We start from the raw sequence: 123,218 nt of genomic DNA on the forward strand, positions 1-123,218 counted from the left end.
CTCTCTGTCCCAGTGTGATCCCAGTGTCATCCTCTATCCCTGTGTGATGTACAGCATTTAAAAGGTATCTGGATGGTACATGAATACAGAGTTATGGGCAAAGTGCTGGCAAAAGGGATTAGATTAATTTATGATATCTGGTCAGCATGGACGAGTTGGGCCGAAGGGCCTGTTTCCATGCTGTTCGTCTCAATGGCTCTATGATCCGCTGTGATCTTCTGTCCTTGTGTGATCCTCAGTGGTCTCTCTGTAGCCGGGGGGTGGAATCCGCTGTGATCCAGTCTGGGTGCTGCTGGCTCTCTCTCTCTCTCCCTCGGATCTGAAGTTACTTTCAGTTGCACTTTCGGAGTTGGGGCTGAGGAAGTGAGCTGCAGAGATGGCGCTGATGGAGGTGTGCCGTGTTCAGGACTGGAACCTGTACGATCTCCCTCTCAGACAGAGCATCCTTGCTCTAACCCAAGGCCGGGAGCTCGCTCTCGGTGCCGGGGACGGACAGTTGGCGGTGCCGCTCGGTCTGGATGTGAGTAATTGTAGGTTGGTGCCTGACTTCCGTCCCTGTCGGTTCCGGGGAGTTCAATGAGGACCCAGTTTCGGTCAAAAATTCCCCGGAGAAAACGATCAGAGAAACAGGGGACAAGCGGGGTAGGGCAGAGTGTGCCAGGCAGACGGGGGCACATTGCTGAGAGAGTGTGTAACATAGCTACAGAACCGGATAGCAGACAGACAGACACTCTGTGTGTGTGTGTGTGTGTGAGAGAGAGAGGGCAGTGTGTGTGTGTGTGAGAGAGAGAGAGAGAGAGGGCTGTGTGAGGGAGAGAGGGCAGTGTGTGTGTGTGTGAGAGAGAGAGGGCAGTGTGTGTGTGTGAGAGAGGGAGAGAGGGCTGTGTGAGGGAGAGAGGGCAGTGTGTGTGTAAGAGAGAGAGAGGGCAGTGTGTGTGTGAGAGAGAGAGAGGGCTGTGTGTGTATGAGAGAGAGAGAGCAGTGTGTGTGTGTGAGGGAGAGAGGGCAGTGTGTGTGTGTGTGAGAGAGAGAGGGCAGTGTGTGTGTGTGAGAGAGGGAGAGAGGGCTGTGTGAGGGAGAGAGGGCAGTGTGTGTGTAAGAGAGAGAGAGGGCAGTGTGTGTGTGAGAGAGAGAGAGGGCTGTGTGTGTGTGTGTGTGTGAGAGAGAGGGCAGTGTGTGTGTGAGAGAGAGGGCAGTGTGTGTGTGAGAGAGAGGGCAGTGTGTGTGAGAGGGCAGTGTGTGTGTGTGAGAGAGAGGGCAGTGTGTATGTCTGTGTGTGTGAGAGAGAGAGGGCAGTGTGTATGTCTGTGTGTGTGAGAGAGAGAGAGGGCAGTGTGTATGTCTGTGTGTGTGTGAGAGAGAGGGCAGTGTGTATGTCTGTGTGTGTGTGAGAGAGAGAGAGGGCAGTGTGTATGTCTGTGTGTGTGAGAGAGAGAGGGCAGTGTGTATGTCTGTGTGTGTGTGAGAGAGAGAGAGGGCAGTGTGTATGTCTGTGTGTGTGAGAGAGAGAGGGCAGTGTGTATGTCTGTGTGTGTGTGAGAGAGAGAGAGGGCAGTGTGTATGTCTGTGTGTGTGAGAGAGAGAGAGAGGGCAGTGTGTATGTCTGTGTGTGTGTGAGAGAGGGCAGTGTGTATGTCTGTGTGTGTGAGAGAGAGGGCAGTGTGTATGTCTGTGTGTGTGAGAGAGAGAGAGAGGGCAGTGTGTATGTCTGTGTGTGTGTGAGAGAGGGCAGTGTGTATGTCTGTGTGTGAGAGACAGAGAGAGAGAGAGAGAGAGGGACAGAAAAACAGGACACCAGTGTTGGAGAGAGGGAGAGTCACTAACCCTCGTGTCATGACTACCAATCGCGAGAGACTTCAAGTTGACAGTGACCTCCTCCCTCTCCAGAAACACCTGGCTGCAGTTATAAAGGCATACAGATGTTGAGTCGAAGGTCTCCCTCACAAGCTCTCAGGCTGTACCTGCTGGTGGGTTCCTTTGCCTGGCGCCTGACAGTCGCAGATTGAATTGTGAAATACTCCACACAGTCATGTCTGATTTACTCTGCCTGTTTCAGAGTTACTATGATAGTTCAGACCATGACTGCTGAGGTGCAATATTTTAACCCAAGTCTAACACTGAAGCACTTTAAAAGTGGTGACCTTTTGAATCAAAGGGACATTGCCAGGCTTTGTAGTTTTTCTCACTTCATTCAACTGCGTTGAACTTGGTTTCAAATCTCCAAGAGCTATTATGAACACCAATGTAACAGCTTTATGAGTTAAAATTTAACTCCACCCCCATAACACCCCTCTTCCCACCCCATATAAACAGCAAAAAAAAAATGGGAATGATGGGGCAGACTGAATGACTGGAAAGGCAGTTCAATGGTCCTTGTCTACAGGGCTCACTGAGATGGTCCTATTCACTTACCATACAGTCATAGAGATGTACAGCACGGAAACAGACCCTTCGGTCCAACCCGTCCATGCCAACCAGATATTCCAAACCCAATCTAGTCCTACCTGCCAGCACCTGGCCCATATCCCTCCAAACCCTTCCTATTCATATAACCATCCAAATGCCTCTTAAATGTTACAATTGTACCAGCCTCCACCACATCCTCTGGCAGCTCATTCCATACCCTTTGTGTGAAAACATTGCCCCTTTGGTCTCTTTTATATCTTTCCCCTCTCACCCTAAACCTATGCCCTCTAGTTCTGGACTCCCTCACCCCAGGAAAGAGACTTTGTCTATTTATCCTATCCATGCCCCTCATAATTTTTTTGTGGTGGAGAAATTGTGGGAGTCTATAATTAAGGATGGGGTAGCTGAACACCTCAATCTTCCTCCCTCTACAAGGATCTCAGTGAGTCCCTCTCTCACTGCACCCACCAGGTCATTGACCTGCAATCTTCTTCCCGACCTCTCCGCCCCCACCCCCTCTCCGGCCTATCACCCTCACCTTAACCTCCTTCCACCTCTCGCATTCCCAACGCCCCTCCTCCAAGTCCCTCCTTCCTACCTTTTATCTTAGCCTGCTTGGCACACCCTCCTCATTCCTGAAGAAGGGCTTTTGACCGAAACATTGATTCTCCTGCTCCTTGGATGCTGCCTGACCTGCTGTGCTTTTCCAGCAACACATTTTTCAGCTTTGATCTCCAGCATCTGCAGTCCTCACTTTCTCCTAGCCGAACACCTTGACAATTTTCAACTAATCAGGTGGGTTAGACTGACAAATCTCATTAACTTTTTTTGACCAGGTGATTAAGTTAGAAGACAGGGGAATGTTACTGGTAGAGTTCAATGCAAGCAAGTATGAGATTACCCATTTTGGGGGCTGAAAATAGATCAAGGTTCTTTCTAGATAGTATGAAGTAAATTAATGTTGTTTATATGGACTTTCAGAAAACATTTTTTAAATTCCACAGAAGAGACTGTCAACTAAGTTCAAAGCCCACAAACAGACGGGTAATTACTGAGATGGCTGGGAAATTAGTTGAGTGGCAGATAGTAGGGAAACTGAGTAGGTACTCAAATTGGCAGGATGTAACCAGTGGTATGCTATAGGCATCTGTGTTAGGGCCACATTTATTCACATTATTTATTAATGACTTGGATAATGGCATCGAATGTCAACTGTCCACATTTGCTGATGACACAAAGTTAGGTGACAAATGTAGACAATGTAAATGACAGCATAAAGTTTCAAGAGGATATCAAAGTGAAAGGGCAAAACTGTGGCAGGTAGACTTCAATGCAACCAAGTGTGAGGTTACCCATGCTGTGGGCTGAAAATAGATCAAAGTTCTTTCTAGATAATAGGAGGTTACATATAATGGATATCCAAAGAGATTTGGGTGTTCAGGTGCATCAGTCTTTAAAATGTTATAAACCGGTGTAAAAAATAATCAAGAAAGCTAATGGAACACTAGTTTTTATATTTACAGGACCAGCGTATAAGGATGCAGAAGTTATGCTGCAGTTATAGAAAGCCCTGGTTAAACCACAGTTAGATCTGTGCACCACTTCTTAGGAAGGAGATATAGGCTTTGGTGAGAGTACAACATATGTTTACAATAATGATGTCTGGACTCCAAGGGTTAGATTTGAGAAACTGTATATAATTACTCAAATTAGGCCTTTTAACTCCGGAATTTAGAAGGAGTGATCTGATTGAAGTCTTCAAGATATTGACAGGAGAAGACGGAGTAGATGAAGATAAATTATATCCAATATTAAGGGATTCTGGAACTATGGGCACAGTCTGAGAATTACGGCCAGACCATTCAGGAGAGATGGTAGGCAACGTTTCAACACACAAAGGGTGGTAGCGATTTGGAACTCTCTTCCATCAATGGCAGTGGATGCTGGATCAGTTGTTAATTTTAAATCTGAGACAGACAAAGTTCCATTAAGCAAATATATTAAGGGATATGGGGCAAAGGCAGATATAAGGAGTTAGGCCACACATCAGCCAAAATTTCATTGAGAGATCTACACCTGTTCTTAATTCTGACAACAGTCCTCCAGACCTCCTGATATCAAGCTCACAAGAATAAAAGAACAAAAAAAATCCATGTTGCCTTACAGTTAACTGTCAATCATTTTTAATTGTTGCATTCAATGTGCCAACCAATCAGCACTCTCCTCTCATGCAGTACAGTGCCCACATCCCATGCCAAATAAAAATATCCATCTTCTATGTTTACCTTTTTGCAGCCAGTGAGATTCCTTAAACCATACATTGACGGTGATGATGGGGTTGAGATTAAACTCCATCACGGTACAACCACCCTGGCTTTTAAGTTTCAACATGGAGTGATGGTTGCCGTGGATTCCCGAGCTTCAGCAGGCTCCTACATTGGTAAGTGATCAAACATTGCCACAGCTCTGTGGGAGCACTCTCCACATGGAGTTTAATCATCGTGCCTAGTCCTTTCTCCAGATTGCGAGTGAATCATCCAAATCTGAGGTTTACAAACTGATTGTTCCTGTCAGAGAGTCAGGGACCAATGATGTTGTAAGAATCTTACTTTCACCTTGAAGACTTTGACGCTCTCTATTTCACAAAGTAGGGGAACAAAGAAAGTTCCAAGGCCCAACACAACAATTTTCTTATATATTAATAAAATGTTGGGTTTGTAGGCTGGGCCAGCATTTATTGTCCTTGAGGAGGTGGTGGGTTACTGCAGTCCATTTGGTGCAGGTTGACCTACAATGCTGTTAAAAAGGGAACTCCAGATTTTGACTCAGCAACAGTGAAGGAAAGATGGTATATTTCCAAGTCAGGATGGTGACTGGCTTGGAAGGGAACTTGCAAGTGATGCCATTCCCATGTATCTGCTGTCCTTGTCCTTCCATATGGAAGTGGCCATGAGTTTGGAAGGTTCTGCTGAAGGATTTTTGGTTAATTTCTGCCGCTACTGCGTGTGGTGACAAAGGGGGTGAATGTTTGTGGATGTGGTAGCAATCAAGAGAGATGCTTTGTCCTGGATTGTGTCAAGTTCCTTCAGTATTGTTGGAGCTGCACCCATCCAGGCAAGTCGGGGGTATTCCAACACTGCTGACTTGTGCCTTGTAGATGGCAAAACAGGCTGTGGGAAGTCAGGAGGTGAGTCACTCCCCATAGGATTGCTAGCCTCTGACCTGCTCTTGTAACCATTGTATTTATGTGCCAAGTCCAGTTGAGTTTCTCGTCAATGGTAAACCTCAGGTTCACTCTTGGAGGAGATTGTCATTGCCAGGCTGGTGTATGAAAACAAAGCAGCCAACTCTTGGAAAGATAATCGATTTTAGGCAGACATCACTCAAACTTGGACGTTCAGGGCACAGTACCAAAACTTGAAGGTAGTATTCAGAAAGGGTGTAGCTGGGCCAGAAAGGATAATCTACTGGAAAGGATTGTTGAAGTGGGCTGAGCAAATGCAGAGCAAACTAAATTCAATCCAGAAAGTAGGAAGTGATAAATTTTGATGGGAAGCCAAAGCAGAGGTTGTACAGACAAATTGAATGTGAGTTTTGGGAACAGACTTAGTTAATGGACCTGCTTGTATATGGCTTGAAAGAAAGACTAGTTGAGCTTAGGAACATATATTTATAAATAGAAGCATAGAGTATAAACGCCTTGATATTATTCTGAACCGTACCCAAGCTTGGCTCTCTGTGTTAAGCAGGAGATGAAGGGTTTGATGAATGTACAGAAGAGATATACTTGAGATTAATCCAGTTGCATTACTGCACTGTGAAGGTGGAATTGCTCCCATCAGCAAAGTGAAGTTTGAGGAGCTTAGTGCTGGAAAATGAGACTGACTTACCATAGATTCAGAGTAGTCTTTTGTTGGTACAGACTCAATGGGCCAAAGGGCCTCTTCTGTGCTGGATGATTCAATGATTCAAGGTGGATAAAATCAGGAGGGACTTGGACTGAGCTCGTAGAGAGAAACTGATTGATAAGAGAGTTGAGAGCCAGCCTTAAGATGAATGGTAACAGAGCCAGAGGTAACATGAAGCAAAGTGTTCAACACAACCAGTGATCAGAGGCTGGAGTACCTGAGTCTCCAGCATCATCTGTGTTCGTTTCAGATTTACAGCATCCACTTCCAGCTTAACTTCATTAGTAAATTAGGAATTCATTTATTCTTTTGCTGTCGTTAAGAGATAAGATTGTTTACAACAAATAGAGCTGTTTTCTGTCAATAACGAAACAGTGTGAACTCTTTTTGTCCTGAATAGCTCAGGCATTTGGTCACCTTGCTGGTTTAATTGGATTGGTACACATTTGTGGAAAGCTTGTGGAATAGTGGGGCTTGATTATAAGCCAACAATCCCAATTGATAATCCATAAACAAATACACAGACATTTGTATATGTGCACATCTCAGGGCATACACATTCAACCACAGACAGCTATCCACACACACACACACACAATCATAAAGTATGCACACAGACAGGGACACACACACACATAGATGCACAGATGTAAATGCACACATAGCTGTATACTCATATACATGTTCAGACCAAGACAGGTAGATAGCACACAAAGTTACAGAGGTAAGATCATCTGAGGCACAAAGAGTATGATTGAAGTATCTCTATGCTCTTTTATTTAGACACCCAGACGTTCAAGAAGGTGATTGAGATAAACCCCTACCTGCTGGGCACAATGTCGGGCAGTGCTGCAGACTGTGTCTTCTGGGAGAGAATGTTGGCCAAACAGTGCAGGTAATCATCCAGTTCAGAAAAGGCTCTTTGGCCCATTGAGTCTGTCCCAATAAATAACTCCCTGAGTCTACTTGTCCTACATGAGAACATGCTGAGCTGTTCAGTGAATGGGAGATATCACAAAGCAAAATACATGGGATAGGATCATTAGTTTAAACCATTTACAGAACTAGACCCCGATTAAATACTCCAGTACACAAATAATGCCAGATGAATGTCATTCAAACATGTCATCACTTTGTCTCACTGTAATTCTCTGTTTTGCAGGATTTACAAATTACGGAACAAGAAACGTATCTCAGTGTCTGCTGCATCCAAACTGTTGGCTAACATGGTGTCTGAGTATAAAGGCATGGGGCTCTCGATGGGAACCATGATCTGTGGCTGGGATGAGAAGGTGAGTCGCAGCAGGGGGGAAGGGAGGGGAGGATGAAGGATTGAGAAGCTGGAGGCGAAGGGTCAGGAGTGAGGGTTGGGGAATATGAGGGAAGAGATGAAGATCGTGGATGAGGGGATGTGGGAATATTGATGTAGATGGTGATCTGGGATTGAAAGGTTGAAGGTAACTTCCAAGCAGTTCCTGATCAGATGAAGAATTGGTTATTGATCCACGTGTCAGACTATTGGTCCTGTTATTTACAATTTATAATTGTGAAGCAAGTCCAGCAGCTGCTGTGAAACATTAATTAAACAATCTGTCTTTGATTTGAGAGTCAGATGGATATTGAAACAAAACTATGGTAATGTGGTAAAGAGTGCAATGACATAGATGTTGAATCTCTCTGTTAATTGAAAACAGACACTCAGAAAAGCTCACCTCGCCTCTTAATCTGTTAAAAGAGTGAAGGACTGAAAGAGAACTCTTAATTTCCACTATTTAAAGAAAAATAACAATTTATTGTCTTAACAGAACACTATTAACAAACTCAACACTTTTTCCCCTAACTGAACACAATCCTATTGACATGCTGCTCCAATAACACAATTATTAAACATTACATTAATTTAATCTCAATTCCACAAAGTCTCTGTCTTCTCTGCTATCTGCTATCTTCCATCGACTGATCTCACTGCGTCTGCTTCTTTCTTTTTACCATGAATATGTTTTACAGAAAAAGGTACCTTTTTATAGAGGTCTTCAAATTCCTTTGGCAGTAAGTTGTTAGTTGGGCAGTTACCTCTCCAACTCTTTGGCAGTTGCTCTGACTATTTTTCAAAATGCCTGTGTTTTTATATCCCCAACATTGTCCCTTCTCATTGGTCCAATATTGTCGAAACAATAAATTCAAACTCAGTTGGAATTTATTATCCTTGGCACAATTTAAGGTAATTGGTGTAAATTTGAATTGTTGTCAAAACAGCAACCAAGACTCGGGTATCCAATTAACAGCCATTTGTTACATGCATTTTGGAACAGCTTGTCTTCCAGCCGTTCTGTTCCAGCAGCTGTGCCTGCAATTTAAGTTTATTTCAGTATTCAGAAAACACTCTCTATTTTAAAATGAGCGTACTTGCTTTTGACTTTGTAACAAGAGTATGAGAGTGGGAATAAAGGATAGAATTGGTATTGACATAATAGCCTGAATGGCTTCTTCCTGCACTGTATCTTTGTATGATTCCATCAGAAACACACCTCAAGTCTCACCTCAGCTTCAACATCAAATGCATTGAATGTCAGGGGAATAAGTTCAATTAATTATAGGATAGAAAATGAATACGATGTGGATTATTCCTGTGTGAGGTAGATTCACTAAGCATGCTTGTGAATCTCACACATAGAACAATTTGACGGGACAAAGAGTAATGTGTTGCTCTGGGTGTGTGAGCTGGGGGCTGCCGAGTTGTTCAGTGGGACTTGATAGAGGTTAGCAAGTGACAACACAGCACAGAGCTGAGTACCATCTAATTCAGTGTCCAACTAAGGACAACGTGACCAATTGAGCCAATGGATCAGACTGAGGCCATTCTGCCCACTCTACCTTTGGTTCCACTTTTAAAGATTATCTATTACTCCCACTTGCCTGTTCCAGGATAAAACAGGACAAGAATCCCATTCACCACTTCCACCATTCACCAATCCTCAACACAGTGCTCAATAGTAGCCACTTGTACATTGGATATGGGCACAGAAACAGGCCATTTGGCCCACAAGGTTCATACTGGTGTTCATGCATCTTTCGTGCCTCCTCCCACCTTCCCTGATCTAAATCCATCATCAGTTCCAAACCAGTATTCCCTTCATCCTCAGCTTCCTCACTCCTGTTTCCTTATAAACTATCGATAAGGACACCCTTCATCCACTCCCTCTGGGAGTGAGTTCCACAATCTCCCCATTCCCAGGGGAAGAAATATATTCCTGATTGGATTTCTTGGTGACTGTCTCATACCAACGTTCTCACGTTATCTTCCTCCTCAGGAGAAAGAATGTGGAGCAAACTATCATCATCATTTCAAAGACCTCAGAGTAGGCCACTGGTTCAGCCATCTCTCTGTGAGGGAGAAGGGACCCGATCAGTCAGTCCTTTCCTGGTCTGTACACTCCACGTTTCTGGTCTCATCCTTATAAATACCACAGGGACAGGGATTGGCATTGTCACAACCAAGGCCAGAGGAGGGTACGGAGCTCACACCATGGTTGTCAGTGGCTAAGCAGCAACTTGAATATAGCCTGACAGTTTTATCATTCTGTATTCCTTCTCTAGGGCCCAGGTCTTTACTATGTGGGTGATAACGGGATGAGACTCTCTGGCAGCATGTTCTCCACGGGCTCAGGCAGCAGTTACGCATACGGTGTTATGGACAGCGGATATCGATATGACCTGTCGGTGAAGGAGGCCTATGATTTGGCGCAGCGTGCCATCTATCATGCCACCCACCGCGATGCGTACTCTGGAGGCACAGTTAACAGTGAGTGCAATCATCCGGCACTAAATGTGTGGCCGATTACTGTATAACGTGGATCGATGGGAGGTTATTCGCTTTGGTAACAAAAACCTCTGAGGCTCCATGAGGCTCGGATCAGCCCGCATTTGGAATATTTGGTGCAGTTTTGGGCCCCATATCTCAGGAAGGATGTACTGGCCCTGGAGCATGTTCAGAGGAGGTTCATGATAAGGGTCCCAGGACTGAAAAGCTTAACATATGAGGAAGATTTGAAGACTTAGGGCCTATATTCTATGGAGTTGAGAAGGTTGAGGGGATATCTAATTGAAACATACAGAATACTGAATGGCCTGGACAGAGTGGATGTTGGGAAGATATTTCCATTAGTAGGAGAGACTAGGACCTGAGGGCACAGCCTTCAAGTAAAGGAAAGACCTCTTAGAACGGAGATAGAGAGAAACTTCTTCAGCCAGAGAGTGGGGAATCTATGGGATTCATTGCCACAAGAAGACTGTGGAGGCCAGGTCATTGAGTAGATTTAAGACAGAGATGGATCGATTCATGAGTATCAAGGGGATCAGGAGTTATGGGGAGAAAGCAGGAGAATGGCATTGAGAAACATATCAGCCATGACTGAATGGTGGAGCAGACTCAATGGGCTGGATGGCCTAATTTCTGCTCTTATATCTTATAGTCTTAGGGTCTTAAAAGGTGAAAGTGGACTGAGTTGGATGATCAACCGTGATATATAATGAATGTTGGAGCAGGCTGAAAGTGCTGATTGGCCTCCTACTGCTTTTCTTTTTTCAATATCTTTGTACATGGAGCTCCCAAACTACCTCTCACATTGCCAACTGGAAGGAGCTTCATTGCTGCAATTAGGCAGGAGAATAGACACCAGCCTTGGTCCAGAAGGTCAGGGGGCTGAGCAGTGTGCTAACAGGGTACCACAGGCAACAGCTCAAACAGCACGATAAGGACTACAATAAGAGTATGGCAATGCAAAGATATCAACTCTCAAAGTATGGGGAAAAAGTTTTAAAAGTTATGCACAGATTAAATGACTGGGCAGGAAGATGATGCTGGAGCATCATTTAGGGAGTGGCTTTGATCAGAAGAATATACAATCCGAATATGTTTTACAAGGTGAGTAACATGTAAGGTTCAATGTTGAATGAACTTTGGAGAGTTATTCGGTGTAACAGCTAATGTTTAATGTCCAGTGAAAGCAAACGTGAGGTAGACAGAGAGAAAGGACAAAAATTCAGGTTGGGGATAGTAATGATTGTGGAACACATTGTGGAGTTAGAAGGAGGGGTTATCTTTAACAGGGGTGCAGCAGACTCCATTTGGTTCCCACTAGTGCTGGTATTCTATAGGCTGAACAATAGTGAGAGAGAGAGATCAGGAGGTAAGTCTCAACATAAATCGCACAGCTGATTAAAACATACACAGCAGCTTTTTACATATGTACAGACCGTAAGTTTCTGTTTGTCACTGTTTCCTGCAAGTGAAGTAGAAGGAGCGAAATGTGTTTCTTTTGTGCGGTGCAAGGTTAATATTGTGTCTGTTTTGTTTCACAGTGTATCACATGCGGGAAAATGGCTGGGTCAAAGTGTCTCAGGAAGATGTTGGTGTTCTGCACCACAGGTACACTGCAGAGACCCCGTGAGCTGCTCAAGACTCATTTGAAATCAAATCTCAGTCAAGACCAGCAACTAAAGCGACCATTGGACCAGTAGGCTGTGTGAATGGTTTACAGTTGACTGTTCACTGAAGTAAACTTAAACTTCAGTTTACTGAATAAATAAATACAATCTTACTCCAAACCAATTTGAGTGTACAATTTTTATTGTTGCTTGTCTCATCTGCACATTATTCAGACTGAATGAGTTTAAATCATGGGGGGAGCAGCAGAGTAGTTCCTCAGTGCTCCAGCCAACAGTCATCCCTCAACCAGTATCACATAAACTGCAGTTACCAGAGTAGTATTATCGCCTTGTTGTTTGTGGGAGCTTGCTGTGCACATCTTGGAAGCTGTGCTTCCTGCTGGACAATAAGACCTACACTTCAAAATGTCCTACAGTGGCTGTGAAGAGACTGAAGTGGCTGTGAAAAACACTATGCAAATGCAAGGCTTTCTTTCAAATTAATTTTTCAATCAAATACAGTATTAGGTTTAAGATTCCTGTGATGTCTAAATGAACCATAAATTTAAGGGGAAGTAGTGACACAATGCCACTGTTATCAAACTATTAACCCACAGACCCACTCTAATGTTCAGTGATATGAGTTGAATTCTGCCAGGGAAGGTGCTGACATTTAAATAAAGCTAACCTAATAGTGACTAATTAACCCACCCAGAGTGAGGGAAATCTGCCATCCTTACCTGGTCTGGCCCACACATGATTCCAGACCTACAGCAATGTGCTTGACTCTTAACTTCCCTTCAAACTTGTTGACCAAGACAGATACTCCAAGGGCAATTAGGGATAGGCAATAAATACTGGCCCAGCCAGCAACACTCATGTCCCCAAAAGCATATAAAAAGAGATATGTGTATTCCACTTACTTGAAGATTTCTGGTGTTAATTTACAGCTGAACTGGTGAGGCAGCAGTGGTTAGCCAGAGACCCGGGTTCAATTCCCGACTCAGGCGACTGACTGTGTGGAGTTTGCACATTCTCCCCGTGTCTGCGTGGGTTTCCTCCGGGTGCTCCGGTTTCCTCCCACAGTCCAAAGATGTGCAGGTCAGGTGAATTGGCCATGCTAAATTGCCCGTAGTGTTAGGTAAGGGGTAAATGTAGGGGTATGGGTGGGTTGCGCTTCGGCGGGTCGGTGTGGACTTGTTGGGCCGAAGGGCCTGTTTCCACACTGAAAGTAATCTAATCTAATCTAATCTAAAAACTGTCACATACACTGCAGAGTAACCCACTATGTGTCGGGACTGCTGCAGTGTAGAGACTGTGAACATTTTATAACGTCCAGTGACTTGATTCATTTGCAAATGAAGTTCTGGAAAAGAAATTGATCTAAATGTAATAATAATTTTTGCTAAGACTAGCCACTTAGAAACCTTTAAGTTTAAATTGTAACAATATTCGGGGGGGGGGGGGGAAACAGGTGGTTACCATTGACCAAAAACTCAACAGACTCACCACATAAACACAGTGGCTACAAACACAGGTCACAAGCAGTAAGTAACTCACTTCCTGACTCCCCAAAGCCTGCCCACCATGTGCAAGGCACAAGTGGAACACCCGCCACTTGCCTGGATGGGTGCAGCTCCAACAACACTCAACAAGCTCAACACCATCCAGGTCAAAGCAGCCTGCTTGATTGAGACCGCATCTGCAAACATCCACTCCCTTAACCACAGATGCTCAGTAGCAGCAGTGTGTACAATCTCCAAGATTAGATTAGATTACTTACAGTGTGGAAACAGGCCCTTCGGCCCAACAAGTCCACACCGACCCTCTGAAAAGCAACCCACCCAGACCCATTCCCCTACGTTTACCCCTTCACCTAACACTACAGGCAATTTAGCATGGCCAATTCACCTGACCTGCATATTTTTGTGACTGAGGGAGGAAACCAGAGCATCCGGAGGAAACCCACACAGATACGGGGAGAATGTGCAAACTCCACACAGACAGTTAGAAATTACAAATTACCAAAGATTCTCAGACAACACTTTACAAACCATTTCCATCTAGAAGGACAAGGGCAGATTATACCATCACCTGCAAGTTCCCCTCCACTCACCATCCTGATATGGAAATATATCGCAGTTCTGAGTTTGATAGTTTAAACAGAGGCTTATTCCAGTATCTTAGGTTAGTGAAAATATCAATAAACATCAGTTAAGAGGATGAGAGGTCTTTCTGTTGTCCAATATTGAGTTATCTCTTAATCAATATTGCAAAAATTGATATCTAACAGGCTGGTCGGTTCCTGACATTACCCTTCAGCACCAATTCACTCAATGTTACATTTTTTCGATTGTCCTGAGGGGGTGAAGAGCGCTATCAGAATGTAAGTCAGTCTTTCTCAGGTGCCACTCACTGACATAGTAAATCAGGCTGATAACAGAGTACCAGAAAGGAGCCTGTGGGTAGGGGGAGCTATTCCGGTTGGGGTGGGAATGTGGAGAAAGGGCAGAGAGACGGAGAAATGAGGAGGGAAAGTAAAAGCAGTTTGACAACGGGGAATTCCAGGGAATGTTTCTCAGCGAGAGGCTGTGTGGAAAATCCCCAAGGAGTTACCAGGGAGTGGGGGCAAGTCAGGCACAGAGGTAGAAAGACAGAGTGTGAAACTGTGGGTAGAGAGAGGGAGAGAGGGAAACATCAGCATTAATCTCCTCGCTCGGTCAGGGAGAGACACTGCAGATCCCAGTGTCAGAGCCCGGTGATATTGACACTCAGCATCTCTCTCTCACACACACCAGCAGGCACAGCGATCAGACCTTTCTTTTCCCGACAGCGTCCAGTTTGCACAAAATAAGGGGTGGAGCGTTTTCATACAGGACAGTTCAACTCTCTCTCTTCCCTCCCTCAATCTGTCTGTTGCCCTTCTCTCTTTCCCTCTCACTCTGGGCAATCTGGGCTCTGTTGTTTCCCCCTCTCCTCTCCATTCACCCTTTCCCTGAGCCTCAATCTTTGCACCCCATCCCCAGTTCCACCCGGATCGGGTCAGGGTGAATCCACTTGTGCAGAATTTAGAATTGAGGGGTCACTGGTTAAAACTCGGGCGGGAGGGGAGACACCCCATTTAAAACAGAGATGGAGAGAAATCTGAAACAAAAGCAGAAATTGCAGACAATACTCAGTAGATCTGGCAGCATCCATGACTTGCCCAATTTCCCCAGTAATCTGTTTGTCTCTGTTTCAGATCTGCACCATCCTGCAGTTGGCCATTGATCCTGGGGAGAGATCTGTTCTCTCACAGGGTCATGAGTCTTTACAACTCTACCCCTGCAAAGGCAAAAGAAATAGAATCTTTCAACCTTGTTTCAGACAAATGTGAGTGGATTCTTGTGAGGGAATTGTTGAAATGCTCTCTCTCTCTCTCTCTCCATTACCCCCTCACTCTGGGATTTCTGCAAAAATGCGAACCCCTTTCCCGGAAGGAGAGGAACCCGTTCTGACTCATATAGACCAAACGGAGTAAAGAGTTTGTTCATGACGTTACCTGTTGCTGGGTAGCGTCTGTGAATTCAGGTTTGGTTCCAGTCGCCGAGCAGAGGGTCAGCTTCTGCAGCCCCCAGTGGACATGCAGGGAACTCCACGCTGGAGAATGAGGAGAGGACAGAAAGGGCGGAGGACTGAGGTCAATATCCTCTCAGGAAATGTCACTACTGCTGGTGGTCGTGAGATGTGTGTAGGGCTCAGAGGCAGGGAGAGAGAAAGCACAGGGACAGAGAGACTCTAAAAGCAGTGCAGGAGCAGAAAGTTGTGGGACAAATGTCACCCTCAGTCAAATAGTTAAAAATGAACTATCCTTTATTATTATAAACACGTAGGCAAAAGATTCAAACTCCTAAGGTTACCTCAGAATACAGTAGGATCTGGACCAGGTGGCCCAATGGGCTGAGAAGTGGCAGATGGAGTTTAATTCAGATTAATGCAAGATGCTGCATTTTGGGAAAGCAAATCTTAGCAGGACTTATAACTTAATGGTAAGGTCCTAGGGAATGTTGCTGAACAAAGAGACCTTGGAGCATAGGTTCATAGCTCCTTGAAAGTGGAGTCGCAGGTAGATAGGATAGTGAAGGCGGCGTTTGGTATGCTTTCCTTTATTGGTCAGAGTATTGAGTACAGGAGTTGGGAGGTCATGTTGCGGCTGTACAGGACATTGGTTAGGCCACTGTTGGAATATTGTGTGCAGTTCTGGTCTCCTTCCTATCGGAAAGATGTTGTGAAACTTGAAAGGGTTCAGAAAAGATTTCCAAGGATGTTGCCAGGGTTGGAGGATTTGAGCTATAGAGAGAGGTCAATAGGCTAGGGCAGTTTTCCTTGGTATGTTGGAGGCAGAGGAGTGACCTTATAGAGGTTTATAAAATCATGAGAGGCATGATTAGGATAAATAGACAAAGTCTTTTCCCTGGGCTGGGGGAGTCCAGAATTAGAGGGCATAGGTTTATGGTGAGAAGGGAAAGATATAAAAGAGACCTAAGGGGCAACTTTTTGAATTGTGGAGCAGGCTGATGGGGCTGAATGACCTACTCCTGTTCATACTTCTTATAGTCTTATTTCGATCTTAAGTTTGCAGTGTGCAAATTAGCTTTCACAACAGTGACTGGCTGACTAAAATACTTTTTGGCTTTGAGACAACGGTGGTCATTAAAACCACTAATTAAATTCAAATCTATTTTATGCTTTGAAATGAACTGCACTGCAAACTGTAGTCTAATATGCCTCAATGTCCAATATTGAGCTGTCCTCTTTACTTGTTAAGTTTAAAATTATCGCCAACTGGGAAAGTTTGGACAACATAAAATCTAAAAATTCTGGTTCCATAGTATATTTGTACATTTACATGTTAACTATATAATTATGTGAGTGTCTTATAACAGTTTGTCATCTTTCTCCTTCCTACTCCAGTGCTGGTATCCTCTTCATAGAATCCCTACAGTGTGGAGACAGGCTTTTTAGCCACACTGACCCTCCGAGGAGTAACCCACCCAGACTCATTCCCCTACCCTATATGTACCCCTGACCAATGCACCTAACCTACACATCCCTGAACACTATGAACAACACAGCATGGCCAATTCACCTAACTTGCAAATCTTTTGTGACTGTGGGAGGAAAGCAGAGCACCCAGAGGAAACCCACACAGATACAGGGAGAATGTACAATCTCCACATAGCCAGTCGCCCAAGGCTAGAATTGAACCCAGGTCCCTGGTGAGGTGGCAGTGCTAACCACTGAGCCACCGTGCCACCCTATACTGACACATTGGCTTTCATTGCTATTTGTCCTTGAACTTACACACATGCAAAAGAAGAAATGGAGGGATCATATTCAGCTGGTGGTACTGAATTAAGTAGAGGAGAAGCCAATAGTGTAATCACTCATTTCACTGAAATACCAAGATATGTTTGCTGTGACTTGAGTTTGTATATGGTGCAGAGTTGGTTTGACCATTCATCACTAGATCTGAGCACCATTCTCGTCTGTCAAAGCTGCAAGTTTTTTTTTGTGTGTTCAGGCAATAGTGGCTTGGCCAGCATTTATTGACCTGGAAACCAAATGCAGCTTAAAGTTGATCCTAAGATCCCCATAGGCTGTTTTTGTTTTCTTAGCAGGCATCACTTTAAACCACATGCCACTCTGGCCTCCAACAAATGCAGGTAGGTCATGATTTATTTCCCATTAATTTTGAGTTAACAGTTCGGGTGCCTCTTCTTTTCTTTGACACGAACTGTCAAAAATATCTGGTTTGTCTCCTGTCTCGCCCATCAGACTCTGATTATATGTCCCTTCTTGACATTTTTTATGTTGGATCATTTCAACTGTCCCCTCTTCTAGAACTGTCTCCTCCCTATCAAATGTGCCCTACTTTCTTGACCTTCAAACACTCACTTCTTAACCCTTCTATCCTTTAAGGAAAATGATCACTGTTTGTTTTCAAATCCACGAATACGTTGACATCTCCTCAATTCATGCTCATATTTCTTTCAATCTGTGTTTGAATTTCTCTGTTTGGATTTCCCAGATTTTTGTAATACTCCTATCTCGTCTGCAGCACTGACATGGTTGACCATAGATCTTACTCCAGTGATCCTTATTAGCTGTCCAACTGAATGAGCATGTCTTTGCTTGGTTACATTATTTCATGTCTCTTCATAACCAAAGAGACTTTTGTAATTACTTCCATTACTGCCAGCACAATCTTGCCTGATAACTTCCCTCCTCTTACTAATCATCTACAAGTTGTCCCTCAGCAGCATTATCTGAAGACATGATGTCAAGTTCCACAAAGTATTTTTAAGTACCATAGAACTCTGTGGGAAGCTAGGGAAGCGATTGCTGGGCCTCTTGCTGAGATATTTGTTTCATTGATAGTCACAGGTGAGGTGCCGGAAGACTGGAGGTTGGCTAATGTGTTACCACTATTTAAGCAGGGTTTAGATTAGATTAGATTAGATTACAGTGTGGAAACAGGCCCTTCGGCCCAACAAGTCCACACCGACCCGCCGAAGCGCAACCCACCCAGACCCATTCCCCTACATTTACCTCTTCACCTAACACTACTGGCAATTTAGCATGGTCAATTCACCTGACCTGCACATCTTTGGACTGTGGGAGGAAACCGGAGTACCCGGAGGAAACCCACGCAGACACAGGGAGAATGTGCAAACTCCACACAGTCAGTCGCCTGAGGTGGGAATTGAACCCGGGTCTCTGGTGCTGTGAGGCAGCAGTGCTAACCACTGTGCCACCGTGCCACTGTGCCACCAGGGTGGTAAGGACAAGCCAGGGAACTATAGACTGGTGAGCCTGATGTCAGTGATGGGCAAGTTGTTGGAGGGAATCCTGAGGGATAGGATTTACATGTATTTGGAAAAGGAAGGACTGATTAGGGATAGTCAACATGGCTTTGTGCGTGGGAAATTACGTCTCACGAATTTGATTTGAGTTTTTTGAAGAAGTAACAAAGAGGACTGATGAGGGCAGAATGGTGGGCATAATCTATATGGACTTCAGTAAGGCATTCAATAAGGTTCCCCATGGGAGACTGGTTGGCAAGGTTAGATCTCATGGAATATAGGGAGAACTAGCCATTTAGATACACAACTAGCTCAAAGGTAGAAGACAGAGGGTGGTGGTATAGGGTTGTTTTTCAGACTGGAGGCCTGTGACCAGGGGAGTGCACAAGGATCGGTGTTTGTCCCTCTATGTTTTGTCATTTACATAAATGATTTGGATGCGAGCATAAGCGGTACAGTTAGTAAGTTTGCAGATGACTCCAAAATTGGAGGTGTAGTGGACAGCGAAGAGGGTTACCTCAGATTACAACAGGATCTTGACCAGATGGGCCAATGGGCTGAGAAGTAGCAGATGGAGTTTAATTCAGATAAATGTGAGGTGCTGCATTTTGGGAAAGCAAATCTTCGCAGGACTTATACGCTTAATGGTAAAGTCCTGGGGAGTGTTGCTGAACAAAGAGACCTTGGAGTGCAAGTTCATAGCTCCTTGAAAGTGGAGTCGCAGGTAGCTAGGATAGTGAAGAAGGCATTTGGTATGCTTTCCTTTATTGGTCAGAGCTTTGAATATAGGAGGTCATGTTGTGGCAGTACAGGATGTTGGTGAGGTCACTGTTGGAATATTGCGTGCAATTCTGGTCTCCTTCCTATCGGAAAGATGTTGTGAAACTTATAAATCTTTTCTGAAACCTTTCAAGGAAGGTTGAAGGATTTGGAGGATTTGAGCTATAGGGAGAGGCCGAACAGGCTGGGGCTATTTTCTCTGGAGCGTCGGAGGCTGAGGGGTGACCTCATAGAGGTTTACAAAATTATGAGGGGCATGGATAGGGTAAATAGGCAAAGTCTTTTCCCTGGGGTCGGGGAGTCCAGAACTAGAGGGCATAGGTTTCGGGTGAGAGGGGATAGATATAAAAGAGACCTAAGGGGCAACTTTTTCACGCAGAGGCTGATGCATGTATGGAATGAGTTGCCAGAGGATGTGGTGGAGGCTGGTACAATTGTAACATTTAAGAGGCACTTGGATGGGTATATGAATAGGAAGCGTTTGGAGGGATATGGGCCGGGTGCTGGCAAATGGGACTAGATTGGGTTGGGATATCTGGTCGGCATGGACAAGTTGGACCGAAGGGTCTGTTTCCATTCTGTACATCTCTATGCCTCTAACTAAGAAGCTTCCTAAGAACATAAGAAATAGGAACAAGAGGGGACCATTTTGCCTCACTCACACCTATTCCCAAACCTCAAAATTGCATAAATTAGTCTCCTTTTTCAGTATTTTAAGTGATCTAGCCTCCACAACTCTCTGGAGTAGATAATCACAGACATTCATGACCCACTGGGAGAAGAAATTCATTTGTATTTCAGTTTAAAATGGGTGGCCCCTATTCTGTATTGATGTTCCCAGGTTTGAGATTCCCCCACTGGTGAAAACAGTATCGCATCATCATCTCCCTTCCCCAACCTCCTCAGCATCATCGTTTCAAGAAGAGCACTCCTCACTCTTCTCACTTGTTCATGTGTTCTTGAGAAGTCAGTCCCTTCATTCCAGTCACCAGACTCTTTTGAACTGTCTCCAATGCCAGTCTATCCTTTTGGCAAACAAAATTCAGGGACGAAAACTGTACGCAGTACTCCAGGTGCAGTACAGGTAACCCATTTTTACCCTCTCATTGTCCTCATGATCATCGCTCTCGCTTTTCTGCCAAGGCTTTTCCCTCTCTCCCCCTTTGGGTTCAGTCTCTACCTGTCTCTAACACCTCCCCATTCCCCCCGCCCCCAATCACTGTCATCACCATCTATCCCACCTATTCCAATTTACTATCACTTCCGAAGAAAGGTCATCCCAGTTCAAAATGTTAATTGTTTCTCCCTTCAAGGATCAGCTGAGTTTTTCGAGCTTCTTGGTGTTTTTATTTCACATTTCCAACATCCGCAGTTATTGGTTTGATTTTAGTGCTTTAATTGAATCTGTTTGAACCTAATTACAAACCCTCTCACTGCTCTGTGCGACAGTGTGATATCAAAAGCTCAGTTCAATATATACAAAAGCTAAATACAAAACTGCTATCGGGTTAGACAGTGAAATGAAATAGTGTGCTTTTCATGGAGGGGTGATTTGGATTGCAGCTCCAAGCCCTCCATTCCAGAGTCTGGTTAAAACTCAGTCACGCTCTGCTCCCCGTTATGTGACAGTCTCTGTAGCAGGTGGAAATAGCAGCCTTTTCTCTCCATTAATTCCTCGTGCTTTCCCTCCTCCACCACCATCCCTCTCTCAATCACAATGATCTTGTCAGCCTTCTCCACAGTCTTCAGACGGTGGGCAATGACCAGGATGGTTTGTCCCGTGTCCTTCGTTAACGCCTGCTGGATCTGGGAGGGGAGTGAGAGAGAGAGAAAATGTGTGTTAAAGCAGGAGCTGAGTCAATGTGACCTCATTTCATCAATGGCCTGGTGATCTGGGATTCTTGTAAGTGTAAATCTCACAGTGCTGCCCATGTCCCCATCACTGTGTCCTCTATCAGACCACAGAAAACCACCACCATGTCAGTCAGAAATCTAACCAAATCCACACCCTTCCCTTCCAGGGAGAGAGTGGAGGGAGACCTGCCCTCGAGCACCTCCCTGGAGCTGTTTGGCTAAGTGGGAAAATCAAGTCAATAACAGGAAAGTCACAAGTTGATTGGTTGTTGAGCAGTTGCTGTTGGGGACTGTGTTTCAACTCCAATAATTTGTAAAATGCTAATATGTAAATTAGTGCAGGAAAAGTGAGAATGTAAAAGCGTGGGAGAAGGAGGTGATTTGAGAATATGGCAGTTCATTATTAATAGTATGAGTTGAAGGCTAACAAAAGTTAAAGGAAGGAAAAGGGACTAAAGTTGAAGGGAATAAATTGATTTAAGAGTTTCAGGTTAATGCACAGTGGAACAGCTCAGCCAAGTGGAATGCTTATCATGTGACATGTGGGCGTCTGGGGTCACTCCTTCTGACACAGACACATCTGTGTGTAAAAAGTGTCGCTGGATGAATGTCTGCCTGGAAAAATGGTGCAGGAGAGAGGCTGTAGATTCCTGGAACACCAGGACTGCCGCTGGGAAAATCTGCACCTCCCTAAACGGACAGTTCCACCTGGGACTGAGTTTGTGGTGGGCACTTTGTTAATATCACTGTGAGGGTTTTAAACTGAACTTGACATGGGTGTAGGAACCAAGAGAGAAGGGTAGAGAAGACCAGGGTGCCTGAAATTCTAGCTAGCACTGAATAGAGAACAACAAGGTATTTGGTGGATTCAGTATAAGGTGAATGCACGTTGGTAAATGCATCACAGAAGGAATAAGCTTCGGGAGTGACAGTTGCAGATTGCAAAGTGGAATTATAACATTGTGATGGTTATGGAGAAGAAGGGTAAAACTGGGTGCTCAAAATCCTGGAGTATAATGTATTCATGAAACTACAAAAAGCAAAATGGAGAATTATTTTAGATAAGGAGAGCATTACAGTTATAGAGTCATAGAGATATACAGCACAGAACCAGACCCTTCAGTCCAACACGTCCATGCCAACCAGATATCCCAATCCAATCTAGTCCCATTTTCCAGCACTTGGCCCATATCCCTCTAAACCCTTCCAATTCATATACCCATCCAGATGCCTTTTCAATGCTGTAATTTCAATGCTCTGGCAGCTCATTCCATACACGTACCACCCTCTGCGTGAAGAAGTTGCCCCTTAGGTCTCTTTTATATCTTTCCCTTCTCACCCTTAACCATGCCCTCTAGATTAGATTAGATTAGGTTAGATTACTTACAGTGTGGAAACAGGCCCTTCGGCCCAACAAGTCCACACCGCCCCGCCGAAGCGCAACCCACCTATACCCCTACATTTACCCCTTACCTAACACTACGGGCAATTTAGCATGGCCAATTCACCTGACCTGCACATCTTTGTGACTGTGGGAGGAAACCGGAGCACCCGGAGGAAACCCACGCAGACATGGGGAGAACGTGCAAACTCCACACAGTCAGTCGCCTGAGGCAGGAATCGAACCCGGGTCTCTGGCGTTGTGAGGCAGCAGTGCTAACCACTGTGCCACCGTGCCGCCCAATACTGGACTCCCCCACCCCAGGAAAAGGCCTTGTCTATTTAACCTATACAAATCTGCAGGGAAATGATAGAGGTATAAATATCACTGAACAGTTAATGTTAACTAGCTGTCTACAGACTGGGATAGTGTGGTGTAAATGTTAAGGAGGGGATAGTCTTCCTAGACTGTATCCAGGAGAGATTCCAGCAGCAATGTGTGTCCAGTCTAACAAGGAAGGAGGCTCTGCAAGAGCAGGCTTCTGGAAGTGAGGCTGGCCAAGTGAAGGAGAAGGAATTAAGGATCAGTGATCATTGTATCAAACGGTTCAAGCCAACGGTGGGAAATGTCATGGGTCACTCCAGAGTAAGAAGAATCAACTGACAGAGAGAGGATTTTAAAGGGACAGGAGCAGAGCTGGACTGATCAAATGGAACAAAAGGTTGGTGGGGAAAAACAGCAGCTGAACAATGGGAAGGGGATGGTCCAGGTACAGTCAAGGTATATTCCCTCCAAAAGGAAAGGTGGGACCATCAAATCGGGAGCTCCCTGGATGGCCAGGAGATAGACACTGCGATAAAGTAGAGAAAGTCTGCTTTTGGCAGGTGTCAGACAGATAATACAACTGAGAGTGAGGAGGAATATTGGAGGTTTGGGTGAGAAAATAAGTGAAACAAAGAGAAATTATGGGAGAAGGCTGGCAGCTAACATAAAGGGACAATGCCAAAGTCTCCAATACGGACATGAACAGTAAGAGCTGGTAAACAGGGGAGAGGGCTGATTAGGCATCAAAAAGGGGATATACACATGAAGGTAAGAGGCAACTCAGAGGGGTTCAAGGGATACTTTGCATCTGTCTTTACCTACAATGTAGGTGCTGCCTGTGTCACAAGAGCACATGTCAGGCCATTCAACCCATTGAGTGTGCTCTGCTATTCAATGAGATCATGATTGATTTGATCATCCTCAATATCACGTTCCCGCCTTTTCCCCATCATCCATGATTCCATCACTGTGGAAAAATCGGTCTGTCTCAGCCTTGAGACCATGGGGACAGAGGAGTTAGAAGGCTTTTAAATTGGTATGGAGGTGGTACAGGATAAGCTGTTGTTCTTAAACCAATAAAGCACCAGGACTAGTAGAGATATAGAGGAGGTGAAAGTGGAAAATGCTGAGTTACAGACCACAATCTTTCAATCCTCCCAGGAGTTGGAGTGTTCAAGAATTGCCAGAGGGCTGGACAATTGCGAAATGTACAGCCTTGTTCAAAAAGGTTGTACAGAAAGGCCAAAATATTGCAGACTAGCCAGGATACCATCGGCAAGAAAACTTTGAGGAAAAAAAAACTATTTGAAAGATTACGAGTACTCACCTGGAAAAATATCAACTGATTTGGAAAAAGCATCATGAATTTATTGAGTGAAAACGTATCCAACAAATTTGGAATTCTTTGAAGAGGTAACAGAATGGTTTGATGAGGGTCATGCTGTCGATGTGGTTTGTAGGGATTCCCAGAGGTGTTTGATACAGTGCTATACAACACACATTTCAGGAAGCTTCTCTCAAATGGTATAAAAGGGACAGTAGTTATAATGTACACTTGTTTCAACTTCAGCTGGAGTATTGTGGACAGTTGTGGGCATCACAGAGGAAATTTGTCAGTGTATTTGAGTGCAAAGCTGAAAAAGAATAGGTCCAGGAATGAGATGCTTCAGTTTTCAGGAGAGATTGGAGAAGATGTGATTGACCTCCCAGGAAAAGAGAACACTAAGAGGAGATGAAACAGAAGATTTCAAAATCCTGAGGTCTCTAAACAGAATGGACAAGAAAGTGGGTTGAGAACCAAAGGGCACAGTTTTAAAGTGTTTTGCAGATGAAGTGAGTGCAATGTGAGGGAACGTTTCCACACAGTGAGTAGTTAGCAGATGGAACAGACTGCAGGAAATACAGTGGAGGTAGATTCAGGTGAGATATTCAAAAGGGCATTGAATGATTATATGAATAGATACAATGTACAGGGAAAAGGCTGGAGATCGGACCAAAGTTCATATTCTTAGAATCATTGCAGGCAAAATGGGCTGAATGGACTCCTTCTGAACTATAACAATTCCGTCATTGCGTTAAATCTGTTACACCTGCACAGTGGCTCAGTGGTTAACACCACTGACTCACAGTGCCAGTGACCCAGGTTCGATAACAATCTCGGGCAATAGTCTGTGTGGAGATTCCACATTCTCCCCGTGTCTGCGAGGGTTTCCTCCGTGTGCTCCAGCTTCCTCCCACAGTCCAATAACGTGCCACGCTACATTGCCCATAGGGATGTGTAGGTTAAGTGCATTAGTCATGGGAAATATAGAGTAATTGGGTAGGGGAATGGGTGTGGGATACTCTTTGGAGGGTTGGTGTGAACTGTTGGGCCAAAGGGTCTGTTTACACACTAGGAATTCTATGTCTATGTCAATCTACACCCTAACCCTACAATCCTATCTATCTACACCCTAACACAGTGTAATAAAGCTCTGTTACACCAGTAATAACCCCTATCAATCTACACCCTAACACAGTGTAATAAAGCTCTGTTATCCCAGTAATAACCCCTATCAATCTACACCCTAACACAGTGTAATAACGCTCTGTTACCCCAGTAATAACCCCTATCAATCTACACCCTAACACAGTGTAATAAAGCTCTGTTACCCCAGTAATAACCCCTATCAATCTACACCCTAACACAGTGTAATAAAGCTCTGTTACCCCAGTAATAACCCCTATCAATCTACACCCTAACACAGTGTAATAACGCTCTGTTACACCAGTAATAAACCCTATCAATCTACACCCTAACACAGTGTAATAACGCTCTGTAATAAGATTTTCTGTGAAACCTGAGGCTGCTAACTCACCGTGTGCTCACTCTCCACATCGAGGGAGCTGGTTGCTTCGTCGAGGATGAGGATTTGAGGTTGCCGGATGAGAGCGCGAGCAATGGCTATTCTCTGTTTCTCTCCACCAGAAAGCTGTCCTCCTGCCTCTCCAACATCTGAACGGGTGAGTGGAAAATTTCAGTAATGCTCACATCGTATTGATCCCTTTCCCCTTCTCCATACAGTGGGGGCAGCTCAGTGACCTGAGCAGCTCCTCATGTGGCTTCTCTCGGAGATGGAGGTGAGCTCCCCACTGGTGTAGCCCTCCACAGAGATCAGTGGGAGCAACTCCCAAACACTCAAAGCCCAGTCAGTCAGTCACCCTCGATAACACAGTCCCTCACTGTCACATTCAATTACAGTCGCTCACCCTCGAGAATGGAGACTCTCAATATCACACTCAGTGACACTCACCCTCAGTAACAGAGTCCCTCACTGTCACACTCAATTACAGTCCCTGACTGTCCCTCCTGATCATCCTGCCCTCACTCCCAGTCTGGCTGGGTGTCGAGTATGGTTTCTGATGATACCTGTGCTGTAGCCATGCTCCAGTCCCTCGATGAATTCATGGGCATTGGCCTTCTGAGCTGCTGCAGTGACCGATGACATCGGAACGTTGTGGAGGCCATAGCAGATATTGTCCCTGACAGAGAGTGCAAACAGCACAGGCTCCTGTCCCACGACACCCAACTGAGGAGCAAAAACACAAGAGTTTTGTTCAGTATCACCAGGAGAGAGACAGACTCCAGTGTGGTTGTAGAATGCTGTCGGTGTGAGAGGACCAGGCAGGATAGTGAGACCTGTACTCAGTGCTCACCAACAGACTGAGAGTGGGCAATGAAGGAACATCATTCAACACAGCTCAAAGCATCACACATCTCGAGAAGGACGTATTGAGTGTAGTCAATATGGTACACACCGATATTGTGTGTATTTTGGGATGGACAGATGGAAATTGATGTGCATATCCCCCACTGAGGCAGTTGGTAAAGTGATAGACTTACCTTTATTAACTGAGGTACTGGCTTTAAGTGCAGGGAGGTGATGCTGGAACTGTATAAAACATTGGGGAGGTCACAGCAAGAGTATTGTGTGCAGTTCTGGAATCCTCATTCTAACACTGGAGACTTACCAGCAAGTTGCCTGGGCTGCAGAGTTTCAGTACCGAGAGAGAGATGGGACATACTGGGGTTGTTTTCTTAAAGCAGAGGGGATTTGACTGAGATTTACACAATTTTCAGGAGCATAGATAGGATAGAGAGGAAGAAATGTTCTCTCCATAGAGGGATCAATGATCAGGAACACAGATTTAAGGTGCGGGCTGGAAGGTTTCGAGGGCACTTTGAGGGGAAACCTTTTTACTTTGAGGGAGCCTGGAACTCACTGCCTGTCAGGCTGGGTAAAGGAAGAAATCCTCGTCCCATTAAACAAGGAGTTAGATGGGCACTCGTGATGCCAAATCATACAAGGCTGTGGACCAATGGGCTTAAAAATGTGTTGCTGAAAAAGCGCAGCTGGTCAGGCAGCATCAAAGGAGCAGGAGAATCGACGTTTTGGGCATAAGCCCTTCCTCAGGACCAATGGGATCAGAATAGTTTGGTGGCTGTCCTTGACCAGTGCAGACATTATGGGCTGAAGAACCTTTCCCTCTGTTGGAGAGCTCTATTACAGTAAATGGAGGCGAACATTGGAGGGTAAATGCTCGCTGGGTTAACTCCCCTGATTTCCTTCAGAAAGATGCCCTGGGTATTCACACAGCCACCACAGCAACCAGATGATTTACACCTCGCCTGAATGACTACCAACCAATGACTATCAGCCAATGATTCACTGAGGGAACAGCCCAGGAGGGTGGGTCTACAGGCTTTAGGCTGCAGTGAGAAAACCTGAAGTTCTTCCCATTATATCAGGGATAATCTGACAGAGGGAGGTGAGAGGGAGGGTGGTCAGTCCACAGTCAGCGACGGTCTTGCTCAAAGAGATGGGGATAAACTACATTGGTCACTCGGGTTGGTCAATGATCAGAAGGTGATGGGCAATGGGCATATTTCAATCCAAATGTAGATGCAAAAGGTTGCTCAGGACGGAAGTTAGTTCAAATATAAAGACTGAGGTTGGAGATTTTTGTTTGTCAGTCGTGCCAAGGGCAATGGAACCAAATTGGGTAGATTTAGAGAAGATGTGGATCAGATGAGATCTATTTTGTGATGAACAGGCTGAAAGACTTCCTCCTGAAGGACAGAAAGCTGGGAACTGAGATGGAGGGGATGGCACTTGCAGAGAGTATGTGAGTATAAGATGATGGAATGAATGCCAGACCCTGAGGTATTATCCGTAATAATGTCCCCTGTTTGTTAGTGGGACTGCTGCTCAGCTGCTCCTTATTCTGTTCATAACTTATACATTACATTCAATCAGTGACCCTGTGTGTATCAATCACAATCAGTGTACCTGGGGATGTATAACCCTTTTTCAACATCTCTGTCTTTTTGACACTATCTCCCTGCCTCTGGATGTATATGACATGACCCCCCCCCACCCCATCCCCCAGGGACAAGGGGTATATTCCCTGCTACTCCTCACCTTGTTGTGGTAATATTTATGTTCATATTCCTCAATGGGTCTGCCATCCAACAGGATCTGTCCGGACTGAGGTTGATAAAACCTCTCGAGCAGGTTCACACACGTCGTCTTGCCCCCCCCCCGGAGGCTCCCACCAGGGCCGTCATCTCACCACACTTCAGCTCAAAGGAGACGTTCTGTAAAGAAACAGGACAGGGAGAAGGAGCAGGTCAGCACAGTGCAAGACAGGACACACACATCCTGGTCTGTCACTGGGAGAGAACAGGTTTACTTGGATCATGGGGTCAGAAACCAGATTATTAATGAACTATTAATTCCAATGAGTTTTTTTTTTAAAACAAGAGGGCATACAGGCAAAAGATGGCTGTAGATGCAAATTCACTGGCTATCTGATAGATATTTGTATGAACCCATGGATCATCATACCTATCACGTATCACAGAAATGTCAAAAGGGAGACTTGAGAAGAGTTAGCAAGTGGCTAGCTCCTCATCCCAGCTCAGGAGAAAGTCATCTCCTGCCCAAATGTTTGAGATTTACCCTTCCAGGAATAAACAAATATACACCAAATGCAGGCATAATCTGATGTTCATTAGTCCATCAGTGTGCTCAAGTGTATGCTGTGAAAGTCACAGCTTGAGGTCTGCCGTTAGACATAAAACTGAGAGAAAGTGAGGACTGCAGATGCTGGAGAATCAAAGTCGAAAAGTGTGGCGCTGGAAAAGTACAGCTGGTTGGGTGGCATCCAAGGAGCAGGAGAATCGATGTCGAATCTCCTTCTCCTCAGATGCTGCTCGACCTACTGTGCTTTTGTAGTGCCATACATTTTGATATTAGACATAAAAGACATGTCATAACTCTGAACGCTGAAAGCTAATCACTGCTGAAAGGAAACAGGACAGTTAAGTTGCTAAGAGAAGAATTTCAAAATTGACTGCTCACCTACCAATGTTGGCCGTACTGTATCACCCAATGTAATGGCTGTTACACTCACTGTCCACTCTTCAACAGCCCACAGACTGATCCATATATCTCCTCACTTTGTTGCTAATTTGTGTGCCTGTATATTACATTTCTACATTTTCTTGGGTTTCAAGAACTAATAAATGCCTAGTCAAATTGGCTTAAGTTTGTTTGAAAGTGGGAGGAAGGCATTCTACAGGGAACCTTTTTAATAAACATTGTTGCGAACAGTTAAGAGGATAGGTGAATAAAGAAGGGGAGCCAGTTCATCCAAATTCCTTGGATGGTGCAGGATATCACAGAGGACATAGCTTTAAATTGAGGAGTGATAGATTTAGGACAGATATTAGGGGTAGTCCCTTTAGTCAGAGAGTAGTAGGGGTGTGGAATGGCCTGCCTGCAACAGTAGTAGACTCGCTGACGTTAAGAGCATTTAAATGGGCATTGGACACACATATGGATAATAATGGAACGGTGTAGGTTAGATGGACATCAGATTAAATTCACAGGCCAGCGCATTATCGAGGGCCAAAGGGCCTGTACTGCGCTGTAATGTTCTATAACTTCTATGACTGTATAGGTTAGCACATAGGTGCAGTAAGTAATGAAGCAGGTACATGGAATACAGGGATTTATTACTGAGGAGTGTAAAAACAGGGAAGTCTTGTTACAACTGCATAAGATACTGGTGAGGCCATACCTGGAGTATGGTGTACAGAACAAATAAAATTACAGCACAGGAACAGGCCCTTCGGTACTTCAGGCCTGTGCTGATCCAGATCCTCTACCTAAACCTGTCACCTATTTTCTAAGGTTCTGTATCTCTCTGCTCCATTCTCATTCATGTATCTGTCTAGATACATCTTAAATGATGCTATCGTGCCCACCTCTACCACCTCCACTGGCAACACAGTCCAGGCACCCACCACCCTCTGCATGAAGACCTTTCCACACACATTTCTTCTAAACATTTCCCCTCTCACTTGAACTCTTGACCCCTTGTAATTGAGACCCCACTCTGGGAAAATCTTCTTGCTATCCACCCTGCCTCTACCTCTCATGATTTTGTAGACCTCAACCTCCATCTTTCTAATGAAAATAATCCTAATTTGCTCAACCTCTCTTTGTAGCTAGTGCCGTCCATCCTGGTGAACCTCCTCTGCACCCTCTCCAAAGCATTCACATCCTTCTGGTATTGCGGCGACCAGAACTGTACACAGTATCCCAAATGTGGCCAAACCAAAGTCCTATACAACTGTAATATGACCTGCCAACTCTTGTACTAGGGGAAAGTGAGGACTGCAGATGCTGGAGATCAGAGCTGAAAATGTGTTGCTGGAAAAGCGGAGCAGGTCAGGCAGCATCCAAGGAGCAGGAGAATCGACGTTTCGGGCATGAGCCCTTCTTCAGGAAGGTCAACTCTTGTACTCAATACCCCGTCTGATGAAGGAAAGCATTCCATATGCGTTCTTGACCACTGTATCGACCTGCGTTTCCACCTTCAGGAAACAATGGACCTGAACACCCAATACAGTTTTGATCCCTGTATTTACGAGAGGATTGACTGGGTTTGGAAACAGTTAAAAAAAAAATTCATGAGGTGATTCTTGACTTATGTAGAATGGTTAATCAGGTTCGGCCATTATTCATTAGCGTTCAGAAGAATGAGAGTGATTTTATTGAAATGATGATTCTGGGGAGATGGTGAGAAGATGTTTCCACTAGTGGGAGAACCTCAGATTAGGGGTCATAGATACAGAATAAGAGACCATCATTCAAAGCTAATATGCAAAAGGAATTTCTTCTCCCGAGGGGCAGTGAATGTCTGGATTTCTCTACCCCGGAGAATTATACAGGTTAGATCACTCGAAGTAATTTAAGAGGTTTAGATGTTTGGATAGATTAATAGATATCAGAGGCAGCAAAACAGAGATGAGATGAGTCCAGGGACAGACTGACCACCATTTTATAGAAAGAATGGGCTGGTATGAGGGGCTGAATGGCCTCTTTTTGCTGATTGGTTTGTGCAATTGTGAACAATTGTTGATGTCAGACATAATCAAGTTTCTTTTCAGACTGGAGGCCTGTGACCAGTTGTGTGCCACAAGGATCGGTGCTGGGTCCACTGCTTTTTGTCATTTATATAAATGATTTGGATGTGAACATAGGAGGTATAGTTAGTAAGTTTGCAAATGACACCAAAATTTGAAGTGTGGTGAAAAGCAAAGAAGGTTACCTCTGAGTAATACAGATCAGATGGGCCAATAGGCCAAGGAGTGGCATATGGAATTTAATTTAGTTTAAATGTGAAGTGCCGTATTTTGGAAGGGCAAATCAGGGCAGGACTTATACACTTCATGGTAAGGTCCTGGGGAGTGTTGCTGAACAAAGATCTTGGAGTGCAGGTTCATAGCTCCTTGAAAATGAAGTCGCAGGGTGGATAGGATAGTGAAGGCGGCGTTTGGTATGCTTTCCTTTATTGGTCGGAGTATTGAGTACAGGAGTTGGGAGGTCATGTTGTGGCTGTACAGGACATTGGTTAGGCCACTGTTGGAATATTGCGTTCAATTCTGGTCTCCTTCCTATCGGAAAGATATTGTGAAATTTCAAAAGGTTCAGAAAAGATTTACAAGCATGTTGCCAGGGTTGGAGGATTTGAGCTACAGGGAGAGGCTGAACAGGCTGGGGCTGTTTTCCCTGGAGCGTCGGAGGCTGAGGGGTGACTTTACAAGGTTTTATAAAATCATGAGGGGCATGGATCAGCTAAACAGACAAGGTCTTTTCCCTGGGGTGGGGGAGTCAAGAACTAGAGGGCACAGGTTTAGGGTGAGAGGGGAAAGATATAAAAGTGACCAAAGTGGCAACTGTTTCACACAGAGGGTGATACGTGTGTGGAATGAGCTGCCAGAGGAAGTGGTGGAGGCTGGTACAACTGCAACATGTAAAAGGAATCTGGATGGGAAAATGAATAGGAAGGGTTTAGAGGGATATGGGCCAGATGCTAGCAAATGGGACGAGATTAATTTAGGATAGCTGGTCGGCGTGGATGTGTTGGACTGAAGAGTGTGTTTCCCTGCTGTACATTTCCATGAATTGGGACCAGAAGTGTATAGACAGCAGTCCAGAAATAAAGTAGTAACCAGATCAGATTTACATTAAGTTCGAAAGAAATAAATAGAGCACTTTTGATGGATGGGTGCGGGCCTTAAAAATGGACAAGACATATGAGACTCTAAAAGAGAACATCCTGGGTGAGACGTTTGCTACAGCTCATCAGGAGGGTTTAAACTAGTTTGGCGGGGGGAGGGAATGGGGGGGGTGTGTATACATCCCTGAACACGATGGGCAATTTAGCATGGCCAATTCACCATGGCCAATTCACCTAACCTGCACATCTTTGGACTGTGGGAGGAAACCGGAGCAAACCCATGTAGACACGGGGAGAATGCACAAACTCCACACAGACAGTCCCTGGCACTGCGAGGCAACAGTGCTAACCACTCAGCCACCGTGCCACCCTTTAGGAAGGTACTGAACAGCCAGATACAGTGTGCAGAGAGTTTTTGAGGTGGGATAGGCACTTGATAGGGCAAAGGTGCAGTCAGTCTGATGGGTTGAAGAGGGTCTATTTTAATGCAAGTAGTATCAAGAATAAGGGTGACTAACTCAGAGCATGGCTCAGTACTTGGAACTATGATATTGTGGCTATTCCAGAGACTTGGCTATCGCAAGGGCAGGAATGGTTGATAGATGTTCCAAGGTTTGGATGTTCCAGGGTTTAGATGTTTCAAAAGGAATAGGGCAGGTGGTGAAAGAGGTGGGGGAGTGGCATTGTTAATCAGGGATAATATCACAGCTACAGAAAGGGTTTGTCTACTGAGACAGTTTGAGTGGAAGTCAGAAACAGGAAAGGAGCAGTCACTTTATTGGGAGTTTACTACAAACCCCCAACAGTAACAGAGACACGGAGGAGCAGAATGGGAGGCAGACTTTGGAAAGGTGCAGAAGTAACAGAGTTGTTGTCATGGCTGACTTTAACTTCCCAAATATTGACCGGAACCTCCTTAGTGCAAATAGTTTGGATGGAGCCGTTTTTGTCAGGTGTGTCCAGGAAGGATTCCTAACGTAATATGTGGATAGGCCGACTGGAAAGGGGACCATATTGGATACTGGACTTGGTGCTTGGCAATGAACCAGGCGAGGTGTCAGATGTCTCAGTGAGAGAGCATTTTGGTAATAGTGATCACATGTCCCTGACCTTTACTGTACTCATGGTGAGGGACAGGAGCAGAGGGTATGGGAAAGTATTTAATTGGGGGAGGGGGAATTATAATGCTATTAGGCAGGAACTGGGGCATCTAAATTGGGATCAGACATTCTCAGGGAAATGCACAACAGAAATGTGGAGGTTGTTTAGGAAGCACTTGCTGACGCTGCTGGACAGGTTTGCCCCACTGAGGCAAAGAAAGGATGGAAGGGTGAAGGAATCTTGGGTGACAAGAGATGTGGAAGAGAGCAAGAAGGGGGCATGAAAAAGCCTTGGTGGGTAGGATGAAGGAAAACCCGAAGGCATTCTACACTTAGGTGAGGAACAAGAGGATGGCCAGAGTGAGGGCAGGGCCGATCAGGGATAGTGGAGGGGAATTGTACCTGGAGTCGGAGGAGGTAGGGGAGGTCCTTAATGAATACTTTGCTTCAGTATTCACTACTGAGAGGGACCTTGATGTTTCTGAGGACAGCATGATCAGGCAGATACGCTAGAACAGGTTGATGTTAGGAAGGAGGATGTACTGAAAATTTAGAAAAACCAAAGGATAGATACATTCACAGGGCCAGAAGGGATATACCCTAGGAAACTACAGGAAGCAAGGGGAGAGATTGCTGCACCTTTGGCAATGATTTTTGTGTCTTCATTATTGCCTTGTTGAAGAAAGGAAATAGGATAATCCTAGGAATTGTAAAGCAGTTAGTTTTACGTCTGTGGTGGGCAAATTATTGGAGATAATTCTGAGAGACAGGATTTATGATTACTTGGAAAGCCATAGTTTGATTAGTGATAGTCAGCATGGCTTTGTGAGGGACAGGTCATGCCTCACGAACTTTACTGAATTCTTTGAGGATGTGACAAAACACATTGATGAAGGTAGAGCAGTGGATGTGGTGTACATGGATTTTAGCAAGGCATTTGATAAGGTTCCCCATGGTAGGGTCATTCAGAAAGGAAGGAGGCATGGGATACAGGGAAACCTGTCTGTCTGGATACAGAATTAGCTGGCCCATGGAAGACAGAGGGTGGTGGTAGAGGGAAAGTATTCAGCCTGGAGCTCTGTGACCAGTGGGGTTCTGCAGGGGTTGGTTCTGGGACCTCTACTCTTTGTGATTTTTATAAATGACCTGGATGAGGAACTGGAAGGGTGAGTTTGCAAGCTTGCCAACGACATGAAGGTTAGTGGAGGTTGTAGGTTGCAAAGGGACATTGACAATATGCAGAACTGGGCTGAGAAGTGGCAGCTGAAATTCAACCTAGAAAAGTGTGAAGTGATTCACTTTGGAAGGTCAGAATACAGGGTTAAAGACAGGAGTCTCGAAGTGTGTAGGAACAGAGGGATTCTGGGACCATGTCAATAGACAATAGGTGCAGGGGTAGGCCATTCTGCCCTTCGAGCCAGCACCACCATTCATTATGATCGTGGCTGATCATCCTCAAATCAGTATCCTGTTTCTGCCTTATCCCCATAACCCTTGATTCCACTATCCTTAAGAGCTCTATCCAACTCTTTCTTGAAAGTATCCAGAGACTGGGCCTCCACTGCCTTCTGGGGCAGAGCATTCCGCACACCCACCACTCTCTGAGTGAAGACGTTTCTCCTCAACTCTGTCCTAAATGAGCTACCCCTTATTTTTAAACTGTGTCCTCTGGTTCGGGACTCACCCATCAGTGGAAACATGCTTCCTGCCTCCAGAGTGTCCAATCCTTTAATAATCTTATACGTCTCAATCAGATCCCCTCTCAGTCTTCTAAACTCAAGGGTATACAATTCCAGTCGCTCCAATCTTTCAACATATGATAGCCCTACAATAGATCCCTCAAAGTTGCCACCCATGTTGATAGGTTTGTTAAGAAGGCGAATGGTCTGTTGGCTTTCATTAGCAGGGGGATTGAGTTTAAGAGCTGTGAGGTTATGCTGTAGCTCTATAAAGCATTGATTAGACCACACTTGGAATATTGTGTTCAGCTCTGGTCACCTCATTATAGGAAAGATGTGGAAGCTTTAGAGAGGGTGCAGAGGGGATTTACCAGGATGCTGCCTGGTCTGGAGGGCATGTCTTATGCAGAAAGATTGAGGGAGCTGAGGCTTTTCTCAGTGGAGCGAAAAATGATGAGCAGTGACTCGATAGAGGTGTACAAGATGTGGAGAGGCATAGATAGAGTGGATAGTCGGACACATATTCCCAGGGTGGAAATGGCTATCATGAGGGGGCATAATTTGAAGGTGATTGGAGGAAGGTTTAGGGGAGATGTCAGAGGTAGTTTCTTTACACAGAGAGTGGTGGGTGCGTGGAATGCACTGCCAGTGGTGGTAGTAGAGTCAGGTACACTAGGGACATTTAAACAACTCATGGATAGGGACATGGAAGGTAGTACAATGAAGGGTATAGAGTTTAGTCTGATCTTGGAGTAGAATAAAAGACCAGCACAACATTAAGGGCTGAAGGACCTGTACTGTGCTATACTGTTGTATGTCTCTACGACTCCAAACAGCGTGCGCAGATGAAGTGTTTGCATGTTTCCAATAGAGAGAGAGGGCGGTCTCCCTCTCTGAGGGAGCAGGTTCTGTGTATCTCTCTTTCTCTCTGCTAAAAGAATCTGGAGCTTGGAGAAAGCCACAATGTGGGGAAATGTGAGGTTATGCTCTTTGGCAGAAACAGAGGAGCTGAATAGTACTTAATTGGAGAAAGACTGCAGAAAGCTGCAGCACAGTGGGATTTAAGTGTCCTCTTGCATCAAGGACGAGTAACCAAGTTCAGAGGATAATAGGACAATGTTGGTCTTTATTTCAAAGAGATCAGAATACAATAATATAAAAGAGGTTGTTTCCCCTTGCAGGGGAACTGAAGAGCTGAGAGTATTATCGCAGAATTATAAACCACACAACTCAGAGAGAAGGAGGAATTTTCTTTCTAAGAGGGTAGTGAATCTGTTGAATTCTTTGCTGCAGAGGGCTGTCGCAGATGGGTCATTAAATACGTTCAAGGCTGAGATAGACAGATTGTTAATCAGGAGGGGCGTCAAGGGCTTGGGTGGGGGGGGGGAAAGAAAATGGAGTTGTGAATTATTAGATCAGTCATGCTCACAACGAATAGCAGAGCAGACTCAATCGACTGAATGAATTTCAGCTCCTACATCTTATGGTCTTAATCTGTTCAGTTTCTGATTTAGGATGTCTCTGAAATCTACTGAAACATAACCTTCAGTACCTGATTGAAGATCTCACTGAGATCTACTCCAATATTACATTACCATATGTATCGGTAATAGTAACAGAATCAGTGCAAGCATAATGGGGAGAATGGCCTGCTCCTGTCACATAACAATTCTGTAATTCTGATCTCACTGATATCCACTCGAACACTGTTTTTAGTATCTGATTCAGATCTCAGATGTACTACATTATTACCTTCAGTACCTGATGGAGGATCACACTGGGATCCACTGTAACATTACAATGCCTGATCTCGGAGAATAGAGGAGATGATTCGATTATAATCTTACCTTTAAGGCCTGAACGTCGGGTCTGGTTGGATAAGAGAAGGACACATTCTGGAATTCTACATGTCCTTTCAGAGTCTCCTTTACCAGCTTCCCGTCCGTGGGAACACTGGACTTCCGATCCAGGTACTCAAACACTTTGTTGGCTGCTCCCACTGAGTGGGTCATCTCCGAGTACATGTGAACCAGGGTCTGTTCAAATAGACAGAGAACAGCTTTACCTTGACAATGTCCATGCTCGTCCTCACCAAGACAGACCAAACACAGCAGCGCATGTACCGACAACACCCAGACACACAGCAATGGCTGAAAATGACACATGAAGCTGAGGCTGTAAGTTAAAAGAGGAGGTTAGTCGTCTTTCTGTCAGAGATCTTTATCTAGTGGTACCTAACAAGGATATTAATAAGAGCTGGGCCTGCAGGGGATCCCATGGTCTCATGGTCTATATAGGTGTAGTCATTGAAACGGAGTTGTAAATTTCATGAATTCAACACTTACAGATTCAGACACCCGAACCCTATAACATTGGTACATCTGCATAGAAGCATAGAATCCCTACAGTGGGGAAACAGGCCATTTGGCCCAACAAGTCCACACCAACCCTCTGAAGAGTAACCCACCCAGACCCATTCCTCTACTCTATTATTCTACATTTACCCCTGACTAATGCACCTAACCTACACATCCCTGAACACGATAGGCAATTTCGCATGGCCAATTCACCCTACCTGCACATCTTTGGATTGTGGGAGGAAACCGGGAGAATGTGCAAACTCCACACAGACAGTTGCTAGAGGCTGGAAACGAACCCAGGTCCCTGGCACTGTGAGGCAGCATTACTAACCACTGAGCCCATCTAGATTACCATGTGAAATAACCCCACAGAAGCTGGTATCTTATGACCAGTTGGTAGCTGGTATCCTGTTACTGACATATGGAGAGTCCTTGACAGTGACCCAGCTCCCTCAGAGTGAATAGGATGCCTGTCACTCCCATCCTTATTTTTTTTAAATTAAACAATACAGTTTAGAAAACAGTTAATGTTAAACAGCTGTATACAAAGAAACAATAATTTTACAAGGGAGAGGAGCAGCAAAGCCAGGCCCCAAACCCTACCATTCAACCAGTTTAGAGGGAAGTGAGGACAAACCTCAAATCCCAGTTTCAATCAAAACTCCTACTCATTTTTTGAATTTATTTCCCCCAGCACCCATGGTGTGTGTGTGTGTGACACAGTGAGAGACACAAGGTGCACGAATCTTTATTCAATTTCCACCACCAGGAAGAAAAGAAACACCCAAGTGGCCAGTGACAAACAGTGCCCTTCACATCAAAGGACAGTGCTGTGTGATCAAACAGTGAAACACTCCTATTCTTATCTGTCAGCCAGGGCTCCATGATTGGACCTGATTAACAGCCCTAATCAGGGAATTTGTATTCTATGAGGTCTACCTGGCTGACCTTATTACAATCACCACACCAGGAATTAGTGACATTGCATCTTGCAGTGGATGCTGGTAAATAAGCTGGCAATGTCAATGCTATTGCTTCCAATACAGAATTTATTGTGTCGTCTTATTGAACTCGAAGGAATCCTTCACTAAGTATGTGGAGAACTTATTTAGAACTGGTGCAACATTTAGAAGTATACGAAATTCAAGCAGGAGTATGCCACTCAGCCCTTTGAGTCTGCTGGCCCATTCAATATATAATCACAGCTGATCATCCAACTCAGTACCCACTTTATCCACATACCATTTGATCACTTTAGGCTGAAGAACTATGTCAAACTGTATCTTGAAACATTCAATGTTTTGACCTCAACTAATTTCTGTGGAAGAGAATTCCATAAGCTCCCCACTCTCTGGGTGAAGACATTTCTCCTCATCTCAGTCCAAAATGGCCGACCCCATATCCTTAATGTAAGAATCCTGGTTCTGGACTCCATGGTCATCGAGAGCATCCCTCCTGCTTTTACCCGGTCTGGTCCTGTCAGAATGTTGTAGGTTTCTATGAGATCTCTCCCTTAATCTTCTAAACTGCAGTGCATATAGTCCTAACCAATCCAGTCTCTCCGAATACAATGGTCCAGCCATCTCAAGAATCAGTCTGGAAAATCTTTGTTCCATTGCCTCCATAGCCAGAGCATCCTTCTTCAGATAAGGAGAGCAAAACTGCTCACAATACTCCAGGTGTGGTCTCACCAAGACTCTCTACATTTGCATCAAGACATCCCTGCTCCTGTACTCGGATCCTCTCGCTATGAAGGACAACACACTATTCACCTTCTTCTGCAGCTGCATGCTTACTTTCAGTGACTGGTGTACAAGGCCACCCAGGTTTCATTGCACATTCCCCCTTCTGAATCGATCACTGTCCAGACAATGACATGTCTTCCTATTCTTGCTACTAAAGTGGATAACCTCATACTTATCCATGTTATGCTTCATCTGCCACGTCTTTGTTTACTACCACAACTTGTCCAAATCACACTGAAACATCTCTGCACCCTCCTCACAGCTCACCTTCCCACCCAGCTTTTTCTTATCTGCAAATCGGAGATATTACATTGAGTTTCCTCATCTAAATCAAACATGAATATATGTTTGTGAATGGCTGGTCCAAGCACTGATCCCTGTGGTACTCCAGCAGAAAGAACGTGTTTAGAAAGATTTATCACATATTAAGCAGAACTTTAATTGTGCTGCCAGTTCAGTTTAAATAAGTTTCTCATGGGAGTGTGTTGCAAACAAAGTTTATGGTCTGTAGAGGCACTAGTATACACACCACGTAAACCCAGAGATATGGCATTTCCTGGGATCCCTTCAGGTCCAGCACGTGCTAACATCTTTATAGCTTTCCATAAGAAGCTCTTCTTTGACAGAAAGATCACTGACCTTCTGGCCCTTGGACATTTCGGTGACACATTTAGATATGGAGCTGAAAATGAACCTTCCAGCTCAGTGAGCAAACCTATATCCAGAACCTCAACCTGAGCTACAAATCTTCTCAAAACTCGCTAACATTTAGATATTTCAGTTCACAGTCTGAAAAGCTCCTTTAGGTAACTTCATAATCTCCATCTTGCACCCACATTTACCATGAGCTTGCCTTCCTCAATATATTAGTTGAGAATTCTGACAATGGATCCTTAATTCTTATTGAGTTCTGGTCAGTATCACACTGGATTCCTACAGTCCCACATTACAAGGTCTTATTGGTAATTACATGAGTAAGGCTCGAGCCATTTGCTTACGATGTGATGTTACTGCTGGGATGGGAGATGTGTAAATGGTCCTGCATGATAACAGGCACCCTAAGCAAATCACCACTAGCCGTGAAACCTCACGAAAGGAGCCTCTGTCCACCACTTCTGGCCCCGAGCATAATACCAAACATTTCGGGCACTGATTATGTGGGCAAAATGAATTTGTACACGCACTGAACATTTTTTTTTCAAAAGAAAAGGGACTATGGAGACAGCCAAACTCGCTGCATCCCCAAGAGAACAGCCTGACCAATCAGAATCCACTTGCCTCGAATGAAGAGTGACAGTTAACTGCTCTTGCTGCATCTCCGGGTAAAGAATGGATAACCAATCAGCACCCTCCTCTTGTGCTATTTCAACTGGTGTCTCTTTGTTTCAGTCTGTTTCATTTGACGAATGCAAGATGAAAACCTTCAACTTTTGGTCTCCTTTTAACGATGTTTAAATTCTGTACTTATTTATTTAACAAAAAGAGAAAATAAAACTCACAACACACACAAAGACTTGTGCCAACCAAGTTGTGGCTAATGAAGATGTCCAGAAAGGGAGAATCTAGCCATCACCCCTTGACATTCAATGTTGTTATTATCCCTGAATTCCGCCCCATCAATATCTTAGGCGTCACCATCAACCAAAAACTCAACGGGACTCACCACATAAACCCAGTGCTACAGGGGCAGATCAGAAGGGAATCCTGCAGCTAGTAACTCATCTCCCGATTCTCCAAAGGCATTCTACCAGCCACAAGTCAGGAGTGTGATAGAATACTCCTGTCTTGCCTGGATGGGTACAAAGAGTGGAATACACAGGAACTGGCTGAAAAGGCACAGTAAAGGCAATGGACTGCTTGGGTGGGCCGAAGGGCCTGTTCCTGTGGTGTACAGTTCTATGTCCTACTGTGCACAGTACTGGCCTCCTTATTAGATAGGAATCCAAAGAGATGAGGTACAAATGTAAAGGGATTGGAATGTACGATAGGTGGATTGGATAAGAATGTGGGGAACTCAATTGGGAATATATAAGGACTGGATCGGAATCGAGAGGTTAGACGGGAATGTACAGGGATGGGAATAGGGAGAGATTGGGTGGGAATGTACAGGGACTGGCAAGGAATTGAGAGATCAGATAGGAATGTCCAGGGGTGGAATGGTAGCTTGAAGTGATGTGATTAGAAAGAGCTGAGATACGGCCACAGTGAAATTCATTTTCTTCCAGTTCACATTGAAGCTGAGTGTGTAATCAGTGGATGGGCTAGCTATGGATTGCTGGCCATGCTGAAATGCTTGGAGTCGGAGAGAAGGTAAAAGCTAAATAAACTGTACAGAGAACTCTACATTCCTCAAACTCAGACCAGCAGGGAACTGAGAGTCTTCAAAGGGTCCCACTTACCCGGACGTAAGATCCGAAGTCCCCCTGGTAAAAGATGAATGCGACAAGATCCCCACTGCTCATCTGCCCATTCCGGATCAGGTGCTGTCCAGCGTACAACATGATCAGTTGCATCGCGAGTTGTATGTGCTGCAGAAACACAGCAAGGGGAAGGAATGAGACCACAGGCAGAGTGAGAGATGCAATAAATACCACCCCCAGACCCAGAGAGAGAAAAGTGGAGAGACGGCACTATCCCTCTGTACTCCAGTGAGAGGCAGAGACAGGGAAGAACCTCACTGTCTATGTGCGGCACTGGAAACGATGTGCTTTCCCTGAGATTACTGACCTTGTTCAGTCACACCCTGACTGTCTGCAGCAGTCACTGTGTACACAGTGAGGGAAGGGTCAGATTGTTGTGTCCACTTACCCTACGGAACAGGAAATACACCGCTGTAACAAAATCCCGTTTATTCTTGAGTTGGTTTGTTGCCTGGAGCTTCTCCTCAAACAATTCGGATTCCTCGTTCTCGGTGGCAAAACTCCGGACTGTCCTGATCCCAGGAACAACCTCTCCGGCCACTTGGTTTGACTTGGCGATGGAATCCTGTATCTCCTGGACCAGTTTCTGTGTGTAACACAAAGCACAGCATTCTGTCACAATCCCACTCCCGGGAGTCGGACGATTCTTCATACCTGTGTAAATCACGATTTCATCAGAATCACGTGGGAAGGTTTGGTTGGGGTACAGAGTGGTACAAGTAGTTAAGAAAAGGGGGGGCTTGGATTTTGTGAATAGTTTTTGTTTAGTGTTCACTATTAGAGTTCAAAAAACAAATTGTTATATTTGCTTTAAACAGTGGAATTTAGGAGTTCTCTGTCACTTAGATTTCAACAGATTACGATGCAAGGCGAGCTTTTTTGGGTGTTTGGTTTTAATTAACAGAGGGGTTCAGCCTCCACGTTGTAACAATTGGCAATGATAAATTGCGCATAGTGTCCAGAGATGTTTAGGTTAAGGTGTGTTAGCCATGGGAAATGCAGAGTTACAGATAGGGTAGGGGAATGGGTCTGGGTAAGATGCTCTTCGGAGAGTTGGCGTGGACTTGTTGGGCCAAATGGCTTGTATCCACACTATGGGCTTATGTTCTACTCACTGGAGTTTCGAAAAATGAGATGCGATCTCATTGAAATATCTATGATTCTTAATGGGCTTGAAAGATTGAATGCTGAGAGATGTTTCCCTTCATGGGAGAGTCTACGACCAGAGGGAAAAGTGGCACCAATTTAAGACTGAGAAGAGGAAAACTTTCTTCTCTAAAAGTGTTGAGTGTGTTTGGAACTCCTCGCAGAGAGAATGGTGGGGGCAGAGTTATAGAGTCCTATAGCACGGAGACAGGCCATTTGGCTCAAACTGGTCCATGCTGACCAAAATACCACCCACACCAATCCCATTTCCATATCTCTCTAACCCTTTCCTATCCCTCTATTTGTCCAAATGCCTTTTAAATGTTGTTAATGTATCCGCTTCAACCACTTCCACTGGCAGCTCATTCCATATGCCTTTTATTGTTTTCCCTCTAACCTTAAACTGATGACCTCTCGTCCTCGATTCCTCAACTCTGGGAAAAAGACAGATTGCATTCACCCTATCCATGCCTCTCATGATCTTATACACCTCTATAAGATATCCACTCAGACTCCTACACTCTAAAGAAAAAAGTCCTAGCTTGTCCAACCTCTCCTTATAACTCAGATCCTGTTCTGGTATACAGGATAGACTGAGATAGATTCACGATCAGTCAGCGAATCAAGGGTTATGGGGAAGGGCAGGATAATGAACGTGAAAAATGCCAAATCAGTCATGATCCTATTGAATGGCTGAGCAGCTGAATGATCTACTCTTGTTCCTATTCTTTATGGGCTCACATTATGGGCAGAATGGCCTCTTTTACTCCCCACACATAGTCTATGATTCAAAAGGCCACGAGAAAGTGAGAAAAGTAATTAAGTACCAGACTCTTTTTTTTTAAAGAGGGAAGAATTTGAAAAATGTTTTGTCAAATTTGAATGCAGTCTTCCTTAGTTGTACTAGGCATGGAATACTCTGAACAATTCCAGTCTCTGTGTTGTGGAAGAGGATTCAGAGGCACTGGAAAGGGTTCAAAAAAGATTGACCAGGTCAGTACCAGGACTAAGGTGTTAACACCTGATGAGAATGGGGCTCCTTACTCAACAAAGAAACGGGGTAGAGACGATCAGATAGAGACCTTCTCTCTGTCTGACCATCTCTAAGAGTGAATATCGTGAAGATGTTTTCCCTTGAGACCAGAACAAGGGCTGATAAATACGAGATCATCAGTAGTTTAGTTTCGCTGTCAGAATGTAGAATTAGTTCAGCCCAAGTTGCTCTTAGCGAGATGTTTGATGGACTTTAAGGGAGACTATAATAGTTGGATACAAGGATACACAGAAAAGAAGCAGGAGGGACCATTGAGCCCATCAAAGCTACTTCTCCATCAATATGATCATGATTGAGTTACATCAGTGCTACTGCCTTGCACATCCCTGTATCCTGTAGTGTCTTTAATCTGTACAAACCCATCAATCTCTGTCTTGAACCTTCTCAGTGACTGGGCCTCCATGGCTCTGCGATACATACCATCTGAGGGAAGTCCTTTCTCTCTCATTCTAAAATGGCCTGCTGAGATTGTGTTCCCTAGGTCTTTACCAGACCCACTCTCCTCCCACCCCCTGAGAAAATATCCGCCCTGCGTTTTCCCTGTCAATCTCTTGAAGAACCTTCTCATTTCAATGAAATCACCTCTCATTCTGAATTTCAGAGAGTAAAGACCCTGACCAAGTAGACTTCAGCAGACAACCAGTCTGGTGAACCTTTGTTAAACTCTCTCTGTAATATGTATCTCCTTCCTTAAGAAAGGAGAGCAAAACTGCACACTAGATCTGGTCTCACCAAGGCTCTCGATGATTACACCAAGATATCTTTTTTCCTGTAACTAAATCCCTGGCTGTAAAGGGGACCATCCTACATACCTTCTGAATTGCTTGCTGCAGCTTTTCATTAACTTTCAGTTAATTTCAAAGGGACTTGGGTGTGTGTCATTGCTCAGTGTCTCGCGAACAATGACACACACCCAAGTCCCTTTCAAATTCAACATGTCCCAGCTTCTCACCATTCGAGCATACTCCTTACAATTTCCACAGGGAAAACCTCACATGGATTCCTACAGTGTTCCATCAGTCATTTTTTTGCCCACTCGCCCAGCCTCTCCAAAACTCTTTGAAGTATCCTTGAAGCCTCCGTATAACTCACACTTCCACATCGCTTTGTGTCAACTTCAAAAGGTGGAAGCTTTACTTCACCGCCCCACATCGAACATAGAACATAGAACATAGAAGAATACAGCGCAGTACAGGCCCTTCGGTCCTCGATGTTGCGCCGATCCAAGCCCACCTAACCTACACTAGCCCACTATCCTCCATATGGATTAGTGGTGCTGGAAGAGCACAGCAATTCAGGCAGCATCCGAGGACAGGCAAAATCGACGTTTCGGGCAAAAGCCCTTCATCAGGAATAAAGGCAGAGAGCCTGAAGCGTGGAGAGATAACCTAGAGGAGGGTGGGGGTGGGGAGAGAGTGTCATAGAGTACAATAGGTCAGTGGGGAAGGAGATGAAGGTGATAGGTCAGGGAGGAGAGGGTGGAGTGGATAGGTGGAAAAGGAGCTGGGCAGGTCGGACAAGTCCGGACAGGTCAGGGGATCGAGTTGCTGGAGGTTAGAAGCTAGGATGAGGTGGGGGAAGGGGAAATGAGGAAGCTGTTGAAATCCACATTGATGCCCTGGGGTTGAAGTGTTCCGAGGCGGAAGATGAGGCGTTCTTCCTCCAGGCGTCTGGTGGTGAGGGAGCGGCGGTGGAGGAGGCCCAGCACCTCCATATCCTCGGCAGAGTGGGAGGGGGAGTTGAAATGTTGAGCCACTGGGCGATTTGGTTGATTGGTGCGGGTGTCTCGGAGATGTTCCCTAAAGCGCTCTGCTAGGAGGCGCCCAGTCTCCCCAATGTAGAGGAGACCGCATCGGGAGCAACGGATACAATAGATGATATTAGTGGATGTGCAGGTAAAACTTTGATGGATGTGGAAAGCTCCTTTGGGGCCTTGGATAGAGGTGAGGGAGGAGGTGTGGGCGCAGGTTTTACAGTTCCTGCGGTGGCAGGGGAAAGTGCCAGGATGGGAGGGTGGGTCGTAGGGGGGCGTGGACCTGACCAGGTAGTCACAGAGGGAACGGTCTTTGCGGAAGGCGGAGAGGGGTGGGGAGGGAAATATATCCCTGGTGGTGGGGTCTGTTTGGAGGTGGCGGAAATGTCGGCGGGTGATTTGGGTACAACACTTGCGCCCACACCTCCTCCCTCACTTCTCTCCAAGGCCCCAAAGGAAACTTCCATATCCGCCACAGATTCACCTGCACCTCCACCCACATCATCTACTGCATCCGCTGCAGCCGGTGTGGCCTCCTCTATATTGGGGAGACAGGCCGCCTACTTGCGGAGCGATTCAGAGAGCACCTCTGGGCCACCCGGACGAACCAACCCAACCACCCTGTAGCACAGCATTTCAACTCCCCCTCCCACTCCACCGAGGATATGCAGGTCATTGGACTCATCCACCGCCAAACCACAACAACGCGACGGTCGGAGGAGGAGCGTCTTATCTTCCGACTGGGAACCCTCCAACCACAGGGGATGAACTTGGACTTCACCAGTTTCTTCATCTCCCCTCCCCCCACCTTGTCTCAGCCGGATCCCTCCAGCCCGGCACCGCCTTCCTGACCTGCAGTCTTCTTCTTGACCTCTCCGCCTCCATCCTACTCCGACCTATCACCCTCACCTTGACCTCTTTCCACCTATCACATTTCCAACGCCCCTCCTCCAAGTCCCTCCTCCCTACCTTTTATCTTCTCCTGCTGAACACTCTCTGCTCATTCCTGAAGAAGGGCCTGTGCCCGAAACGTCGAATCTCCTGTTCCCTGGATGCTGCCTGACCTGCTATGCTGTTCCAGCAATAAAGTTTCAACTTTGATCTCCAGCATCTGCAGACCTCACTTTCTCCTTCACCCGTTAAAGTACAGCATTGAAAACAAGCCTCAGGCTGAAGTGACTGAGTGAATCAGCTCGGAGTCAGTACAAACATCAGTGCAAATCAAAGCTTAAATCAGCAGGTTTGCTAAATGGAATGAACACAAATTTAAAATCAAGATTCCCTCACCCTTTTACTATCAAATAGAAATATTAGTGTAGTGCTACCACCTCCATGGAAACCTCCCCTCCCCTTCCCAATTCTTCATCAATTTCTCTCGCTGACTTGTCAACTGAACTCCCAGGAATGTCTGTGGGACATGAGAGTCCACTGCAATGGACAAATAAAGGAGGTGGTTACAGAGCGAGTCCCCAGGTTAGAGAGAGAGAAAACCCAGCATTGCCTCCCAAAGACAACAAACACCAGCAGACATTGCTACTGATGAGCAAACCCTTCAGACCCTCCACTACCTCATAAACCATACATTCAGACAGCACAGAAAAGGCCCTCTGGTCCACTGAGTCTGCACTGACATAACTACCATATAAGGTGTGCTGATCCCAATTTCCTGCACTTGTCCCACATCCATGAATGTTTGATATTTCAAGCGCTTGTCCAAATTTTTGTTTAAAGGTTGGAAGGTTTCCAGTCTCACTACCTTCCCACACAATGCATTTCTGATTCCCACCATCAACGGAATGAAAACGTTTTTTTCCCCCAAATCCAACCAAAGAGGAACAGCTGCTCTCTATTCGCCTTGTCCATACCTCTCATAAACTTACATACCTCAATCATGTCCCATAGAACATAGGACATTACAGCGCAGTATACGCCCTTCGGCCCTCGACGTTGTGCTAACCTGTGGAACTAATCTGAAGCCCATCTATCCTACACTATTCCATTTTCATCCATGTCTTTAAATGCCCTTAAAGTTGAGTCAACTACTGTTGCATGCCCCTTTGAATAAAGAACATCTGTCCTATATCTAGCACCCCTAAATTTAAAACTATGTCCCCTCATGCTCGCCATCACCATCCAAGGAAAAAAGCTCTCACTGTCCACCCTATCTAACCCTCTGATTATCTTATATGTCTCAATTAAGTCACCGCTCAACATTTTTCTAACAAGAACAGCCTCACATTCCTCAGCCTTTCCTCATAAGACCTTCCCTCCATACCAAGCAACATCCTGGTAAATCTCCCCTGAACCCTTTCCAAAGCTTTCACATCCTTCCTATAATGCAGTGACCAGGACTGTTATGTAATACTGCAAGAGCAGTCGCATCAGAGTTTTGTACAGCTGCAGCATGACCTCATGGCTCCCAAACTCAATCCCTCGACCAATAAAAGCCAACACCTTAACAACCTTATCAACCTGGCTGGCAACTTTCAAGGATCTATGTACCTGGACACTGAGTTCCCTCTGAATAAAAGCAAATTACTGCGGACACTGGAATCTGAAACCAAAAGACAAAATGCTGGAAAATCTCAGCAGATCTGGCAGCATCTGTAAGGAGAGAAAAGAGCTGACATTTCGAGTCTAACTGACCCTTTGTCAAAGTTCCCTCTGCTCATCTACACTACCAAGAATCCTACCATTAGTCCTGTACTCTGCATTCCTGTTACTCCTTTCAAAAGTGAATCACTTTTCTGTATTAAACTCTATTTGTCCCTTTAATTCACTACTTTGTAAATTATTCCCACATTTTTTTTTTTAAATTTTGGGATGTGGGTGGTATTGGCTGGGCAAACATTTCACGCCTGATCCTAGTTGCCTTTGAGAAGCTGCCTTCTTGAACCACTGCAGTCTGTGTGCCAAGTTCCTTTGCCATTTGCCTTAAATCTGTGCCCCTCTATTTCTCAGTCCCTTCATCGATATTAATCCATGGGATTGCCCATTTCTCACTGTGCTCAGCAAGTCTGTTAGTTACTGTTTCCTGCAAGTGAAATGGAAGGAATGAAATATATTACTTTCACGCAAGATGAGGGAACCATTGTGTCTGTTTTGTTTCACAGTGTATCACATGCAGGAAAATGGTTGGATCAAAGATGTTGGTGTTCTGCACCATAGGTACACTGCAGAGACCCCATGAACTGCTCAAGGCTCATTTGAAATCAAATCTCAGTCAAGACCAACAACTGTCAAAAACCAAATCATTAGCCTGGGTGAATGGTTCATAGCTGACTGTTTGCTAAAGTGTCATCATTAGATTATGTTACCTACAGTGAGGAAACAGGCCATTTGGCCCAACAAATCCACACCAACCCTCTGAAGAGTAACCCACCCAGCCTCATTCCCCTACCCTATATTTACCCCTGATTAATGCACCTTACACTGTGGGCAATTTAGCATGGCCAAGTCACCTGACCTGCACATCTTTTTTGGATTGTCGGAGGAAACTAGAACACCCAGAGGAAACCTGCACAATCACGGGGAGAATGTGCAAATTCCACACAGTCACCCAAGGTGGGAATCAAACCCAGGTCCCTAGTGCTGTGAGGCAGCAGTGCTAACCACTGAGCCACCCTGCTGCCTCTTAAGTCATAATTGTGACCTTAAACTAAGCAGCATCATCAAGACAATTTCTTTACAAACAGAATAATGTGTACACTTACACCTTTTATTGTTTAAAATGCTAAAGTGTGGATGTTGACCGTCTCATCTGCACATTACTCGGACTGAATGGGTTTAAATCATAAGGGGAGCAGCAGAGTAGTTCCTCAGTGCTCCGGCCAACAGTCATCCCTCAACCAGTATCACATAAACTGCAGTTACCAGGGTAGTATTATCACCTTGCTGTTTGTGGGAGCTTGCTGTGCACATCTTGGAAGCTGTGTTTCCTACTTGACAACAAATGTGAGGTTATCCACTTTGGATCTGAGACAGATAGCAATATTTTCTAAATAACGAGAAAGCAAGAGCAGACTGATTGTAAGGATCTCAAAAGGAAGGTAATGTCTTCAGCTGCTTCATCAATAACTTTCCCTCCGTCAGAAGGTCAGATGTGGGAATGTTCTCCGATGATTGGTGCTGAACATTGCACATTCACAACTCCTCAGATACTGAAGCAGCTTGTGTCCATATTCAGCAACACCTGAATATTATGTAGATATGGCCTGATAAATGATAAATAACAATCTCACCACGTAAATACTAAGCAATGACCATATCTGACAAAAGAGAATCGAACCATATCGCTTGAAATTCAATGGTATTACCATCACTGAGTCCCTCACTATCAATATCCTGAGGACTACCATTGACCAGAAACTGAACTCGACAAGCCATCTGAAGAAAATGGACAGAGCAAATCACCTCCTGACTCCCTAAAGCCCATCCATAAGTCAGGAATGTGATGAAATTCTTGCCACTTGTCTGGATGGTGGATCTCCAACACCTTGACACCATCTGGAACACCACTTGACTGGCACCATAACCACTCTCTCCATCACCAACACTCAGTAGCAGCAGTATGTACCATCTACAAGATACAGAAACTCACCAAATATCATTAGATAGCACCTTCCAAACCCACAACCACTTACATCTCAAAGGATAAGGGCAGCAGATCTGTGGGAACACCTCCATCTGCAAGCCACTCACCATCCTGTCTTGGAAATATATCACTGTTCTGAGTTTGACAAGTTAAACCAAGGATTCCCCCAATATCTCATATGAGTGAAAATATCACAAACCATCAGTTAAGAAGAGTAAGGGGTCTCTCTGTTGCCCTATCCAATTTTGATTTATCTCCAAATCAACATTGCAAAAATAAATATACAACAGGCTGGTCTGTTCCTGACATTAAAACGTTACACTTGTTGTCTCAACGTTATATCTTTCAGTTGTGCTGAGGTGGTGAAGGGCACTATAGGAATACAAGTGTGTCTTTCTCAGCTGCCACCGTCTGACATTGTGAACCAGGCTGAGGACAGAGACCCACAAAGGAGCCTTTTCCAATGTAATGTCCCCAGCAACAGCAGTCTGCGGGTGGAGTGAACCCTCCGGGCTCTGGTGGACCGCGAATGTGCAAAAACGGTGAAGGGAAAGTAAAACCAGTTCAACACGGGGGAATTCCAGGCTGTCAGAAAAATCCCTATTGGGGTGGTGGAATGTGGTACAAGGGAGTGTGGGCAGAGCAGACACAGAGAGAGAGAGAGAGAGACACTGAGTCAAACGCGATCAAAATATCAGCATTAACCTCCTCAATGTCAGGGAGAGACACTCACTGCAGGTGCCAGCGTCAGAGTTCGCCTTACTGACACCCAGCAACCCTCTCTCTCTCTCACACACACACACACACAGTGATCAGACCCAAGAGATAGAAGACCCCACTCACTGACAGACAAAAACTGGGGGGAGGTTTACTGTTCATATCACAGCTCTCTCAGTCCGTCTGAGTGGGATTGATGTTTTTTGTAACTCATGCCCGAATAGCTTTCTCTCTAGGTTCTAATAGGGTACAATTTCTAAAACGTGAATTCATTTTAATAGAGTCACTCTTCCGATGTCCCTTTACATGTATGCACCTATTATTCTATTCTCTCTCTCGTTCTGTTTGTTTCTTTCTGCTTGTGATATAACTTAAGGCAGAATATCATTATACTCAAGTTTTCTTGAATTTCTCTTCCCCTACTAAATAAATAGGGGGTCACCAATTGCCGACTTAGCCGAACTCATGTTTACCAACGTGTTCACATGTTGGGGGGGGGGGGGGGGGTGACATTGAACATTTCCTGTCCTTAAGAATGAATATTTAATTAAGTGCTGTATTATGTTCCACTGGCGAACAGACTCAATAACGGAAGTCATTTGTAATACAGGGCCCCACGAAAAGGGAGGTTCAGACTAATTACGGAGAGCACAACAGCAACTAAAACTGACCAAAGCTACAGAAACTTTCAATTTTTTTTGTGTGTGTGAGACACACAGGCACTTTTAACTTCTCTCTTGCCTTGTTACAACTTTAGCAATACTTCTTACATTGTTAAACATCTTGAGGTGGCCTGAGATGGCATTGGGCGCTATAGGAATGCAAGTCTCTCTTTCTCAGCTACCATTCTCTGACTTTGTAAACCAGGCCGAGGATAGAGTCCCAGAAAGGAGCCTGTCCCAATCTCACCTACCCGGCAACAGCTGGAGCAGGGTCAGAGAACAGCCTGTGGGGGGGGGGGGGGGAGCTATTCCGGCTGTGTTGGGGTGTGAATGTGGAGAAAGGGCAGAGAGACGGAGAAGTGAGGAGGGAAAGTGAAAGCAGTTTAACAATTCCCTGGGGAATTCCAGGGAATGTTTCTCAGCGGGAGGCTGTGTGGAAAATCCCCAAGGGTGGGGACAGGGCATGGAATCACATAGAATGGGGGGGGGGGGGGGGGCTAAATTATTACAGCATCGAAAATGAGGTGGGCAATGGCAAGAGATTTGCAAACAAATAAAGATTCAAAAGATAAAACGCTTGACGTCAAGAAAAATAGCCCAATTTCTCGGCTTATGGTTTTAATAATGAGGTGAGGACATCATTAGTGAGTGGTGAGGGTCTTATTTACACGCATAACCAGCCCAGCTCACCTCAATTAAATACATTTTGCAGTTCTCCCTGATCCACGTGAGAAAGTATACGCCACAATTCCTGACTTGAAAGTGTGAATGGCTGTCTGTTGGCTGCAGGTTCATCCGGATCTTCCCTGGGTAACCCTGTTTAGGGCATCATTCCCCAACATCTCGGCGTAGGCAGAGACTGCCGGCACCCTCCGTTCATGGGGATCGGCATGTGTAAAGGACCAGTCATACCACACCAACAAGGCGCAACTCAGACTCACCTTTAATACAGTTCAGCACTTCAATGCTGCACTTTGGGGTCACAGTTTACGAATGTGGGATCGGCCAGTTAGGACAGATGAGAAGAAATATCTTACCCAGAGTGCGGAGAGCCCATTAAATTCCCTGTCACAGAAAGCATTTGAGGACCAAAATATTGTTATGGAGCTGACCAATCCCCTGCAAAATATATTAAGAAGACAGTCTACACCCTAACTTTTTCTTATTTTAAAGCTTAATGTAAGGTGTGTGTTCTAAAAGCAATACGATTGGTCAAACTACCAGGGGCTTGAAACAAATCATGCTTTATTCATCCACTATAATTCAAATACAGATGAAATGAAAATAAAATAATTGGCTTACCTGAAACTCTACCAAAATGGTTAACACAATATATATTAACCACTATTAATTAACTTCCAATATGGTGCAGCCTTGGCAAACAATTCAGTACTATAGATTTTTCTCACATGTAATTGGAACAGCAGGAAGAGGGTGCCCAGCTTTTAGCTGTAATTGAGAGAGGAATAAGGGCTTCCACATGCAACTGCAAGACCCCAGCTACTGCTACCGAAGGCTACAAGTTAAAAAAAAGTCCTGGTTCAGAGCCTGACCCCACCCAGCCAGGTTGCTTGTATTGTTCCAGCTTTCAAAGTAACCCAAGGCCTCACAAGCTGTTTACAGGTTTTAGAGCAGACTGTTCTGTGCCTCTCTCTCAACCTTTCATTAACAAAGGACAAATATACCTCTTAAAGCCATACTCTCTTCACAATTCAATGTTTTCAAGAAGGAGTTAGACATAGCTCTTAGGGTTAAACAGATCAAAGGATACGAGGGAGGAAGCAGGAACAGGGGACTGAGTTCGATGATCAGCCACGACCATATTAGAATTAGAATTAGAATCCCTACAGTGTGGAAACATGCCCTTTGGCCCAACAAGTCCACACCGACCCTCTGAAGAGTAACCCACCCAGACCCATTCCCCCCTATATTTACCCCTGATGAATGCACCCAGCCTACACATCCCTGAACACTATGGGCAATTTAGCATGGCCAATTCACCCTAACCAGCACATCTTTGGATTGTGGGAGGAAACTGGAGCACCCGGAGGAAACCCACACAGACACAAGGAGAATGTGCAATCGTCACACAGAAAGTCGCCCAAGGCTGGAATATAACCCGGGTCTTTGGTGCCGTGAGGCAGCAGTGCTAATCACTGAGTACCGTGCCACCCAATTGAATGGGGCAGGAGGCTCTGTTTCCACGTAACACTTCAATGCTGCTGCCAGGCCAATCTGATCCCACCTCGTGTAACAGAACAGGGTGCAATTCCAAGCTCTTAGTTTGCTCCCTTAGCACTCACTCACTTTTGGCTTCTCTGGATGTTTACATGTCCTGCTTGCCTTTTAGTGGAAACAGAAAGTCAGCAGTCTGTCATAGTTGAGAGCAGTAATCATTCAAGGATGCAGATATCTTGCTGTATCGGACAGCTATGTCATTGATACACTTTAGCATATGCCTAGAGCACAGATGGCAAACATATTGAATGTGCACCAACCAAATACCCATGTCTCAAACTCTAAAGGGGAATACTGTTTAGGGGGAGTCAAGGGGAACTATGGCCAGTCAGAGGCGAGTGCCCTTGTTCAATCAAAGAATTTGTCTGATCTCAGTCTATGGTCAATTGGGTGTTCAGAGCAGTCATGACCTGTGAGCTCAAGGATTCTCTCCTCAGACAGACTGAGAATCCAACCCCTTCCCCAACCCTCACTCCCGAAAACACCATCTTATGGTTTCACCCTTTGAGAGCTGTTTTCTTCAGCAATGTGGCGAAGGGAGAGATTGAGTGGGACGAAAATGGTTGACACAGCTCTAAGTGTTGCTGCAGGAGCAGAAAAGAGGGTGAGGAGGTATCCTGAGTGAGGGTGAAGGAATGACAGTGTGCAGGAAAGGTTAGTTCGTTCAGATGGGAGAAATATATTATGTGAAAGGGCGGGACCCCTCTGACTAGGAGAGATGATTAAAAAATATTCTTAGGCTGATTATTAATGTCTATGTTATTGATATTCATATGCTATTTGTTATTGATTTAATGTTTATGTTATTGATCATTTTATTGATATTTATATTTTGATCATAGAACATCTACAGTGTGGAGGCATGGTATTCAGCCCATTAAGTCCACACCAACCCTCTGAATAGCATCCCTCAAACCTGGAACCTGGGTTCCTGGTGCTGTGAGGCAGCAGTGCTCACTACTGAGCCATTCTGTTGTCCCAAAGAAGCCAAAAGTGAGTGATATACTTTTTGGAAACAGATTTTTTATCTTTAAAAGATGCTTCAGGAGTCAGACAGCATGGAAACATTCCCTTCGGTCCTACCAGTCCATGCCGAGTATAATCACAAACTAAACTAGTCCCACCTGCCTGCTCCTGGTCCATATCCCTCCAAACCGTTCCTATTCATGTACTTATCCAAATGTATTTTAAACGTTGTAACTATACCCACATCTACCACTTCCTCAGGAAGTTCATTCCACACACGAACCACTCCGTAGAGGCTGGAATTGCACCCTGTTCGGTAACATGAGGTGGGAGAGAAAGTGAGGGCTGCAGATGCTGGAGATCAGAGCTGAAAATGTGTTGCTGGAAAAGCGCAGCAGGTCAGGCAGCATCCAAGGAACAGGAGAATCGACGTTTCGGGCATTCCTGAAGAATGGCTTATGCCCAAAACGTCGATTCTCCTGTTCCTTGGATGCTGCCTGACCTGCTGCGCTTTTCCAGCAACACATTTTCAACATGAGGTGGGAGCAGAGTGGCCTGGTAGCAGCATTGAAGTGTGACATAGAAACGGAGAAAATAGAGCAGGAATAGGCCTTTCAGCCTCTTAGCCTCCTATCCATTTAATATGATAATGGCTGATTATCTGACTCAGTCCTCTGTTCCTTTCTCCCCCATAACCTTTGATTGGTTTAATCCTAAGAATTATGATTAGATTACTTACAGTGTGGAAACAGGCCCTTCAGCCCAACAAGTCCACACCGCCCTGCCGAAGCGCAACCCACCCATACCCCTACATTTACCCCTTACCTAACACTACGGGCAATTTAGCATGGCCAATTCACCTGACCTGCACATCTTTGGACTGTGGGAGGAAACCAGAGCACCCGGAGGAAACCCACGCAGACACAGGCAGACACAGGGAGAACGTGCAAACTCCACACAGTCAGTCGCCTGAGGCGGGAATTGAACCCAGGTCTCTGGCGCTGTGAGGCAGCAGTGCTAACCACTGTGCCACCGTGCCGCCCACCCATCTATTTCCTTCTTGAAAACATTCAATTGTAACAACAGTATGTCTTTCAGAGGTATAGTTTGTCCTGTTTTCTTTGATATTAATTTATTATTGATATTTGTTATTGATATTAATTTGATTATATTTGTTATTATTGACATTAATATGCTTTTATGTTATTGATATTAATTTGATATGTGCTATTGATATTAATTTGATTTTATTTCTGTCAATGATCTTTATTTGATAATTTTGTTCTTTTCATTTGATGATAATTGTTATTGATATTAATGGTGTTGATATTTATTTATTGATGAGGATGATCACCTTGCCAATAACTTCCCTACACCTCTACTTCTCACCTTTACACAATTGGCAAACCTTAAAGAGACCATTGTTTGCAGCAAACTGCCCAGCCTTCAGGACACCATCGACCACAACACCACACAACCCTGTCATAGCAACCACTGCAAGATGTGTCAGAGTGTAGACACCACCATTACACGTGGGGACACCACTCACCTTGTACGCAACAGGTACTCATGTGACTCAGCCAACTTGTCTATCTCATACGGAGCAGGCAAGGATGCCCCGAGGCATGGCGCATTGTCGAGACTGAGCAGAGGCTATGACAACAGATAAATGGACACCGTGCAACAATCCCCTCCCAGCTGGGGAACACCAGTGTTCAGGGACATTCAGCCTCGGATCTTTGGATGACCATTTCCAAGGCAGACTTCTGGATATACAACAATGCAGAGTAGCCGAGCAGAGGCTGACAGCCAAGTTCATGAGGATGGCCCCAACCTGGACCTTGGGTTCATGTCACGCTACATGTGACCCCACTGCACTATACTCTCTCACACACAAGCACACATACTTACATACTCACATACTAGCGCAGAACCTCTCTCATGTACATGCTCTCTCTCATACCCACACACATACATCCCCAACACTCACACACAAGTACACACCCTCTCACAGACTTACACTCCATCACACTCACATACACACACTTTACCAAGCATGCACAAACGCAAACACACACTCTGTCATGTGCACTCACATTCACACACACACTCACACTCTCTCTCTCATGCACGTGCACACACATTTCAGTCTATGGTTTGAATTTGCATTTGCAGAATTATATTTGCAGATACATTCTATTTTGCTCAAAAAGCACACAATCTGCAGGCAGGCAATCCATGTAATATTTTACAAATTCTTACTTTGGAAATAGAATCGGTCTAACTTAATATTGGGAAGACAGACTCTAACCTCACACCTTCAATGCATTTTCTGAGCTGAGATGTCACCTTTCTTTATAAAACCTTAAGTTATCTTGAGAGTGTGATTTAAAAGAAGTTCTGGGATTTACATAGTAATGAACTGAAACTTGCAACCCATTCTAAAAGGTGAAAGACTTAATAGCAATCTAGATTTGTTCAATTTATCATTTCGGTTGCATGACACTATGATTTTTAGCTATACATTGTGTCTTATGATCCTGCCCCACTAGCTACCTGATGAAGAAGGGGTGGCACAGTGATTAGCACTGCTGCCTCATAGTGCCAAGGACCTGGGACCCGTGTCTGTGTGGGTTTCCTCAGGGTGCTCTGGTTTCCTCCCACAATCCAAAGATGTGCAGGTTAGGTTAATTGGCCATGGGAAATTGCCCGTGGTGTTCAGGGATGTGTAGGAGAGATGCAATAACCATGGGAAAAAAGTAGAGTTATATTGTAGGGGGTATGGGTCTGGATGGGTTGGTCTTTGGAGGTTCGGTGTGGACTTGTTGGGAGTGAAGGGCCTGTTTCCCCACTGTGGGGATTCTGTTCTGGTTAGCACTTTGAAATAAACCTGTTGGGCTATAACCTGGTATTTATATGAGTTTTAACGTTGTCCACCCTAGTCCAACACCAGCACCTCCACATCATTGATATTTAAGTCATTGATCTTTATTTGGTGGTTTGTTATTGATATAAACATGATTTTATTTATGTTACTGATCTTTATTTGATGATATTTGTTATTGATATTAATGGTTTGATTTATATTACTGATCTTTATTTGATGATATTTGTTATTAATATTAATGGTTTGATTTATGTTACTGATGTATGAATTTTAACTTTCTCCTTCCCAGTCTAACACCAGCATCTCCACATTATTGATATTAATTTGATATTTATTATTGATATTGATTTGTTAATGATCTTTATTTGATATTTGTTATTGATATTAATGGTTTGATTTATGTTACTGATCTTTATTTGATGATATTTGTTATTGATATTAATGGATTGATTTATGTTACTGATCTTTATTTGATATTTGTTATTGATATTAATGGTTTGATTTATGTTACTGATCTTTATTTGATGATATTTGTTATTGATATTAATGGTTTGATTTATGTTACTGATCTTTATTTGATATTTGTTATTGATATTAATGGTTTGATTTATGTTACTGATCTTTATTTGATGATATTTGTTATTGATATTAATGGTTTGATTTATGTTACTGATCTTTATTTGATGATATTTGTTATTGATATTAATGGATTGATTTATGTTACTGATCTTTATTTGATATTTGTTATTGATATTAATGGTTTGATTTATGTTACTGATCTTTATTTGATGATATTTGTTATTGATATTAATGGTTTGATTTATGTTACTGATCTTTATTTGATATTTGTTATTGATATTAATGGTTTGATTTATGTTACTGATCTTTATTCGATATTTGTTATTGATATTAATGGTTTGATTTATGTTACTGATCTTTATTCGATATTTGTTATTGATATTAATGGTTTGATTTATGTTACTGATCTTTATTTGATGATATTTGTTATTGATATTAATGGTTTGATTTATGTTACTGATCTTTATTTGATGATGATTTTATTCCGGGGCGGCTCCCTCCCTCTCTCTGTCTCTGGGAGTGAAAGTGAAACTTTTGGGGGACACTGTTGTGTCTGTGTCTGCAGCTGCTGCCCATGGAGTCCCCGGGAGCAGCGCTCTCTCCCCCGGCCCCGGCCCCAGCCCCGGGCCCGGGCCCGGGCCGGCCCCTGCCCCAGCGCCTGCTCCTGTCCGCCCTGCCCCCTCTCCTGCAGCTGGGGCTCTCGCTGCTGGCGGGGCCGGGGCCGGGGCCGACCCTCTCGGCCCTGGCTCTCTGCCTGGCCCTGAGCCGGAGCCTGGGCGGCCTGCACCGCCCGCTGCTGCTGTACACCGCCTGCTGCGGCCTCTCCCCGGCTCTGTACCGCCTCCTGCTGCCGGCCCGGGCCCGGGCCCTGGGGCTGGGGCTGGGGCTGGGGCTGAGCCTGGGCCTGGCGCCCCGCTCCCTGGCCGCCCTCCTCCTCCCTCACGCCGCCTCGGGCCTGGCCCTCGCCCTCCTGGAGGCGGCGGCGGCGGCGCTGCTCCGGGCCCGGGCCCGCGGCTCCCTCCCGGGGACACAGCGCAGTATCAGGCGCCGCCTCCTCGCCCTGTCCCGGCCCGACCTGGTCCCCCTGAGCGGGGCGTTCACCTTCCTCACCCTGGCCGTGATCGGTGAGTCCGCCCCGGGGGGAGTGACCGGGGGAGGGGACTGGGGGAGTGACCCCGGGGGGAGGGGGGAGTGACCCCGGGGGGAGGGGGGAGTGACCCCGGGGGGAGGGGGGAGTGACCCGGGGTCGGGGCTGGGGGAGTGACGGGGGAGGGGACTGGGGGAGTGACCCCGGGGGGAGGGGGGAGTGACCCCGGGGGCTGGGGGAGTGACCCCGGGGGCTGGGGGTGTGACCCCGGGGGGAGGGGGGAGTGACCCCGGGGAGAGGGGGGAGTGACCCCGGGGGAGGGAGGAGTGACCCGGGGTCGGGGCTGGGGGAGTGACGGGGGAGGGGGCTAGGGGAGTAACCCTGGGGGGAGGGGGCGGGGAAGAGTGACCCCGGGCTGGGGGAGGGGGATCTGGGGGTTTGTGACCCGGGGTGGGGGCTGGGGGAGATGGCGGGGAGGGGGCAGCTGGGGATCTGGGGGTTTGTGACCCGGGGTGCGGTGGAGTGGAGGGGGACACTGGGGTTAGGGGAGGGGAGTGACAGGGATGGGGGGACACGGGGAGAGGGGAAGTTGTGGATTGACAGAGGGAGGAGGAGTGGGAGAAATGAGGGTGATCCAGGATGGGGATAGGGTAAGGGGTCCAGCACTGTGGATCGTGCAGGGATCTGGATTGAGAGTAGTGAGGGGACCCATATTGAGGGGACAGGGAGATGATCTGAATTGAGGGGACGGAGTTTATGCAGCATGCATTGACAACAGGAGTGAGCTGATCTAGAGTTGGGGGTGGGGGTGGTGTGAGGAGGGATCCAGATTGAGGGGTGAGTGCAAGTTTTGGAAGCTTTAAGTTACTTTTACATAAGGATAAAAGTAGGCTTGGGTGAAAATAATAAACGGGGGGGGAGGTTATCTTCCACTATATTAGGCAGAATCCCAGGTCGTGCAGATTGAGATCACTGTTTGAGGGTAAATCCACATCGGGCATGTAGGAATCGTGTAAAGGCCAGTTGACTAGAGTTCAGGACTAGCATGTTCCTGTGAAAGTGAAGGATAACAATGACAAGATTGAGGAAACTTGGATGACCAGAGAAATTGAGAGCTTAGTCAAAAAGAAAAAGGAGAAACATGTAAGGTTTAGGAAACTGATGACAGACAGAGCCCTCGAAGAATACAAAGATAGCAAGAAAGAGCTCAAGCAATGAATTGGGAGGGCTAAAAGAGGCCATGAAATGCCTTTGGCAAACAGGGTTAAGGGAGCACGACAATAGCGAGGGAAAGTGTAGGACCACTCATGGTCAAAGGAAAGTGGGTGAGGTCCTTAACAAATATTTTCATTGGTATTCACAAGGGAGAAGGATGTGGTGGATGGTGAGTCTCAGTCGGGTATTCTGGGGCGTGTCGATACAAGAGGTGTTGGGTGTTTTGAAAAGCGTTAAGGTCGACAAATTCACAGGGCTTGATGGAATCAATCCAAGAATGCTGAGTGAGGTAGCTGAGGAAATTGCTGGGACCTTGTACGAATTCTTATCCTCTCGCCACATTACCAAAAGGATGTGGATGCTTTGGAAAGGGTGCAGAGCAGATTTACGAAGATGTTGCCTGGTATGGAAGGTGCTAGCTATGAAGAGAGGTTGAGTAGGTTAGGTTTATTTTCATTAAGAAAAAGGAGATTATGGGGGGACCTGATTGAGGTTTACAAAACCATGAAGGGTATAGACAGGGTGGATGGAGACAAGCTTTTTCCCACGGTGAAGGATTCAATAACGAGAGGTCACGCTTTCAAGGTGAGAGGTGAAAAGTTTAAGGGGGATACACGTAGAAAGTACTTTACACGGAGGGTGGTAGATGCCTGGAGCATGTTGCCAGCAGAGGTAGTAGAGGCAGGCACGGTAGATTCATTTAAGGTGCGTCTGAGCAGTAGGTGGGGAGCAAAGAGATACAAATGCTTAGGAATTGGGAGATAGGTTTGGACAGTGGATTTGAATCAATACAGGCTTAGAGAGTCGAAGGGCCTGTTCCAGGGCTGTAAATCTTTTTCTTCTTTAGTCAAAGGAGAGGACCAAGAGGACTGGAGAATATCCAATATTGTTCCTTTGTTTGAGGAGGATAAAATGAATAAAAAGATTGATGAGGGCAGAGTGGTAGACTTTGTTTACTTGGACATAAGTCAAGCCTTTGACAAGGTTCCACATGGTAGACTAATGAGTAAAGTTAAATGACATGGGATTCAGGGTGAGCTTGCCAATTGGAGACAGATCTGGAGGTCTGTGACCAGTGACATTCCATAGGAATAGGTGCTGGGTCCACTTTTGTTTGTCATTTATTTAAATGATTTAGATGAGAGTATAGAAAGCATGGTTAGTAAGTTTGCAGGTGACACCAAGATGGTGTAGTGGACAGAGAGGAGGCTGCCTGAGATTATAGACATGATTCGGAGATGCCGGTGTTGGGCTGGGGTGTACAAAGTTAAAAATCACACAACACCAGGTTATAGTCCAACAGGTTTAATTGGAAGCACACTAGCTTTCGGAGCGACGCTCCTTCATCAGGTGACAATCACCAATTAAACCTGTTGGACTATAACCTGGTGTTGTGTGATTTTTAACTTTGAGATTATAGAGATCTCGATAAATTGGTTAGTGGGCTGAGGAGTGGCAGATGGAGTTTAATTTGGATAAACGTGAGTTACTGCATTTTGGTAAAACACACAGGGGCAGGGCTTATACAGTTAGAATTAGGGCCTTGGATAGTGTTAGGAAAAAGTGAGGACTGCAGATGCTAGAGATCAGTGTCAACATTAGAGTAGTGCTGGAAAAGCACAGCACGTCAGGCACATCCGAGGAGCAGGAAAATCGACGTTTCGGGCAAAAGCCCTTATTGTAGAACACAGAGACCAAAGAGTTCAAGTACATAATTCTTTGAAGTTTGTGTCACATGTGGATAGGTATGAAGACATTAGCACGCTTGCCTTCGCTTGCCTTCATTGCTCAGACATTTCAGTTTAAGAGATGGGATGTTATGTTGAGTTTATACAGGACATTGGCGAGGCCTGTTCTGCAGTACTCTGTCCATTTCTGGTCTCCCTGATACAGGAAGCACAGTATTAAGTTAGAATGGATTCGGAAGAGATTTTCCAGGATGTTGTGGAAGATTTGAGTTAATAAAGGTCAGGCTGGGTAGTCTGGGACCTTTTTACTGGAGCATAGGATGTTGAGAGGTGATCTTTTAGAGCTTTATAAAATAATGAGGGGTATCGATAATGTGAATGGCAGGTGTCTTTTTTTCGTAGGGTAGGGGATTTCAAGGTTAAAATAGACATGAGGGACAATTCTTTTCCACAGAGAATGGTTTGAATGTCGAATGAACTTCTAGAGGAAGTGATGGATGCAGGTACACCTACAACATTTTTAAAAAAAATTTAGATTGGTGCATGAATAAGAAATGTTTGGAGGGATAGAGGCCAAGCATATGTAGGTGGGACTATTTTAGTTTCAGATTATGGTTGGCATGGACTGCTTGGACCAAAGGGTCTGTTTCTATGCTGTTCACTGATGTCTCGATACTATTCTTACGTGGAGGGAGGGAGTCGTGGAGACGGGTGGAGGAATCTGATCCCCGTGATTGAGGGAGGGGGATGAAGGATGGAGGAGGAAATGCCAAACAGGAAGGAGGGGTGAATTTGGAGTGACAAGAGTGAATTGGGAGGCCATTGAGTAGGATCTGGTGGGAGTGTTATCCAGGAACCTGACGAAAGGGGGTCGGCTGCTGAGTGAGAGGGGGTTTGGAACAAAGGTGGTGGGACTTGCCCTGTGTAAGGAGACTCAGGAGTGGATCCCAGAGTAAAAAAAGTGTTTCGGGAACCAGAGTGAGTGGGGTACATGGGATCAGTATTTCACATTATCTCTGTATCACCTTAACCCCCTCGCTCTTCCTCACTATCTCTCTGACCCATCCCTCTCTCTCTTCCTCACTATCTCCCTGACCCATCCCTCTCTCTCTTCCTCACTATCTCTCTGACCCATCCCTCTCTCTCTTCCTCACTATCTCTCTGACCCATAACCCCCTCTCTCTTCCCCACTATGTCTCTGACCCATCCCCTTCTCTCTTCCCCACTATCTCTCTGACCCATCCCCCTCTCTCTTCCCCACTATCTCTCTGACCCATCCCCCTCTCTCTTCCTCACTATCTCTCTGACCCATCCCCCTCTCTCTTCCTCACTAGCTCTCTGACCCATCCCCCTCTCTCTTCCTCATTATCTCTCTGACCCATCCCCCTCTCTCTTCCTCAGTATCTCTCTGACCCGTTACCCCCTCTCACTTCCCCACTATCTGTCTGACCCATTACCCCCTCTCTCTTCCCCACTATCTCTCTGACCCATTACCCCCTCTCTCTTCCCCACTATCTCTCTTCCCCACTATCTCTCTGTCCCATTACCCCCTCTCTCTTCCCCACTATCTCTCTGATCCATTACCCCCTTTCTCTTCCTCAGTATCTCTCTGACCCGCCCACATCCCCACTGTTTCTGACCTGCCCCTCTCTGTCTTTCCCTCTATCCCTCTGACGCAGCCCCCCACTTTGTCTGTATTCCTCTGACCAGTCACCCGCTGTCTCACTCCATCTCTCTAAGCCGTCCCCCTGCACCCTCACCCATCCCCTGATTCATGTTGTATCGATGTGTATTTGATTTCAGGTGAGGTCTTCATGCCTTACTATGCAGGGAAGGTGATTGATTTACTGAAATCTGACTTTGACCATCGAGCATTCCTCATCGCCATATTCTACATGTTCATCAGCTCCATGGGAAGGTAAGCCGTCAGTGATGGAGGTGGCTGCTCATCACTGACACCCCACCAGAGAGAGAGAGAGTGTCCCTGTATCGATAGGATGGGATAAGGTCAAGTCTGAATGGGGATTCTGGAACGTGCTGGTATCAGGGGTGTGCGTTAGATTGGAGTTAGGAAAGGATTACTGTGTGGTGATTGGTTAGTGCAAAAGGATTTGGAGCATGAACATGGGTGTCTGTATTACTAGTCCAATGATATTGGCAGGAGAGCATTGCTTCCACTTCACAGAATCCTTTCCAGGTTAGATCGAGGCCATTTGACCCATTGTGTCCGTATTGACACCTCAAATGAAAAAACGTGTCTTGTGGGATTGCCTTGCCTCCCCGCCTGTACTCTGAACGTCATTCTTCTCAGATAATAGTGTAATTCGTGTGTGAATGTCTGGATTAAACCAGCCTCTCGGACCCTAACCACTCATTGCATGAGAAAGCTTTCCTTTCATATCACCTTTGCGTCTTTTCGCAATTACTTGAAATCTGTGACCTTGCGTTCACAATGCTTTCACAATTGGGAACAGTTTTCTCTCCATTCACACTGACCAGGCCCCTCATGATTTTTAAGAACCTTTATCATATCTCCTCTCGGCCTTCTTTGCTCTGAAGAAAATAGCCCTGACCTGTATTATCTATTTTCATAACAGAAGTTCCTCATCCCTGGAACCATTTTTGTGAATGTTTTCTGTAATCTCCAACACGGTCACATTCTTACCAGAACAGGGCACCCTACTCCAACTGAGGTGGGACTTACACAAGTTTAACAGCGGCCTACTGACAGTTAAATATGAAAGACATTGCTGTCAAACTCAGTCCCCACCAGGAATCCACACAAATACTTTCCAACACTGCTCACTGGATCAGAAAGAGGTGATTCACAGACCTACTTCGCGTAGCTCAGACAATAAACCAGAAGCCAGTCCCAAGTCGTCGTCTTAGTTTTTGAATTGCAGTGAACTTTCAGAGGAATGGGTCAAGCGTGTTCACGTATCTTGCTGTAGTTATGTAAGGCCTTGGTGGGGCCTCTCCTGCAGTATTATGTGTCGTTTCAGTATCCTTATCTGAGGAAGAATGTTCCGGCAATGGAGGGAGTGAAACAAAGGTTAATTAGACTGAGATGGCAGGGCTGACGTATGAATCGAGACTGGATCAGTTAGAAGTATATTTACTGGAGTTGAGAAAAATGAGCAGGAATCTTCTCAAAATCTTTAAAAACATTTAACAGAACTGGACGAGGGTGAAAGCAACAGAACTGGAGAGGGTGTTTCTGATGACCGGGCAGTCCAGAACCAGACGTCACAGTCTAAGGATACAGGGTGGGCCATTTTGGACTTCGATGAAGAGAAATGTCTTCACCCAGAGAGTGGTGAGCTTGTGGAATTCTCTGCCACAGAAAGCAGATGAGGTCAAAACTTTTCAGAGAATTACATACAGTTCTTAAAGCTAAAGGGATCAAAGGTATTGGCAGAAACCAAGGACGAAGAGGGAAGCAGGCTTGAAGGGCAGAATAACCCACTACATTATCTACAGAAGAGCTTATCTGATCATTCCTCTCCACCTTTTCTGGTGCAGCTTCACTGGTACCTGATACCCTGTTACATAAATTAGCAAAGCGATTGTATGACATATTGACAGAGTTAACCACGCTGCTGAGTGTGTTGGTGCATGGCAAATGCAGGTAAACTTTCACTTTTTCATCTGTAACAATCATTAGATTCATGCAGAATCGATTTACAAGAATGGTTCCAGTGATGAGACACTTCTCTTGTAACGATAGATTGAAGAAGTTGGGACTGCTCTCTATGGAGAGGAGAAGGCTGAGGGGAGATTTGGTAGAGGTTTCCAAAACATGAGTGGGCTGGACTGGATGCAGATGTTTCTGCTCATAAACTTAAAAGGACCGAGAGGGCATAGATTTGTATCAATGTGCCAACAAAGCGAGGGTGATTTGAGGAAAAGTGTTTTCACACAGCGAGTAGTTAAGATATAGAACGCACTGCCTGGAAACACAGTGGAGGCAGGTTCAATTGAGCCATTAAGAGTGGCATTGGGTGGTTAGTTGGAAAGAAATGGTGTGCAGGGATATGTGGTAAAGGCAGGACATTAACAGTAGGTAGTACAACAGAGGAGTGCACAATGGGCTGAATGGTCTCCTGCAAAGATTATATGATTTTGTGACATACAAATTAGATGTTGAAGGCCAGCGAAATCTTTGACCAAAGCTAGCCAACTGGAAATGCAACACAACACCAACAAGTTGATTTCATTTTCAATTCGCCATTGCGCAGGCACAGTGAATGAAACCACATTTTTTTTCCCCCCCGTTTATACATCCCACCATGGCTGCTCCTGAGGGGGAGCTGCTCAGTGCATGTTGGGTGAAAAGGTCAATGCAGCCCATGGAGTATGCCACTGCAGGACTAGGACAACAGGAATCAGCAGCACCAGGCACTTACCTCCTTCTGTGGAGGTTCCGATCATTTCTGGACTCGGTGAAATAGTCCAAGTGTCAGATCTAACCCCCTGATTAGCTTATATGTCTCTATTAAGTCACCTCTTAACCTTCTTCTCTGTAACAAAAACAGCCTCAAGTCCATCAAGCTTTCCTCATAAGACCTTCCCTCCATACCAGGCAACATCCTGGTAAATCTCCTCTGCACCCTTTCCAAAGCTTCCACGTCCTTCCTACGATGCAGTGACCAGAACTGTATGCAATACTTTAGGTGCGGCTGCACCAGAGTTTTGTACAGCTGCAGCATGACCTCGTGGCTCTGAAACTCAATCCCTCTACCAACAAAAGCTAACACACCGTGTGCCTTCTTCACAACCCTATCAACCTGGGTGGCAACTTTCAGGGATCTATTTACATGGACATCAAGATCCCTCTGCTCATCTACACTACCAAGAATCTTACCATTCACCCAGTACTCATTAATCCTGTTACTCCTTCCAAAGTGACTTTGGCAGAGAGAATAAAAAGAAATTTAATACCTAAATGATGATAGGTTGCAGAGCTCTGCGATGCAGCAGGATCTGGGTGCACTAGTAAATGAATGGTGAAAGGTTAATACGTAGGTACAGTATGTCATTAGGCAAAGTAATAGAATGTTAATATTTATTGCAAAAGGAATTGAATATTAGGCAGGTCATGTTTCAGTTACACAGGGTGCTGGTGAGAACCACGTCTGCAGCATTGTGGATGGGATTGGTTACCCCACTGAAGGAAAGATGTAAAGGAGTTGGAGATTGTTCAGTTAATGTTTACTGGACTAATATGTGGAATGGGCGAGTTGTCTTGTGTGGAAATGTCAGAAAGACTAGGCCTGTATCCACTGGAGTAAGAAGTGACTTGATTGAAACAAATTTGGTCCTGAAGGGTCTTAAGTTGATATAGGTATGTTTTCTCTTGTGGGAGAACCTCGAACTAGGGGTCACTGTTTAAAAATAAGCCCCGATTCATTTTAAAACTAAAAGAGTCAAGGCAAAGTTTTTGTCTCAAAGGATTGTGAGTGTTTGCGACTTTTGATCTGAAAAGCTGGTGGAAGCTGATTTATAGAGACATACAGTATGAAAACAGACCTTTGGCCCAACTTGTCCTTATTGATCAGGTTTGATAAACTGAACTAGACCCATTTCCTTGTATATTTTTAAGGCATAGGTGGGCAAGTTAAACAAAGGGGTGAAAGGTAAATTGGGAGAGGTGGAGGTAGGAACATGGGTTTGAAGTTAGAATCAGATCAGTCATGATGTTACTGGGCTGGAGGGACTGAATGGTCGATTCCTGCACTCTGTTCATATTGAACAAACTGTGCCTGTGTTCAGATGGGAACCTCTAATTCAGCAGTTCCACATCTCCCACAGAGAGAGAGAGAGAGGGAGGGACTGCAGAGTCCAGTACACACACTCCCACTCCATTAACCTCCAGTCCTTTCTGACTGAAGGAATTGTTCTTTTCCAGCTCCATTTCAGCCGGTCTCCGGGGAGGCCTCTTCATGTTCACAATGTACAGACTGAACAAACGGGTTCGAAAACTGCTCTTCTCTTCCCTGGTACAGCAGGAAATCGGCTTCTTTGAAATAACTCGGTCTGGTAAGGACAGCACTAAACAGCTGTATTTCCTCCAGCTACTGTTACAAGATACCTAGGCATAGATTCTTCGGTACAAGTTCTTAGGGAAAGAAAAGCGAGAAAAATAATGAAATTAAAAAGTCCAGCGTTACATATTGTGAGAATACATTAGAAAATAGAGAACCTAAAAAGTTCAGAACAACAGTACTTCCAACCCAGTCCACCCTGGCACCTAGACTCCAGACTGCATTGGGCTTCACCTTGAGGCTCACAAGGGTGGGAAACCACTCTGGAATCACCGAGGCAGGAAGTCCATGTTGAGGCTATGCCAGGCCGAGAGACCACCAGGTGCTGTCAAGAGACTGCCCGGCTGAGCTGGGAAATCACCATACCAGGCTGGTATGACAGTGCGTTCATTACAAACAATCATATGACTGTAATGAATTGGCTCTAAATGGTGGTTAGTATCGCTCCTGTTTTGCTGTTGTATTGTGATAACTGTCCTTATTTAATAGACATTAGTTTGTCTGTTCTGTTTATTCCACAGGTGATATCACCTCACGCCTCTCCACTGACACTGCCCTCATGAGTCGCTCCATTGCAGCCAATGTGAATATCTTCCTGCGAAGCTTGGTGAAGACAGTTGGCATCCTCTTCTTCATGGTCTCCCTCTCATGGCAGCTCACCTTGCTGATATTTATAGAGTCTCCTCTCACCATAGTCCTTCAGAAGCTGTATAATAAGTATCACATGGTGAGTACGCAGCCAGCAGTACAACAGACTGTAGTGAACCACTTTGTTATTAAAAATGTGGAGAGACAGTGTAAAACAAAGTCTAAAGGGGGTAGAGTAGGACAGAAACTTAGATATGCAAGTCAATTAAATGTAGCAGGACAGGCAGGGAGAGCTGTTAATAAAGCAACCACTATTTCCGACTTCATTCATAAAGGCACAGAGTACAAGAGCAGGATATTAATGATGAACTTATACAAGACACTGATTAGGCCAAAGCTGGGATAGTATGTACAAATCCGCACACCATGTTATAGGAAAGATGTTAACATGTTGGAGAGAGTCCAGAAGAGGTAAATGAGAGTAGTTCCAGAATTGAGACGTTTCAGCTATAAGGATAGAGTGATGAAGTCGGGACTGTTCTCCATGGAGAGAAGGTGGCTAAGCAGAGATGACAGAAGTTTTCAAAAGCCCATGAGGGGTCTGAACAGAGTTGGTAGGGAGAAACTGTTCACATTTGTCAACAGACCTGGATCCAGTGGATGCAGTTTTAATGTGATTTGCAAATGAAATAAATGTGAGGCAAGAGAAAAACATTTTCATCTAGTGAATGGTTAGGGTCTGGAATGTCCAGCCTGGAAATGCGGTGGAGGTAGGTTCAACTGAGGCATTCAGGAGGGCATTGGAGGGGTATTTAGGTAGAGACAACGTGCCTGTTACAGAGAAAAGGCGGGAGATTGGCACTAAGTCAAAACGCTCCAAGAGCCAGTGTAGATCTGATGGACTGAGTGATCTCTACCTGGACCGTAAACGTTTTCTGATTCTCATTACATTGTCCTCCCATGGAGATTGATATAATGAATAAATCTTAATCAATTGTCTCCACTTTTACTCAGTACCTGGAACTTAAGGTCTAAGTACTCCCTTTTAACTTTTTTTTTAAGAAACCATATTGAGTATATTTTCTTTCTCAAACTGTGTCACTTCATGTTTTCCTCCATCGAGTTTCATCTGAAACGTCTCTGCTGATATCACTCTGAGTATACGTGTGTCAGTATAAAGGTGAGGAAATTCTTCACTGCCTCCAGAATGCTAGAATCAGAAAGTCATCCTTGATCCTGACAGAGTGCCTCCAAAGGGAGAGGTTGTCTATGTATGTGTCCAACCCTGACATCACTGATAGTTCCCTGCAGTTGCCAAACGCTATTTGCATGACCTGATGAAGGGCTTTTGCTTGAAACGTTGATTTTCCTTCTCCTCGGACGCTACCTGACCTGCTGTGCTTTTCCAGCACCACACTCTCGACTCTAATCTTCAGCATCTGCAGTCCCCACTTTCTCCTGGACTATTTACATGACGGTCCATTGCAGTATTCTGTCCCTGAGACCAGACTGAGCTGGAGGAACCTGAACCCTTTGTCTCACCAGCTTGCTGTTCGTGCTGCTTGACTTTGAATTGGATTTCTCTCATACAATCCCAGAGCGGCATCTTATTGTAAATCCGTATTTACAGCAGCCATTGCAACTCTTTGTCAGTCCCTCTGTAGGGCTGGCCAGGAGTGAGTATGTTCAAGATAAAAGTAGGTAGAGTTCAAAATCTGAAACATGACAATTATGGGGATAGTGCAGCAAAACGGTATCAAGGTCAAAAATCAATCATATTGAATGGTACAGCAGGCATAATGGGCTGAATGGCCTACTCGGCTTCTATTTCCTGTGTTTCTGTAAACAGGTCATTCAGTCCAACAGATCTGTGTTGGTATTTATGTTCCACACATACTTCCTCTCACCCCTATATTCTACAACGCTGTCAATATGACGACATCAATGATTTTGATTTGGGGAGTCGATATATATATTTCCGACTTTGACGTTGCCACAGAACAGTGTAGTAGTGTGAGTTATAAGGAGGATGCAAGGATGCTTCAAAAGGGGTTTGGGGAGGCTGAGTGACTGGGCATAACCCCAGCAAATGGAATACGGTGAAGAAATCCCTGTGAGATTTTCCACTTTAATGGGAAGAATGGAAATTGTAAAATGTATTAGATAGAACATGGAACAGTGCAACACGGTACAGGCCCTTTAGCCCGCGATGTTGTGCTGCCATATTATCCTACCTCTAAGATCAGACTAACCTACATACCCTTCATTTAACCTACCTCTGACACCTCCCCTAAACCTTCCTCCAACATTGTGCCCCCTTGTGATACACATTCTGGGAATAAGTCTCTGGCTATCCACTCTATCTATGCTTTTCATCGTCTGTGTCACCTTTTATCATATTGAGAGGCTAGGACGTATTGAATTTCCAAGGGACTTAAGTGTGTGGCATTGTTCACCACACAGTGAAAGTTAATAGACAGTTACACAAGCAACTCAGAAGGCATGTGGAATTTTCTCCTCTGCAGCCAGGGGATTTGATTACAGGAGTAAAGCTATCTTAGTACAATTATCTAGAGCCTCGTTGAGAACAGACCTTGAATATTGTGCAATTTTGCTGTCCTTATTTGAGGAAGGAGATACACACTATAGACTTTAACACAGGTTTATCCAGACTGATTCCTGGGAGGGAGGGATTGTCTGCTGAAGACAGGTTATTTGGTCTGGGTCTTTATTCTCTGGAGTTCAGAATGAGAGGTGATCTCATTGAAACAAAGTTCTTTAAGGGATTGACAGGGAAAATACAGGATAGATATTTTTCCAGAGGTGGGAGGGGAGTAGGTGTAGTGGAGACCTAGGGAATGCAATCTATTTCGGAATGAGATGAGGAAAAAATGCTTCACTCAGACTGTTATAAATCTTTGGAATTCTGCATCGCAGAGGATGATGGAGGCTCAGTCACTGAGTATGCTTAAGAGAGAGATTGTTGGATTTCTACAGATGAAAGACACCACGGGATACAGGGGTAGTGCACGAGATTAGCACTGAATATATCAATCATGATCACACTGAATGCTGCAGCAGCTTTGATGAGCTGTATGGCCCCTTTACTAAGGTTGAATCGCAGACTATGTGTGGGGGAGAAAAGGAGGCCACTTTGCCCATTGTGTAAGACCATAAGGAATAGGAACAGGAATAGGCCATTCAGCCCCTCAAGCCTGCTCAGCCATTCAGTAGGCTCATGACTGGTCTGACATTCCCGATGTCCACTTCCTTGCCTCTTCCCAATAGTCCTGGTTTCCTCGACTGATCAAGAATCTCTCTCAGCTTTAAATGGACACCAGGACTGTGCCCCCACAGCTTTCTGCAGGAAGCACTTCCAAAGCCTCTCAATACGTTCAGAGAAGAAACTCCTCCTCATCTCAGTCTTAAATTGGTGACCTTTATATTCTGAGACTTCTCCCTCCGGCGTTAGAGGGGAAACATCCTCTCAAACCTAGAATCCTATATTTTCGGTGAGATCACCTCTTATTCTTCTAAACTCCAGTGAGTAGAGTTCCAACCTGTTTAGCCTTTGCGGATGAGACAATCCCTCCGTATGAGGGATCATCCTCGTAAACTGCCTCCAAGAAAATGAATCTTCCCTTAAATAATGGGACCATAACTGCTCATGGTACAGTGCTCCAGATGTGGTTTCACCAGCACCTTGTATAGTTGCAGTAAGACTTCCCTATTCTCACACTCCAACCCTTTCGAAATAAGGGCCAACATTTCATTAACCTTCCTGATTGCCTGCTGCACCTCTGCGCTAGCTTTCTGAGTTTGTGTGCAAGTTCCCCAAGTCCCTTTGTGTTGCAGCTTTCTGCAGCTTTTTGCTCATTTGAACAACACTCTGTTCCTTTGTTCTCCTTTCTGAAATGCCCAACTTTGCACTTTCCCATGTTATATTCCATATGCCAACTTGTTGCCCACTTACTTAATGTATCATTATCTGTCTCACCATCTGCCTTTCCAATTATTTTTATGTCATCTGCAAATTTGGCTTCACTTCCTTCCTTCAAGTCATTTTGATGTAAACAGTGTAGTCCCAGCACTGATCCCTGTGGAACCACTGGTCACCAACTTGAAAAAGATCTCCTTATCCCCAATCAATATTTTTTGCCCATGAGCCAATTCTCTGTACACACCAATACTGCATCCATGACAACTTAGGACTTAGTCTTTTGTGAGGTACCTGTCAAACACCTTCTAGAAGTTGAAATTCAACACATCTATCTACCTATCCACATCTCCTCTACCCACTCTGGTTGAGACTTGTTCAAAATATTCTAATTAGTCAGAGACTATTTCCATTTCAGGAATGCTTGACTTCATTATGATTTTCCAAATGTGTTGCTGTTATTTCCTTAATAATTGATTCCAATATTTTCCCAACAATATATGTTAGACCAACCAGCTACATGGTTTTTGCCTTCCCTCCCTTTTTGAAAAGTGGTGTCATATTGGCAGATTTCCAATCCTTCTCCAGGTTTTTGGAAAATTACAACCAGTGCGTCTGCTATCTCTGTAGCTGCCTCTTTTGGGGACCCCACAATGCAAGCTGTCGGGGCCAAGAGTCTTAGCAAATTATGAGTTTATCTAATACTGCTTCCAGAATAGTACTTAAATTCCAAACACCCCAGTTTGTTTCCTTGCAGGTTACAGTACTGAAGGTGCATACAGCATTCCCTGCCCATCCAATCTTTCCTCATAGCAGCACTTTTCCAATCCTGGCAAATCTCCCCTGTTCGCTTGTTGGTGGAGTCACATCCTTGCTGTAATGAGGTAACCAAGTCTTCAAATGTATGTTGCTGCAGTGTGATTGATAGTTCCAGGACCCACTTTCTACCCCAACCAAACCTTCACCTGCGGTTCCGGTGGAATAGATCAGCGCTTTACACAGTCAAGAAGAATCGTTGCAGATTCCCAGGAGTGGGATTGTGTCTGACTGCTTTGTTTTGCGTTACACACAGACACTGGTCCGAGAGGTGCAGGATTCCATCGCCAAGTCAAACCAACTGGCCGGCGAGATTGTTTCCGGGATCAGGACAGTCCGGAGTTTTGCCACCGAGGATGAGGAATCTGAACTGTTCGAGGAAAAGCTCCAGGCAACACATCAGCTCAAGAACAAACGGGATATTGTCAGAGCGGTGTACCTGGTGTGCCACAGGGTAAGTGGATACGACAGTCTGCCCCCTCCACCCCCCCCCCCCCCCCCAACCCCCACCCCAACTGTGTACATAGTGACTGCTTCAGCACTCGGTCTGTCCAAAGCATGAGCAGAAAGAGCCACCATTTCAGATGTCAACAGTTTCAGACGGGAGCAGCAATCTGAGGGAAAGTACCCCTCCCCCCCAGGGTGCATGTCCACCGTGAGATTCTCCCTTATCTGTCTCTGTGTGTGTCTCTCTCTGTCTTTTCTCTCTTTGTTCAGGTGTGTATTACTATGTCTGTCACTCTGCCTGTGGTCTCATTCCTTCCCCTTGCTGTGTTTCTGCAGCACATACAACTCGCGATGCAGCTGATCATGTTGTACGCTGGACAGCATCTGATCCGGAGCGGGCAGATGAGCAGTGGGGATCTTGTCGCTTTCATCCTGTACCAGGGCGAATTCGGAACTTACGTCGGGGTAAGACTCTCAGTTCTCTGCTGGTCTGAGTGTGGTTTGATGGTGGCTGCCTTTGAGGGATGCAGAGTTTACCATACGGTTTAGTTAGCTTTTGCCTTCTCTCTGGCTCCAATCATTTTGACACGGCCAGAAATCTGCAGCTAGCCCATTTGCTGTTCACATACTCAGCTTCAATATGAGCTGAAAAAGAATGAAATTCACTGGATTTCTGTGGTGGTATCTAAGCTCTTTCGAATCCCATTACTTCAAACTCCCATTCCATCCCTGTACATTCCCATTCGATCTTTGGATTCCTTTCCAATTCCTGTACATTCCCATCCAGTCTCTCCCTATTCCTATCGCGTTATATTTCCATTGGATCTGTCAATTCCCATACATTTCCAGTTGAGTTCCCCACATTCCTATCCAAACTGCCTACAGTGCTTTCCCATCCCCTTACATTTCCACCCCATCCCTTTAGATTCCAGTCTCATACCTATGCAGTCCATTGCCTTCATTGTGATCTTCTCATTCAGTCCCTGCACATTCCCCTCTTTGTACCCACTCCATGGAAGTGGGGAGTATTCCAATGCAGTCCTGAATGGTGCCTTGCAGATGATGGACAGGCTTTGGGGAGTCAGGAGGTGAGTTACTCACTGCAGTCTTCCCAGCCTGTGATCTGTTTATTTGGTGAGTCCAGTTGAGTTTCTGGTCAATGGTAACCCCCAGAGTGTTGATAGTGGGAGAATTCTGTGATAGTCACACCACTGAATGTCAATGGGCTGCGGTTAGATTTCTTCCTTTCTGGATATCTTCATCAGCCACCACTTGCTTGGCACAATTGTTAACTTGCGTGTGCGACTATTGTGTTTTTGTCTTTTTGGTGTGTGTGTGTTAAATAAATGCTTGGTAATTCAGAACTTAAACATTGATTAAAAAGAGATCAAGCTTTTCATCTTGCATTCATCACAATGAGGAAGAGACATTGGCTCATACAGTATGAGAAGAAGGTGCTGATTGGTTGTCCATCGTTGACGTGGCGATGAAGGGAGAGCAGCTAACTGTCAATCTTCATTCTCAGGCTCGGCAGGTGGATGCTGATTGGTCAGGCTGTTGCCATGGCGACACAGTGGGTTTGACTGTCCCGATCACCTTCTTTCTTTTGGAGAAGGTGCAATTCATGTAGAAATACCTTTCCTATACAAAACAGGGCCCTGAGTGTTTATGCTTTAAAGCAAACGTATAATATGGGCCAAAGGCAGGCATATTGCGTTAGACCGCAGATCATCCATGAATGTATCATTGAATGGTAGGACAAGCTCAAGGGGCTGAATGGCCTCCTCCTGTTCCTATGAATGTAGCTTTCAGCATGTGCCAGTGTGTCACTCTGGGGCCCAACTGATTATCTTAAACTGGCTTGCGGTGAGTCTCTGAGCACAGTCTGGATTATTTAATTAATCATGTCCAATAGCAGAGTGCACATCCAATGGTGGCTATCCTTTCAGAGGTTTGCAGCCTTGGGCTGGTTAAGCAGGATCAGATGCTGCCCACAGCGAACGGTAATCGGGCTACATTGTTCGATATGGTCCCCCCAGTCATTGATAGATACAGCCTGCAAACCTGGAATCGCTCGATCACTGATATTCGGATACCACCTTACTGATTTGTGTTTCAGGCAAAACATTAATAGCAACATTCTGTTAGTGGACAGAACCTACTCATGGATTTATTGCTGAGTGAGGCAACTAGCTTCACCGATTGTTTGGATTTTCTGGGACTCCATTTTGTTCCAGGGTATTCTGAGCTAAACTGGGCACCATTCAGCCAGAGGTAGTGGACAGAGGCTCCTTTTCATGAGTTTTCACTGTACACAGCACGTGGTGATTGGTTAGGGTACCTGTTATCGTACAGTTCCACTGACACCTCTCCCATCTCAGCAGCAACCTCTCACAGTGAGCAAATGGCTCCGGCCCAATTCATGTGGTTCCCAATAAGACCAAACTTGTAGCATGCAACTGTAGGAATCCCAGTGTGGATATTGACCAGAAAGTGTGGGTCTTTGCTAGGTAAGGGTTATTGTATTAGTTGAGAATTCTGACATGGAGAAGGGTGAGCTCATTTGCTTGTTCCGTTTCAATGGTCAATGTGGGTGAAAGATGGAGTTTATTAAGCTTGCAGGCTGAAATATTCTGAATATGTCACCTACATATCAGAAATATGAAAAGGCTTAAAGGTCTTTCTCTCAAAGGAGATCTTCTTATGGAAATTAGTAATGATGTTAGCATGAGCTGGACCTGTCTGGTGTGTATACGTGAGCCTCTATTGACAACCACTCCATAAACTAAAAATCACACAACACCAGGTTATAGTCCAACAGGTTTAATTGGAAGCACACTAGCTTTCGGAGCGACGCTCCTTCATCAGGTGATACTGGAGGGCTCGATCCTAACACAGAATTTATAGCAAAAATCTACAGTGTGATGTAACTGAAATTATACATTGAAAAATTGATTGTCTGTTAAGCCTTTCACCTGTTAGAATACAGTGAAAGTTTCCAAATCATGACTCCATAAACTAAACTTGTTGGAAACACAGCCACACCAGAAGCTTATTTAAGCTGAACTGTTAGCATAATTAACCTTCTGCTCAATAAACCTCGTTTCTGTCTGCTCGAGTACCACAGGAGTCAGTGCTTGGACCCCAACTATTCACTGCTAATTTTGATGAAGAAACTCAATGGAATATCTCCAGATTTGCAGCTGACTAAAAGCTAGGTGGAAGGGTGAGCTGTGATGAGGATGCAGTGTAATCTGGACAAGTTGAGTCAGTGAGCAAATACATCGCAGATGAAGTATAACGTGGACAAATATGACATTATTTACTTTAGTATCAAGAGCAGGAAGACGTATTATTGTCTGAACAGTGATCGTATAAGAAAGGGGCAGATGCAATAGGACCTGGTATCCCTCCTGTTCACCAGTCACTGAAAGTCTGCAGACACGTGCAGGTGCAGTAGGCGATGAAGAAACTGAATAGGATGCTTTCACTGTGAGAGAATTCGAGTCCAGGAGCAGGGTGGTCTTGCAATAATATTACAGGAACTTGGAAAAACCACACCCGGAGTATTGTGTGCACTTTTGGTCTCCTTAGCTGAGGAAGGATGTTCCGGCTATGGAGGGAATGGAACAAAGGTTTTCCAGACTGATTCCTGGGATGGCAGGAGCGAGGTATGAAGATAGACTGCATCAGTTCGGACTGCATTCGCTGGAATTTAGAGGAATGAGAGGGGAGTCTCATAGAAACCTATAACCAGTCTAACCAGACTAGACAGGGGAAAAGCCAAAAGGATATTCCTGATAAGCAGGGAGCCTGGAATCAGGGGTCATGGTTTAAAGATATGGGGTAGGCCATTTTTAGGACTGACATGAGGAGAAATGTCTTCAGCCAGTCATCAGCCTGTGGAATTCTGTATCATGGAAGGTAGTTGAGGCCAAAACATGGACTGTTTTCAAGATGGAGTCAGATATAGTTCTTGGGCTAATGAGATCCAGTGTATGGTGGGAAAACGGGTACAGAATTAGATAATCAGCCACGATCATACTGCATGAGGGAGCAGGTTCAAAGGGCTGAACCTCCGACTACTGCTCCTAGTTTCTACATTTCTAAATGTTGCATCCAGTTCTAGATAAGTTTTCCACAAACACAGGGAACGACTCCTTCAAGTTTGCACAGACCACATACGAGTTCCAAATTGGCAGCAATCGCATATCCCCGTTCTCTCTTTTGACATTACGATCTTACGTCCTGACAGATCACTCTGAATCACCAGTGGACCGTTAGACAATGTCACTATTTTGTGGTGTAGTGATAGTAACAAGGTCAGCCAAGTGGATCACATAGATCGAGTTCCCTTATTGGACCAGCTTAACAGCCCCAATCAGGGAGCCCTGGCTGACAGTTAGAAATAGAAGCGTCGGAGTTCCTGTTCACTCTGAGGGAGCTGGAACATTGTCCAAGACTTTGCACATGTAAATAAAGGGGAACTGGATACCAGCTTCTCTGAAGTTACTTCACGTGGCAGTCTAGGTGTACCACTTCTTTCGAGCTCGGGTGTCTGAATCGTCAAGCATTGAATTCGTGAAGTTAACAGTTTTGTTTCAATGAGTGCACCCAAGTAGGCAGCATTACCCAGCTCTTGTTGGTCACCATGAGAAACAGCTCTCCAATTGAAAGGCTGTTGCCCTTTCAGCTTCATGTCTCCTTTTCAGCCATTGCTGTGTGTCTGTGTGTTGTTGGTACATGCGCTGCTGTGTTTGGTCTGTCTTGGTGAGGACGAGCATGGACATTGTCAAGGTAAAGCTGTTCTCTGTCTATTTGAACAGACCCTGGTTCACATGTACTCGGAGATGACTCACTCAGTGGGAGCAGCCGAGAAAGTGTTTGAGTATATGGATCGGAAGTCCGGTGTTCCCACGGACGGGAAGCTGGTAAAGGAGACTCTGAAAGGACATGTAGAATTCCAGAATGTGTCCTTCTCTTACCCAACCAGACCCGACGTTCAAGCCTTAAAGGTAAGATTATAATCAAATCATCTCCTCTATTCTCCGAGATCAGGCATTGTAATGTTACAGTGGATCCCAGAGTGATTCTGAATTAGGCATTGAAGGTAATTTTGCAGGAGATCTCACTGAGATCTGAATCAGATACTAAGACAATGATGTCAGTGAGAGCAGAATCATTTTGGGACAGAAGGACAGATTTGCTCCATCGTTATGGGACAGATTTGTTCCATTGTGCCTGTACTGATTCTGTAACTATAATGTATACTATTGGAGTAGGCCTCAGTTACATCTTAGATCAGGTATGGAGCATACTATTGCAATGGATTACAGTGAGATCTTAGATCACGGACTGAAGACCATAAGACAAAGGAGCAGAAATTAGGCCATTCAGCCCAGTAAGCCTGCTCCACCATTCAGTCATGGCTGATAGGTTTCTCAACCCCATTCTCCTGCTTTCTCATCAAAACCCTTGATCCCTTTGATTCTCAAGAACATATCTATCTCTGTCTTAAATACATCCAATGACCTGGCCTCCACAGCCTTCTGTGGCAATGAATTCCATAGACTCACCACTCTCTGGCTGAAGAAGTTTCTCCTTATCTCCGTTCTAAAAGGTCTTTCCTTTTCTCTAAGGTAGTGCTCTCAGGGCTTAGTCTCTCCTATCAATGGGAACACTTTCTCTATCCAAGCCATTCAATATTCTGTATGTTTCAATTAGATATCCCCTCATCCTTCTGAACTCCATTGAATATAGGCCCTAAGTCCTCAAATGTTCCTCATCTGATGTTCACTCCTGGGACCCTTCTGATGAATCTCCTCTGAACACGTTCCAGGGCCAGTACATCCTTCCTGAGATATGGGGCCCAAAACTGTGCACGATACGCCAAATATGGTCTGACCAGAGCCTCAGCAGTACTATGCCTACTTATATATTCAAGTCCTTTCAAAATAAATGCCATCATTGTATTTGCCTTCCTAACTACTGACTCAACCTGCCTAGTATACCTTGAGAGAATCCGACATTATGATTCAGTGGATTTCTGGGAAATCTTAGATTAGCCAATGAGTGGATGAAGACCATAGATATAGGAGCTAGAGTAGGCTATCTGGCCCATTGAGCCTGCTCTGCCATTCAATAAGGCCATGGCTGGTCCGCTAATCCTCAACTCCACTTTGTTCCCAATAACCTTAGAATTCCTTCCTGATTGAAAATTTGACTATCTCAGTGCTCGATAATCATCTTGAGTGAGTCCATACCCAATCACTTTAACGTCCCCTCTTAAGTCGGTCTCTCCATATCTGGGATCAGCTGAGTGAACCTTCTCTGGACTGCCTCCAATATCTTTCCTTGGTTACCCTTCCCAGTATTCCAGCTGTAGTCTGACTTATGCCTTATATAGGTTTAGTGACACCTCCCTATTTATATACCCTTTGAAATAAAGGTCAGTATTCTGTTTGTTTTCCTATAACCTATTGACTTGAACACTCCTTTTTTGTAATTTATGAACAAGGACGTCCAAATCCCTCTTTCTGCAGTCTTTCTCCATTTAAATAATATTCAATTCCTTTATTCTTGCCAAAGTGTATAACATCACATTTCCCAGTATTGTGGCTTTCTCCAGTCATTTTTACTGCAGAGAGATAGACAGACTGACAGCTTGACATCGTCAAATGGTCACAACTGCACTAACCAATCAGTAGAAGGAGGCCATTCAGCCCCTTATGCCTGTCCTTCCTTTCTATAAAACCATGTCCAATCTGTCCTGGGCCTCATCGCTCTCTTGCCACCTCTGCATAGCTGTCAACTCTGATATTAAGTAATATATCTATACAAATAATCCTCTTAAATTAAATCCTCTAAAACTTCCAATGAACCACCCTTGACAACTCTTTAGGGTAGGGAAGTTCAGACATTCTTTACCCTCTGGGAGCAAAATTTCCTTTCCATATCAGTCTTCAATGAGTGCGCCCTTATTCTGTAACTCTGTTCCCTAATTTGAGACTCTCCCATGAGTGGAAGAGCCTCAACATCTCCCCTGTCAAACCCCTCAGTATCAGCCTTTCAATAAAGTCACCAACTTTCTTCTAAACTCTAATGAATAAAGACCTAATCTAGTTAGCAATTCTTCATAAGTCAAGAATCACCTCGTGAGCTTCGTTTGAACTGTTCCCAATCCCAGTCAATCCTTTTGTAAATACGGGATCAGAACTGTTCCCAGTACTCCAGATATGGCTTCACCAATATTGTGTGTAGTTGTAAGAAGACCCTTCTGTTTCTAATCTCGCCAGTCACAAAGCCCTAAATTCCATGTGCTTTCTTCATTACTTGCTGCACTTACATGCTAACTTGTGTTTCATAAGAACACCCACATGCACTTTTTTTTGGAGTCTCGCTCTATTTAAAAATTATCCTTCCATTAAAGTACATGACCTCGCACTTTCCTACATTAAACCCATCTGTCCAGTTGTATCCCACTGTCTCCACCTATCTGTATCCACTTGCAGATTCCTTATGGTCTTCAGCACAAAGTGCCTTCATCTCATTTGCATCATCGGAAACTGGCTCCCCTTCATTATTCACCCACCCCCTAACTGGTCGCAACAATGTTCATGGAAAAGCTTCCAATAGAATGCCTTTCTCCCACATCCAAACGAACTTATGTTTGAAAAAGAGTTCATTTGATTACCCGTTCTTGAACTGAAGAGTGAGTTTATTAGTTAGTGAAACCCCAAAAAACGTAGAAGTGTAACACAGGCACACAAAGTGAGTCCAAACAAAAAGATAAAAGTGAGTAGATATATGGATCAGTCTCTGGGCAGTTGGGAAAGAGTGAAAGGGGGATAGTGAATGTAGCAGCCATTACATTGGGTGATAAAGTAGGGCGGATATTGGTAGTTGAGCAGTCAATTTTGAAATTCTTCTCTTTGCAATTTAATTGAAATTCTTTTGTCCTGTTTCCTTTCAGCAGTGAATGGCTTTCAGCAAAGTGAGGGCTAGTCTTTACTTTTACCTGAAGGGCAAGGGTGTCTAGAAGCTGTCCTCAAGCTGTGACCTTCACAGAATGCCAGTCCACATGATCACATGATGCATTACAGATTAGGGACTGTACTCTGTGTATGTTTGTGGAAGGGTAAACCATAGAAATGTCGGCAAGAGATGGCTTTCTCCTAAGGCAGTTTAGAAATGTAGGGGTGGAGAACCAGCCACTTATTAACTCTTCTTCTTCACTCTCCCTGTTAGACATGTCTGTGATATCCGTCAGATGTAATTATCCATGGGTTCACACAGGTATCTACCAGATGGCCAGTGAATATACATCTGCAACCATTTTTTGCCTGTGTGTCCTCTAGTTAAAAAAAAAAGACTTGTTGGAATTTAATAGTTCAATGTGACCATTAGTAATTTGGCTTCTGAACCATGATACAGTTGAACCTGTCTTCTCTGTTCTCTCCCAGTGACAGACCACGATGTGTGTGTCCTGTCTTGCCCTGTGCTGACCTGCTCCTTCTCCCTGTCCTGTTTCTTTACAGAACGTCTCCTTTGAGCTAAAGTGTGGTGAGATCACAGCCCTGGTGGGAGCCTCCGGTGGGGGCAAGACGACGTGTGTGAACCTGCTCGAGAGGTTTTATCAACCTCAGTCTGGACAGATCCTGCTGGATGGCAGACCTCTTGAGGAATATGAACATAAATATTACCACAACAAGGTGAGGAGTAGCTGTCCCCCTGTCCCTGGGGATAGAGAGAGTGAGTGGCTCATATAACCCCCAGGGTCAGGGAGAAAAGTCTGAAATGAATAAGGAGGTGCAGAGTGGCAATACCACAAGCAAACTGGGCACATAATACTCCAGGGATTGGCATTCTATTGCCCTGTACTCACTCACTCTCTGCAAATGCTGCATCTCAGCTCCCAGCTTTCTATCCTTCAAGAGGAGGCCTTTTAGCCTGTTCACCACAAAATAGCTTACATCTGATCCACATCTTCTCCAAATCTACCCAATTTGGTTCCATTGCCCTTGGCACGACCGACAAACAAAAAGCTCCAACCTCCGTCTTTATATTTGAACTAACTTCCGTCCTGAGCAACCTTTTGCGACAGGGAAAAGCGTCTACATTTGGATTGAAATATGCCCATTGCCCATCACCCTCTGATCGTTGACCAACCCGAGTGGCCAATGTAATTTATCCCCATCTCTTTCAGCAAGACCGTCGCTGACTGTGGACTGACCACCCTCCCTCTCACCTCCCTCTGTCAGATTATCCCTGCTATAATGGGAAGAAACTGTTGTTTTTCCTCACTTGTGCCCAAAACCTGTAGACCCACCCTCCTGGGCTGTTCCTCCATGAATCTTTGGCTTGTTCTCCTTGATAGAGTAATTCAGATGAACTGTGAGTCGTCTGATTGCTGTGGTGGCTGTGAGAAAACCCAGGGCTTCTTTCCGAAGGAAATCAGGGGAGTTAACCCGGCTAGCATTTATCCTCCAACCTGCCCTCCAACTAAATAAGGCAAGCATTTATTGTTATTGAGCTCTCCAGCACATCTACACTGGTCAAAAATAACCACCTAACTTATCCCATTTTCCAGCACTTGGCCCATTGTCTTGTATGCCTTGGCGTTACAAGTGCCCATCTTGGTTAATGGTATGAGGGTTTCTGTGTCTACCGCCCTGACAGGCAGTGAGTTCAAGGCTCCCTCAAGGTAAAACAGTTTCCCTTCAAAGTGCCCTCTAAACTTTCCAGCCTGTACCTTAAATCTGTGTTCCTGGTCATTGACCCCTCCACCAAGAGAAAATTTCTTCCTCTCTATCCTATCTATGCTCCTGAAAATTGTATAAATCTCAAATCAAGTCCCTTCTGCTTTAGGAAAACAATCCCAGTATGTCCCATCTCTCTCTTGGTACTGAAACTCTGCAGCCCAGACAACTTGCTGGTAAGTCTCCAGTGTTAGAATGAGGATTCCAGAACTGCACACAATACTCTCGCTGTGACCTCCCCAATGTTTTATACAGTTCCAGCATCACCTCCCTGCACTTAAAGCCAGTACCTCAGTTAATAAAGGTAAGTCTATCACTTTACCAACTGCCTCAGTGGGGGATATGCACATCAATTTCCATCTGTCCATCCCAAATTACACATAATATCGGTGTGTAGCATATTGACTACACTCAATACGTCCTTCTCGAGATGTGTGATGCTTTGAGCTGTGTTGAATGATGTTCCTTCATTAACACTCTCGGTCTGTTGGTGAGCACTGAGTACAGGTCTCACTATCCTGCCTGGTCCTCTCACACCGACAGCATTCTACAACCACACTGGAGTCTGTCTCTCTCCTGGTGATTCTGAACAAAACTCTTGTGTTTTTGCTCCTCAGTTGGGTGTCGTGGGACAGGAGCCTGTGCTGTTTGCACTCTCTGTCAGGGACAATATCTGCTATGGTCTCCAGAACGTTCCGATGTCATCGGTCACTGCAGCAGCTCAGAAGGCCAATGCCCATGAATTCATCGAGGGACTGGAGCATGGCTACAGCACAGGTATCATCAGAAACCATACTCGACACCCAGCCAGACTGGGAGTGAGGGCAGGATGATCAGGAGGGACAGTCAGGGACTGTAATTGAATGTGACAGTGAGGGACTCTGTTACTGAGGGTGAGTGTCACTGAGTGTGATTTTGAGGGTCTCCATTCTCGAGGGTGAGCGACTGTAATTGAATGTGACAGTGAGGGACTGTGTTATCGAGGGTGACTGACTGACTGGGCTTTGAGTGTTTGGGAGTTGCTCCCACTGATCTCTGTGGAGGGCTACACCAGTGGGGAGCTCAATTCCATCTCCGAGAGAAGCCACATGAGGAGCTGCTCAGGTCACTGAGCTGCCCCCACTGTATGGAGAAGGGGAAAGGGATCAATACTATGTGAGCATCACTGAAATATTACACTCTCCCGTTCAGATGTCGGAGAGGCAGGAGGACAGCTTTCTGGTGGAGAGAAACAGAGAATAGCCATTGCTCGAGCTCTCATCCGACAACCTCAAATCCTCATCCTTGATGAAGCAACCAGCTCCCTCGATGTGGAGAGTGAGCATACGGTGAGTGAGCAGCCTCAGGTTTCACAGAAAATCTTATTACAGAGCGTTATTAACACTGTGTTATGGTGTAGATTGATAGGGTTTATTACAGGTGTAACAGAGCTTTATTACACTGTGTTAGGGTGTAGATTGATAGGGTTTATTACTGGTGTAACAGATTTATCACAGTGACAGAATTGTTATTCTGCAAAAGGAGTCCATTCAGTGCATTTTGCGTGCACTTACTTTGAGAATATGAATTTTGTTCTAACCTCCAGCCATTTCCCTGTACATCATATCTATTTATATAATCGTTCAATGCCCTTTTGAATACCTCAATTGAATCTACCTTCCCCATATTTCCCAGATGCTGGGTGGAAAGCATCCCACACGTTGCATTCACTTCATCTGCAAAACACTTCAAAACTGGGCCTTTGGTTCTCAATCCAATTATGAGCAGCAACACTTTCTTACTTGTGTATTTTTTTCAGACACTTCATGATTTTAAGAACTTCTATTTCATCTCCACTTAGCTCTCTCTTCCTCTAGGAGTTCAGTCAAATTTTCCCCAATCTCTCTTAAAAGCTAAAAATCACACACCACCAGGTTATAGTCCAACAGGTTTAATTGGAAGCACTAGCTTTCGGAGCGACGCTCCTTCATCAGGTGGTTGGGACGTTTAAGATCATAAGACTCAGATTCTGTGTCTTACAATCATATGTGCCACAACCACCTGATGAAGGAGCAGTGCTCCAAAAGCTAGTGCTTCCAATTAAACCTGTTGGACTATAACCTGGTGGTGTGTGATTTTTAACTTTGTACACCCCAGTCCAACACCGGCACCTCCATATCATCTTCAGTGTCTCATCTCTGGACCCATTCTTGCAAATCGCTTCTGCACTCTCTCTTATACTTTGACCTATTTCCTATAAAATGGTGCCCACAGCTGTTCACAGTACTCCATATGAAGTTGAAACAAGTATGCAGTGTAAGTTCATCAGAAACCCTCTGGTCTTATAATCACTGCCTTAATGAATGAAGCCTGGAATACTCTGTGATTTATTAATAGCTCTCTCCCTCACACTTTTCATGACTTGTGTATGTTTCCCTGTAGGAACCCCTGCTCCAGTACAACATTTAGAATCATACTCTTTATTTTATACTATTTTCATTTTCTTTGTACTAAAGTCCATCAGCTCCAAGTTTTTCCACATTGAACCCTAAATGCCCCCATTTGCCCAGTCCACTACTTGTCAATGTCCTTTTGGATTTACACACTGATCCCTCACACTTTACAATTCTTCTAAGTTTTGCATCATCTGCAAATATGGAAATTGTTCCCAGCAGACCAAGTTCCAGATTATTTGTACATAACAGGAAAAGCAAGGGTCCACTACTGACCCCAAGAGAACTGCACGACAAATCTTCTACTCTCTGCAGAAAACACCCATTTATCTTTATCCTATTATCTTATCCGAGACTGAGTCAATCTTGTATCCATGTTACTGCTGTCCTTTTTAAATCTCAACCATCCATTGTATGGCACTCTTTCTCTCACACACCTTTTGGAAATCCAGATAAACCACAGCAACAGCAATACCCTCATCAAGCTTTTCTGTTACCTTTTCAAAGAACTACGGGAAGTTTGTGAGATACGTTTTTCCCGTAAGAAATTCATACTGCCTCTTCCAAATCATCAATATTTTTCCATGGGGCTACTAAAATTCCCTGAAATAGTTTTCTTCGACGTTTCCTTGCCAATGATAGTATACTGAATGGGCTGCGATTTCTCAGCCTCTGTGTACAATCTCTTGTATTTTGCAATTGTCCAGCCCTCTGACAATCCTCGACCACTCCAAATCCTGGGAGGATTGCAATATTGTGGCTTATACCTCTGCATTTTCCACTTTCACTTCCTCTATATCCTTGGATGCATCTCCTCTGGTCCTGATTTAAGTACAAACAGCTTATCCAACGCCACATCTTTATCAATTTAAAAGTTTTGTAACTGACTGGGTTTACTCCTCTGTCACAATTTCCTTCTGTATATTCAAGGCTGAGACAGACAGATTTTTCCACAGTGAGGGAATCAAGGGTGATGGGGAAAAGGCGGGAAAAAAATGTTGAGGATGATCAGATCAGTCATGATCTCACTTAGTGGGCTGAATGGCCTGACATGTGGTCTTGTGACCAAGGCAGCACCTACATTGTAGGTAAAGACAGATGCAAAGTATCCTTGAACCCCTCTGAGTTGCCTCTTACCTTCATGTGTATATCCCCTTTTTGATGCCTAATCAGCCCTCTCCCCTGTTTACCACCTCTTACTGTTCATGTCCGTATTGGAGACTTTGGCATTGTCCCTTTATGTTAGCTGCCAGCCTTCTCCCATAATTTCTCTTTGTTTCACTTATTTTCTCACCTTCCCACCCAAACCTTAAATATTCCTCCTCACTCTTAGTTGTATTATCTGTCTGACACCTGCCAAAAGCAGACTTTCTCTACTTTATCGGAGTGTCTATCTCCTGGCCATCCAGGGAGCTCCCGATTTGATGGTCCCACCTTTCCTTTTGGAGGGAATATACCTTGACTGTACCTGGACCATCCCCTTCCCATTGTTCAGCTGCTGTTTTTCCCCACCAACCTTTTGTTCCATTTGATCAGTCCAGCTCTGCTCCTGTCCCTTTAAAATCCTCTCTCTGTCAGTTGATTCTTCTTCCTCTGGAGTGACCCATGACATTTCCCACCGTTGGCTTGAACCGTTTGATACAATGATCACTGATCCTTAATTCCTTCTCCTTCACTTGGCCAGCCTCACTTCCAGAAGCCTGCTCTTGCAGAGCCTCCTTCCTTGTTAGACTGGACACACATTGCTGCTGGAATCTCTCCTGGATACAGTCTAGGAAGACTTGTCCCTCCCTGCCCCTTATACCACACTATCCCAGTCTGTATACAGCTAATTAAAGTCCTCCATTATAACTAATATATGATGTTTACACCTCTCTAATTCCCCTGCAGGTTTGTTCATTTACGTCCTCCCCACTTGCTGCTGTTCTACAGACTATACTGAGCAATGTATCTAAACCTTTACATTAGATTGATTCTGCCCTTTAACCTTCTGAAATGTTCTATTTCCTCAGAACTACAAAGCATCACCCGTGATCCCTTTTGTATTTTCCTGAATACCTTCTCCTGAGGAATAGTTAACACCACCTTGCTCTTCAATGAGTCAGAACTCCATCACCACCATCACTTCTCCATTCCTGAAGAAGGGCTAATGCCCGAAACGTCGATTCTCCTGTTCCCTAGATGCTGCCTGACCTGCTGCGCTTTTCCAGCAACACATTTCCATCTCTGATCTCCAGCATCTGCAGACCTCACTTTCTCCTCACAGAACTCCATCACCACCAACACATCGTAATTCTAATTCAAAATCTGCATCTGTAACTCCCTCACCATCTTCCCTAATCTCTGTGTATTCACCAACATGATTTAGATTCTTGCTCTTACACTGACTCCGCTGAATAACTTATTATTCTCTCATTGGTGCGAGCTGGCATTTCAGGAACCCTAGTCTGCTCCTCTGTTATTTTCGCTTGATCCTACACTCCCGCCAAGTTAGTTTAAAACGCTCACCGTGACACTAACAAAACACCCTCGAGAAGCTCAGTCCCAGGTGGAACCATTCTGGCTTGGGGCCATCTTCTCCAGAGCAGTGGTTAGCACTGCTGCCTCACAACACCGGGGACTCAGGTTCGATTCCAGTCTCGGATGACTGTCTGTGTGGAGTTTGCACATTCTCCCCGTGTCTGTGTGGGTTTCCTCCGGGTGCTCTGCTTTCCTCCCACAAAGATGTGCAGGTCAGGTTAATTGGCCATGCTAAATTGCCCGTAGCGTTAGGTGCATTAGTCAGAGGGAATTGGGTCTGGGTGGGTTACTCTTTGGAGGGTCGGTGTGGACTGGTTGGGCCATTGGGCCTGTTTCCACACTGTAGGGAATCTAATCTAATCTAGAAATCTCCAGCTCCTGCACTATCGTTCCAGCTATGGTGACACTTCCTGCACACGGGCTTGCATGTGACATTGGAAGTGACCCTAACTGCCCACTGACACACTTGGCTGAGCTGTTCTGCACTTCTAACCTGAAACTTTTAAATCTATTCCCTCCTCTAATTTACTTTAGCCTCAGTCTCATAATATTAACAATACACTGCCATACAATAAATTGCTTCTCTCCCCTATGCTTATAAACTCTCACTTTCCCTGTGCTAGTTTACACATTTATGTTTTCCAAATTATTGGAGTTGAAATACAGTCCCCAACATCAACTACTCAACAACCAATAAACTTGCAAATGTCCTGCAATCACCTTGATCCTCCAGCTTAGCTCCAGGTAGGTGTTCCGGGGCAGGTCTGCCTCCTCTCACCCTGGAAAGGAAGGGTGTTGATTGGTTGGGTTTCTTACTGATGTCATGACGGTTTTCCACAGTCTAATAGAGGAGATGGTGGTGGGGACATGGGCAGCACTGTAAGATTTACATCTCCAGATCCCCCAGCCCACTGATGGCATTAGGCGACACTGACTCTATGTGCCTGCTGTTAATACTCACTCTCGCTATCTCTGTCTCGCTCTCACTCTGTCTCTCGCTCTCTCTCGCTCGCGCTCTCTCGCTCTCGCTCACTCTCTCTCTCTCGCTCTCTCTCTCTCTCGCTCACTCTCTCTCTCTCGCTCTCTCTCGCTCTCTCTCACGCTCTCTCTCTCCCCTCCCAGATCCAGCAGGCGTTATCGAAGGACGCGGGACAAACCATCCTGGTCATTGCCCACCGCCTGAAGACTGTGGAGAAGGCTGACAAGATCATTGTGATTGAGAGAGGGATGGTGGTGGAGGAGGGAAAGCACGAGGAATTAATGGAGAGAAAAGGCTGCTATTTCCACCTGCTACAGAGACTGTCACATAACGGGGAGCAGAGCGTGACTGAGTTTTAACCAGACTCTGGAATGGAGGGCTTGGAGCCACAATCCAAATCACCCCTCCATGAAAAGCACACTGTCTTCATTTTAATATGATAGTAGTTTTGTATTTTGCTTCTGTATATATTGAACTGAGCTTTTGGTGTAATCACTGTCTCACACAGCAATGTGAGGTTTGTAATTAGGTTCAAACGCATTTGATTAAAACATAAAAATGCTGGAAATATGCAACAAAAACAGAAGGTAGACGAACTCAGCAGGTGTATGCAGAGAGAAACAGCATTAATGGCTGGAGTCTGGTCACCATTCTTCAGAAGTGATAGGAGCTGGGAAAAGGTAGGATAGATTGCTAATGAGAGGGGTTGACGGGGTGCAGAATGTGGGGAGGAATTATCAGATAGATGGAGAGTGGTCTTGAACAAAGGAACAAAAAGAAGGGGCCATTCATTTAAAACTGAGCTGCAAATGAATATCTTCTCCCAGAGGGTTGTGAATATTTGTAACTCTCTGTAACCCCAGAGAGTTATGGAGACTAGCTCACTGAAAGTATTGAAAGAGGAGGTTGATTTATGAAATATTGAGGTATGGGACATGCTCAGAGAGGGCAAACGGTCCCCATCAGTTCCAGTTTCTTACATTCTTAAGATGTTTGTATTGTGCTAGTGATTAAACAAAGTTTAATATCCCATACCATATGCGGAGCTTATATATGGTAGTGAGTGAACAAGATATTAAAGAGAGTGCAGTGGGGTGACTGAACGAGATATTAAAGAGAGTGCAGTGGGGTGACTGAACAAGATATTAAAGAGAGTGCAGTGGGGTGACTGAATGAGATATTAAAGAGAGTGCAGTGAGGTGACTGAACGAGATATTAAAGAGAGATCATTTAGCCACAGGAATCGGCAGAGCTGTTGCTTGCATCCTGTTGGGATTTAGGGCGGCTCTCAGTGGGTCAACTCGTTTATCTGATGGGATTTATTCATGGGAAGGGCAATGGAATTGTCAGCAGATTTGGTGATTGATGGGAGGGACGTAGGCTTGGCAAGTTTACTTTAGCAATGGAAAGAGATAGGTATATACCACAGGGCAAGAGTTACAGCTGGGGGAAAGGCAATTATGATGCGATTAGGAAAGATTTAGGGTGCATGGGATAGGGAGGAAAACTGCAGGGGATGGGCACAATTGAAATGTGGAGCTTATTCAAGGAACAACTACTGTGTGTTGTTAAGTGTGTACCTGTCAGGCAGGGAGGAAGCGGTCGAGCGAGGGAGCTATGGTTTACTAAAGTAGTTGAATCTCTTGTCAAGGGGAAGAAGGCTTGTGTTAGGAAGAGATGTGAAGGCTCAGTTTGAGCGCTTGAGTGTTAAAAGTTAGCCAGGAAAGACCGAAAGAGCGAGCTAAGAAGAGCCAGGAGGGGATGTGAGAAGTTGTTGGCAGATAGGATCAGGGAAAACCCTAAAGCTTTCTAAAGGTATATTGGAATAAAAGAATGACTAGGGTAAGATTAGGGCCAATCAAGGACAGAAGTGGGAAGTTGTGCATGGAGTCGGAGGAGATAGGAGAGGTGCTGAATGAACATTTTCCTTCAGTATTCATGCTGAAAAAAGACAACATTGTCGAGGAGAATGTTGAGATCCAGGCTACTAATCTAGACAGGATTGAGGTTCACAAGGAGGGGGTGTTAGCAATTCTGGAAAGTGTGAAAATAGATAAATCCTTGGGCCAGATCGGATTTGTCCTCGTTTTCCCTGGGAAGCCAGAGAGGAGATTGCAGAGCCTTTGGCTTTGACCTTTATGTCGTCATTGTCTACAGGAATAGTGCCAGAAGACTGGAGGATAGCAAATGTTATCCCCTTGTTCAAGGGGAGCAGAGACAACCCTGGTAATTATAGACCAGTCAGCCTCACTTCAGTTGTGGGTAAAGTGTTGGAAAGGGTTATAAGAGATAGGACTTATAATCATGTAGAAAGTTGTTTGGGGATGGTTAACATGGATTTGTGAAGGGTAGGTCGTGCCTCACAAACATTATTGAGTTCTTTGAGAAGGTGACCCCAAACAGGTGGATGAGAGTAAAGCAGTTGATGTGGTGTATATAGATTTCAGTAAGGTGTTTGATAAGGTTCCCCATGGTAGGCTGTTGCACAAAATAGGGAGGCATGGGATTGAGGGCGATTTAGTGGTTTGGATCAGAAATTGGCTAGCTGAAAGAAGATAGAGGGTGGTGGTTGATGGGAAATGTTCATCCTGGAGTTAAGTTCCAAGTAGTGTACCGCAAGGATCTGTTTTGGGTTCATTTTTATAAATGACCCAGATAAAAGTGTAGAAGGATGGGTTAGTAAATTTGCGGATGACACTAAGGTCGGTGAAGTTGTGGATAATGCAGAAGGATGTTGCAGGTTACAGAGGGACATAGATAAGATGCAGAGCTGGGCTCAGAGGTGGCAAATGGAGTGATTCACTTTGGAAGGAACAACAGGAATAAAGAGTATTTGACTAATGGTAAGATTCTTGGTAATGTCGATGAACTGAGAGATCTCTGTGTCTATGCACACAGATTTCTGAAATTTGCCACCTAGGTTGATAAGGTTGTTAAGAAGGCACATGGTGTGTTAGCTTTTATTGATAAGGGATTGCGTTTCAGAACCATGAGGTCATGTTGCAGCTGTACAAAACTCTGGTGCGGCCGCACTTGGAGTGTTGTGTACAGTTCTGGTCACTGCATTATAAGAAGGATGTGGAAGCTTTGGAAAGGGTGCAGAGGAGATTTAATAGGATGTTACCTGGTATGGAGGGAAGGTTTTCTGAGGAAAGGCTGAGGGACTTGAGGCTGTTTTTGTTAGAGGGAAGAAGGTTTAGAGGTGACTTAATTGAGATATATAAGACAATCAAAGGGTAAGACAGAGTGGACAGTGAGAGCTTTTTCCTCGGATGGTGATTTCTCACACGAGGGGACAGCTTTAGATTGAGGGGTGATAGATATAGAACAGATGTCAGAGGTAGTGGCTTTACTTAGAGAATAGTAGGGGGCATGGAACACACTGTAGTAGACTCACCAACTTTAAGGACATTAAATGGCCATTGCATCAATGTGTGGATGAAAGTGGAATAGTGTAAGTTGGATGGGCTTCAAAATGATTTCACAGAGGGCCGAAGGGCCTGTACTCTGCTGTTATGTTCTATAAATGGTGGAGGTAAACAATTTGTGAAAAAGCTATGCAAGAGGTTGCATTGAATAAGACAAGATGCTGAGGATCAGCAGGTCACGTACCACAGAGAAATAGAAGCTGGAATGGAAGAGGATGCGGTATCCAGTTGTGGTAGCCTGTGACTGCTAAAGTGAAATAAAAGTTATTAAGAGGAGAAAGCCAGAAATACAGCTCAAGAACTGAAGTAAATACAGCATAAAAAGTGTCCAAGCTGTGCTGGGAATGCCTGAGCCAAAACAATTCGGCCTCAGGTCGAGTCCTTGTGAGATTCAAACCCAGACAACTAAAAACCAGAGAGGCACGAGCATGCATCAACCGGTGTGAAAGGGCATTTCAACATTTTCTGACAAACAAAACAACACCAGATCGATGGGGCAGATGCCTCAGTAGGACCTGCAATGTATTCTGGGAAATAAACTCTTCTTCAGGAAGAGGTGGTGGGGCGGAGAGGTCGGGAAGAAGATTGCAGGTCAAGAAGGCAGTGCTGAGTCCGAGGGTTGGGACTGAGATAAGGTGGGGGGAGGGGAAATGAGAAAGCTGGAGAAATCTGTATTCATCCCTTGTGGTTCGCCTAGGAACCCTCCGGCCTATCACCCTCACCTTAACCTCCTTCCACCTATCGCATTCCCAACACCCCTCCCCCAAGTCCCTCCTCCCTACCTTTTATCTTAGCCTACTTGGCATACTCTCCTCATTCCTGAAGAAGGGCTTATGCCCGAAAAGGCGGTTCTCCTGCTTCTTGGATGCTGCCTGACCTGCTGCGCTTTTCCAGCAACACATTTTCAGCTCTGATCTCCAGCATCTGCAGTCCTCACTTTCTCCTATGTATTCTGGGACCAAACTGGACTCAAGGATCATTGAGAATCATTAGCTCTATTCCAAGGCTCGATGCCTCTGATTGGCCAAATTCTCAGAAAGTTCCATTCCAGGGTTCAACCCTGGCCCTGGCAAGGATCGACCTGACCCCACTCTCCAGCACAGACCGAGGTGCAGTTGCGGACACAGAACCGTGCAGTTTACTACTAAAATTGTTAAAGCTGTAAAAGTTTATTTCTGGCCTTTGTGGTTTCAAATAACATTGGGGCCCTGATTTATCACCTCCTGCTGTATCGTCACTTCTGGAAGGCACCTGGGTGATTTCGCATTGTGTACACTGCCTGAGTAATCCACAGCGTCTGAGAGGCACCAGATTCCAAACAACTCAGTCCAAGAGGCAAGGTTGGAGCTGGTACTCACTACAATGGATAGAATATTATGCCGTGACTGTAAGCAAGTAATATGTCTGCCGGTACAGACATGAGAAGGAAAGGATATCAGATTCAATGGTCACAATTGGAGCAAGGAATGCTCCAATTTGATTTATGTTTTTCAGAAAATTGAGTAATTCTGTCATGGAGATGTACAGAATGGAAATAGACCCTTCAGTCCAACTCATCCAGATATCGTAGATAAATCTAGTCTCACTTGTCAGCCCTTGGCCGGTATCCCTTTGAACCATTCCTACTCATATACCCATCCAGATGCCTTTTAAATACTGTAATTGTGCCAGCCTCCACCACTTTCTCTGGCAGCTCATTCCATACAACCTCTGCATGAAGAGGTGTCCCTTCGGCCCCTTTAAAAATCTTTCCTCTCACCTTAATCCTATGCCCTCTAGTTTTGGACTCTCCCATCCTGGGAAAAAGACCATGACAATTTGCCCTATCCATGCCCCTCATGATTTTATAAATTTCTATAAGGGCACCCCTCCGCATCCGATGCTCCAGGGAAAATAGATTCAGCCTCTTCTGAGAGCTCAAACCAGGCAACATCCTTTTGTGAACACTTTTCTGAACTCTTTCAAGGTTCACTACACCTGCCCTATGGTAGGGAGACCAGAATTGCACACAGTATTCCAACAGCGGCCTAACCAATGTACTATACAACTGCAACATGACCTCCCAACTCTTGTACTCAATACTCTGACCAATAAAGGAAAGCATACCAAACGCCTTCTTCACTATCCTATCTACCCGTGACTCCACTTTCAAGGAGTTCTGAACCTGCACACCCAGGTCTCTTTGTTCAGCAACACTCCCCACTGTCATGTTAACCACGGGGGGGATGGAATTATCGCTGGCCTGAGTCAACAATGTCCACATTCCATTAGTAACTTTTTTAAAAATGCTGTATACAGCTCTTCAGCTAAGGTTGGGCAATCTTCCCATATAAATTCAATCTATGAGATGTGGGCACGGTGGTAGTGTCCCTACCTCTGAGCCATGAGATCCAGTGAAATAATTCCACATGGACCAGTGTCACCAAGTCACCCTTTATTCACACATGCAAAGTACATCATACAGATGCACTTAGCTCAGAGATGGCTTCTCGTGACCAGAAGCACGACCCTCCTGTTTAGAACAAACAACAAAGAAGATTTACAGCCCAGGCCCTCCAAGTCTGACCAGATTAAAATCTACTGTCTAAACCTGTCGCCTAATTCCTAAGCATCTGTATCTCTCTGCTCCCCACCTATTCATGCATCTGTCCAGATGCATCTGAAATGAATAGATGTCAAGTTATATTTTACTTTTTTTATTCTACGTTGTGCGTGTGCAGGTGTGAGGCACAGTGAGAGACAACAGGTCTTTCTTTATTTATATTTCACCACCAGGAAGAAAGGCCCTCCACTGGGGATCCCCACCGCCCGGTGGCAAATGGGCACGCCAAGGTGTGTCCGGGCAGTGGATGAGGGAACCCTTCTGTTTATTTTTTTTCTGATGTCCAACACTCCAGTTTCTTTTTTTTTCTTTTTTTCTTTTCTTTCTTTTTATTTAGCACCCATGTTGTGTGTGAGACGCAGTGAGAGACACAAGGTGCACGAATCTTCATTCAATTTCCACCATCAGGAAGAAAGGAAAACACCCGAGTGGCCAGTGACAAACACTGCCCTTCACATCAAAGGGCAATGCTGTGTGATCAAACAGTGATGGGGAGGGCGGGGATTAAATCAAAATAGAGTTGGAGGGGGGAAATAATGCACTCCACTCCCTGCGGCGCCCACCTCTCCCTGAACAACTCCAGGGTGTTGGTGGACACCGCGTGCTCCTTCCCCAAGGACACCCGGGCTCTAACGTAACCGCGGAAGAGGGGCAGGCAGTCGGCCCTAACGACCCCCTCCACGGCCCGCTGTCTGGACCCATTTATGGCCAGTTTGGCCAGGCCCAGGAGCAGACCCACGAGGAGGTCTTCAGACCTGCCCTCCCTCCTCCGTACCGGGTGCCCAAAGATCAGGAGCGTGGGACTGAAGTGCAGCCAAAAGCAGAGGAGGAGGTTTTTAAGAAAATCAAAAAGGGAGTGCAAACGCCCACACCCAATATATACATGGTCCATGGACTCCACAGCGCCACAGAACAAGCAGTTGGGCTGGGAGTCCGTGAACCACCGCAATCTGCGGTTGCAGGGGACTGCTGCGTGCAGCACCCTCCACCCCAGATCCCCGAGAGAAAGGGGGAGGATTCCCGCGTAGAGAGCCCTCCACTGGGGATCCCCACTGCCCGGTGGCAAATGGGCACACCAAGGCATGTCCAGGTGGTGGATGAGGGAACCCTTCTGTTTTTTTAATTTAACCCCCACACTACCACCTAACTGCGGTAGTGCTTATTTTTTCCCCAGCACCCATGGTGTGTGTGTGCAGGTGTGAGACACAGTGAGAGACACAAGGTGCACGAATCTTTATTCAATTTCCACCACCAGGAAGATAGGAAAACACCCGGGTGGCCAGTGACAAGCAGTGCCCTTCACATCAAAGGGCAGTGCTGTGTGATCAAACAGTAAAGGGGAGGGTAGGGACTTTCAATATTCCATGCATTTTAATCAGATCTCACCTCATCCTTCGAATATAGACCCAGAGACCTCAACCGCTGCTCATATGACAAGCCTGTCATCCTGTGATCTTTCACGTGAATCTCCTCTGGACCCCCTCCAGGATCAGCACATCCATCCGGAGATACGGAGCCCAAAACTGCTCACAATATTCAAAATGTGGTCTGATCAGAGTCTTATACAAGCACAGCAGTACACCTTTGCTCTTGTATTCTAGCCGTGTTGAAATGAATGCCAACATTGCATTTGCCTTCTTAACCGCCAACTGAACCTGCATGTTAACCATAAGAGAATCCTGACATGGTACACCTAGGTCCGTTAGCGCTTCAGATTTCCAAAGCTTTTCCCTGTTTCGAAAATGATCTATATCTTATTCTTCCCATCAAAGTGCATAATCTCACAATTCCCCACATCATATTCCATCTGCCACTTCTTTGTCCATTCTCCCAGCCTGTCCAAGTTCATCTGTCTCCTGTTTTTTTCAACACTACCTGCCCCTCCACTTATCTTTGTGGTGTCATCAGTCACAAGAGAAAGTGAGAACTGCAAATGCTGGAGATCAGAGTCAAAAAGTGTGGAGCTGGAAGAGCACAGCCCATCAGGCAGCATCCGAGGAGCAGGAGATAGGGGAAGACGATTGCCTTGTTAGATTATTAATCCAGAAACTCTGCTAAAGTTCTAGGGCTTTGGGTTCAAGTCCTGCCATGGCAGATGGTGGAATTCGAATTTGTTTTTTAAGTCTGTAATTAAGAATTGACTGATGACCATGAAATCATTGCTGAAAACCATCTTCAAAGTGCCAAAATTGGGAGAGCTGACTCACAGACTAGTCAAGCAACTGACTGATATAGTCAAGATTAGAGTGGTGCTGGAAAAGCACAGCAGGTCAGGCAGCATCCGCGGAGCAGGAAAATCGACGGTTTGAGCATGAGCTCTTCATCAGGAATGAGGGGGTTGGCCCAAGGGGGCGGAGAGATAAATGGGAGGGGTGTGGGGCTGGGGGTAAAGGTAGCTGGGAAGGCGATAGGTAGATGAAGGTGATGGGTCGGAGAGGAGGATGGAGTGGATAGGTGGGAATGAAGATGGACAGGTAGGACTGTTCAAAAGGGTGGTGCTGAGTTGGAAGGTTGGATCTGGGCTAAGTGGAGGGAGGGGAAATGAGGAACTGGTGAAATACACATTGATCCCATGTGGTTGGAGGGTGCCAAGGCGGAAGATGAGGCGTTCTTCCTCCAGGCATCGGGTGATAAGGGAGTGGCAATGGAGGAGGCCCAGGACCTGCATGTCCTTAGCAGAGTGGGAGGGGGAGTTCAAGTGTTTGACCACCGGGTTTTAGGGTTGTCTTGAGTGAGTTTCCCAGAGATCGTCTCTGAAATGTTCCGCAAGTTGGCGTCCTGTCTACCCAACGTTGAGGAGACCACATCAAGAGCAACAGACACAGTAGATAACTGATATGAAGGCTATATTCAACTGAGTGTGGCATCAAGAGTCCTGGCAAAACTAGAATCAATGGGTATCAAGAGGCAAACTTTCCAGTGGTTAGAGTCATACTAGATAAAATGAAGATGGATGTGACTGTTGGAGGTCAGTCATCTCAGCTTCAGGGCATCTCTGCAGGAGTCCCTCAGGGTAGTGTCCAAGGCTCAACAATCTTCAGTTGCTTCATCAATGACCTTCCCTCTGTCATAAGGTCAGAAGTGGGGATGTTCACTGAAGTTTGCACAGTGTTCAGCACCATTCACGACTCCTCAGATACTGAAACAGTCTGCGCTCAAATGCAACAAGATCTGGACCGGGCAATGACCATCACCAATAAGTGACAATCTAACCATTGCCCCTTGACATGCAATGGTGTTACCATCACTGAATCCCCCACTATCAATGTCCAGATGAGAAACTCACTGGGCACCCTACATAAACACAGTTGTGACACAAGCAGGCTAGGAATATTGTGGCAATTAATTCACCCCCTGACTCCCCAAAGCCTGTCCATCACCTACAAGCACAGGTCTGAAGTGTGATAGAATACTACCCATTTGCCTGGATAAGTGTAGCCCAACAACACTGAAGAAGCTAGATACCATGTATCCACAAGCATTCACTCCCTCCACCATTGACACTCAGTATTGTGTAATATCCACAAGATGCAGCTTCCAAATCCATGACATTTCCATCTGGAAGGACAAGGGCAGCAGCTACATGGGAGCACCACCATCTTCAAGTTCCCCTCCAAGCCACTCATCATCCTGATTTGGAATTGTATGACTACTCCATCACTGTCATTGGGTCAAAATGCTGCAATTCCCTCCCTAAGGATATTGTGGGTCAACTACAGCAAGTGCACTGCAGCAGTTTGATATGATAGCTCAGCACCACCTTCTCCAGAGCAACTATGGATAGGCAGTAAATGCTGGCCAGCCCACATCCCACAAATCATTGAAAATAAAATTTTCGAACTTATCAACAATGCCCTCAGTTCCTTTGTCCCTTTTGCTAATGTATAATGTGAATAGTTGTGATCCCAGCACTGACCCCTGAAAAGCTCCACTAATCACTGGCTGCCATCCCCATTATCCCTACTCTCTGCCTTTTGCCAGTCGTCCAATCCACTATCCTTGCCAGTTCCTTGTCTCCCATACCATGAGCTCCCACCTTATTCAGCAGTGTCCTTTGCAACACGCTTGTGGGATATAGGTAAATTAATGTTTCTTCTGCAGTTCTGTAATTCTGCAATTATAATTTCTGATACAAAGTAAATGAAGTAAAGGAGATGAGTGACAGTAATAGGGTGGTTGTTATGGGGGACTTTAACTTTCCTGATATTGATTGGGAAAGCTATAGCTCAAGTTCGTTAGATGGGTCAGTGTTTGTTCAATGTGTGCAGGAGAGTTTCCTGACACAATATGTAGACAGGCCAACAAGAGGTGAGGCCATACTGGATTTGGTTCTGGGTAACGAACCAGGCCAGGTGTTAGAATTAGAGGTAGGTGAGCACTTTGGGGATAGTGACCATAATTCGGTGATTTTTACTCTCGTGATGGAGAGGGATAAGTGTGTACTACAGGGCAAGAGTTATAGCTGGGGTCAGGGAAATTATGATGCGGTGAGGCATGACTTAGGATGTGTGGCTTGGAAAAGAAGACTCCAAGGCAAGAGTGTAAATGATATGTGGAGCTTGTTCAAGGAGCAACTATTGAGTGTCCTTGATAATTATGTACCTGTCAGGCAGGGAGGAAAGGGTCGTGCGAGGGAGCCGTGGTTTAATAAGGAATTGGAATCCCTTGTTAAATGGAAGAGGGCGGCCTATCTCAAGATGAGACGTCAAGGTTCAATTGGGGCGATTGAGAGTTATAGGGTAGCCAGGAAGGACCTGAAGAGAGAGCTAAGAGCAGCAAGGAGGGGACATGAAAGGTCCTTAGTCAGTAGGATTAGAGAAAACCCTAAGGCTTTCTATAGGTATGTTAGGAATAAAAGAATGACTAGGGTAGGAATAGGTCCAGTCAAGGATAGTAGTGGGAAGTTGCGTGTGGAGGCGGAAGAGATTGGGGAGACACTGAATGAATACTTTTCTTCAGTATTTACTCAGGAACAGGGCATTGTTGTCGATGTGAATACTGAGTCACAAATAAGTAGAATGGATGACTTTGAGGTATGTAGAGAAGAGGTGTTGGAAATCCTGGAAAAGGTGAAAATAGATAAGTCCCCTGGGCCTGATGGCATTTATCCTAGGATTCACTGGGAAGCAAGGGAGGAGATTGCAGAGCCATTGGCCTTGATTTTTATGTCCTCTTTGTCTACAGGAGTAGTGCCAGAAGACTGGAGGATAGCAAATGTGGTTCCCTTGTTCAAAAAGGGGAGTAGGGATAACCCTAGTAACTATAGGCCGGTGAGTCTCACTTCTGTTGTGGGCAAAGTCTTAGAGAGAATTGTAAGGGATAGGATTTATGCACATCTGGATAGGAATAATGTGATCAAGGATAGTCAGCATGGTTTTGTGAAGGGCAGGTCGTGCCTCACAAACCTTATTGAATTCTTTGAAAAGGTGACGAAGGAGGTTGATGAGGGGAAAGCGGTAGATATGGTGTATATGGATTTTAGTAAGGCGTTTGATAAGGTTCCCCATGGTAGGCTACTGCAGAAAATAAGGAGATATGGCATTGAGGGTGAGTTGGAGGTTTGGATTAGGAATTGGCTGGATGGAGGAAGACAGAGGGTAGTAGTTGATGGCAAAGTTTCTTCATGGAGTGCCATCACTAGCGGTGTTCCGCAAGGATCTGTTTTGGGACCATTGCTGTTTGTCATTTTTATAAATGACCTGGAAGAGGGGTTAGAAGGTTGGGTGAGCAAGTTTGCGGATGATACGAAAGTCGGAGGAGTTGTTGACAGTGAGGAAGGATGTGGCAGGTTACAGCAGGATATAGAGAAGCTGCAGAGCTGGGCAGAAAGGTGGCAAATGGAATTCAATGTAGGTAAGTGTGAGGTGATTCACTTTGGGAAGAATAACAAAAAGATGGGGTATTGGGCTAATGGTCGGATACTTGGTAGTGTGGATGAGCAGAGGGATCTTGGTGTCCATGTACACAGATCTCTGAAAGTTGCCACCCAGGTAAATAGTGCGGTGAGGAAGGCATATGGCGTACTGGCTTTTATTGGTAGAGGAATTGAGTTCCGGAGTCCTGAGGTCATGATGCAGTTGTATAAGACTCTGGTGCGGCCGCATCTGGAATATTGTGTGCAGTTTTGGTCGCCATACTATAGGAAGGATGTGGAGGCACTGGAACGGGTGCAGAGGAGGTTTACCAGGATGTTGCCTGGTATGGAAGGAAGATCGTATGAGGAAAGACTGAGACACTTGGGGCTGTTTTCATTAGAGAAAAGAAGGTTTAGGGGTGACTTGATTGAGGTGTACAAGATGATTAGGGGGTTAGATAGGGTTGACAGTGTGAACCTTTTCCCGCATATGGAGTCGGGTATTACAAGGGGGCATAGCTTTAAATTAAGGGGGGGTAGATATAGGACTGAAGTTAGGGGTAGGTTCTTCACTCAGCGAGTCGTAAGTTCATGGAATGCCCTGCCAGTAGCAGTGGTGGACTCTCCCTCTTTATGGGCATTTAAGCAGGCATTGGATAGGTATATGGAGGATAGTGGGTTAGTATAGGTTAGGTGGGCTTGGATCGGCGCAACATCGAGGGCCAAAGGGCCTGTACTGCGCTGTATTCTTCTATGTTCTATGTTCTATGTTCTAACTCACATCAGTGTGTGGTTGTTTCGGCTGGGAGCTGAGTCAACAAGAATGGAAACTATGTGGAGGAAATATATAATTGTTTTTGTATGAGCTAAAATTGTATGTTAGCATGAAATGTGATTGCAAAACAATGGTAGATATTATGGGCAAATAGATAAGATGTTGTGAGGGGATGAAGTTAGGCCAGATACGCCTGTACAAACATCTGTTTCCCACTTTTACAGAGACACAGGAACAAACCCTAATTAAAGAGGTCATAGGGATCAGAGTGGCTTCGGGAGAAGCCCAGATGGAAAGAGTAGATACTGATGAAGAAAGAATATGCCTAACAATGATCTGCAGTGGGATGAGGTCAAACGGCCTTGTGAGGCCAGAAATAAGCATCTTGTCACAGACAAGGCCGGATAAGACAAGAAATAAGCAGGAGTGGTGGGACCAGTCTTAGGGAAGTGGAGGATGTAAACAGGGGGAGAAACAATGAAATAAGAAAAAAAATGTAAGAACCAAATTATATAAATATTGAATATTTGTTGAACTCAGTGTGTTTTGTCCCTGCCTTGTGGACATCTCACAATTGGGGGCTGTCCGGGATTTTCTTCCATCGCTGGGGGGAGTGGCTAGCCTTGGACACTGGGAAGACGCGTCCCGTTCCCAATTGAGGAGCGGTCTCGTGTCCAGGTTTGGTCCACTCCCTTGGGTGACTGGTACGGCTCCCACAAGAGAGACATCTGAATCAGACAGTGATAGGAGCTCAATAGAAAATACGGTGAAAAGGGGCCAGGCAACTCTGTGCACAGACCAAGGTAAGAAAATTGACTTTTAAGTATTGCCTTGGTGGCCGGTATTGAGGTTTAGTAGTTAATAAGGGACTAACGAAGGAACTCAATATGGATTGTGCCGTGGGTGAGGAAAAAGCCTCCGGGAAAACAAAAGAAGAAAAAGGCAATGGAAATGGAGGCGGGGTCCCTCACAACATACCTCCAGAAAGTCCGTTGGGCAGGATGTTGTGGAATTGGCAAAATGATACTTGGACAAGGGAAAAAGATGATTAAGTATTGTTGCTTTGTATGGACTAAGGAATCCATTCTTCGTCCCGCCGTCTTCTGGCCAAAGTACGGGTTGGATGAAGACTGGGTTTGTAAATATCTGAATTTATATGTCAATGTGTGAGAAGGAGAGAATGAAAAGAGCTGTACAGCTGGTAGAAAATTTAACCCTTTGTGATTTGGTTTGAATGAACATTTATTTGTTGGTGATTGAATGTTTGCGTTTTATTCCCTGGAGCTTGAGTTCCAGGACTGTTTTGAATCTGATTTTTATTATGGAAACTTAACATGATTTCTTTTAAGGTTAGGAATTCTATAGAGATAATGAGAAAAAAAAGAATGATAACTCCTGTTCTTTTTACAGATCATGACTGCTTTATTATCAGTTTCTAACTAATCTCTTTTATCTTTACATAAAAACGATTTATGGAGGACAGTTGAAGTTTCAGTTCAACATTAGATTGTAGTAAAAACAAAACTCCTATGGTTAATATCTGTGACCTTGGATTCAGCCATTGTTCATGCATTAGAAGTTTTTTTTTAACTTGAATAGACAAATTCTTTTAAGGCAGCTCTGATTATTTCACAACCTATAGTATTGCAATTGAGCAATGATTGGTCAGGACTACTTAAGAAAACTAATTTTGGATTTAAATTAAGGGACTAAAACTGGGTGATTACAGTGGATTTCAAAATTGGGAGCTGTATGCATTTTACATTTTAAATATTAAATACTGAATAAATGAACGTAAATATATAAATATATTTACAAGTTAGGAATAGGCTTTAAAGTTAGTCCAGCATGAATTGATGAATTGGTGTTTGAAGTTATGGGGAGCTAGAAATATTGCAATATTTCTTTAAACAAAAAAAGGGAGAATGTAATGACTTATCTCCTTCGGGAGGCACCCATAGGGGACAAAGAGATTGGGTTTGTAAGTGCCCCCCTCACCAGTGGGGAGGTCAGAACATTTAAAAAGGAAATGAAGGTCCTGGTTGTGGATCCGGTGGGATTGTCTGAACAAATTGATCAATTTTTGGGGCCAAGTGTGTATACCTGGGCTGAGTTAATGTCTATTTTGAATATACTATTTACTGGGGAAGAAAGGGGACTTATACGGGGAGCTGCTATTAAAATATGGGACAGGGAACACCCGATTGGAGATGGGGATGCTGGACAGGGAGAGGTGAAGTTTCCCCTCAAAGACCCCCAGTGGGAAAACCAAAACCCGGAGCATAGAGAAGAAATGAGGGAATTGAAAAACCTGATTCTAAAAGGAATAAGAGAGGCACAGAAAGTGTTTGTAAAGAGGGAGGATGAGAGACGAAAACAGAAGGTGAAAATGATGGTAGCTACGTTTGTTGAGGTAGTTAAGAAAAGAATGGAGCTGGAAATGTGTTGCTGGAAAAGCGCAGCAGGTCAGGCAGCATCCAGGGAACAGGAGAATCGACGTTTCGGGCATAAGCCCTTCTTCAGCCCTCCCAGCAACACATTTCCAGCTCTGATCTCCAGCATCTGCAGACCTCACTTTCTCCTCAAAGAAAAGAATGGAACCAATAGTGAGCAACCGGAGCAGCGGGTGGCAGCATGTAGGGCAGAGAGGGAGAGGGAGAGGGAGAGGGAGAGGACAAGGGGGAACATTTGATAGAGGGTTCGAGTGACAGGGGCAGAGATGGAGGTCTCCACAGGCAGGATGTTATTATTGTGGGAAGATAGGGCAAGTCCGCTTATGAATTTTGATGAAGAATAGGGGTGTCAGGGGTTCCTGCCCTCGGGGGCCCACCAGGAACCCTTGATAACCCTGAAGGTGGGACCCTATAGGGAAGAGGCAGTCTTCCTAGTAGATACGGGGGCAGCACGGTCATCGCTGAATTTTAAACCAAAGAAAGTAGAAATGTCGACACAGTCAATTACTGTTTCTGGGGTGAGTACTGTTCCAGTATTTGAACATATGATGACAGAAGGTCCTAAGGATAGGGTCACAGGGGAACTGCTGTATATTCCTGATATAGGAAGTAACTTACAAGGAAGAGACTTAATTATCCTCTTAGGACTGGAGATTGGAATTCAGGAAAAAGAATTAGTTGTACAAATGGCAATGTTGACAGAGGATGTGGAGAGAGAGATAGACCCTATTGTATGGGCTAGAGAAGGGAATCGTGGAAAACTACAGATCCCTCCCCTTGAAGTAAATTTAAAACGGAAAGGGGACATTGTCTGTGAGCGACAATATCCCATTTCCATAAAAGGTACACGAGGATTGCAGCCAGTAATTGAGGGACTGATTATAGATTAAGTAAGATCCCCCATGACCCCAAATAGTTTAATGTGATAGATTTAAAGTATGCCTTTTGGGCTTGTCCCTTGGTGGAGGAAAGATTTGGGACTATCCCCCTATGAAATCTTATTTGGATTACCTTATCTGGGAATGAATGGAGAATTGCCAATTCCCGAAACTAAAGATTTGTTTTTAAAGAAGTATATACTGGGCTTGTCCTCCTCTTTATCTTTCCTCAGAAAACAGGGTTTATTGGCACAGACTCCACCCCTTGAATTCACCGTTCACCCCATCCGGCCAGGAGATTGGGTCTTAGTAAAATCTTAGTAGACTAAATTGCAGCCGGACTGGGAAGGGCCGTACCAGGCTCTTTTGACTACCGAAACGGCAATAAGGATGGCGGAGAAAGGCTGGACTCATTACACTCGGATCAAAGGGCCAGTGGACCCTCCAGTTGAGGAAGAAGTCTGGACAGCCGAATCAACGCAAGACCGGCTGAAACTCAGGCTAAAGAGACTTTGAGTAACTGACTATACAGTGGCGGCGCGAGCGCGGGATTATTTCTGTAAGATTGTATATTAAGTCTTTTTGTGTTCCAGCATGATGTTTAGAATACTGGGAATGCTTGGAGTTATGATGCTAGCCCTCTTAGTATTGGGATTTTGTCAAATATTATTTTCATATGTATTATTAACGGTTCCTGAGTCTGATAATCCACAAGTAATGGACACTGATGCATGCAGCTTAGTAAATTGTGGGAATGTAGATAATCAGAGACAGTACCGCAGCTCTGAGATACATCTTAAGTCCTATGGGGATGGCCTCGGGGACGGTACTTGGTATAATGGTCTTGTCACAATACACCGGGCCCCCTTCTGACCAGCTCGCGATTGTCCCGATGAAAAGTGTAACCCAACATACCTAACAATAAAGAAAACCACATGGCACGAAGCAATTCTGTGGGGGGGACACCTATGAGATACAATTAAATGAAACATTTGGGATTGAAATGAAAGCAAATGGGAAGGATTTCTTGGGCTGTTGTTTTCGAATTAGCGTAGGACAGGGAGAATGGGCGGAATTACTGAGTAATAAGATACAACCTTTCACCCCTCCCGATAATCCTAAAGTAGTAAAAATTATAGAGGTAAAGAACTTGAAACAGACCATCGAGATAGAGACTGGGTATGGGGATGCAAATGCCTGGGTTGAATGGGTAAAGTATGCATGTGCCTCCGGTGGGCCCGTGGCCCAGGTGGTTCCCTTTCCGCTCGGGTGGAAGCGAGACAGGAAGGGCATGAAATGTATGATAGCCCTGTATCAGGATGAGACTGCATGGAATGATAGGAATTGTACCTCCCTATCTCTGATGTTCCCTCCCTTTGAGAACAAAGATGCAAAAGTCTCCCCCACATTTTTCGCCGCAGTTGGAAATCACACGTCACGTGTGCACAGGCGAGGTACGAGTCGGTCGAGAGATTTGCGGGAGCTGAAATTATGTACAGAGATTAAGAATGTTACCGAAACAGAGAAGGGAGGGAACTACTCAGCATTAAAGGTTCCCCGAGTGGATCTGTGGTGGTATTGTGGAGGCAAAATATTGAGACCCACGCTACCTCCGGATTGGAGAGGGATATGCGCAATTGTACAATCGGCAATTCCATTTACCTTGGCATTTGAGAAGGAAAAGATAGTAGGGAAAAAGGGAAGGGGTAAGAGATTACTGTTAGATACTTCTTTTGATGACAGGATTTATCTTGATTCGGTAGGAGTTCCTAGGGGAGTACCTGATGAATTCAAGGCTCGTGAGTCAGCTCTCTTTTGGTGGGTAACAATTAATAAAAATGTAGATTGGATAAATTACATTTTCTATAATCAACAGCAATTTATAAATTATACAAGAGATGCGGTTAAAGGAATATCAGATCAGCTTGATGCGACAAGTAGGATGGCATGGGAAAACAGAATAGCCCTTGATATGATTTTAGCAGAGAAAGGGGGTGTATGTGTGATGTTAGGAGGAAGCTGTTGTACCTTTATTCTTAATAACACTGCACCTGATGGTTCAATTACTCGGGCCTTGAGGGGATTGACTACCTTAGCAGAGGAACTGGCTGAGAATTCAGGAGTAGACACATCTCTCACAGGGTGGCTTGAATCCTGGTTTGGAAAATGGAAGTGGGTGGTGGTTTCTATCCTTACTTCCCTGATAGTAGTAGTCGGGGTATTGGTGGCCATTGGCTGTTGTGTCATACCCTGTGTACGAGGGCTCACCCAGAGACTGATTGAAACAGCTTTGATGAAACAGATGCCCCTAAGAGGGACTCAGACCGAGGAACTTTATCGGCTAAATAATGAGGAGATGAGTGAGACCAAGATGGATGAAATCTCTGGAATGATGCTTGCGAATTTCGGGGGTGATGTTTAAAAGAAAAATGCAGAAGATAACAAATGGTAATTTAAAAAAAAAGGGGAAATTGTGGGATTTGGTAAATTAATGTTTCTTCTGCAGTTCTGTAATTCTGCAATTATAATTTCTGATACAAAGTAAATGAACTCACACCAGTGTGTGGTTGTTTCGGCCGGGAGCTGAGTCAACAAGAATGGAAACTATGTGGAGGAAATATATAATTGTTTTTGTATTAGCTAAAATTGTATGTCAGCGTGAAATGTGATTGCAAAACAATGGTAGATATTATGGGCAAATAGATAAGATGTTGTGAGGAGATGAAGTTAGGCCAGATATGCCTGTACAAATATCTGTTTCCCACTTTTACAGAGACACAGGAACAAACCCTAATTAAAGAGGTCATAGAGATCAGAGTGGCTTCGGGAGAAGCCCAGATGGAAAGAGTAGATACTGATGAAGAAAGAATATGCCTAACAATGACCTGCAGTGGGATGAGGTCAAATGGCCTTGTGAGGCCAGAAAAAAGCATCTTGTCACAGACAAGGCCGGATAAGACGAGATAAACAGGAGTAATGGGGCCAGCCTTCGGGAAGTGGAGGATGTAAATGGGGGAGAAACAATGAAATAAGAAAAAAATGTAAGAACCAAATTATATAAATATCGAATATTTGTTGAACTCAGTGTGTTTTGTCCCTGCCTTGTGGACATCACACCCACTTGCAAGTGTAAAATAAATGACACTACTGATTCAGATCTTGTCTCGGACTGAAATTATTGAAGTAAGTGAGCTTTGTTTCTCACAATGCTGTCAAAGCAAATTCAACAGAATGGGAGCTAAGAGCAAAAGACTTTGAGAGATATTAAGAGAGGGCGTAGGAGTTTGAATTTTTTGTCTGCATGTTTAGAATAAAGGATGGTTCATTTCAACCGTCTGAACAAATAGCATTTGTCCCCAACTTCCTGCTCCTGCATCTCTTTCAGATTTTGAATCGAGAGATTTCTGTGCTTTGTCTCTCCCTGCACTCCCGTAGCAACCTCCAACCCAAGCATCACTGACCCTCCCTGAGAAGACATTGACCCTAGTCCTGTTCCCCCTTCCCTAACCCCCATCTCTCTGCCTCCGCACCCCAGCGGACATCCCTGCAGACCCCACTTTGTCCACAAGGGGCGGCAGAAGCTGTTCCCTCTGCTCGGAGACTGGAAACAAACCTGAATTCACAGACTCTAACCGGCAACACATGAGTCATAAACGAACTCTTTAATCTGATTGGTTTTAACCGGGATATGTTCCCACCCCGTTCCAGTGAGGGTTCGGCATTTTCCCGGAATAGCTGAGATTGAGGAGAGAGAGGGCGGAGACTGCATTTTAACCGTTCCATTGACAAGAATCAATTCACCTTGGTCTTAAACAAGACTGAAAGACTCTGCACAGGGAGAGTTGTAAAGACACATGACCCTGTGAGAGAACAGATCTGTCCCCAGGATCAATGACCAACTGCAGGATGGTGCAGATCTGAAACAGAGACACAGATTACTGGGGAAACTGGCTCACGCTTCAGGCTCTGCCTTTATTCCTGATTTTGCCCGAATCGTCGATTTTGCTGCTTGTCGGATGCTGCTTGAATTGCTGTGCTTTTCCAGCACCACTGATCCAGAAACTGGTTTCCAGCATCTGCAGTCATTGTTTTTACCTCTACTGGGGAAACTGGGCAGGTCATGGATGCTAGGAGAAAGTGAGGACTGCAGATGCTGGAGATCAGAGCTTAGAAATGTGTTGCTTGAAAAGTGCAGCAGGTCAGGCAGCATCCGAGGAGAAGGAGAATCGACGTTTCGGGCATTAGCCCTTCTTCAGGAATGACTAAGCCCTGAAGAAGGGCTTATGCCCGAAACGTCAATTCTCATTCTCCTTGGCTGCTGCCTGACCTGCTGCGCTTTTCCAGCAACACATTTCTAAGGTCATGGATGCTGCCAGATCTACTGAGTATTGTCCGCAATTTTTGTTTCTGTTTCCGATTTCTTCCCCATCTCTGTTTGAAATGGGTGACCCCCGAGTTTTGAAAACCGTGACCCCTCATTCTGGATTATCCCCCACGTAGAAACAGACCCCATCCAGAGGGAAATAGGGATGATGTTCAGCAGGTGGGGCTCAGGGAAGGGAAGAGTGGAGACGTGAGGGGACAACGAAGCTCAGAATTGCCCAGTGGGAGAAGGACAACAGGCAGAGAGATTGAGGGACAGAAGAACTGTTGAACTGCATGAAAATGCCCTGTCCCTTATTTTGAGCAAAAACGGACAGCGGCGAGGCAGGGAGAGAGGTCTGACCACAGTGCCTGACTCTGTTTTTGTGTCAGCAAGCTTTCTCTCCATGGATGCTGCCTGACCTGCTGTGATCTCTAATAATACTCTCACCCTCTGTTCACAGTTAAAAATCACGCAACACCAGGTTATAGTCCAACAGGTTTAATTGGAAGCACTAGCTTTCGGAGCGACGCTCCTTCATCAGGTCGCTGTGGAGTACACGATGGTAAGACTCAGAATTTATAGCAAAAGTTTACAGTGTGATGTAACTAACTGAGAATGTAACTTTAAAAAAAAGTTTTGCGATTTACATATGAAAGAAGTGAAACTATCATGGTCATTCTAACAAATGAGAAACTTAAACAATCAAGGTATTTTTCAATGTATAATTTCAATTACATCACACTGTTAATTTTTGCTATAAATTCTGTGTCTTACAATCTTATTCTCCACAACCACCTGATGAAGGAGCGTCGCTCCAAAAGCTAGTGCTTCCAATTAAACCTGTTGGACTATAACCTGGTGTTGTGTGATTTTTAACTTTGTACACCCCAGTCCAACACCGGCATCTCCGAATCATCTCTGTTCATAGTGTGATTCAGTCTCACTCTTCTCTCTCTCTCTCTCTCTGTCGTGCATTCGCCGCCCCGCCCCCCCTCCCCCCCCAAGTATTTGCCCCAATCCTTACCCACTCCCATGCCCACCTCGGGGTTTTCCAGACAGCCTTTTCCTCTGGAAATCCCCCCAATGTTGAACTGCTTTTACTTTCTGTCCTCATTTCCCGTTCTCTCTGCCTTTTCTGTGCATTCACATCAAACACAGCCCAGATAGTTCGCTCCACCCACAGGCTGCTCTCTGTCTCTGCAGCAGCTGCTGCCGGGTAGATTAGATTGGGACAGGTTCCTTCCTGAGACCCTGTCCTCAGCCTGGTTCACAATGTCAGAGAGTGGCAGCTGAGAAAGACAGACCTGCATTGCTGTAGCGCCCTTCACCACCTCAGAAGAGACGTAACATTAAATGATGTGGTGCTGAAGTGTAATGTAATTCCAGGAGCAGACCAGCCTGCTATACAGTATATCTATTTTTGCAATGTTGATTGAAGGATAGATCAATATTGGATAAGAAAGCAGGGAGACCTCTACTCCTCTTAATTGAAGTTTTGTGATAATTTCACTCACATGAGACACTGGAGGAAGCCATTATTTAAATGAAATTCAGAATGGTAATGTATTTCCCAGTCAGGATGGTGGGGAACTTTCAGGGGTTGGTGTTCCCATGCGCTTGCTGCCCATGTCCTTCCAGAGGGAAATGGTAGTGGGTTTGGAAGGTGCTGTCTGAGGATCTTTGGTGAATTTTTGCAGTGCATCTAGTAGATAGTACACATTGCTGCTACTGAATGTCGGTAGTGGAGAGTGTGGATGTTTGTGGATGTGGTGCCAATCAAATGGGCTGCTTTGTCCTGGATGGTGTCAAGTTTCTTGAATATTGTTGGAGCTGCCCCCATTCACTGCTCTATTGAACATTTTGAGAAGCATCTTATCTATTTCTTTGATTTGAAATGTTACAGCTCAAAAGTTTCTAAATAACCAATGTTACCAAACTTTTTTTTCATCACTTTTGGAATGAAGTCCAAACTCCACTTGCAAATGAGTTAAACCACATGATGTTATAACATGTCCACAGTCTCTCTACACTGTAGCAGAGATTTACAAGGATGTTGCTAGAGTTGGATGGTTTGCGCTATAGGGTGGGGTGAATAGGCTGGGGCTATTTTCCCTGGAGCATCAGAGGCTGAGGGGTGACCTCACAGAAGCTTGTAAAATCACAAAGGCCATTGTTAGGGTGAATAGCCAAGGCATTTTTCCCAGGGTAGGGGAGTCCAAAACTAGAGAGTATATATTCGATTTGATTTGATTCATAGCAGTCACGTGTACCTAAATACAGTGTAAAGCCTTGCTTGCAAACAGTACAGGCAGATCATAGGCTGCTCAGAGTGAGGCATACAGTTTGCAGTTGGAATATTGTGGCGATTAACTCACCTCCTGATTCCCCTGAGGAAGATCAACATTATTTGAAGTTAGAGATTCCATTCAGCAGTCGAATAACGGCAGGGAAGAAGCTGTTCTTGAACCAGCTGGTGCGTGTGTTCAAGCTTCAGTATCCTCTGCCTGATGGAAGAAGTTAGATTAGATTCCCTACAGTATGGAAACAGACCCTTTGGCCCAACAAGTCCACACTGACCCTCTGAAGAGTAACCCACCCAGACCCATTCCCCATAATTACCCCTGACTAATGCATCTAACACTGTGGGCAATTTAGCATGGCCAATTCACCTGACCTGCACATCTTTGGACTGTGGGAGGTAACTGGAGCAACCAGAAGAAACCCATGCAGACACGGGGAGAATGTGCAAACCCCACACAGGCAGTTGCCAGAGGCGGGAATCAAACCCGGGTCCCTGGTGCTGTGCTAACCACTGTGCCACCCATTAGATGATATTGACAGCCTTTCTGTGTAAATGGAGTCCATGGATGGGAGGTTGGCTTAAAGTGGTTTAAGATGAGAGGCGAAAGGACCTGAGAGGTAATTTCTTTTACACAGAAGGTGGTGTATACATGGAATGAGCTGCCAGAGGAAGTGGTGGAGGTGGGTATAATTACAATATTTAAAAAAGCATCTGGATGGGTATATGAATAGGAAGGGTTTAGAGGAATATGGGGCCGAACGCTGTCAAATAGGACTAGGTCAGGTAGGGATGTCTGGACAGTGCAGACGAGTTGGACCAGAGGTTTTGTTTCCATGCTCCAAGACTCTGTGATACCCCTGGTGCACTGAAGTTTACTCTGTACTGTACACGTTACTTTAGATGTGAATGAACCCATAGAAATCTTAAAGTAATTGGAATACACGTTTATTACCATCCCTAATTACCCTTGAAATATTTGTCTTGTGAGGGCCATTTCAAAGGACAGTTAAGAATCAACTGTGGATGTAGAGTCTTATATAGGCCAGACCACGTAGGGACGGCAGACCTCCCTCCTGAAAGAGGGTCACATGAGTTAATTAGTCACCATTCGGTCAGCTTTTCTGTTGATGTCAAATGTCAGTCTCGTCGTTATGTGATTCAAAGTTAATCCCCTGAATATTAGACTGGGCCTGGGGGTTATTAGTTTAATGACAGTAGCACTGCATCATCATTTCCTGTTATTAGACATCACAGGAATATTACCACACTGGCAATTGTATGTGAATGAAAGTCTAATTTGAAAGAAAACCTTGCATTTACATTGTACTTTTCACAAGTACTCTGGTCTCAAAGTACTTCACAGCCACTGTAGGACATTTCGAACTGTAAGTCTGCTTCCAAGATGTGCACAGCAAACTCCTACAACAGAAAGGTGATAATAATACCCTGGTACTTGTAGTTTAGAATACAGAACATAGAACATTCCAGCGTAGTACAGGCCCTTCGGCCCTCGATGTTGCGCCAACCTGTGGAACCAATCTGAAGCCCGTCTAACCGACACTATTCCATTCTCATCCATATGTTTATCCAATGACCATTTAAATGTCCTTAAAGTTGGCGAGTCTACTACTGCTGCAGGCAGTGCGTTCCACCCCCCGGCTACTCTCTGAGTAAAGAAATTACCCCTGACATCTGTCCTATATCTGTCACCCCTCAATGTAAAGCTATGTCCCCTCACACTAGCCATCACCATCTGAGGAGAAAGGCTCTCCCTGTCCACCCTAACCCTCTGATTATCTTATATGTCTCAATTAGTCACCTCTCAACCTTGTCTTTACCGAAAACAGCCTCAGGTCTCTCAGCCGTTCCTCATAAGACCTTCCCTCCATATCAGGCAACATCTCAGTAAATCCCTTCAGTATCCTTTTGTAAAGCTTCCACATCCTCCTTATAATGCAGTGCCCCGAATTGTGTACAATACTCCCAGTGCGGCCGCACCAGTGGTTTGTACAGCTGTAGCATAACCTCATGGTTCCGAAACTCAATCCCTTGACCAATAAAAGCTAATATACTGTATGCCTTCTTAACAATCCTATCAATCTGGGTGGCAACTTTCAGGGATCTTTGTACATGGACACGAAGATCTCTCTGCTCATTTACATTAACAAGAATCTTACCATTCAGCCAGTACTCTGTATTCCTGTTACTCCTTCCAAAGTGAATCACCTCAGACTTTTTCGCATTAAACTCCATTTGCCACCTGTCAGTCTAGCTCAGCAGCTTATCTATGTCTCTCTGTAACTTGCAACATCCTTCTGCATTATCCACAACTCCACCGACCTTAGTGTCATCCGCAAATTTACTAACCCATCCTCCTATGCCCTCATCCAGGTCGTTTACAAAAATGACAAGCAACAGTGGCCCCAAAACAGATCCTTGCGGTACACTGCTAGTAACTGAACTCCAGGATGAACATTTCCTATCAACCACCACCCTCTGTCTTCTTTCAGCTAGCCAATTTCTGATCCACACCACTAAATCACTCTCAATCCCATGCCTCTGTATTTTGTGCAATAGCCTATCAAATGCCTTACTGAAATCCACTTTCACCACATCAACTGCTTTACCCTCATCCACCTGTTTGGTCACCTTCTCAAAGAACTCAATAAGGTTTGTGAGGCACAACCTACCCTTCACAAAACCTTGACTATCCCTAATCAACCTATTCCTTTCTAGATGATTATAAATCCTATCTCGTATAACCTTTTCCAACACTTTACCAACAACCGAAGTGAGGCTGACTGGTCTATAATTACCAGGGTTGTCTCTACTCCCCTTCTTGAACAAGGGTATAACATTTGCTATCCTCCAGTCTTCTGGCGCTATCCCTGCAGACTGGAAGATACTGATTGAGGGATGACTGCTAGCCAGAGCACTGAGGAACTGCCATGCTATTCTCCCATGACCCATTTAAGATGCAGGTGAGGAAATGTCTTTCTCTCAGAGAGCTGTAAATCTTTGGATTCCCTTCCTCAAAGGAAGTGGATGCAGTTTCTTTAAACGTTTTTAAGGGAGTGGTGGATAGATTCTTGATGACCAAAGGGATGAAAGATCGTCAGAGATATGTAGGAATGTACAGTTGAGGTTAAATCTGATCAGTCATTATCCTATTGAATGGCACAGCAAGCTCGAAGGACTGAGTGACAGGCAGGCCACTCCCACTCTCTGAATGAAGAAACTATCCCTGATATCTGTCCTATATCTATCACCCCTCATGCTAGCCATCAGCATCTGAGGAAAAACGCTCTCACTGTCCACTCTATCTAACCCTCTGATTATCTTATATGTCTCTATTAAGTCACCTCTCGACCTGCTTCTCTCCAATGAAAACAACCTCAAATCCCTCAGCCTTTCCTTATAAGACCTTCCCTCCATACCAGGCAACATCTAGTAAATCTCCACTGAACCCTTTCCAAAGCTTCCACATCCTTCCCATAATGCGGTGACCAAAACTGCAAGCAATACTCCAGGTGCAGCCTTACCCTTGTCTTGTACAGCTGAAGCATGACCTCGTGGCTCTGAAACTCAATCCCACTACAATAAACACTCACACACCATATGCCTTCCGAACAACCCTATCAACCTGGGTGGCAACTTTCAGGAATTTATGCACCTGAGCACCGAGATCTCTCTGTTCATCCACACTGTCAAGAATTTTACCATTAGCCCAGTACTCTGCATTCCTGTTACTTCTTCTGAAGTGAACTATCTCACACTTTTCCGCATTAAACTCCATTTGCCTCTTCTCAGCCCAGCTCTGCATCTTATCAATGTCCCTCTGTAACCCACAACGTCCTTTGGCATTATCCACAACTCTGCCTACCTTAGTGTCATCCGCAAATGTACTAACCCATCCTTCTATGCCCACCTCCAGATCATTTATAATAATGACAAGCAGCAGTGGACCCAAAACAGATCCTTGCAGCACACCACTGTTAACTGAGCTCCAGGATAAACATTTCCCATCAACCACCACCCTCTGTATTCTTTCAGCTAAACAATTTCTGATCCAAACCATTAAATCAACTTCAGTTCCACAACTCCTTAATTTGTGCAATGGCCTATCGTGTGGAACCTTATCAAATGACTTACTGAAATCCATATCCACCACTTCAACCGCCTTACCTTCATCTATCTGTTTTGTCACTTTCTCGAAGAACTCAGTGTGGTGAGTGAGACACGACTGACCCTTCACAACACCATGCTGACTATCCCTAATCAAATTATGTCTTTCCAGATGATTACAAATCCTGTCTCTTATAGCACATTTCCAACACTTTCCCCACATCCTTTCGACAGTGATGACATAAAAATCAAAGCCAACGGCTCTGCAATCTCCTCCCTGGCTTCTCAGAGAATCCAAGGATAAATCCCATCCAGCCCAAAGGTCTTAGCTATTTTTAGACCTTCCAAAATTGTTAAAACCTCCTTTGTCAACCTCAATCCCAGCTAATCATGTCCCCTATATCTCCGTGTTCTCACTAACATTGCCCTTTTCCAATGTGAATACTGGTGAAAAGTATTCATTAAGCGTTTCCCCTATCTGCCAGTGATCACACCATTCTGCCAACATATCCATTTGCTGCTTTGGATTAGGATGAAGGGCTTTTGCCCGAAATGTCGATATTCCTGCTCCTCAGATGCTGCCTGACCTGCTGTGCTTTTCCAGCACCACACTAATCCAGACTCTGGTTTCCAGTATCTGCAGTCCTTGTTTTTACCTAATCTTATTCTCATCATTCTTTTATTCATGATATACCTATAGAAGGTCTTAGGGTTGATCCTATCCGCCAATAACTTCTCATTTCCCCTCCTGACTCTTCTTAGTCCTCTCTTTAGATCTTTTCTGGCTAACATATAACCCTCAAGCAGCCTAACTGAGCCTTCATGCCATATCCTCGCATAAGCCTTCCTCTTCTTTGACAAGAGCTTCAACTTCTTTCATAAACCATGGCTCCCTCTCTCAACAACTACCTCTGCCTGATAGGTATATACTTATCAAGGACCCGCAGTAACTGTTCCTTCAATAAGCTCCACATTTCAAGTGAGTCCATCTCCTGCAGTTTCCTTCCCTATTCTATGCATCCTAAATCTTGCCTAATTGCATCATAACTGCCTTTCTCCCAGTTATACATCTTTCCCTATGGTATATACTTTTCCCTATCCGTTGCTATTGTAAACATTATCGAATTGTAGTCACTGTTGCCAAAGTGCTCACCTACTTCCAAATCTAACACCTGGCTGGGTTTATTCCCCAGTACCATATTGGCACGGTAGCTCAGTGGTTAGCACTGCTGCCTCACAGCACCAGGGACCCAGATTCGATTCCAGCCTCCGGTGACTGTCTGTGTGGAGTTTGCACATTCTCCCCGTGTCTGTGTGGGTTTTCTCTGGTTTCCTCCCACAGTCCAAAGGTGTGCAGGTTTAGGTGAATTGGCCATGCTAAATTGCCCATAGTGTTAGGTGCACTAGTCAGAGGGAAATGGGTTTGGGTGGGTTAATCTTCGGAGGGTCAGTGTGGACTTGTTGGGCCGAAGGGCATGTTTCCACACTGTAGGGAATCTAATCTAATCCAATATGGCATCTCCCCTTGTTGGTCTGTCTACATACTGTGTCAGAAAACCCTTCTGCACACATTGAACAAAAACTGGCCCATCTAAACTACTTGAACGATAGTCAATATTGGGGAAGTTAAAGTCCCCCATAACTACCCTGTTACTCTCACTCCTATCGAAAATCATCTTTGCTATCCTTTCCTCTACATCCCTGGAACAATTCAGATGTCTATAGAAAACACCCAACAGGGTAACCTCTCCTTTCCTGTTTCTCACCTCAGAGGAACGATCATCAAATGTTATCTCAGCTGCTGTGATACTACCCTTCATTAATAATGCTACCCCCCACCCCGCTTTTTACCATCATCTCTGTTATCGCTGAAACATCTAAATCCCGGAATTTGCAACAACTATTCCTGTCCCTCCTCTAGCCATGTCTCTGAAATGGCCACAACATCGAAATCCCAGGTACCAACCCATGCTGCACGTACACCCACCTTATTCCGGATGCTCCTGGCATTGAAGTACACACATTTCAAATCAATAGCCTGATTGCCGGTGTCCTCTCGCGACCTTGTAAACTTATCCCTGACCTCACTACCCTCAACTTCCTGTACACTGGAACTACAATTCAGGTTCCCATCCCCCTGCTGCATCCCCTCCCCCTGAAGAGCATTAGAAAATCCCTCCCCCCCCACCCCCCAGGATATTGGTGCCCCTCTGGTTCAGATGAAGACCATCCTGTTTGTAGAGGTCACATCTTCCCCATAAAGAGCTCCAATTATCCAAGAATCCAAAAACCTTTCTCCTGCACCATCCCTGTAGCTACATGTACAGCTCCACACCCGCCCTGTTCTTCACTTCACCAGCATGTGGCACTGGCAACAAACCAGAGATAACAACTCAGTTTGTTCTCGCTCAAAGCTTCCACCCAAGCTCACTGAATTTCTTCCTACCTATGTCATTGGTGCCGATGTGGACCACAACTTGGGGCTGCTCCCCCTCCCCCTCAAGGATCCCAAAAACACGATCAGAGACATCACGGACCCTGGCACCCGGGAGGCAACACACTAACCGTGAGTGTCTCTCGTTCCCACAAAACCTCCTATCTGTTCCCCTACGGAGTCCCCAGTGACTAATGCTCTGCTCCTCTTCCCCTTCCTTTCTTGAGCAACAGGGACAGACTCCACGTCAGAGACCTGTACCCAATTGCTTACCCCGGTAAGTCAACCCCCCCAACAATATCCAAAATGGTATACTTGTCGTTAAGGGGAACGGCCACAGGGGATCCCTGCACTGCCTGCCGGTTCCCTTTCCGTCACCTGACGGTAACCCATTTACCATCTTCTTTTACCTGAGGTGAGACTAACTCCCTGTAACTCCTCTCAATAACCCTCTCTGCCTCCCGAATGCTCCAAAGTTCGTCCAGCTCCAGCTCCCAGTTCCCTAATGCGGTTTTTGAGAAACTGGAGTTGGGTGCACTTCCCGCAGGTGCAGTCAGCAGGGACACTAGTGGTGACCCTTATCTCCCACATACTGCAGGAGGAACATTCAACCTCCATTCCCACTCTAAATTCCCAACAAAATTACTGAAAAATAAAGAATAAAAAAACAAGTTACCTTCCCAACTGACACACAGACCTTTTTTCATGTACCCTGACAGGCTTCTCTGCTCGCTGGTGACCTCGTGACTTATTCAATTGCCTCCAGAAAATGTCATCAAATCCAACGTAAAGAGTATGTATGCCAAACTCCGATGCATCATTGCAACATAGTCTGTATCACCTGCTCGATTGCTCATGCACACTTGTAAGATACTGATAAGTAAAATATGCATCTGTGGAGTGAAACATTGAGGCCAATTTCTGATGTAAGTATAATGTGTTATGACTGAAAAAGGGGTCAACTTACATGCTGAGTACAATCAAAAACATAGCTTTATGGGTCAGAAATCTGGGAATTACTTTGTATTCTGAGTTGATTTACATGCTGCAATTTTTGGCACTACATCATCCTTGAAGGGGTGAACTTGCATTTACATCGCACCTTAAATTGCTTTTTCACACAAAAGCAATCAATTGCAAATGGCGAAACATGGAAATAAAGAAAAACAGACACACTCAGCAGGTCAGGCAGCTTTTGTGGAGAAAGGAACAGAGTTAATGTTTCAGGCATTCACAGAATTTTCACCAGAAGTAGCCTCTGTTGAAGGGTAGAGGTATTGCAGCCAATTTGTGCACAGCAAGTTTCCACAAACCACAGTGGGGTAAATGGCCCATGGGCCCAAACCTAATTCCGAGTGAGTAGTGCGTTCCATGAGCAGAGAGGTCTGAGACCTTGTTAAAACAAGGCATCAGCTGTATCAGAATTGTTTCAAAATTAATGACATGTTCAAATTAAACCCACCACTGCCTATTCCGCTCATTAGGCATAGGTTTTGTTCATTCCTGAAGTGCTTTTGCCCGAAACGTCGATTTTCCTGCTCCTTGGATTCTGCATGACCTGCTGTGCTTTTCCAGCACCACTCAAATCTGGACTCTGATTTCCAGCATCTGCAGTCCTCACCTTTGCCTATAGGTTTTGTGAGGTCTCTTGCAATTGATATAAGGCATCCAGTTAACATAGCTAAGGGGCCCAATACTTATTTTTATAATCTTCCCTGTGTACTTATTAAGGATCCTCACAGTGGGATCAATATGATATGCAGATGTAAATATTATAATGTTATTTCACGGGTAGAATGTGGGGGAAATGTAGAGCAAAGTGTTCTTACAAATGCAGTCTGCACCATCATAAGGAAGTGATGGAAGCTCACATGACAACAAGCTGATTCTCTTCAGCAGCCTCGTGGTAGAGGCAAAAGGTGGTCCTGTACAATGTTAGTACTTAACATGTTTGAACACAAGGTAATGTTTGTTGACAACCAAAACTCCTGCAATCTTTATCAGCCCCACTCTTCGACACAAAGAAAAGTTGAGAGCATCAATGTTTATGTAGGTCGATCCTAAATAATGAGCCTAACACATGCCATTTCTATGCCATATGTATAGTGGTGCTGGATGGAAAGTCAAGTCTGGGACTGGGCACTAGCAGACCCAACCTGTTTTCATTTGAACATTGTCATTGCATCTGAAAGCAGATGGTAATTTTGCTCAATGGGCTAGTAGGTTGCCCACCAAGACTTCATATCCAGCCCACTGAGGCAGTATCCAAAATACAGTCCAGTGGACGTGCAAGGAGCTGCTCGTCCAATCACAGGCCACCTCTCTCCTTGATTTGCATTATTCAGCCAATCAGCAGCAAATGCAGGAATCCTTCTACGATCAGAGAGTAGTAAATAGTGCAAAGCTGACAACCTGAACTTGATGCCAGCTCGTTCCAATGGGTCGGGTGATGAATAAAGGGTCTTGAGAGGCTCGGGAGGGAAGGTTATAGAGAAGTACGCGAACGGAAAAGATTTCCTTTTGGGTGGTTGAAGGAAGCAGGTGCTGGGAGAAACAAAGCTCTTGTTCTCCAATGCAAGCAAGGAGCCAGCCCCCTTCAGAATTGCAGGGGTCCAGATGGTGATACGGTACAAGGAGGCCATAAGGAAGAGTGGTGAACAAGCCAGAGAGGAACTGCAGCATTAATCTCCAAAAACCCCAGACCATGGCTGGCACTATTGTTAGTGCCAGGAGCAGGAAATGTGGTGAGGGTGTTGTCACGTTTGTGAGGTAGAAGCACGAGGGCAGAAAGGCTTAATTGTTCGGGGGTTGAGGCAGTTAAGAACCACTGAGAGAAAATGTTGAAGGCAATATTGTGAGGGTTAGACCATGAGACTTGGACAGAGGTGGGTACAGTAGCAGATTTAGAGTAATTATGAAGTAGCAGGGAGAAGATAGTGGCTCTTGTCCTTACAGAATGAGGACGATCATTCACTTTCCTGCATCATTGCTGTGAGTTCCTCCAGAGTGCAGACACTGCACTGTCTGGGTGGCTACTTCAGACCAAGCTGGTCAAGTTCAGTGCTGAAAAATGTGTTGCTGGAAAAGCGCAGCAGGTCAGGCAGTATCAAAGGAGCAGGAGAATCGACGTTTTGGGCATAAGCCCTGCTCCTTTAGTGCTGCCTGACCTGCTGCGCTTTTCCAGCAACACATTTTTCAGCTCTGATCTCCAGCATCTGCAGTCCTCACTCTCTCCTGGTTGAGTTCAGTGCCAAGGTCTGAGAAAAGAGGACATCCATCCTCTCCACCATCCTGTCTACCAAGACTTCCATGTCCCTGCCTGCAAACTAGAGTGCTAACTTCCCTTTTTTGGGTCACTTCCTTTAGATTTGTGGTTGAGTGTTGTCACGTTGAATTGGTTGGCAGCTGGGGTTTAAGTATGACATGAATGCAGGAACATCCCAGCATCAGTGAGCAGTTTCACCGTGAGCAGTCACTATAAAATTATGTGAGTGTGGAGGTGTGGAGGCAGAGTGCATAATTAATTAAGTGAATGGCAGAAGGGTGCATGGGAAAAGATGCCAATGCGGAATGAGGGAAACATTCCATGAAATGGCAGTACGGTGGCTCAGTGGTTAGCACTGCTGCTTCACAGCACCAGGACCCCAGGTGACTGTCTGTGTGGAGTTTGCACATTCTCTCCGTGTCTGCGTGGGTTCTCTCCGGGTGCTCCGGTTTCCTCCCACAGTCCAAAAAATAGGTGAATTGGCCATGCTACATTGCCCGTAGTGTTAGGTGCATTAGTTAGAGGGAAATGGGTCTGGGTGGGTTACTCTTCGGAGGGTCAGTGTGGACTGGTTGGGCCGAAGGATCTGTTTCCACACTGTAGGGAATTTAATCTAATCTAACATTGATACTTAGCCCAATACAGGAAATCTAAGCCGATTATTCAGTGTTCACATTCTCTCGAAAGGAAAACAGTTAATTCAAGTGGCATATAGACAGGCACATGAACAGACAGGGGATAGTAGGCAGAAGGGATGAGTGTAGAATGGCATCATGGTTTGCACAAAGGGTCTATTCCTGTGCTGTACTGTTCTATGTTCTACTTAA

The 123,218-nt window shown here is 45.0% G+C and overlaps 3 protein-coding genes across 4 annotated transcripts; 2 read left to right on the forward strand and 1 right to left on the reverse strand.

Annotated features, from left to right (window-relative positions):
- Positions 1–326: 326 nt before the first annotated feature.
- Positions 327–11,925, forward strand: LOC122541277 (proteasome subunit beta type-5). The gene is made up of 6 exons (XM_043677897.2): positions 327–520; positions 4,702–4,846; positions 7,098–7,209; positions 7,477–7,606; positions 9,912–10,116; positions 11,676–11,925. Exons 1-6 carry the CDS (start codon positions 377–379, stop codon positions 11,762–11,764), a joined length of 825 nt encoding a protein of 274 aa, XP_043533832.2. The 5' UTR covers positions 327–376; the 3' UTR covers positions 11,765–11,925.
- Positions 11,926–20,751: 8,826 nt separating this feature from the next.
- LOC122541209 (ABC-type oligopeptide transporter ABCB9-like) lies at positions 20,752–52,660 on the reverse strand. Its single transcript, XM_087979758.1, is given in 9 exon segments — positions 20,752–21,172; positions 25,784–25,920; positions 26,335–26,494; positions 28,388–28,507; positions 28,510–28,563; positions 37,125–37,313; positions 41,782–41,910; positions 42,191–42,388; positions 52,419–52,660. Coding segments are annotated over 9 exon segments (1,308 nt in total). The 5' UTR covers positions 52,524–52,660; the 3' UTR covers positions 20,752–20,956.
- A 6,297-nt stretch (positions 52,661–58,957) lies between these two features.
- Positions 58,958–90,477, forward strand: LOC122541208 (antigen peptide transporter 2-like). 2 transcript variants are annotated; one of them, XM_087979755.1, is made up of 11 exons: positions 58,958–59,522; positions 64,192–64,306; positions 68,297–68,427; positions 68,954–69,159; positions 74,030–74,227; positions 74,557–74,685; positions 79,047–79,235; positions 82,758–82,931; positions 84,596–84,755; positions 85,170–85,306; positions 90,053–90,477. In XM_087979755.1, exons 1-11 carry the CDS (start codon positions 58,973–58,975, stop codon positions 90,266–90,268), a joined length of 2,205 nt encoding a protein of 734 aa, XP_087835881.1. In that variant the 5' UTR covers positions 58,958–58,972; the 3' UTR covers positions 90,269–90,477. The 2 variants fall into 2 exon arrangements, with proteins under 2 accessions (XP_087835881.1, XP_087835882.1); XM_087979756.1 differs by lacking the exon at positions 90,053–90,477 and adding an exon at positions 88,423–89,597.
- The last annotated feature ends 32,741 nt before the right edge of the window (positions 90,478–123,218 follow it).

The sequence above is a fragment of the Chiloscyllium plagiosum genome, unplaced genomic scaffold (genome assembly GCF_037043375.1).
Source record: "Chiloscyllium plagiosum isolate Xiang-an unplaced genomic scaffold, Cpla_swu_hap1 HiC_scaffold_35, whole genome shotgun sequence".
In the NCBI taxonomy this organism is placed as follows: Eukaryota; Metazoa; Chordata; class Chondrichthyes; order Orectolobiformes; family Hemiscylliidae; genus Chiloscyllium; species Chiloscyllium plagiosum.

What these genes read in the sequence shown, in the direction of transcription:
- LOC122541277 (XM_043677897.2), top strand. Translation starts at nt 377, where the DNA reads ATGGCGCTGATGGAGGTGTGCCGTGTTCAGGACTGGAACCTGTACGAT. An exon ending in TTCAGCAGGCTCCTACATTG is followed by an intron (nt 4,847 to 7,097) that starts GTAAGTGATCAA and finishes TCTTTTATTTAG; the next exon opens with ACACCCAGACGTTCAAGAAG. An exon ending in CTCTGGAGGCACAGTTAACA is followed by an intron (nt 10,117 to 11,675) that starts GTGAGTGCAATC and finishes TTTGTTTCACAG; the next exon opens with TGTATCACATGCGGGAAAAT.
- LOC122541208 (XM_087979755.1), top strand. Translation starts at nt 58,973, where the DNA reads ATGGAGTCCCCGGGAGCAGCGCTCTCTCCCCCGGCCCCGGCCCCAGCC. An exon ending in CCGACGTTCAAGCCTTAAAG is followed by an intron (nt 79,236 to 82,757) that starts GTAAGATTATAA and finishes GTTTCTTTACAG; the next exon opens with AACGTCTCCTTTGAGCTAAA. An exon ending in ATAAATATTACCACAACAAG is followed by an intron (nt 82,932 to 84,595) that starts GTGAGGAGTAGC and finishes TTTGCTCCTCAG; the next exon opens with TTGGGTGTCGTGGGACAGGA.